We start from the raw sequence: 144,179 nt of genomic DNA, 5'->3' as shown, positions 1-144,179 counted from the left end.
CCGAGGCTGAAGGCGTGGAAACGTGCAATTATTGGGATTATAACAGGACAACGTCTTTATTAAGGAGTTGGATAACGAAATCTCAGAATTGTTTTGGATTAACCGACCCTCCGATACCTCCACTCTTATGCAATGGGAATGCAATGAAGGTCCCTCATAGAAAAGTACAGCTTAAGAGACTTAAAACAAAAGAAGAGAGGGACCTTGTTTGCAAAATCAAGAAGCTGGAACAGGTGCATAAGAATGCAGGCTCGTACAAAGCATTCAGACAACTGCAAATGGCCAGGTGGCAGATAACCTCCATGCACAACAACAAAGCTAAATATATGATACGCAGGCTTAATCATAAATATTACAAAATTAGTAAAAAACCTAATAGATTGTTTTCCTTCGAACTCAAGGTGAGCAATAGAGCCAATCCTGACCTTGTATGACAGCACATGGACAAGTATTGACACTGAAGATGAGAAAAAATACATTATTTTCGTCTTTCTACAAGGCATTATACACTTCGGAAATGTGGGAGTAAAAAATGGCATCGTTTTTAGAAGGGGTTCACTTAGCAGGAATTTCCTCAGCTGAGATTACATCATTGGATGGGGCAATAACCAAGGAAGAGATAATCAATGCTGTCTCTTTTTTAAAGCTGTGTAAATCCCCTGGACATGATGGGCGTATCCCACTTTTTTGTACGAAATTAAAAAAAAGCACTCTCAGAACCCATCACGGACCTCTTTAATGACATTAGGGCAAGCAAGAGAATATTGAACATAAAAGAGGACCCTCCCATTTTCTCTGCATATCCATCTCTGGCATGCTAAGAGCAGGGAAACTGAGCCGCATTCATGCGTTTTCACCATCCTGCGCCATTCTGCACTCTTTTCCTCCGTTCCTGCCCTCGCTTCCTTTCCTCTCTGTAGTCTTCTTCAATGTTCCAACATAAAGTTCCAAAAGGGTGCACAAATGGAAAAATGATTAAAGTTCCACAAACCACCACAGTTCTCCAAGAGAGGGCTTTTCTTTCTCCTATGAGGGATCCTCGTCCACTGGTTGCAAACAAAATAGCTAACAAATTCTTGGTATTTCCTTTTATTACACTGGTTATGCATTCCTTCCCTCTTTGGTTGTTCATGTACCGCAATGTGGTTTTTCCCAGTCTTTGTTTAATCACCAGTCTCCACTGCACGTGCAGTTTCTCTTTATTTTTTTATTTGTTTGGATAATATAACCATCCTTTCAAATTTATATATAATACAAAAAACATTTTAAATTTTTAAAACAAAATTAAGTCAACATTGTCACATTATTACACATATCATTATTCCACAGAAGGAAGATAAATTTAAAAACATTAACAATTCTATTTCATTATTCATCTTTAACACACTTAGGGAAGATTGCATCCAGAAATTGTACTATAGCCACTCGAACAGCCAGTTTGTGGCTACTAAATATTTGTTGCCATATTTCCTTAGTGCAATATTTGGCAACCACGTTATTTTTAAAAAAAAGTTTTCTCTTGCTGTTGAGCATAGGACAGACTGTTATACAATGTTCCAATGTTTCTTTTTGCGATCTATTTAGAGAAAAGCGACAATAATTCAATTCTTTCGGGATAATCTTCCTTCTAGCCATTACCTCTCTTGTCGGCCATAGATTCAACCTGAATCGCCAGTACTGATCGCATATATATGGAGACGGGCATTTGATCAGATAATCCGCCATTTTGCGATAACTTTTATGACCAAACAGATGCACACTGAAATCTTTATAACACAAACAGTTTTGTCGATTTTCAATCCAATCGTGTTGATACATTTTTAGCTTAGACCGTACAGGATTTTGTGACAAGAGATCCAGGGTAATCGAAGCATCAGCTAAGACATCCAAGGTGTAATTACACCACAGTTTGGTAAACACATGGTCGCGTGCAAGCAGATTCTGCACCATGATGCCTAAAATGTCAGATCTAGATTTAGACATTATAGACTTTCTAAATAAAGCACACATTTTCCACTTAACTTGTGATTGCAAAGATAATAGCCCTAGTTCATATCGAATAAGCGGTAGCGGGTGAACTTAGGTAAGTGCAGTAGTTGCCTCCAAAACCCTGATTCTAGATTGTCCCACCACTTGCATTCCTTCGGCATGAAGGCCTCAACACTGTACGTCAAACAGGGGATCACTTTCTGCTGGTAAAAGTGCACAATATGCAATAGAGAGAATTTGAGAGTATTTTGGCCTGCGAAATGAGAGTTCAAAAGTCTGATTGGACATAAGGTCTGTTATAGTGACTCCCAGATATTTGTATTGTTGGACTTTTAAGAGGCTCACGTTTTGTAAATTCCAATTCAAAGATTTTATTTTTGTTCTGCTATTCGCTTTGCACACCATGGTTTGCGTTTTTTGAATATTGTTTATCAAATTGTTTGCAGTCGCATACCGGGCTAGTTCATTCAGCAGATTCTGCAGACCCACTGGGGTCTGAGACATAAGTATGAGATCATCGGGATAAAGTAAGTAGCAGATTTCTTGTGTTCCTAATTTGGGAGAGTGACATTGTACATTTGGTAATGATAAGCCCAAATCAAACAAGAACAAGTTAAAAATAGAGGATGCCAACATACAACACTGGTTGAGGCCACAGTGTGTGTTAAAGAGGGCAGATAGTTCACCTGCTAAGGACAGTCTAACTTACATTTGTTGTATTCGTATGAAGCATCATAATCAGAGCAAGTATAGAGGCAGGGAAATTATAACTCAGAAGTTTATGATACAAGATAGTGCGATCAATAGAGTCAAATGCAGCTCGGACGTCAATGGGCCTCATTAGGACCCTGGTGGTAGCTGTGCCCTTATGAAGCCGGTAATCATTTTTTTCCGGGGCTCAGAAAAGGAAAATAACCGGGTCATGCGACCCTGGCGGACCCGGTTATTGCCCTTTTCTGGGCTCCGGAAAAAAACATTCCCCATTCCCATTGAGCCCCATCGGGCTCAATGGGAATGGGAAGGATGCTAACAACGGGCCTGTTCATGACGGGCCCATTGTTAGCATCCTGGACTGCTAGCGGGACCCGCTAAGGATGCCTGGTCTGACCAGGTGTTCCTTATTGGGTCCCGCAGCAGTCCTCATAATAGGGCAGCCCATAATGAACAGTGCCGGTCCCATACCGGCACCGTTCATTACGTGGCCACCTGCCTCCTAATGAGGCCCAATATAAGCTAAATATAATATTTGCTTCCGTGATGCATATTTGGATCTTAAAAGTTTCAAGGTGATCAAATTGTGAATAGTTCCTAGGCCGGCGACAAAACCTGACTGGAATGGATCTCTGAGATGAACTTTCAGAGTCCATTCATTACATTTTTTCAGGATGATTCTGGAAAAGATTTTACCAGGGGCGTCCAATAACACTACAGGTCTATAGCTGGTTGGCGACGTTCGATCGCCTTTTTTGTAAATCGGAACTATGATGGAGTGCTTCCATGCAGTAGGCAGAGTTTGAGATTTATTTATAAGAGAAAATATGTTGTACAAGATGTTTGCCCACAGTTCAGGATGTCTTTTTAAGGTCCGATTTGAGAGCCCATCTGGACCACACGCTCCTGACTGACTAATTTTATTTATGAAATAACGAATATCTTCTAGATCAAAGTTTAAACAAAAATGTTTAGTTGCAGCCAAAGACTCCAAGCTTGAAGAATTAGAAGGCAAGGCATAAAGAGCAGAAAAGTGAGTGATCCACATCAGCTCAGTACCATTGTTGGCCTGAACGGCGTTCTGTGGTCCATGAGATACTCGATTCAGAAGAGACCAAGTTCCTGCAATGTTTTTGGATTGCAGTGAGCACAACATGGACGCCCCATATTTTTGGTATATTTTAGCTTGCATCGCCTTAAGCCAGTTCTTATATTTGGTCTTAATATTTGCCAGCATCAGAGCTCTGATAACTGGGGGTTGTATTTATTTATTTATTTGTATTTGTATTTATTTATTTGTATTGCGCACCTTGCCCGGAGGCTTGCGGGCGCATGTTTAGTAGGCAGTTACAAGTTGCAGAGGAGAAGTTACAGGTTCCAGGAGAAGAGATTAACAGTTACATAGGTAGTGATACAGTATAACATGAACGGTGAAAATGACAATGGAAGCAATTGGAAGCTTCACGCTTTTGAAGTCGAAAGAGCGCTTTTCTTGTTTTTACTTCCTGATTGAAAACATGCAACTTTGGCTGGGGCAAAGAGTGTTTAGCGTTAACCTTAGAAAATTTGGGGTTTTGGAAGTATTGAAACATGGCAGAATATATGATATCATGAGACCCGATGACGAATAAGTCGATTGACCAGCCAAGTATGTGTTAAGATTGGTGAGCGATTTCTCCGTCCATCATAGTCTGTTGCCACCCGCATTGAGTGTTAAGGACACTTGTCGATTGCTAGTACATTCATTTGCCTTAGATTTGAGGATCAACCATTGTGCTATTAGTTGATTGTGGTCACTATTGGTGTTTTCCGTAATACAAAAGTCTGAGATATGGTGAAAAAGCAGTACGTTAATGTAGATATAGTCAATGGAAGAGCGTGCACCTCTTCTCCATGTAGGTCGGCGGGGGAATATCCGATTTGAAGGCTCCATTGAGCTTATGTAGGTTGTAATCAGATGCAAAACGGAGCCATTTAGCCAGTCTTGTGTTTTTAATTGACCGATTCTCGGAATTGCAGTCAAGATTCCGGTCTCCTGCAATGAGAATCTGTGAAGTCATTGAATCCATAATAATTAGATTTAGGAGATCACCCAAGTCTTTTAAGAAACAGCCATCGGAGGTCCCGACCGGGTTCCAATATAAATTAATCAGTGCATAAGTGATATCATGTATTTTTACTTTTACCAATTGCATATACTTATTCGGGGTCACCCGTTCCTGTGCAGCAATACCTGGATCTATTCTAATAGTTGTAAGTAGCCAGAGGTGGGTCTCCCACAATTCTCTTCGGTAGCCGTATTCAGGAAAATATCATAATTGTCCCACAGAGGGGCAGACATCATCCAAGTCTCTTGTAGCATAAGAATCCTATGATTAAAGAATTTTCATTGTTATTTATCAGATGTCTGAATCCTCTTGTGTTCCAACTAATGAGGGATATGTATTGTGCTTTTATGACTTGCACTAGTTAAGCTGGGTTTGGTGTATCCCCACAGGTGCATTTCCTTTGATTACATGTTATTAAGCTTGTTTTGGCTTGCCTGATGTTGGGGAGTGGCTCTAAGACCATTCATTTTTGCAGACTCGGTGGTAATTTCAAATCCCAATGCACAAAGATGATTTTTTGCCATCCATATAGTATTCTGGATGACCCTGGAATTCATCCAGAGTCTAACTGAGTTCATGTTTGGTTTGTTCAGAAACTCAACCAGAACAATGTCCGAGGTGCTAATATCTTCAAGTTGAGGGATGTCCGGAAATATGGCCAAAATCGACCTTCGATTCAGAGCATATTGTGTAAGTGGGCTCGGTCTACAAGCCACCATAAGGGAAAATGTGCTGGCTGTTTCACAGCCTGCGAGCCTTTGAACCTATTTTTGTTCAGTGTTGTAATTGTGTCTGCACTGCAATTAGTGTTGTTAGACTTGGGTTCAATATGCAGGGCTAATTGAATCAGTAGGAGAAGCTCGGGTGCAACATCTGCCAACAAAGCACGGTTCCTTTCAGGAGGCGATACCGAGCTACAAGTTACTAAGGAAAGGGCGATCTGAGATGGCTGGGAATTCACTATTTGATGTTAGTGTCCCATCAACCCATCTAGAGTAGACATCCTGGATTTAATGGGCGGAATATTCATATCATCAGTGGCTCATTGCAAAGGGGCTGATTCGCCCACCTTCAATTGATTGTTACAGATCTTTGGGCAATTAGTGAGAGTTACCTTGGAGTCAGTATCATTTTTCCCTACATGAGGGAACGAAGATTGGCTAGCCATATAGGCATCCACCGCTCTTCTAATTTCCAGCTGATGGAAATCTTTGGTGTTCAGTGCAGGGCAATGGCCGCTATCACTATTGCTCAATTTAGACTGTGTTAGTTTAATTGAGCTTGGGTTATTAGGGTTGTTAACTATCTCTTGAGCCGACACAGCCATAACAAGATCATCCAAGGGGGATATGGGGCCATTGGTTTAGTAACCTCTAGTGCAGGATTCATCAGTTTATTCAGAGTCTGTTGGTGGTATTTTTTTGAGACTATATTTGCCGCCAACACCACACTTTTACTTGGTACATTTACATTCTTAAAAAATGTGTTTTGTTTTAGTAGTATTGTTCTTTTTGAGATTTCTTTGATTTTTTTGCAATTTAAATTGGGTGAGGGACGATTTTTTCTTTATATCTTTAGAAGAAATGGTGTAAGCAACTTTGGGTGCATTTTCTACCTGGGGCTGAGAGTGATTTGTGCTATTTTCAGAGCTTACTGGCTCAATGTTTGTACCAGTAACAGGACAAACCCATTCAGCATTTGAGCCTTGCTCACAAATAATTCTCTCAATAAGTGGCAGGGAGCTGGCCAGAACTTTCAATCCAGCTACAGGTGGTTGGGAAGTGAAGGTCTCTAGAGGTTTTACGCAAAAGGAAGTTTGAGTGAAAGTAGCTACAAATGTGGCAAGCGCCTCAGCCTCTGTGCGCGTGTTACTCAATTTGAGTTGTAATAAGTTACTTGTTTCCTTTTGCCATAGTAAAAGTTTCTCATTTCGAGAGGCTTGTTCATTTAATTTGTAATTTAGAGTTTCTAACAGCTTTGTTAACGTTGATAAAGACAAGGGCATGGCATTGAGCGCAATTTCAACTAGATGGACACCCCCTCCCGTGTGATTTGCGACAGCAAGGTCTTGATTAGAGGTTTGTAGACCATTTGGTCTGCAAGGGGTAAAAACAGGTACCGGGCAATATGGATGACTGTATGGTGATTGCGAGTTGGTTGGCCTTCGAGGAGTAGGAACACAATAGGATGTGTTAACATCAGAAGAGCTTTTTTCACTGCTAGTGAACATAATAGGGGATTTAGAAAGATTGTCAGAGGGCAAATTCGGGGAAAAACAGGAGTTACTTGAGTTGAGATCAATTATTGCCACATCTACATTTGCAGGAGTAACAGTGCCAGCAACAGCGGCTGTTGGTGCCGTCAATGGTACATTGTTTAAAAGTATACTGTCCGTGATAGAGTGCTGCTCACCAAAACAAACACCGCTTTGGTGTTTATCTCCACAGGAAAGTAATTGTTCAGCCTTACCGTCAGATTCATTTCAGTTGCCAACATTACAATTTGCCGGCATGGATCTTTTCACAATAACTCTCGGGCATGTTGTTCTTAAATCTAGAGTTGGATCCAGAAGCCCCTCCGTCGACATTAATGAAAACATGGCGGCATACTTGTCTTTGCAAAATGTGCGTATGTCCGTCATTACCATATCTTTGAAACCAAGCCTTGCGAATTTAGAGCCGCAGGAGTCTTTCGGGGTAGAGCAGGATTGGTATGATCGCTTCCGAGTTACCTTAACGTCGGGTGCTCGAACTTCCGGCAAGATGCCATTCGGCATGCCGGTTTTCAAGCTATAACTCATGCTGTTTAAACTTAATTAAAAAAAAAGGAAAAAGTACCGGAGAGCCTGGGAGGAGCCGCCTCGCCAAGTCGCCGAAGCGAAGAGGCAAAGAGGGACTTCACGGGGCTTCCTGTGTGCACGCTCACTGGTACGCGTGGGTCGTCACCTTTGTAGCTGCGTATCCAAAGGGGCGTGGCTTATCCCAAAGTAAATTAAATCACCTGTAAATAGGCTTTAGGATGTTCTAAGTAAAATAAAAACAAAGTATATATTAGTTCACTCGTGCAGAGTCTATGAAGATCTCTCATGTGGGGCGTGATGATGTAAAAAGTACCGTGTGTAGCAAACACAATCCGCCTAATGTAGCAGCGAGTGAGACCCTGGGCAAAGAGGGACTTCACGGGGCTTCCTCGGTGTGCGCGCACTGGTGCGCGTGGTATGTCGCCTTTGTGGCTGTGTATCCAAAGGGGCGTGGCTTATCCCAAAGTAAATGAAATAGCCCGTAAATAGGCTTTAGGATGTTCGTGTGTAGCAAACACAATCCGCCAAATATAGCAGTCTAGTGAAGCTTCGGGCAGAGAGGGACTTCACGGGGCTTCCTCGTTGCGCACCTGTCTCTCTTTGTTAAACCTTTCATGGGGATTTTCTTACCCTAGTCCTTTTATGGTTAAAGGTCCTTCCTCTTTCCCTTGCGTTTTTTAACACACTTTTAGTTCTACACAACTCTTTTCCTCAGTAATATACACTTATTCAGAACAGGAGGTATATCTCCATTCCCCTGTATCTCATACAATGAAGGGTCCTTCTCCTTCCGCAATAAGGCAGCCCAAGGTTTCCCAGCTCTCAGCACAATGGGAGAAGGTCTTTCTTTCAGCTTCTCTTCAGCTCTCTACCACAGTTCTTTCTCTTGGCAAAAGGCAACTTTACAATGAAGGGGGTATGAGCCCCTTCCCCTAGCATCACACACTGAAGGGTTATTCCGTACCTCTTGACTTTCTACACAGTTCTATTACAATTCACAGTTCTCAGTTCTTTTAAACTTTTCCACTGAGGGGGTATGGTTCCCTTCTCCTAGATGTCATTCTCTTTAAGATGTGCTTCTCGAGACGCACATTCACTTTAGCCTGGTTTGTTCTCCTGCCAGGACTTCATGATATTTATACATTCAGGTTGGCCTGGTTTACTCTCCTGCCAGAACATCTAATATTCAACTTCACATTCAGTTTGGCCTGGTTCACTCTCCTGCCAGGACTTAACAACCAGTTCAGGTGTGGGTGTTCAGACTTGCCTTCACAATGTTCCACACTTATATATGGGTGCAGGTTTCCAATTCGCACAGTGCCTATTTTATTCTCCTGCCAGGACTTTTTAAACTGTTCCTTACAACGTAGGTAGGTTTCAAATGTGTACACTTCACTAGGCAATAGCATTGTCCATGCCTTTCTTATCACTTTGTTAATAAGCCTCCACCTTCTCGTTCAGTATTTTCATTACTTGTCAGAGGGCTTTCTGCTCGCTTCAACAGAGTTTTTACCCTTACCCACAGTGTACGGCATTCGACCTGAAGCACCCCGATGTACTGCTCTTCCGGGGATGTAATTTCACCAAAATGCTAGGAGTAGCAGTAGCGGAAGTGACATCACACATCCCTTGACCCCTGATGACATCACAGGAAGTGTGTTAATTTGACCACTCCCCCAAGTGACATCACCAGAAGTGATGGCAAACAACCTTCAAGATTTTTTAGATGCATCTAGCACCAGTGTTTCCAGGTGCTCGCATTTCAGTCAGATATACGAACCACGGCACAGAGGGCAGCATGATATGTCCATGATTACACATTTGGGGAATGCCATTTTCCAGATTCAACATGGAGACTATGTGTAAAACATACATAATGCAGTATTTCTAAAATGGTAACCAAAATCAGTAAGGCCGGCTGCAGCAAGTGTATAAAACATCTATAGATCAACAGACATAGAAGTACGTGTTATCTGTGGTGTTGCTGTGTTACACAAACGAAAAAAGCACTAACCCAGGGAGGCATGCGCCTCTGTTTAACCAGGAGAAAAATGCTGCACGAGCAAGGCCTGAAATTTAAATCATTGACCAGGATTTAGTATCAACAAAATTCCCTGGTTATAAATGTATGTATGATTCAGCTACCACTACGATAAAAGATACCTATTAGACTGGTCTACATGCACAGAGGGGACTGCACATAATAATGTTATCTTTACTGGAGTATAATACCTGAGAACGTTTCTTTCAATATACCCAATACCCCCCATAGTTATTATTATCTAAGCCTAATACCAGGTGCCAGAGGACTTAAAAAAAAAATGTAATGTAATACCATTGTTGTACACATAAATTCATAGCACCACACAATTATTTAAAATTGAAAACACCCACAAGTTGCTTCTCAACCGGGGGCTCCCTGGCAGGCTTCAAGGCATGCACCGCATACTACCCCTTTGTCAGACCCAGATTTATATTTTGCTGCTATCAGGTCGCTCATTGTTTTCGCCTCATTTGTATTCATTTTTGCCCTTTTAAATAGCGTATTCACTGGTAACTTTGTGAGACAAGTGTTTTTGATTGTTATTACGCACTGTGCGATTTAAAACAGAGTGACTGTCTTACTCTGCACACATGTGCTGCTACGGCTCTGAACTACTTTTCCCAGAGTCTCTTGTAGTTCAGAACGTGCATTTTGCTTGAAAACTGGCGCAAACGTGCCAGCGCGAAGGAGCCCGCCGGTCTGTGTCGGTACTTAAGGGCTTGATCTCTCTCTGCCCCAGAGATTTCTATATTGCTGCTATCAGGTCACTCGTTGTTTTAGCCTCATTTGTATTAATGTTTAGCCTTTTAAATATTGTATTCACTGTATTTTACTGGTAACTTTGTGAGACAAGTGTTTATGATTGTTATTACGCACCCTGTGATTTAAAACAACGTGACGGTCTTACTCTGCACGCAGGTGCCGCTACGGCTCTGAACTACTTTTCCCTGAATCTCTTGTAGTTCAGAGCACGCATTTTGCTTGAAACCCAGTGCGAAGGAGCCCGCTGATCTGTGCCTGTCCGTACTTGGACGTGCGGGTGCCGGTGCGGCCACCTATCCTGTTTCTTTTTCCTTCTACACCATGGGGATCATCGAAGTACTGGAGGCGATTGCAATTGCCTGAAGTAAGTCCTATGTACACACCTCAAGCACTGATGGAATACCTTTGACAGGGATGATGATTGAGCAGGCTGCTTACACTATCAATACATCAGTAGTTGCTGCAGCTTGTACTGTGCCCTTTGTGAGTCCCCCAAGCGCTGAGAGTGAGATTTGTGTACCGAAGGCTGATTTTGAGAGTGGTAAGGAGGAAGTCCAGCCTGCCGGGATAACAGGCTTACTTTCCTCAGGGGATAGAAAAATAGAAAATATACAATCTAGTATTGTACCACACGTTGCTCCTACTAAACATGAGCATCAAAGTGGGGTTTCCCTCTGCCTCCCAGTACGTATGCAAAACAATCTCAGCATTCTAAGTCAAATTATTCATACCACAAAGCAGATGTTGTGGAAACAAAAATAACATTAATGAACTTGCTTCCAGCAGCCAAATTGAATTTGGCTTTGCTTAATACTAGATCCCTTGTTAAGCACACCCCTTTTCCCTCTGTGTATGGAACTGGAAAAATGTAGGCTCTTCTTTACTAACTACACAGATGACTTCCAGATGTCACTGGAGATTAGCGGGAACCATGTAATGGACCAGGGAAAATTAAATCTTGTTTATCAGATTATAAAGAATTGGATGTCGAACAACTGGTTATGCTTAAATGCATCCAAGACAGAGTTAATGATTTATGAGTCCCAACACTCTAGGGATAGCCTCGACCAGGCCTTCCATAGCTTTGTGATTGATGGCAGTCGGATCGCAGTTACCTCCAAAGTGAAAACACTTGGCACTCACATGGAGGCCAGCCTGAATGGTGGTGCTCATGTGGAGGCGATCATAAAGAGCACCAATTATCATCTTAAAGAGCTAAGACATGTTGCTCCCATGGTCTCAGAAGATAATCGAGCCAACTTAGCCAGGGCAGTGATACTTCCGCATTTGGACTATTGTAATGCCCTTCTGGGTGGGGAAAATAAAGAAGATATTCAGAAACTACAAAAAGTACAAAATGCGGCAGTACGCATTCAGCACCAACTGAGTCGAAATGAACCTACATCGGCAGTTCGGAGGGAGCTGCATTAGCTACCTGTCTCTGCAAGGATTTTGGTTTAAACAGTTGACAGAATGTCACAAATGTATCTTTGGACTTGCACCACATTACCTTAAAGAAAGGGTGACAATTTATCACCTAAAAGGGACCTCAGATCCACAAAGGTCTGCTGCCTGAGAGTAGACCATATATAAAAAGCCTGGGAAAACGGTTGTGCGCTCCCAGTTCTGGCAGCACGAGCCTGGAATGAATTGCCAGAAGCTTTCTGTAAGGAGGAGAACCCTCTCGTCATTCAGAAAAACCAGACTGTTCAAGTAAAATTCTTCAGGTTATAAAGCTGGGCTTCTTCTGGATGCACACAGGCTTTTGTCGCTATAGAAATATATTAACATAACATAACAGTAGTGCCTAATGGCATAGCACAAAATTTGGCAGCTCCACTGCTGGCCATGCTATGGGCCCCCAAAACTCCTTAACAAAGCACAGGGCACGCACACCCCTGGCCGATCTGGACCACCACGTGTCTCTACAAGAAATAAATATGTTTTTCAATCAAAGCGTAAATCTTTAACGTAACATAGAGAGAAGGGGTGGTGCCTGGTCCACAAATATACCAGCCACCAGTGGTGGCTGGTTAGTTGTTTTTTGGAAGGTGTAAATATTTGCCACAAGTATGTGATTGCGACTGAGCATAGCGAGGGATCCCGAACTAACAAAAATGGGTTGGGGGGGAGGGGGCCCAGGAAGTTACTTCTCCCTCCCCAGAGTAAATGTTTTGAATAATGGGCTAAAATGGTGCATTACAAAGCACACTTTCTGGGGAAATTTGGGTAAAAGGCCAACAATGTGAGTAAAAGGCCAACAATCGGTTTTGAAGGGTGTGGGGTAAATCATGAAAAAAGTGCAATAGGCGCAAGTCACCAAAAGTGCACAGTGCCTTTCCCAATGCATCATCATGCCGGTCCCGACAATATATGTCAGTATAAAAAACATGTGTATGCTGGCTGTGCCCATACATTTCCATGCTGGCTCCACCAACATATGCTAGTATTCCCACATAAGAGCATACTTATGTTCGCTTTAAGACGTTTTTCTATAGTATCATTACTGCTATGTAAGTACATACTCCCACTGGTTTTGCCATTAAAAGTGACATGTTACAATAGGGAATCCTGTCCAAACTGGTTCCAATGTAAACCAGTATAGACCCATAATAGCACTTATCTTGCTTGATTCATCATAGATGCTCTGTTAATAAAAAGTCATGCTACAGTGAAGAATATAAAGGCTGCTACGCCAAAACATCAGTCTAGCGAGGTAACACTACTTGCCATGCTTGCTTTTTTAAAGATGCCGAGTAATAAATGTCATGCCACAGTGAGCAGTGGCTAGGCTGACTGCACCAAAATGCCAGTCTAGCCAGGGAATGGCCCACTTGAACTTTTTCTTGTCCAAAAATACCAGTAAAACATGCAAAGTCAATAAAGGATGTGGCAAAAATGCTCCAGTGATCCCCAGTCTCCCAGGGCCTTGCACACACATGCATCCCCTTTCATCCACCGGTCACTCCCCATACATCTCCTCTCGCACTCGCTCACAATAGATTCACCACACAGACACACAGCAAACCCCACACAGAACATTCAAACACACACTACCACATGTATGCTCATTCACCCACCAGTCACTCACTCACACCTTCTCTTAAATGCACTCATTCCATTCTCTACACAGGCACACACCACCCCCCCAGAACATTCAAAAGCACGCCAGCATATTCATACTCATTCACCCACCAGTCACTCAATCATACACCTTTTCTTACTTCCGCCCATTGCATTTTCTACACAGGCGCCGCACACACCCACCCACCCAGAACATTCAAAAAACACCATCACATTCATACCCATTCACCCATCAGTCACTCACACACACACACATTCTCTTACATCCACCCATTGCATTCTCTACACAGGCACACACCCACCTACCCAGAACATTCAAATACACACATCACATCACTTCTCATTCCCCCACATCACTCACAACTTCTCTTCCATCCACTCATTGCATTCTCTACACGTGTACACACCCACACACCCAGAACATTAAAAAACACACATCACATCACTTCTCATTCACCACCAGTCAGTCACACTTTCTCTTGCATCCACTCATTACATTCTCTACATAGGCACACACCCTCCCACCCAGAATATTCCAAAAACACACATCACATTTCTCATTCACCCACCAGTCACTCACATCTTCTCTTACATCCACTCTTTGCATTCTCTACAAAGGCACACGCCCACCCACCCAGGACATTCAAAAATACACATCACATCACTTATCATTCACCCACCAGTCACTCACACCTTCTCTTACATCCACTCATTGAATTCTCTACACAGGCACACACACCCGCCCACACACCCAGAACATTTGAAAACACACATCACATCACTTCTCATTCACCCACCAGTCACTCGCACCTTCTCTTACACCCACTCATTGCTTTCTCTACACAGGCACACACCCACCCACAGAGAACATTCAAAAACACACATCACATCACTTCTCATTCACCCACCATTCACATACATACATCTGACACACACTTCACATTTGCAAAACAGACATCATATTACAAGAAAAGCATTCTTACTTTTTTCTTGCAGCTCTAGTGCGTTCTTCCAGGCCCCCTCGGCTCCTCCTTGATGCTCCCAAACAGGAACAAGGAAAGAAGCCAAGGGTGAAGGGGTTGGAGCTGAACGTGCCATGTGACATGTGCCACATGTCATAGTGAGATCCAACCCCTGCTGAGTGCCTCCCCAGGCCAACCTTCACCCTGATGGGTGAGGACTGGGCCGGGCACCCACCAGAACTGGTGTGGCGGGTCCCCCCTGCTGTGGGAGGGCCCGCTACACCAGGCGCACCCATTTTTCCCCCAACTTTTTTAAAAAATATATATTTTTTAAATATATTTGAACCCCTGGGACAAGGGAGTCCCAGGGGTTCAAATATTTCCCCACAGGGGTCGCAGATGTGACCCCCAAATGACGTCCCTGCGCTCATCCCCTTTGGGCTCACTGGTTGGTTTTGGCAGCTCTTGTGTTCTTCGCGTCATCCCGCGGTTGCTGTGGCAGGCCAGCTGCTCGGGCAGCATTCTGCCCCTTCTCCTCTTCTCGCCTGGTCACCTGACAGCCTCATACTGCCCTCTGTCTCACTGCAGCAGGCCTCTGGCTTCCAGGCCTTGTCCGGACAGCATTTCTAGCAGTCTTCCAGCAACAAGTAGCACTCTGATTGCTTTCCAACTTCGGGTCGGCTTTGCATGCAGCGAGGTTCACTCTACAATGTCTCTCTCCCTGTGATTCTTCTTGTGATTTTCCCAGTTTACACAACTGACAGGTATTTCAACATTCCACTACTATGTTGCTTCCGCCAACGACTTGAACGCAGTGTTAGCTTCCTGGTTCTATTAATCTTCATCACTCTAGTCTTCTTTCTTGTCTCAGTACTTTGGTATAATTTGTCAGAGGGAACCCTGATGCTAGTATAAGATGGCTGGACCAGTTGAATACTACAATAATCTATAACAGTCTGTGTACTTAGGGGAGGGTTATGCCCAGAATGGGAAGGCGGGTGCCACATTTCTTGTGACCAATCCCTCTCCCTCTCATGTGATCCTCCCTCGGGCAGCCACACTCAGGGTTGTGATCAGGTAGCAGCTGCCCTTCCCTTCCCTGGCCATATGCAAAGAGAGTTCCACCATGGAAGAGGTGATGATATAGTTAAATTCATCACAGAGGGTAGTCTGTCTATTGCACCTAGAAGATTTATGAGGGTTGCCTGTCTGTTATACAGATGATCTGATCACAAGCTACATCAAAGACAAAGCTCACTCTGGGCCTCAGGGTATGTATTCACGCACCACTTCAGTGGACATCTGTCGTAGGCACGGCTACCCACCCGAATGCATTATAATGCAACAATGACCTACGACTAACAATTCGATCTAGCGGGACACAAAATGTTTCACCTCCACCTAAAACACAAAGCACAACAACTGTGCCATCAGAAAAGAATTCATTCTAGCTGGACACAGAACGAGTCTCTTGCACTTGCGCACTCTCTTGACCACCTCAGCACCCATCCACATGCCTGACGTCATGGGTCACTTACTGGAGTTCGGCCAGCCCACCTAACTCCCTATCTTGGCCAATTGCACACACGCATTCTAATCCCATACCTTGGACCGTGAACCCCCGAGAGCGAACCCACCACAAGCGTGTTGCGGCCATATTAATGGTATAACGGCGTATATAAGTGACAAACTAATGCTACTAATACTAATGTCATTAGATGCAGAGAAAGCTTTTGGGTAAAGTAGGACTTCCTTACAGCAGTATTGAGGGTGGGAAAGGGCGAGGTTTTTCTGAACTCAATAATGGTGCTCTGTTCTGCCCCATTAACTGCAGTAAGGGCCAATGGGTACCATTCTGAGAAATGTGTCGTGTCGAGGGAGGCCTGGCAGGGGTAATGGACTTGAATACAGGAGGAACACGTAGTCGTGTGTTGTTTTCAGACAACATACTCTTATCTTTAATCTAATCCATAGGAACCCACACTTTTCCCCTGCTTACAGATAGATCAAAGGTTCCTACGTACGAATTTGCAGCTGAGCAGTTCAGGGAAGGAACCATTGCATCTTAACTTGGAACCATAAACAAGTATGGCTTCAGGGAAGCAAAGTGCCTCAGATATCTCGAGCTCAAGCATTGGCTAATACAAAAAGAAGTGAAACCAAAGTTAACAAGACCCTCAAAAGCTTTGGAAAGGTGATATTCTCATCAGCATGCAGAAGGAATTTAATCTCCAAACTGCACAGCATTCTGATGGATCCGGGGAATAGAATGGGGGAGCGCAGACTAAATCATGGCACAATGATTTGTAGAGAGAACTAAAAGTTAAGGAATGGCAGATCGAAAGGAGAGTGCATAGGGCCTCTGACTGCACACAGAATATCTATACAAAATGATCTTTAGGTGGTAAAGGATGCCTGAATTGGTAAAGCACTTCATTGGGGACAGGGGATTATGCTGGAGAGCGCATGGATTGTGAAGCATGTAAATCACCCTAAACGACAAAGGCAATTTCACCTTATGAAACCAGTTCCAGGACAAGCCATTACACTGCCACCATCTTGACCGAGAGCTAGCCCTGCCAGCATCTTGCATGAAGGTTGCAGGGGCACTCTGAACCCTTTCACTGTGAGTTGGCAAAACTCTGGAAGCCTCTTGCCTTTTCTAGAATAGGGGTGCACTTTGGGCCTCGGGTCCCTAGAGGATAGGGTTTAGATTAGGGAAGGACTATGTTGCCGGTCCCATAAACTAGTTACCGCTTCAGAGACTTTGTGCAGAGATCTCTCCTTTTGAGTAGCTTCTATCTTGTAGGCTGTCTTTCAACCTATGGCGCTTTGCCCATCTTGGTGGACTTTTCACTGGGGAAACAACCTCCTAGACTCTGAGAAAGGGGATGGGAGGGCTTAAGGGTTTCAGCATACTCCTTGTGGGACTATACAACTGGAAGGGTACGGAGTTCATTCATCGCCAGTTTTCTTTTCGCAGTTTTATGCCGCTGATTTTTGGTGAAAAAACAAATCGAAAAAATGGGGGTGGGTAAAGGAATATTAGGGGGGGAGGTGTGGGAAATAGGTGGTTAATATCTGGGAAGGGGGTTTAGGAGGTGGCCCAAGATTTTAAAAAAATGCAGATGAGTTTTTTCAGTATAAAATCAGCAGCAAAAAAATCCACCAAAAAAACCCTGGTGATGGAATGACATGGAACCAACTGGGAGAATGCTCAGCGCCATGACGCTTTCTTTATGTTGAGTTATCGTTTACTTCGTATCTCGATCAGGACTCCCGAAATAAATCCTACTGAGAACTTTATAAACCAGTGTGTGCATGTTCTGTTCCTCCCGTATCTATGTGATTATTGTGACGGCCAAAAATGCGGACTTTTTTTTAAACCCCTTTTCACCACATATATCTGTGGGGGGAGACCCCCGCAATCCCCTCCCATATTAATATTATATTCTATATGCCCCCACATATATATGTGGTGTAAGTGGGGATGCACACAAAAAAAGGTCTGCCTTTTCAGCCGTCGTAATTGTGAGGGCGACATTTTGGTACGATTCCTTCCTCCCTACTCGTGACATAGTAAATACAATACAGATCAAAATCGCTCTTATATGCTAAGGTTCTGCCACCGTACACCTGATTACTTCAAAGTATATCTAAGTGCTGCTCACATATTCCAGCATGCTCCCAAAAATAGCAGCCTGATGCTCATAATAAGATGCTCAATCGCAAACCCGCCAAGAGTGCTCCTCAAATATGTACAATACATTGTTCTGAGATATAGCAGAGTTCAGCTCAATGCACCAGCGCGTCCTCTTTGTAATTGACGTGTCAATTTCCACTTGATCATTCTAGTCTCAGCTTTCCCCAGTTAATCACACATTGCCATACCGATTTCAGCAATGCGATGCTAGTTTCTCAACTCCCTCAGGAAAACACATGTGCATGCTAGCTTCTACATTGCCCTCAGAAAATGGCAATGTCACTTTCACATGGCCCTCCAAAATAATTACATTCTCCTATGGGAGGGACCCGAACAGAGGAATTCCGCCGGGTATGCAATGCAAAGCACAAACACTTTATGAATCCCCCTTAATTAAATGCCTCTGAACCAATTTGCATGTGAAAAGGGGGGGGGGAACGCGTAGCGTTTCCCCCCGGGGAGTTTTTGGCGCTGCACACAGCCAGCGAGTGGCCGTGGGGGGCAGAGCGCCTCCCGGGGGTATTTAAGGGCTCAGGGAAGGTTCGGGAGGCAGGCGACGGTTAGGACTTGGTGATTGTCAAGTCCTGTTGCCTGCTCCCGAGCCTTCCCTGGTATTAGCTGGGCCTAGGTGTGCGAGTAGTGAGGTGAGGAAGGGGATTGTTTGTAGAGTGGGCGGGTAGGTAGTTGTTAGTAAAATAAAAAAATATATATATATATAATAATAATATATATATTTATTGAGTATTGGGGAACGTGTAGTAGGGGTGCCGTAGATAAGACACCCCTGGCCTGCTTACCGTCGGGTCCCGTTGTGGCTGGTGCGAGGCGTCCGGTTCGGGGGGGTGCTGTGGGGGATTTTCTGTTTGGGCACTTCCCTCCGTCGTTCAAGGGCCGGCGGGGTGTGGAAGAGTCAGCTGTTTTCTTTTTCTTTTCTTTTCTGTGGAATTCCCTGTTGGTGTAGTTAGGGCAAGGGGAAGGGGTGCGTGGGCGGGGTTTCCCGGGCAGGAGCATCGTCTGGTCAGGGGGAGGCAGTGCGGTCCACTTAAAGGGACCGTCTTGTTTTTACTGCACGCGTTAGCATTAAGCAGGGATAGAGGGCACTGCAGTTCCCTTAAAGGGGGAATTTCCTGTGCAAGTGCGGCGTGGCCTCTGAGCCACCGGGGGGCAGTGTGATACTGTCTTTCTAGGCCCAATTTGATTGGGGTCTGAGTTTTGTGTCGGTTTTCTCTTGTTTAGGTCAGTTTTTGAGGGAAGGGCTTTTTTAGGGCTAGGGTTTTTATAAAGAAGGGGGAGTTAAAATAAAAAAATTAAAAATTAAAAATGTTTCTTTTCCCCCTAGAATAAGTTGCGGTATTCAACATATTGGAAGTATAGATTTTGATTAACGCTTGTGGGTGCTAGTGAATTTTTTGATAGCCCGATTGGGTTTTCTCGGGATAAGGTTAGTGATCCACGGGTAGGTACCTGGCTCGGGGGCTTAGTTAGTTAGTTTAATTGTCAAAGGGCATATTTTAGTGCACATCCAGATTATTGGTGCACAATGGTGGGCCAGGGAGCGGGCAAGAAGGGTCTGGTGGATGCTAGGGCTCTGAGGGAGGCCCTGGAAATTATCAGCAGGGCGTCTAAGGCCCAGCTGGAAGGGGCGGTGGTTGAGGTCACAGGTGAGATGGAGCTAGGTGGGGGCAGGCCGCAGCGGAGAGCTGCGGCAGATGGGGCTCTCGCGGCAGTGGTGGCCTGCACCCCCGCGGCGGGGAGAGGGGAGGTTTGGGAATGCAGGGGCAGGAAGATGAGGAGGGAGATAGACAGGAGGGCGTCCGGGGGGGAATTGAGTTCGGGTGGGCAGCCAGTGAGGGAGGTAGTGAGTGATAGCCCTAGGGAAGCTAGGAGTGCTCCAAAGGAGGTGGCTCAAGGGAATGAAGGTGGGGGCGGTGATGGGGCGCAGAGGGGCGTGTTAGGGCAGAGGGGGAGAGGGGGTAAATACCTGCAGAAGAGTGCAGGTGGGAGAAGGAGGGAGAGGTCCCCATCAATGGAGGAGGTTAGAGTGGGGCGCGGAACGGCCCCCCCGGATAGGAGGAGTGAGGGCGGAGGGCACTGCGCAGCCCCCGCTGGTCAGGTGGAGGTAGAGGGTTTTAGAACGACCCCTCCTCGGTCAGCGCAAGGAGAGCCTATAGGGTGCAGCACGGCCCCTAGCATTGAGGATTCCACGGTGGAGGTCGGGACGCCTCGCCCGAGAGAAGAGGACCAGGCAGGGGTTTCCGCGGCCCCGCCGAGAAGACGTCAAAGGAGTAGCGGGGCGGACGCCCCGGGCTCGCAAGAGGAAGATCAACTCAACTCGGGCATGAGCTCGCATCCGCAATGGTATTTAAGGTGTGATGAAGTTGGATGGGAGGAATATGTGGGGCAATGGGAAGTGGAAGATTACAGGGCGGACAGGGAAAGGGGGGAGGAGAGAAGGAGTTTGAGGTGGGAGCTGGAAAGGGAAGTGCTGGGGGACGGGGGGTAAGGGGTCAGGGGAACTATTGGCTGGGTGAGTGTGCTGACATGTTTTGTCCCCGCAGTAGGAGCCCTCTGAGAAAGGAGATGAGGAGCATCGGTGTGGACGCCAGACCACAGGCGGCAGGCGTGGAAAGAGGTGAGCGGGAAAGGGAATGGTCATCTGCATGGCAGAGAGGGGTCACAAGAAGGGGGACAGGGAATGAAGGGTCTGGAATGCAAGATGTAAGGAAAGAAGTTGGTGTGCAGGCCATTGGAGCCGCAGGGGTTGAGAAGAGCATTTGCTCAGTGGAGGTCCAAACGGACAAGGTGGTGGAGCCATTGGTGCTCGAAGTACAAGCTGGGAAAGATAAGGTGGTTGAAGTGAAGGGAAAGGAGAAAAAATTGCCATACATGGGGATAACAAAACCATTGGGGGCGCATTTGATGGCAGCAACCAGGGAGAAGATTCAGGCGGGGGAATTTGTGGATGTCTTTAAATTGCTCCATAGGGAAGTGAGAGCAAAGGAGGGGTCTAAGGAGGAAGAGAGGCAGCTGGCTTCACGGCCAAGGGTCCAGGTGACCATTGAGAATTGGACGTCGGCGTTTATCATTTATGCCAGTGTGTATTGTGAAAGATTCTCGGAGCGTTGCGTGGCCCTGCTAAAATATATGGACGTAATAAGGAAGGCTTTCACGAGTTTTGGGGGCTTTGCCTGGGTAAGGTATGATGAGGAATTCAGAGCGAGAATGGCAGAGGACAGTCAGGCGGTCTGGGGGTAGATAGACATGGACCTCTGGCTGCAATGGATGGCTCCAACAAGGCCTGCCCCGACACTGCACACAGCAAGTGGGCTGCCCGTGCCTTTCCGGCCCTTTCTTGGTCACCCCGCCCATGAAGGGGCGGGGGGAGGAGGTAGGGGTCAGTCCTCAGCTGCGTGCTGGGGGTATAATAAGGACGGCTGCACAAGGACCCTGTGTAGGTTCAGGCACAAGTGTAGCAAGTGTGGTGGAAAACACCCTCTCACTCAGTGTTTCCAACAGGGAGACAGGGGGAGGGGGAGAGGTTCAGGAAAAGGGGTTGTGGTAAAAAGCTTTTACTCCAATTAAAGTGGGTGTATTGGAAAAATGGTTGCAATTTTATCCGGATAGGGAAGGGGCTAAGATTTTGAGCGAAGGGTTTTGTCAGAGGTTCAGATTAGGTTACCAGGGCCCAACGGTGCGTCGGTGGGCTGAAAATTTGAAGTCGGCGAGAGAGAATGTTGAGGTGGTAAGACAAAAATTGAACAAGGAAATAGCAGCAGGAAGGATAGTGGGCCCATTTGATGACATGCTGGGTGATTTAGTGATATCCCCATTGTGGGTGGTGCCCAAGAAAGCTCCGGGGGAGTTCAGACTGATTCATCATTTGTCATGGCCGGAGGGTATGTCAGTTAATGATTTCATTGCCCCCGAAGAATGTGGGGTTGTGTATGCAAGTGTTGACCAGGCGGTTGAGCTGATAAGGAAGGAAGGGCGAGGGGCCTTCATGGCGAAGTGCGATATCAAGGCGGCTTTCAGGTTATTGCCGGTGCACCCAGAGGATTTTTGGTTGTTGGGTTTTCAGTTTGAGGACCGCATATACATAGACAAAGCATTGCCAATGGGGTGCGCAATTTCCTGTGCTTTGTTTGAACGGTTCATCTTTTTTCTACAGTGGGTTTTCTCATTCAGCTCGGGTTGGGAGAGTGTGCTGCACTATCTGGATGATTTTCTGTTCATTAGCGGGGCAAAAAGAGAGGAGGACTGCAAAGAAATGCTAAAGTTGTTTCAGGAATTGATGGAGGAGCTGGGCGTACCCTTAGCCGAAGACAAAACAGAAGGGCCGGCAGTGGTGTTAACATTTCTAGGAATTGAACTGGATTCAGTGGCCATGACCTCACGCTTGCCGCACGACAAGGTGAGCAAATTGGTGGTACTGTTGGAGAAAGCGGTGGGGGCCAAGAAAATGATGCTGGTGGAGATGCAGGGATTGGTTGGGCATCTGAATTTCGCATGTAAGGTAGTGGCCCCAGGGCGGACGTTTTGCAGGAACATGGCAAGGTCCATGGTGGGAGCAAAGTGCCCACATCATCGGATAAGAGTATCGGGGGCAGTGAGGGAGGATTGCAGAATTTGGCTGCGCTTTTTGGAGATCTTCAATGGAGTGTCAATGTGGTTGCAGGGAGACCCGGTGACATGGGAAGTTCAGATATTTTCGGATGCAGCAGGGGCCGGAGGTTTCGGAGTGTTTTGGGAAGGAAAGTGGTGTGCGGAGAAGTGGCCAGCGCGGTGGTTGAAGGAAGGGAGGAGTATAGCATTTCTTGAATTTTTTCCATTACTAGTGGAATTGGAGTTGTGGGGGAAGGAGTTGCAAAACAAGAAGGTGAACTTCAATGTGGACAACGAATGCGTGGTCCATGTGGTGAACAGGCAGTCAGCGAGGGATCAGAGGGTGGCAAGACTGATGAGAGAATTTGTTCTGCGTTGCATGGAATGGAATGTGGTGTTTAAGGCAACACATGTGCCGGGGAAGGATAATGGCATCGCTGATGCATTATCTCGTTTTCAATGGCAGAGATTCCATGGATTGGCTCCAGATGCAGATCAGGAGGGGCAGCTGATTCCGGAGGAGCTGTGGAAGATAGGAAGCTGAGAGCGCTGGCTTTGGTGGAGGGTTCATTGGCCTCGGCGTCTAAGAAGTCATACAGGAGGGCCTGGGAGGATTTTATTAGAAGAGGAGCTTGTAGTTGGAAGGGTAGATGGGGTGCGGAAGAGCGGAGGAGGGATGATGGCACGAATTTCCTCCTGAGGTGCATGGACAGGGGCTGGTCAAGGGCAACGATAGCGGGAAAGCTAGCAGGGATTGCCTTTTACGGGAAATGGTTTTGGGGTTTTCAGCCAAGTGGGGGGGAAATGGCGAGTAGGATGTTGGAAGGATGGGCAAGGGAGAGTAAGAGGGACAAGGATAAGAGGAGGCCGATATCGGCGGAATTGCTGCAGAGGTTGATTGAGGTGGTGGGGGGAGTTTGCTGGTCGGTATGGGAAGGGGAGCCGTTTGCGACTTGTTTTACGTGGTTATTCTTTGGGGCTTTCAGGGTTTCTGAGTTGGTCGGGGGAAAAGAGGGGGTAGGGGGAAGATGTTCAAATTACAGAAGAAGGTCTAGACATCAAGATTAAAAGGTCTAAGACGGATCAGAAAGGAAGGGGCTCGTGGGTTCTGCTGGGTCGAGGGAGCAAGGTTTTATGCCCAGTTCAGGCAGGCAAGGTGTGGAAGGAGCGCTGTGGGGGTAAGTCAGGCTCGGTTTTTCAGCATGCGGATGGATCGCCGGTTTCAGCGGCCCAGGTGCTAGGGGTATTGCGGAAGACGCTGGTGGTAGTGGGAGAAAAGGCAGAGGATTTTGGGACTCATTCCTTTAGGATGGGCACAGCATCTGAGGTTTTTCAGAAGACAAGGTGAAAAGATTGGGGCGTTGGAGGTCTGGGAAATACAAGGGGTACGTCAGGGAGTTTGATAAAGGGGAATGTTGAAGAAGGGTGGAGTAGGACTTTGTGGGCCAACTGCTGTTGTTGAAATATTTTTGACTTGTCAGTGATTTTTGTAATTTCTTTTTTCAGATGCTGCACGAAAGAAGGGGGAGTTGGCGCAAGTTTGGATTGTCGGCCATTCAATTGTTAAGTGGGCTGGGAAAGAAGCGGAGAAAAGGGTGTTTGGAAGGCAACTGGGGTGCAGTTACAAGGAAGTGGTGGTGAGATGACACGGGTTGGGGGGCCTGCGGTGGGATCAGCTGCTTCCTATATTGGCAGGGATGAGGGAACGCTATGGGGTTCCTGCGGTGGTGATTATGCATGCAGGGGAGAATGACCTGGTGAGAGATAAAGGGGTGGCTCTGCTAAAGAAAATGAAGAGGGACTTAGTGTGGGTGCGGGAAATGTGGCCTCAAGCAGTGGTGGTGTGGACTAAGTTGTTGCCGCGAAGAGTTTGGAGGGGAGCGAGAAGTGAGGGAGCAATAGAGCGGGCCAGGAAGGGGATAAACAGAGAAATGGTCAAATTGTGTGCCTCGGTGGCGGTGCAGGTCATGGACCATAAGGAAATAACATATGAGGGTCTCCTTATCTTTAGAGAGGATGGGGTACACTTGTCCGTGTATGGGAATAATCACTACCTGGCGGATTTGGGTTCTTGGCTGGGAGACTGAGTAAAAAGTTGGAGGTAGGAAAAATTGGGGGGGTGGTGGGGCAGAAAGAACTCCTCGGGGGAGGGTTTTTCTGGTGCCGGGGGCATGGCCCCTTTTGATGTGGGGGGAGGGAAGCACAATGGGGGAATGACACGGGAAAGGATGGGGTGGCGCTGTTTGCACAAGCAGGTCACCCCGGGGGAACAGTTATTGAGCCTGGAGGGGCATGGCCCCTGGGAGAAAGCGGGACGCCTGGAAAAGGGGCAAGGAGACGTTAGGGTCCAAGGGATAATTAGGGAGGAAATGGGTTATTTAATTATTTAATTGTTGGGGGGAAAATGAAAATGAAAATGTTTAATTTATTTAATTGGTTGTTAAAATATTTCTTTAGTTTGTTAGGCCATGGAGCCAGTTAAGCGTTTTGATTGTAAGCTTTGGCCTGTCACATTAAAGCGACCTTTTCCACTTTTAAATGAGTCTGGGTTTTTGTGCAGTAAGCCAAAAGGGGGGACGCGGGGAGAACGCATAGCGTTTCCCCCCGGGGAGTTTTTGGCGCTGCACACGGCCAGCGAGTGGCCGTGGGGGGCAGAGCGCCTCACAGGGGTATTTAAGGGCTCAGGGAAGGTTCGGGAGGCAGGCGACGGTTAGGACTTGGTGATTGTCCCGCCCTCCCACCCCTTCATTTTGGTTTTAGGCGGGTGTCTGGTTATGGAATATGAGGGGGGTCCATTGTTCATGGGGTTATGCGGGGGGTTTTAGATGACATGGCGAGTTTTTTATGAGTTCTGTGGTCTGTTAGGATGGTAGGGGTTGGTAGTTTTGTGTGACAGGTCAGGGCATTGTGAAAGTTTGTGTGTAATATATGTTGCTGATGTGGCAGGTCAGGCTGGCTGCAGGTCATAGGAAGGGGGAGTTTGGTATAGAGGGGAGTTTGAAGGGTGTTGAAGTGGGTCGGGGTGCCGGGGGCATGGCCCCTTTTGATGTGGGGAGAGGGAAGCACAATGGGGGAATGACACGGGAAAGGATGGGGTGGCGCTGTTTGCACAAGCAGGTCACCCCGGGGGAACAGGTATTGAGCCTGGAGGGGCCTGGCCCCTGGGAGAAAGCGGGACGCCTGGAAAAGGGGCAAGGAGACGGTAGGGTCCAAGGGATAATTAGGGAGGAAATGGGTTATTTAATTATTTAATTGTTGGGGGGAAATGAAAATGAAAATGTTTAATTTATTTAATTGGTTGTTAAAATATTTCTTTAGTTTGTTAGGCCATGGAGCCAGTTAAGCGTTTTGATTGTAAGCTTTGGCCTGTCACATTAAAGCGACCTTTTCCACTTTTAAATGAGTCTGGGTTTTTGTGCAGTAAGCCAAAAGGGGGGACGCGGGGAGAACGCATAGCGTTTCCCCCCGGGGAGTTTTTGGCGCTGCACACGGCCAGCGAGTGGCCGTGGGGGGCAGAGCGCCTCACAGGGGTATTTAAGGGCTCAGGGAAGGTTCGGGAGGCAGGCGACGGTTAGGACTTGGTGATTGTCCCGCCCTCCCACCCCTTCATTTTGGTTTTAGGCGGGTGTCTGGTTATGGAATATGAGGGGGGTCCATTGTTCATGGGGTTATGCGGGGGGTTTTAGATGACATGGCGAGTTTTTTATGAGTTCTGTGGTCTGTTAGGATGGTAGGGGTTGGTAGTTTTGTGTGACAGGTCAGGGCATTGTGAAAGTTTGTGTGTAATATATGTTGCTGATGTGGCAGGTCAGGCTGGCTGCAGGTCATAGGAAGGGGGAGTTTGGTATAGAGGGGAGTTTGAAGGGTGTTGAAGTGGGTCGGGGTGCCGGGGGCATGGCCCCTTTTGATGTGGGGAGAGGGAAGCACAATGGGGGAATGACACGGGAAAGGATGGGGTGGCGCTGTTTGCACAAGCAGGTCACCCCGGGGGAACAGGTATTGAGCCTGGAGGGGCCTGGCCCCTGGGAGAAAGCGGGACGCCTGGAAAAGGGGCAAGGAGACGGTAGGGTCCAAGGGATAATTAGGGAGGAAATGGGTTATTTAATTATTTAATTGTTGGGGGGAAATGAAAATGAAAATGTTTAATTTATTTAATTGGTTGTTAAAATATTTCTTTAGTTTGTTAGGCCATGGAGCCAGTTAAGCGTTTTGATTGTAAGCTTTGGCCTGTCACATTAAAGCGACCTTTTCCACTTTTAAATGAGTCTGGGTTTTTGTGCAGTAAGCCAAAACAAGAGTATTTAATACTCAATACTGTTATATTAATATAAATCTATACATTTACTGTTGCTCATGTACGTCAATGGAAAAGGCACCTTGCAAAAGATTTCTATTAAAAGAGAGGCTGCTTAATATCATAAAATATGCCACCTAATGTTTACAAGTACATTGTATTCATGTTAAAATGCCAACACCTCCCCATGTGACTTAGTGCAATTAAAAAACACTTAAAAGCAAATGGGTTCTACATCAATTTCATCTGTAAACACTTACACCCCAACATAAGTAGAACCCAAATTACCTCATGTACATATGAATTCAGACATGTCTCTAACAAGAGGACTTGGTTTGTTAGAGACCACCAGCCTGTCAAGGGAAACGAAACAACTTTGAATTACTATTCATGTAACTGTACTCAGTTTGATGTTGCACATTTTCCAAAGAACACAACAATACGTAATTAAAAAACAGCCTTATATGAAACTCTTATTTTGTCAAAAGAAAGGGGGGTGGGTTGGCCATACTTGTTGACATACTACAGGGCGGCGCAACTTAGAGCGATGGTCCAACACCTGAGGGAAGACCCGGATAAACAGTGGGTCTTTTTGGAGAACCAGCACCTACTCCCAGCAACGATAGGAGAAATGGCGCGGGTCCCTAGAAACCAGCTCCCGAGACGTATTAGAGAGCACCCGATCCTGGGAGTACACTGGAAGGTTATGGCCATGGGGAAAAAGGGGGAGGAGATCACCAAATGGCCTTCCCCGATGAGTCATATTTGGGCTCTGCCGGTGAGGGACAACATACCAGAAGTTGAGCGCTACCACCTGTGGTTTGAGGCTGGTCCAGCGAGGGAAGGCCAACTGGTCCAGAATGGGGAATTCATAATATACAAAAACTCGAGGAAGACCTGGGAATAGGAAGTTTGCTGGTTCTCTTGTATCTTAGCCTCAAGGGGATATTTATGTCCAACAAATGGAAGGAGCACATTCAGAGGGAACTAACACCGGTAGAGCGGGTACTGGATGGATATGCAGACACGAGAGGCCTCATTTCATGCCTGTGCGGGGGAGGGGCCACCAGGGGACTCCACTCGAGATGGGAGGAGGATCTGGGGGTGGAGATGGAACACATGCTTGTTAAAACAGAATATCGAGGCTGAGTACCCCAAAAGGAAATACACCGAACACGGGTTACAAAGGAACATACAAAGTACTTTATTCTCTACTGAATTCAATTACAAAAACAGTGCAAAGTCAGATAGCTAACGGCCCTCAGTACAACACAACGAACTCCAGCGTGGTTCAGTGTGTTCAGTGAGAGACGCTGTATATTACAATGCATTCGCTTTTTATACATTTTGTGGGCACTATGTCCAGCCCCACTTCGGGTTAATATTCTACTTTATACATCACCAATTCTAGGGTTTGTGCCGAGTCTCAAATAACCGCATATAACTGGTTTGTCTTTAATACATGTAACAACAAGCGTATGCATTAACTGTGTATTCTAAAGTTTCGTATGCAGGCCTTCTTAAACATAAATACAATGTAGTAAGACAGATGTTCTTCGTTCAGTATGCAAACACATTATCTCAATATATGCTCGTGGATTAGTTTCATCGCACAAGTGATCCCTTTACACATAGGTCAACGAAGGACGAGGTCTCACTTCATGACCTCAACAAGTGGCCTGCAGGCAGATTACACATTAGCTATGTACAGAGGTCAAGACGGCCATGTTGCATTTTGCAATGACATCGTCCACCATTTTAGCTCACAGGGCGACTTTTCCACAACAAATCCTAAAATGGCGGTTTGACCTAAAATGGCGGCCTACATAGATTAAAGGTCAGGACCTTGCAACACAGATTTCTCTCGCAAGCGACTTTCGAGCAGCTTGGCGTAGGCCAATATTACATATATTTTTTTACAATAGGAGGCACAATATACTTTCTATTCCGACATGCTGTGGCAGCAAATGTGTAGGCACGTGTTTAAGACCTCGATCTCCTGCCAATACAAGCTACACGCAATAAAGATCCTACACCGATGGCAGTACGACCCTGTCTGCCTATCCAAAATGTTTCCAACGGTGAACCCCCACGGCTGGCACGGGTGTGGGTCCAAGGCGTACTTCTGCCATATGTGGTGGGATTGCCGTAGGGTCCAGGTGTTTTGGTCGGAGGTCCTGGGCTGGATCAGGGACGTAGGGGTGGGGGGGGGCACACACCCTGAACCCATTGTTCACATTGTTTGGACTGGAAAGGCACGAGGAAGGGTGGCATGCGTCCTCACCACTGGTCCATTTCCTCCTGCTGGCGGCACGGGCCCAGAGGGCCAGACATTGGAAAAGGGAACACCTCCCAACAGTGCACGAATGGTCTGCTACGGCAAAAGACATATCGACCGAGGTGGGCCACATTCCCCACAGGGACATGGATGACACAGTTATGGCCCTTCAGTTCAAAGACCCTTCTCAGGGCGCACGGTTTGATTTTTCAGCAGCCCGGAATGTATGTCCAGTTGTATCTAAGGGGTTTGGGGGGAGGGGAGGGGTATTAAGAACTTATGTTGCCAGGTTGTCTTCTTTCACATTGAGAGGGTTCTCCCTCAAGTTGTGTCATTTGTATACTGAATGAATCTGTTGAAAAATGTAATAAAAATATATTTATTTAAAAAAAACAGCCTTGTAGCTCTGATTGGTCAATTAGGTAATGGGCAATTTTCCGACATAGCTTGTATAGCAGAGCATAGAATTTTGAATAGCACTGTGCCGTGCCCTGGGTGGAAATAGATATCCAAAGTAAGAGGCTTCTATGCTAGTTTCATGTTGGCTAAAGTACGCATTATTCATACAGTTTCTGCACATCCCTTCGAAAAATGTCTCTAGCAGTTCTCGAGATTTCGACTGGACTGGAAATAAAGAACAAGATAAGTATTGTTTATTAAATATAGGTTTTGGTTGGTTATAATTCAGTATATAGATTTTCTTTCTGCAGGGTCCAAGTCTCATGCCTCTCTCAGACTCCAAATTCCCCAAGTAAGCACCTTTCAAGCCTCTTGTTCAGTTTGTAAGTTTTTTACATACTCTCTGGTCTGGGCTAAATCACTCCTCGGGTAATCCTACTTCAAAAGGTGGTCTGCTTTCTCTCTTTGGGACTGGTTCTGCTCAGTAGTTGAAATGTACGAAAAGAAGTAGCGGAACTATGTTCCCTGCTGGCCTGCCTTCGCTCCATAACAACCCTGTCGCCACGCCCCTTCCCATGCGCAATCCAAACCCCCAAACAAGCGCACCTGCTGTTTAAGATAATGCTCAGTGCACTGAAGTGCAAATTTCAACTTCTTCCTACACTTTTATTTTAAAACGTATCCATTCCAGAAGGCTCCAACCGCCCCCACCCACTTCGACCACTGGGTCTGCTTCTCATTAGAATCCTCTTTGTAATCGCATGTGGACATTGTTCTACTGAGGACACGGGATGGCGTCCACATTGGTCGTGTATTGTCTCCTTCTCTTGATGTTTGCGCTCCAACACCAGTTGATTCCCCAGTGTGACAATCTCGAACTTATAGATGGACAAATACTGCTATTCAAAGTGTTTGCTCCAAGTACTTTCAATGTGTTTAGAAGTTAGGCAGGTGTGCTGAAGTTCTGAATACTTTCAGTTGTGCGTGGATTAAGATAGAGTCATACTGCATTAACTTTATGTTGAACAATTACAGTGACGTAATACTCTCCAGAAATCCCATGTGTCAACTTTTTCTCTCACAAAGATTCTGTGACAACCCTAAGGCACCATTACTGTCCCTCCCTTCCCCAAGCCCCTCCACTCAATGCCTTGGTATGCGGTCATGTTATCATTGCTAATCACAATACGAAGTTGTTTTTCGCAGTATTAAGTTTTTTTTCCAGCTATTATTTTTAAGAAACGATATCTTGTATACTGTTTTTCCACTGATAATATGACGGTATACCCATTAAAAAGACAGTTCCTATAATGCTCCAGGACATGTATTATTAATATGCTTTAGAGTGCGTTACATAGAAGGATAAGTATTTTTTAATTATTATTAATATGCTTGGTTTTTACAAATCTTTCATAAAAAGTCATCATTAACACATTTGGAAACGTCGTCCTGTGTGCCTTATTACAGTTGGTCTTGCCTCTTCTTAACCCATCATTCCTTGCTTACTGTGTCACCTTTCCTATTCAATTCATGACAATTTTACAATTTAAATTTTTCCTCACAGTCACATTTCTTGTGCACTAGCCAGGCATTTCTCATTATTCAACATTTTCAGGTTCGTATTTCATCACAATTCGAGAGCCTGTAATGTAAATATATCAATAAACATAAATCATTTTTCTTATTTTTTTTATTTTTAATTTGCATGTTTCAATTGCATTGCAATTTGTACAGCACATTTTATTAAGAAAATATTTCATTTGGAAATGAAATTCATTGATGAATTTCTTTGATGAATTTCTCCCTTTATTCTGCAGTCCTTAGGTTTTGATCTTCAGTTTTAAATAGGCGGGATCGTGTCCCTGTTGCTAAAAGCAATATTTTTAAAATATTGTGCCACGCAGATCACCAGTGACGTTCTTTCGCCACACATCAGCTTGGCCCACAAATCATCTTGCGTGTAGGTCCGGTGGTCCGTGAGTGATGTCCCAAGTAAGTGGTCCTTAATTTTGTAAGACCCGGGCAAGATAGTAACAGATGTCTTGCAGTTTCGACTTGGTCCGTGGTTGTACATTTATTTGACAGTGACTTCCTCCTAACTGCCATAATTTCATTAGTCGGGAGCAGATTCAGACGTACTCTGGGGAAGATATCTCAGAGGGATTTATTTGGGAATTTAGCCATGTACCCCGGCAACTGGTTCAAATTCTTTGTGTTCATTGGTATGTTGGTTGCCAGCTTATTATTTGATGCAGTTTTCAGGGGCTGGATCCAGTCCCAAATTTCCCGTTTTTTCTTCACTTTCATTGGATTTCATCTGAGATTGTCTTCAGTACGGTCGACGTCATCCAGTTTGCTTTTGTTTTTATTTGCCCAATTTGTTAACATCTTATTAGATCCCCTCTTGAGTTCATTGTTTATGATGTCATGAATATGTGGTCGTACATCTGCTATTATCTTTCTGTAGAGCATTAGGCCGTTTCTATCAACCGTTGAAAGTAGTGAGAATAGCCCCAGCTCATGACGAATGGAAGCCATTGGTGTTGATGCTGGGAGCCGAAGGACACTATGCCAAAAGTATCCTAGCCTTTGCCAAATTCTGTCAGAAATTTGTGGCATTGCCTCCTCTCTGTACGTCAATGTAGAAGTCTCTTACTGGTATTAAGGAAAATCGGACGAATTTCCTGTCAATTGTCTTTGCTTGTGCTGTCAGCTTTTTGATTTTTCCAAGCAGGACTACTTACATTGGGTGTTCGACTGCGCTGTTGTTTACGATCACCCCGAGATACTTACATTCTTTGACCTGTTCAATTTTAGATCCTTCCAAATACCAATGGAGTTTTACTGTTAGTATGGGATTTCTTTCCGAACACATTATTTTAGTTTTGCCTTTATTTATCTCCAGATTGTTCATCTTGGTATAATTTGCAAGATTGTCCAGTTGTCGCTGTAAACCAACTGCTGTCTGATCTAATAAAATTAGATTGTCGGCATAGAGGAGGCGAGTGATTTTGGCTCCTCCTAATGCAAGTGGGAAGAATCTTATTTCTTCCTTGGAATATTGAAAATCTCCCAGGTATGAGTTAAATAAAGCCGGGCCATTGGGCAGCCCTGCTTTACTCCTCTTGCTGTTTTGATTTCTGTTGCCAGCAGACCCACAAGTCCACGAGTCAGGCGCACCCTCATCGATGTATAAGCATGGAGGTCTTTTATCGTTTCCAATGGGCAACTCCAATTTGAGAGTTTCTGCCATAAAATATCGCGATTGACCTGGTCAAATGCTTAGGCCAGGTCAATGAAGGCAGAAAATGTTCTGGGGTGACCTTGCAAAATCTTTGCCTTCAAAGCACTCAAGAGGAGAATATTTGCAGTTGTTCCCATGTTCTTCACCAACCCTGCTTGGAATTGATCAGAACAGCCCGATCAATTAAACATAAATAATTCTAACACCTAATAAAAACCGATAACCACTGTAAAGAAATAGTTTGCATGATGAAAACATCAAATAGTGACAAAACTTACAATGTGGAAAGTAAATGATAAAACAATAGAACGTGGCCAGGCAATTAACATAAAGTTTGGGAGCAAAGTCAGGTTGTAAGGCATTTATCAAGCATCATCAGGCCTCACAAGGGACACTGCTGAGCCAGTAAAAGGTTTCTCTAGGATATAGGAGCATTACAATCTGGGGACGTCATGGCACAGATGCTCACGACTCGTAAGACCGACCTGGCCTCCTAAAATGGCCAGTTTATTTCAAAATACGAGTTTGGGGGTATTCCCTGTAGCAATACTGCCAAATGCATTCACTGCCAGCCATGTGCAGGAATGATGCAGTAGTTGGAGGGGTCTGCACGATTCACAGCCACACAGACCCTACAGTTAGCACACGAATGTAAGAAAAGAGGAAACTGAATTGAATTAAAAAAAGACAAAGCAAAATGAAATAGAAAAAAGCTAAATAAAGGAAGAAGCGCTTTCTCTCTCCCTCTCCCCCTCTCTTTCTCCATCTCCCTCTATCTCGCCTAATCCCCTTCCTTACTTCTTCCTCTCCCTCTGTCTGTGCTTTAATGCAAAAGACTAAGCCCACCCGCCTGCTCCTTTCTCTGAGTGTATCCTTGGATGGGAGGGATGAAGGGCTGTACCTGTCCTGAGACCCTCGCTCTGTTTTGAGAAGTGTTCGAGGCATGGGATGCAGGCAAGGTGCCTCACTGACTTTTGGAAAAGAGGGGATGACATGGGGAGCCGTGATATGTAGGTTGAACCGTTTTTTTAAATACAAAAATGTGATAGGCCCCAAACATTTTAATGTTCTTCAGTAGTGGGGGGTGGGTGGAGACAGATGGTTTGCCGTGGCATAACTTTGGAAGAGGTCTCATTGCTTTTGAGTACTAGTGGCACGGTCGCCGGAATTCGAAAAACGATTTGCTCAGCTGCAAAGCATGCCAATAAAGCCTTACTACATTGAATGGAATTAAAATGTGCCAGTGCACGGCTCTTTCTCCCAGTTAGTCAGAGAAATGTGCAGGCAGGGAGCCACTCGGAACACTCGTCAAAAGGGGTTCATCTTATCAGAGCTCCATGTGGGGGATGGGTGGTTCCCACAGAACCCCAGCACACCGTTCTCTCCATTCACCAGAACCACCCCAGCAGGGGTGAAACTGGGATTTGCTGACCAGGGGCAAAGAGCAGCTCCTTTGTAGCAAAGAGCAGCTCCTTTGTAAGGGGCATAACCAGTTAGGAAGGAGCTACCTCTGGGGAACGAGGACCTGCACTATAGTGTACAGCAGATCTATCAATGCTATATAATATGCTCTAATGTCTCTTGGGTGTGTTCTTTACTCTCCTTTATATAAATTCCCAAACATGCACAGTAAATATCGCATAGCCAGGTTTGTATGGGCCCACTTGTCACAGGAGTGAAAAGTAGCTCCTGGTAGCTGTTGGTTTCAAGCTAGCCAGGCTCCACTTGGTTATAACCAGGAGCTAAATAGCTCCCAGCTCCTGGCAATTTCGAACCCTGGCCCAGACATAGCTGACAGCAGAGCAACCAAAGGAGACAACTTAGATCTTGAAGGAGGGGGAACTGTGTTTTTAATAGGTAAAATTAGAATGAGAGCAGCAGTAATTTAGGGACATATATTATCATCACCTGTGTTCTGTAGGAATGTCCCCATCAGACTGAGGGTGTATTATTTGTACTGTTGAAGGGAGGGAAACACAACAGTAGACTCTGAGTGCTGGGGTTCTGATCTGACTCACCTCGTAAGGGACCAGAAAATCAGGCTGCAGGATCTACAGCAATTTTTTTTTATTATTTTCTATGTTTTTATGTATTATTATTGTTTGCACATGCTGTAACAAATGTGTAAGTACACTAGTGCTAAAACAAAGGTGCCAGTGAAAGCACTGAGAATTGATTACCCCTCACTACTTCGATACTAGGAGGAGGTTGAACAATTATGGTCACACAGAGAAGAGTCTAACAATAAACATGTTCACAAGGAATCAACAGTGAATGGTAGTCATGAGTCTCAAAATTAGGCAAAAATAGCCAAACGCACAAGAAAACATAAGATCACATTTTTAATCATATGTCTGTAAAAAAGCTAAAACAATTTAATACATCCATGAGTCATAGAAGGCAAAGAGATGTGTCTAATCATTGCACCAAAAAGATAAAGGCTAAAGGGAGAAAAAGGAAAAAAAGGAAGGAATGGGTAAATCATACAATCCTATAACATGATTGTACAAACGCCTAAATTTAGACATTTTTTGAGATGTGGGGTGTCGACATGTTTCGGCCAAATGATGGATTGGACATTTTCTCAGGTGTCCATACAGAGGTGAGTGATGTGGCCATTTTCAGGACAGATGATTTCTTCATGATAGGCCTCATAAGTGATGTGAAAGTGACATCATAGATCTAAAGAGATGTATATACAAATGGTTACCTTGTGGTACACAAAGACAGAGGTGACTACAAAACTGTTTAGTGAATTCATTTTTACAACAGATCAGCCTGTTAGTCCTATCAGCCAGACATTGTATTATGATATTAACAAAACTCTCCGTGGAAAGACCTCAATATTGACAGATAGTTAATTATATTCTAACAAAAAGTTTGACAAAAAATTTAACAAAACAGACAAATGACATGACATTGTGTGACGCATAATAGAGTTCAGTCTCTTACTTGTTATCACTAGATCGAGTGTGATACTGACGGTGGATAAATCAGCCGTTTACTAGATTGCAGAAATTGCATCTGGAGGCCCAATGGCCAAAATTCTGTGGCGAGGAGCACCTTGTTTTATTCGTCCACAAGAGCAAAAATGGTCACTATGGAAGTGAATGCAGAGTAATTGCTTAGATAATAACCTACTAATTATTATAGACCTTATTCATTATAACAGGTGTAGCCATCACCCTAAGTGTTCAAAAAACGTACATCCAAGAGCATGGGATGGGCTACTTAGGTAAGTTGCATATAAAACATTACAAAATCTTAAAACTCACTTACTTGATCACGGTATCAGCGCTATTTAATAGAGGCTGATAGTTGATGCCTGCATGTACTGGCAGGCACAGATGCGGATGGTGTCAGTCCTGAACGGCAGTTGTGTTTCAAGGATGGTTCTCTAAATGAAACAGAGAAACCATTGAATATAGTGAAGCAGTTCTCATGTAATGTGTACGGAAAAAAGGGTTGCGTCGAGATGCCCAGTGTCAATACCTTAAGGAGCTCAATGTTTGCAGCTCTTTATGTTTGCTCCTGAAAACTAAAAGATCATAAGGAGGCTGCTTACTGTGATCACCAAGCAATTCCTCCTACTTCCTGAGTACAGCAAGGAAAAGTGAAATGTCCCAAGTAAAGGAGGAAGTAAATGAGCTTGTCAATACATTGTTCTTTTGCATAATTGAAGACTGTCCAAATCTTGCCGGGAGAACGATAGACGTACTCATGTTTCTTCGAGATCCAGCAAAAACAGAACATCTAAGCAGATTCCTAAATAACCTTGTTATCTTAGTTGCACTCCACGCAAACGGAAATTGCAGACACTGTTTACATTGAATGAGAGCAAATAGTTCCAAACTTGAGCAAGGACAGGACAAATGTCCCTGTCACCGAAGACAGTAGATTGGCCAGCAATGTTTTCTTTTGCTTAATCACTGATTTTCCAGAGCTAGTGGGGAGACCTGTAGATGTTGACGTCCTCAACTTCATCAGAGACCCAGCTAATTCTACACAGATGGGCATGCTCTTGCATTGAATAGTGATGCAAGTGGAACTCTCCAACCATCAGCAGAACTATTTGAGAAGATTTTAAACTTTCCGCCGAGGTACAGATCAAGAGAACATTGCCCGAGATTTCCTTTCTTATTTTATATTGACAAAGACAATATGTCTCAGGAATGAAGCAGATAAGAGGCATAGACTGGGAGCTGACATACTTTGAACATGCACAGTAAAGAGACTTGTTGAATTATTGCTTGATGTTGACACTTCCCATAGCCTAGTAAAAGAACTGTATCCCGAGATAATAGACAATTCATTATGCACAAGAAGGGGGACAATTGTGTAACACCTGAAACTCACAACAAAGAATCCGAAAGACAATATTGTTTAAAGGAGTATAGTAAAAGTTAACATTTTGGCGAATGATCAAGATGGGGATCCAGAGCAGCAACCTTGTCCTCCTGCAGGAAGAAAGACGTCCACATTTCTCTGGAAGTAAATGCTGCCGCCTGACCTAAAGGGGCATAATGTATTTGTGTATTATATTCATCATTGTTTTACTGTCATTAACGATCAGAACTGCATTTTTTATTGGTGCACAAAGCGTTCCTATTCCAGTGCACCCACCTAATGATATGCGCATGAAACCTACAAAAGTACCCAGACCTTCCATAGTCATTCCAGTTCGTAGAAGATCTGGTGGTGGAGTGAATGAACTTGAGTTGGATGTGATTAGCAATGACACACACACACTTGTGGTAACAGACAAATCAAAATGCCGGAGACAGGGTCAGCAAAGTATGAATGTGAAAAGGTTACTGACAACCACACACATGCAAACATTTGATGCACATGTACCAGGCCTCATGTCAATGACTGCAGAACCACAATCCAAAGCAGTAGAGAAGAAAAGACAGCCTAATATGAGAAACTCCACAGCAGACGAAGTGAAAAGACAGATGGAAGAAGCTAAATTCCTGAAGAAACAAGAGGAGCTGAAGTATAAAACCACAGAGACAGCATTGACAAACATATATGTTCCAGTGAAAGGGACAAGTACAAGCTCCATAATCCAGCCATATACTAGACCAATGCCAGAATGGATACAAACATTTTTAACCAGAAAGAAAAAGATATACGAGGACAAGGAAAAAGCTGCCAGACATTTGACTACTCAAATGGCGCAGATGAGAAGGCCTGCACCATGGACCGAGATACCTGAGGATCCTCTAGTAAGAAAGAGCCATATAGATGCATTCAGGGATGTAGTTATAGCAAACTACAGGAAAACATCAAGATTCAAGAGAAGCATGCATGGAGATGACAGTGAATTAAACGATTATTTGGACAGTACAGCACATTTGGGAAAAAACATTTGGTACCAGCACATGAAAGAAGTTTGAAGACAAAGTTCAGAAGGGGAATACTTTGTGCACTCCTACCATACAGCATGGGAAGTCCAAGATCTTTGTAGCTGTATAAATTGATGTCCAGACAGCACACTGTCCTCCACACGTAGCCATGTAAAAAACTAGAGGCCAGTTCATGGGCAGTGATGCCTCACTAAAATGGGCAACTGAAACAGCTTATCTCGATGAACATGATTATGTTCAAGACATTAAGACAAGAAATAGAGCTCAAACTAGAAATCACGTGATCAGGTACGAGAAACCTGGAGTAAAAGGAGCTGAAATTAGAAGTAAATCAGAAGCTAAATGTCCAAGGAAAAACTCCAGAAGAGGCTCGAAGTTGGAAGAACAGAGGCCAAATGCAGATTTGGGGAACAGTGCTTTCACCAGATGGATGGGAAAAAGGAGTAGTGATTTGCAGGGCATGGACGGTCCTCAGAGCCTGCAAAGAAGCAATTGAAAATTCATAAAGGCTATGCCAACCATTGTGGCCAAAGCTTCCAAAACTACTGACATGGGTGAAGACAGTGGAGGACCATTGCAGATAGTACCACTGGAAAGCTCAAAATTGTGCTTCAGGAACAATGGCACAAGAAAGATGGGAGAGAATCAGAATTGTGGACAAATCTTTGATGCCCCAGGCATGGAGCATGGAACTGCAGTAATTATGGATCACTATTGGGCATGTGGGTCCAAAGCATACATCAGACTGCCGAGAAACTGGGGAGGTATATGTACAATAGTGAATGTCCATGTTCCAACTTTGGTGATTCCGAAAAGCGACTTGAACATTGACAGTTTCACAAAAGCAGAAGCACACCTGAGAAAGAAGAGATCTGTGAAACTGATGACTCAATTGAAGAGGGAAAATTACTTCTCTGCCAAATCTGAAGATGTTTTCATGCAATCCCATATGAACACAGAATGTTTAGCCTCACCTCATCAGTGTTCGCGACAATCCTCATGCCAAGATTGTAAGTTGGAGCAAATACTAAATGGTTACAGATAACCAGATGGGAGTTACTGCAGACCATCAACACCACCACAAAGGGATTCAATGCAATCAAGAGTTCAGAGCCATCCGACTGATGACTCTCCAGAACAGATGTCACACCAATAACACCAGAAATCATGGCGGAGACTCTCTCTAACATGAATTGCACCTCATGCCCTGAAAACATACTGCCCCCCAAGTTCATTCTAGATAATACAGACACTTTTTCACCCTTTCTTTGCCGCATGACAAACTTGTCTTTTAGAGACCAGACCGTTCCCATCAGTCTAAAAACAGTTACAGTTACACCATTGGTTAAAAAACCCGGCCTCGACCTTAAAAACCCTGCCAATCTCCGCCCCATCACGAATTGCAACTTCTTGTTGAAAGTTCTTGATAAGGTGGCCACTCATCAACTTCAAGAGTACGTGGACAAGCACGACCTGCTACATCCCCAGCAATCAGGATTCAGAAGAGCACATAGCACGGAATCAGCATTACTCGACCTCCAATCTAAAATGCTAGAAATCCTTGATAAAGGCAAGGCCGGCCTGCTCATTCTATTAGACCTCTCGGCGGCATTCGACTTATTAGACCACGGGAAGCTCCATGAGGCCCTGGGAAAAGCAGGTAACTGTGCTGAGGAAGCCATCGATTGGATATCCTCTTTTTTGGATGACAGAAAATCCAAAATCACCTGGGGTGGACATTCCTCTGGCACGAATCCAGTGGATTGTGGCGTCCCACAAGGTGCTAGCTTCTCCCCTCTCCTATTCAATCTATATATCCGTTGTCTCTGCGCCCTCCTTTCACAGTTGGATATTTACTTTACCAATTTTGCAGATGATACTCAACTGATTATAGAACTCAGCGGAGACCACACCACAGACAACAACAGACTCTCAGCAATCTATAATACTATAGAAAGCTGGATAAAAGCCCACTGGATGTGTCTGAATAGTTCAAAAACAGAACTTATGACATTCAGATCTTCAAAAGCCTTATCCAATCTAGGCCCAGCCTACTCATCATTTCTTATCAAGGACTCTAGCATCACGGTCTCAGGTAAGGTGAAAACACTTGGCATATACCTGCAATCCTCATTAGGAGCAGATGCTCAGGTCACTTTTCTTAAAAAAAACTGCCAATACTACCAGAGATTACTACGCCGCATTAGGCCATATCTCAACGTCACAAATTGCGCCACCATTGCTAGAGCCACGATTTTGGCCCGACTGGATTATGGGAATGCGCTGATGCTCGGTTCAAGTAACTCTTGCATTAAACAATGCCAGATAATCCAGAACAACGCTGTTAGAACTATTACCGGGAAGTCTAAGCGTGAGCACATCACCCATGACCGAATAGGCCTTCACTGGCTCGCCATTTAGGAGCGTATTAAATTCAAATCCCTGACACTTGTCCACCGCTGTCTTTTTGGCACGGCTCCTACATACCTAGAGAAGGAATTTCTTTGGTATGAACCAAGCCGCTGTCTTAGATCAGCAAAAAAAGGGCTACTTAAAGTTAGCCACACTAGAGTCAAAGCTACTGGACTCGGGAGAGCTTTCCCCACCAAAGCTATTGCGCTCTGGAACGAGCTTCCTGACAATCTCAGATTGGAAAGTAGCTACTCGCTATTTAGGAAGCAGCTGAAAACGTTACTTTTTCTGTAATTTGTTACATATTCAGCATGGACTCCCTTGAGTCCCCCGTCCTCTCTTTTTATGTTGTCCTGTGATCTGTCCTCTCGTGTGCTTTTCGCGCGCTGATGCTTGCGAGCTTCGGCGCGTTATAAATATATAAATAAATAAAATAAAAATAAAACAGATATGTAATTGACATGATCACAGCTATGGATGGAGGAGTTTGTGCAAAAATCAGAGAATCATGTTGCACATTTATACCATCTCATGACGAGGAGAATGCAACCTTAACAGAAGCAATATGTATGTTGACAAAACTGCAGAACCAGATGATTGATGAGCCAGACAAAGTTGATGATGACAGTTAGTTTGGATCACTATTCTCATGGGTTCCACAATGGATGGCAGATGCATTCAAATTTCTGGTAGCCCTGCTAGTGATGATATTGCTAGGATTTTGTGTTATTAACATAATAATGTCCCAGTGCCAGAAAACTGCAAAGAAAGCCATAGGGATGAAGATCATGATTGATGTCCAGCCACGATGGAAGCCCAAAGACCTGACTGATAAGGAAATAAGAGACTTTGTGAGATCTAGCATTCATGCACCTGAGGGAACACAGTTTCTCTATCCAAGGAAGCACAGAAATTATGTGGGAAGATGGGTTTACTGCAGCCGAAATGGACAATGTCAGTTGATGACATGGAACAAGGATGAACACATGAGAACAGCAGGAAGTTTAAAAGGAATAATAAAAATATGGACTCCAAAGAGACACTTCTTAAGCCCATGATGCATAGACCCAGAAGATGAAGAAGGAAGGAACCAGGCGATGAAATCAAAGCTAATGCAGAAGAACAAAAGAAGACGGATTCAAAGAAGGAGGTGAAGGGGGTCGATGAATCACCCAGAGGGGGGGAATGTAGAGGAGGTGCCAAATTAAACCTGCACTCCAGTCGCCCATTTTGAAGTACCAGGAACATTCACACCGAGATATGTGACGTATGACGAGCAAACAAACCAGCAGAGAGCCGCAGTAGGAGTCTGCCCAGTGCCTATTAGAAGAACAGCACCTATTGAAGTACCGATACCCAGAAAACCATGGATAGTAAGGTATCCATTAAGAAAACCCTATCAACAAAAGAAACAAAATGAAGATCGCCTAAGTACAGTCGCTGAAGAAACCAAAAAGGCCTTAATAGAAGACGAATGGTGACCTCACGAGGGCCCGGACTGACTTGCAGATAGAAGGAATGACAACCAGAGAATGATGCAAAGAAACGAAACGCCATGAATAAGGATATCATGAACTTAAAGTAAAAGAACGATGTCAAAATGTAAGAAATTTAAGCTGTAAGCAAGATGAAGATATTCAACCAGTTTACACCTGTAAATATGCTTGGAATTGCTAGAAAGCTAACAAAACAGTGCAGCTTGCTATGCTTAGTAGAAGAAAAGTGCGGCAAGCACCATTATACATAATCTACCTCAAATGAAGCACTTTATTATAAGTTTATTTCTACTTTGCAGAAGAAGCAGAATCAACCCAGGTTACTATAGTCCACACGCGAAAGCTTCATATTTAGCAAAAACAAGAAGAGACGGCTCAAACGAAACTCAGCAGAGGCAACTCATGCCAGGAGAACCAAGGTCATACCAATAGAAGAAACGAACAATAGCTACATCTAATTGAAACTAAGAACAGAATATCCTGTGGAGTTGGAGGCTGGGCTACGAGGAGTGGCGCGATCTGAAGTGCCCGGTACCAGGGCTGCAGTAGGAGCACCACGGCCATAGGTGGACGCTGACGGAGTAGTGTGTGGGTGTGACGGCCCCTCTGAAGCAGGGTGCGTCGATCAGGCATTTCTCCTGGAAGGCAACCTGTTGTGGAGGGGGCAGCGGAACGGGAGCGGCATGTACTGTGCGCATCCTCGGGGAAACATCAGCGGAGGAGTGGCGCTGGGAGGTGCTGTCCTGAGTGCTGGACGCCTGGAAACTGGAGGTGGGCAATAAACAAATAATCAATTAGAGGGACAGTTAAGGCTCAGCATGCCACCAATGTAACTGGAGAGCTGTGCGTGAGGGGCAGACACTGCGGCCGGCGGTGTGTAGGTGTCCAGACCCCAGTGACTGGCTTGGTGCTGGGTAGGTGGCCCCAAAGTGGGGCCTATTGGATCGTGGCCGGTCCGGAAAGCGCTGGGAGAGTTGGCGGCACTCTCCTTGGCAGAGACTTTGGTGGGACTCGGTGGCCAAGGGGTCAGCGCTATGGGATAACACAATATATGGGGTGGCTAGCTGCTAGTGCCCTGGTTTGCTTCCTGGTTCGGGGAGTGTAGTGGCAGGAGCGGACGAGTCGAGACCCCGCTCCTTCATGGTTACAGGCAAGATCTGACACACGGAGGTGGAGTGGAGCTCTGGCTTGGAGCGGATAGAGGCGAGCCGCGGTGGTGCAGTGAGCAGAACCGGCGGGCTAGGTGGACTGTCCTGGCTGCGCAGCATGTCAAAATCCAGCAAAAGTGGTAAGCAGCAGGCCAAGCTAAGTTTTGAAGTACCCACCCAGACCAAAAATGTGGTGATGGCAGATTTGCCTGCCCCGTATGCCCCGGGATTGGACACAGACCCTGGCGCCGCTTTCCGGGAGATCAAGGCTATGTTCACACAGCTGCAATCCGGGATACAATCCCTGGATGGGAAACTTGATACGCTTACCTGCAAGGTGGACCACATACAGGTCCGCCTGGACAAGCATGGGGAGAGACTGGATGAAGCGGAGGGGCGACTGTCTGGTGTGGAAGATGTGGCTGCCTCGGCTTCGAGAGCTGTCCGGAGTGCGGAAGGCCCTGAAAGCGCTCATGGAGAAGCAGGAGGACCTCGAATCAAGGTCCAGGAGGAATAATATCCAGATTGTGGGCCTGGCTGAGTCGGCCAACCAGAGAGACATGGAAGCCCTGGTTGAAGGAATTCTGAAGGAGACGCTAAGGCCTGATGGGCTCTCCCCAATATGTATCGTGGAGAGGGCACATAGAATCCCTAGTGGGAGGAAGCCAATTCCAGGAGCACCGCTTAGACCGCTGACAGCCCGTCTACTGAACTATCGAGACAGGGACGTGGTGCTTCAGAAAGCGAGAGAAAAAGGAACTGTCACCTATAGAGGGAGCACTATCAAAATTCAAGCTGCTAGGAAAACATTCCTGGACGTGAAGAAGCAGATGCAAGACAGAAATACGAACTATGCCATGTTGTTCCCAGCTAAGCTTCGGGTTGAGCATAATGGAAAGCTGTTCTTTTTTCAGACACGGGAGGAGGCCGCATCTTTCTTGGACATGTTACCGGGAATCTCAGAGCAACGGGGTAACAATGCCTGATAGGCAGTCTGGATACACTTCATATTTTCCTCCAGAGAAGCATGATCTGCCTTTACAGACGTAGTCCTGCTCACCATTCACAGGTGCAATGTAAAGCAAGGAGCCCACTAGCCTGGTTAGGTCATGTTACTTTTAATGACGATAGCAGGAACCTTCACTTCACTGGATTTCAGGGGCCAGAAGATTTTAAAAAACATTTCACTCTAATGTAGGGTGACCATACATCCCGGTTTTGCCGGGACTGTCCCGGAAATTGGAGCTCTGTCCCCCTTTCTCAAGATTAGTTCCTATTAGAAACTGCAGTGGTCCCGTTTTATTGTAGTAGGTCTTCATAGCTGGCAGGCAGGAACACAGAGAAAAAATGCTGCATTTTACAATTTAGATAGTGTTAGTTTGTAACAAATTAATTATATGTGTTTCTTTGAACAATAACACTTAAACCTCCTTCTCGTCCAAACGCTACTGAAGTGTAGTACCTTGACAGCCACTTTCAAGAGTTAGTCCTACTTTTATGTTAGTTGCCCTGTTCTGGTTTTTTACTTTTTAAATCTGGTCCCCCTATCTAACGCCAATATTAAGTCATTGCAAGCTTAAGCCTTAGTCGTCTTTGTCTTCATAGCTCTAAAATACTTCAGGTTCTCAATCATTTGGGGGGGCACACGCCAGCCTTTTGGGTATTGGGCTTGCTCGTGTTGCTCACTGAGTCGGTAAAAACTGGGCCAGTAGTTCCACTCCTACCCGCTTGAAGATTCCCCAGTCACTGCTGTTTGATCATCTGAGCAATCTAATTTCCGCTCCATTTATTGTCAGTTATGATATCAAGAGTTCAAGACATAGGGCGGTTATTACCTGGTTGGCAGTAGAGGTTTAATGGGGTCTGTAGAGCTGCCAGCCCCGTTAAATCCCTACCGCCGCATTACGAGGTTTGCTCGCGGGACCCGCAAAGGGCGCCTGGTAAAACCAGGCGCCCTTAGCGGGTCCCGCTAGCACACCAGGGAGCTAACAACTGGCCTGTTATTAACAGGCCCGTTGTTAGCTCCCTCCCCATTCCCATTGAGCCCTATGGGGGCTCGAATGGGAATGGGGATGTACTGGGTCCAGGTTCCTCGAATGAGGAATTACCGGGTCCTCCAAGGTTGGAATGACCCAGTAAATCCTCATTTAAGGAACCCGGTACCCGGTAAGGGGTTAACCATGCCGCAAATTGTGGCATGGTTATCTCCAAGGTCGAAATGACCCCCATAGGGTCATTATGACCTTGGCGGTAAGGGCTTAACAGCGCCGCTAATGGTGCCGGAGTCGTCAACCCCTTACCGCCCTATTACGAGTCTGCTCGCGGGACCCGCAAAGGGCGCCTGGTAAAAGCAGGTGCCCTTAGCGGGTCCCACTAGCAGACCAGGGAGCTAAGAGCGGGTCTGTTATTAACGGGCCCGTTGTTAGCTCCCTCCCCATTCCCATTGAGCCCTATGGGGGCTTGAATGGGAATGGGGATGTACCGGGTCCGGGTTCCTCAAATCAGGAATTACCGGGTCCTCCAAGGTTGGAATGGCCCGGTGATTTCTCATTTAAGGAACCCGGACCCGGTACCTGGTAAGGGGCTAACCATGCCGCAAATTGCGGCATGGTTACCTCCAAGTTCGTAATGACCCCCATAGGGTCTGATCTGGTGAAAATTTTAGCAGAGTGGAGGAGAAGATGCCTGTGAGCATCCCAGATTTGTACCGTTGCTACCTTATACTTGATGCACAAAGCCTAAAACTACAGCCAACATGGAGCTGCAGGAGCATGCATGAGACCTTCATGCCCTTGGCTAAATCTCTGTGAATTACATTTGCACGTGAGAATCTCAAAAATGCCCCAGGCATTTCCAGGACTACTACACTTCTAGATTATGCAAATGAGGTATAAAGCAGCAGACGCTCATGCCATCTCTCTCATTGGGTGCAGTGCAAACATTTGAGAATCAGGCCTGTGCATGTGTGTCTTCTGCAACCAGTGTGAGAAGCAAAGTCCAGCCAAATCCACAACGTGCCTCAATTATAGAAGGGCGGGAGGCGTGTGGGATTGGTCATCAGGTGAGGGTAGTAGGAGCTTCTGTGCTGTAGATCTCCTTTTCGAGCTCGGTGTGCAGGAACTGGGAAAGGGCTTAAGGGGAGCGAATCAAGTAAGCATTTAAGTTATCAGGGGCGTGGCAGGGATTAACCCCATCATTCTCCAAAAATGACCTTTGAGCCCTTAACTGAATTCATCGACCTGCTAAAGTAAATGAAATGATGTTACATGACAGTACTGCTCTTCCCCGGTAGATGTCACTTACAGCCATGTCTAGAATCGCAAATGACATACATTTGGAATCTGATTATTTGTTTGATAGCATTCAAGGGAAGGAAAAGGGCAAGAGGAACATGTGTTTCCGTCGTCTAGCGCTAATTCCTTCATTTATGAAGATGTTGGTTGCGATTTATACTTGGGAGAAAATAAAGACGATCCCTGTGAAACTAAATGAGGTACAGGCAACAAGTCTCACTGGCCATACATGTTATAAACTTCCATGCCCGTACTTATTTCAAGTGCCAGCACGTTCCTCTCTTCAAAGCTTCTTCAGGGCTCAATATGGACATGATAACATAGTAATAGTAGAGTGAATATACAATCGTAAAAAACACATGTCAGGAAGCCCACATGTAAAACAACATATGTCCGAGTACAGTGCATATAAGTTCCATCAATCCTATTGCTGATTATTTACAATGTACAATTTACCAGAAGTCGGTAAACAGTTCGTGGGTACCTAGTTTTGAGCTTGCATAAAGCCTTCTCCTTCAGATTAAATCTACAATTATTGTTTATGATTCGCATACGTGGCTCATGTTAGAATAAGTTGCAGATGCCTCAGTAATTGCAGGCTACATTTAATTTTAGAGACATTTTTGTTGGCTCTTGCGATTCTAGAGGGTCCTGGGCCTTGTCTGAGGGTCCTGCCTCAAAAATAAAGCTCCCTGAGCCTACAACACCAAAGACGCACCCTGCCAAAAAGACTGGAAACAATCTTGAGCACTGTGATTGGCTCCGGGAGGGTCATGCAATAGGCTGCCAGCTTTGTTACTGAGTCTCTCCTCAGCGTGCTGCTCAGGCATCTGCAGTTAAGTGCCAAAAGCAACACACAGCAACTTCCTATGAAGGTCTGTTAGTGACAGAAAAGGCCTAGGCCTAGAGCCCCTTATCATGTCAGGACTTTGTTGTGCTCACCCTTCGCCTGACTCCTGCTCCGACACATAAGTATCTTTTGACACAGTGACTCCATTCCCTGCAGAGCAGCTGCTACCTCAAAGGACCAACAGGCATCCCTGTTTTGGGCTACTGTCTTTTGGTCGCGTAAAGTCCAATTCTAACCCAACTTAGCACTTATAGCTGACAACCTTTTCCCCTTCCTTTTCTGCTCACCCATCAACCCTCTCCCTCTGGGGCTACACCCTTCCTCCACTGTCTTCACTTGCATATTACTTTTAACCTCCATTATGCACCTTGACTTCTCTCCCTTCCTCCTTCTACTCACTCTTCTCCTCCTCTTCTCTCACGGCCTACAACCACAACTCCATCTAATGTCTACCTCACTCTCCCCATCACCCACCTCTACCCCACCACCCATACCAATCTAACCCAATGCTTCCGTTCTCCCAGAATCTCCAACCTCATCTATCCACCTCACCTACTGCACAACACCTGTTACTCTCCTCCATCTTCTATCACTCTTTCACTTGGCCTCTGGGATGCACAATTCTTCTGCAAAAAGTCTTCTCACCCCACTCGCCACTTTGACTCTTATCACCCTCAACATTCACTTCTTGCTATCACAGAAACCTGTCTCATCACACTGACTGTACCTTCTCCGACTCTCTCTGATCAGTTGAGAAGGCGGGCTTTAGAGCAGGGCATCCTTACCAATAACACACATGCCGCCTTTGACATCACTTCCTTCTTTTTGAATATGTCACTATTAAAATCCTCCCTCCTACACCTTGAGAGGTGTTCTGGCTCTCTGCCTACCCCCTGGTCCACCCAACTTCTTCTTTATGGAAATGAACCCTTGAGTCACTTCCCACCAACATCCCCATTGTCATGCTCGTGGGACTTTAACCTTCCCAAACCCTCTACAGCCAGCCAGCTTAAACTTACCTCCCTCCTATCTGACCTCGCCCTCTACTCCCTCCCCGACTAGCCAGCCTACTCTGGTGGGAACTCTCTTAACCTTGTCTTTCTCTCTACATTGCTCTCCTCATCTGACCTCTCCATTGACTCCTCTCCAGCTGATCACTCCATTGATCACTTTAATGTCTTGGTCCCTTCACTCTGGACTCCACATGTCCCCTCTTTAATGTCCATAAGGAAATTTAAGCAGGACTCACTTGACCCTTAGCGTGATGATTTGAGGATCTCTCTCCTGTGTCGTTGCCCTATTTATGCCTCTTCCATTGACTATGTTTTTTTAAAACTTTCACTATGCATGTATGACTCCATTTGCCCAACACTATCCTCCTTGAACATTCACACCTTCCCGTCCCCATCCTCAGCCCTGTATCACCTTTCAGATTTAGACCCTCAAAACAAAAAGACGCTGTGACCTACGATGCTGGTGCAAATCCTCAAACCGCACCCTACTCCTTGCTGCCATCTTCTCTGCACTCTATCAAATCCTCCAACTTTACAAACTCAATCTCCTCCCTTTGCAATAACGACGCAAACTTTCACCTACTTTCCAGTTATTGCACCCACCTTACAAGCTAATATCCATTGGCTCCTCCATATGTACTAATGTCTTTTCCCACTACTTTCCCTCCAACATCTCTTTAATTCATGGAACTCTAACAGCCCTACCCTCTCTCTCCCTCCCCAATCCTTCTTCTATCCACCAACTCTTTCCTTACTCCTTCTACTCTCAACTTCTTCTCTCCTACGCCACCTAATGAATTAGTACCCATCCTTTTAGTAAACCAGCTCATCTGGCGCTGCAATCCACCCAATTGCTCCTCAAACGATCCAAAACAAAGTCACAATCACCTGCCCTCATCTCTCTGAACTATCTCTTTTTCTGCTGGAATCTTCACTTCCTTTTTCAAATCTGGAACTATACTACCCCTTTTGAAGAAAACCCTCTGATGACCCAAATGGTGAACTATTGCCCCGTTTCCCTCCTACATCATGATTCAAAGGTCTTTGAGTGGGTGGTATTCAACCAGAACACTAATGGGCCTGGAGAGTCACTTCAGTCTGTCTTCTATAGTAAACACACATTTTCTCTCAGGTGCTCACCACTCCAAACTCTCTTCTATACTGAATATTTTGGACGTCACTGTCCCTTTCAACACTTTCAACCACTATTCTCTCCTCCTCATTCTTCGGGGCCATGGGTTTTGCAAATCTGCTCTAGCCTGGATTGCCTCCTACCTGGAAGGTCGCACCTTTAAAATCTCTTGGAATTCACAAACCTCAGACCCCACTCATCTCCCTTGCAGCATCTCCCAAGGATCCGTCATTTGATCTCTGCTCTTCACCCTTTAGAAGACTAATCTTGTCCTATGGCTTTCACTATCACCTCTTTGTTGGCGACACTCAAATAATGTTCTTCTTTACCCCCTTCACCCTAGCCATTTCAGAAGTGATTGCCAAGTGTCCCATTACGGTTGATCACTGGATGGCTCTTTGCTTCCTCAGGCTGAATTCTTTAAAAACAGAAGTCACCCTACTCCTGTAGTCCAGTACCATGCCTACACTAACCTCTCCTATTGCCTTGCAGCCTAACTGTCTTGCTGCCACACCCAATACTCTGAACCTTGGGGTCCTCTTTGATAGCGAACTCTGACTGTGACAATTCCTCACTGCCACTGCCTCTTTTGCTCGTATTAACCTTCTTGATATTCAGAAAATGTGTCAATTTATCACCACTGTATGAAAGCTATATTCTCCATCCTTGTGCTCATCATACTTGAGTACTGCTCATGCCTACTGCTTGACCTTCCTCTCTACTCATTCCTCCCTCTAGACAAAGTTCTCGTCTTCAGTATCCTCACTCTCTACAACCTACACAGATCCTCCCCCACTTTTGCCTCCTGATGCCATGCTAAATGGCTGTCCATGCATTTTTTCTCCCTTTTCAAGTTCCATCTCTGAGGCTACAAAGCTATATATGGTCTTTCCCCCTCAGTACCTGGTTAAGTATATCACTGTCTACTCGCCATCTTGTTCTCTCTGCTCCTCCTCCGCACTGAACCTCATTGTATCATGGCCCCTGTGCCTCCTCTTGCTTCCACTCATTCTCCCTACCCGCCCGCTCCATTGAAACCCACTTACCATCACAATCAAAGCTTGCCCGACTGTGTTTTTTTTTAGATTGCCTTAAAATTGATCTGCCAAAGTGCAAGCATCCCCCACCCATTCTCCTGTCCTCCCTACCTGACTCCGCCACTCCCTCCAAGGCCATTTAATAAGGTATTTTTATATATTTGTATGGTCCCCCCTCTTTATTTTGGAGCACTTGCTTCCCTATCTTAGTGCTACCTTTGTAAGTCACCTGTTTATTATTTTAGTTTTTGGTTTCTTTTGTGACTGGTCTATGTCCCACTTTGTTCATGTCTTCATAAGCTGACTCAACACTTGTTCCCATCTTTGTGCTATCATACAGCCACCCTTCTTGGGAATGCCTCCGCCATCCATCCCCTTTCTTCAAATAAATACAAATACCATTCCATTTCCATTTCATTCACCTTTATTCGATATTATATCATCAGACACAAGCATACAATGAAATCAATAGCACATTCCATATAAACATAATAAATAATCATTGAAATACAGAGTTCTATTTATCAACAAAATAGTTTAGTCATGGAGCCTTAATTACAATGTTCGTTCATGATCCTATACACAGTTCTCTAGTGCAAATTATAATAAGGGAAGTGAATATAAGAATGTAATTCTCGTATTCCTTGCCCTAACTATGCAAATCGGTCGTGGCCCCACTCCAAAAGGGGCAGTCAAACTCAGTCTGCTACGTCATAACTTTTGTGTACATAAACATAAGCAAGGCACGTTTTGGCCTTATTGGCTGTCAGCAGTGAGGCCCCGGAGTGAGGCGTAGCTTGGCACATCGGGTGAAGGATCCACTTCTGGGCATATCCGGGGACTTAGGGTGACAAACAAAAGCAGCTAAAAAGTGAAGCGAGGGCCATTAACGTGGGTCCAGGACTGTTACCCCCCCCCCGGTGTTGCCAGTGGAACAGGTACATAAGGCCATTAGAACCCTGGGTTACCAAAGCGGCAACCCAGGGTGCTAACGAAAAAGGATTTTCCTTCCTACAATGGGACACCACGGGCATCCCGTTGTAGGAAGGAAATCCTTTACCAACATGGCCACCATGAAAAGGGAAGAGGAGCCCCCGTTCCCTTTCCAGGGCAGCCGTGGGGAGCTGAGAGGAAAATGCGGCTGCAGCAGCAAGGGCCGCCACACCCGAAATACGGTAATTGGGGGTAAATAAAGAAAGAAATAAGGGATGGAGAGTGGGGTAAGATGGAGGCGGGGAGCTGGCCGTCAGGCAGCTTAGAACGTGGGCTTACACCAGCAGTTCAAGCCCACGTTCCTAGCCACCTGATTGGCTGCCCCGCCCATGGTGCTAATGTTCATTCATGATCCTATACGTAGTTCTCTAGTGCAAATTATAATAAGGGAACTGAATATAAGAATGTGATTCTCTTATTAGATGCCCTAAATAGATACTTGGCTATGGGCAGATGTTGTTACCTGGTTGGATGTCTTTGTACGCAGCGGTAGGGCTTCAGTAACAGTGCGTATTCCAGAAATACAGAAATCTCAGTCTTAAATACAATTCCCTGTATTGTAAGTATAATCGGAAAAATAAAAGAAAGCGTTCAACAGCTTCACAACTTGTCATGCAATAGGCAATGTGTCTGAATTTTTCCTGTCCCACTTATTCAAATTCTATGCCAAGACGCATATTCCAAACCGTAATTTAATAAACAGGGAGATCATACATTGGGTTTCATAATATCTAGGTAAGGTGCAAATGCTGGGATTAACTTGATTTCCTAATAAGCCAATAATGAGGCAGGGTTAAGAGATTTTACCATTATGTCATCATTTTTCTTATCCTCAAGTAATTTACTAACATTGATTTGGGTGTTGTTAGTTGCTTCGCTGGGATTGGTCGACAAGCCATTTTGACCAAATACAAATACAAAATGAATTTAAAAATGTTGAGCGTGTCTCATTAAGTCACAGTTGCCTTGGTATGGGCCAAGCTGCATAACGGTTTTTAGCTGAAGCGCTCTAGCTTTCTGAGTGAAGTTTGTCCAAATGCACTGGTTGGCAGCCAATTTGAGCTTAATGCTGCCCACCACCACTGTAGTGGGGATTAACACGATTGATGGAACGTATAAGTGCTGTATTCAGACATATTGCTGGCATGCATGCCAAGCATGGGCATTGAAACTTACAACATGGATAATCGGACTTCTTGACTTTAATTTATTTAGATTCCAATGGGTCTTCTTTATTCCTGTGAAAGCACTTTTTTAATCACTTCACAAATGGTGTAGGGATTCTGTTTAGGAGGGGTTTGAATGTTAGTGTGGAAAGAGTGAGTATGGATACGGAAGGTCGTGTTCTATTGGTTGATTTAAAATATGAGTGAAAATTGCTTTCTATTGGTTCTGTTTATGGTCCATGTGTTAATAGTGGTAGATTCTTTGCGTCGTTGGAAGCAATGTTACGTGATATGAGAGGAGAATCTATTATCTTGGGAGGGGACTTTAATTGTATATTAGATTATAAAAGGGATATATCCTCTGCGTGTAATTTTTCTGGGCAAAGATCAAGCAAGGAATTTAATGACTTTTTAGATGTCTATGACCTTGTAGACACTTGGAGGAGCTTACATCCAAGAGACGTAGATTTTTCTTTTTATTCCCCGGCACATGATTCATTTCCGAGACTGGATTATGTTTTAGTTTCTGATGTATTGGTGGAATCTGTGGTGGAAGCAAGTATGGGGGGAACGTAATTTATCTGATCATTCAATGGTGAGAATTAAGATACATTTTGATGGTGGGAGATGAGGAAATTGTAGGTGGAGACTCAAGCCCTTAATTTTAAAAAAGGAGAACGCTTCGAAAGCATTGAGTGATTCCATTAAAAATTATTTTATTGATAATAAAGGTCTGTCAGATAGTCTAGTGGTTTGGGACTCCTTTAAAGCTTTCATTAGGGGGGAGTTGATATTCTGGACTGCTAGGGTGAGAAAAATGGGAGAAACAAAATTGTTAGAACTTGAGACTAACGTGGGAAATCTGCAACAGAGGTATGCTTTATCAAATAATAATAAGGATAGAATGGACTTGAATGTGGTAAAGGATGCCCTGAAACTAGAGATTGTATCTCAAATGGAGAAAGGTTTCTTTTATATGAGACAAAGGTATTGGGAAGGAGGAGATCGGGGGGGAAAGCTGTTGGCAAACAAACTGAAGGGTTTTTTGGAAAGATCCCATGTGCGTAAAATAGATAAGGGCACTGAAGGTGTGGCAGTAGAGAGAAAAGAGATAGGTGAATTCTTTTGTTTGTTTTATACAGAATTGTACCCTGATGAGCTTAACCACAATTGCAATATCTAGATGTATTTTTTGGGAAAATTGATGTTCCATCTTTGCCTGAGGAAGGCAGAAATTTGCTTGACGCACCAATTGTTGTATCAGAAGTATTGTTAGCAATTGGTGGATTACAAGATGGAAAATCTCCAAGTATGGATGGTTTATCTATTGAATTGTATAAATGTTTTGATGTGCAGCTAGCGCTGGAACTGTGTGAGTTGTATAATCGATTCTTAATGGAAGGTATTTTGTGTCCGTCAATGAGGTAGGCTGTTGTAACAGTTGTTCCAAAACCAGGGAAAGATGAGGCTCGTTGCTGCAATTATCGTTCTATCTCGTTGCTAAATGTGGATATGAAGATTTTTTCTAAGATACTGGCAAATAGTCTAGATAAACATATGGGAGGGCTGAATGATAAGGCACAGGTGGGTTTTATGAGACAAAGACTTGGATATGACAATATTAGGACTCTTTTGGATATTATGCACTTGCTAGAATCTGCAGCTAGTGAGACTTTGTTAATTTTTTTGGATGCTGAAAGGGCTTTTGATAGAGTTAATTGGACATTTCTAAATTATACTCTTATGAAGATGGGATTTGGGCCACTATTTATCAATGCTATTGGAGCTCTGCAATCAGATATATCGGCCAGGGTCTGGGTCAATGGGGGATTTTCTGATCCCTTTCGATTATTTAGAGGTACAAGACAAGGCTGTCCCCTGTCTCCTTTCCTTTTTAATTTGGTTCTGGAGCCCTTGTTGGCCTACATCAGACAGAATATTGAAGTTAAGGGTTATGTATACGGGGTGAGGAAATAAAAGTCTTGACATATGCGGATTATGTGGTTGTAATCCTGAATAATCTGAGGGAAGGTGGACCTATTTTGAAAAATATGATTGAGGAAGTAGGGAAGTTGTCAGGTTATAAAATCAATTGGGGGAAATCAGTAGTTTTTCTACTGAGTGTTAATCTTAATTGCGATCGATTGTTGGGTTGGGATTGCAAATGGCAAAGAGATTGTATCAAGTATTTAGGTATTTATCTGGTTTGGGATGTTAATAAGCTGGTTGAGTATAATGTGAATAAAATAATAGAGGTTCTCCAAAAAGACATTAGGAAATGGCGTTGTACCACCTTAAGTATCTGCGCGAAAGTTAATGCAATTAAAATGATCCATTCCTCTACAGTTCACAAAGAAAATACTAGGGCATACTGATAAAGTCTTTCAAGAATTTTTGTGGGATGTTGGAAAAAAAACTAGGATCCCACGTTATATTATGGCCCGAAAAGTGGGTTTGGTTCTCCTATCCTGGGTAGCTATTGTAAAGGCTTCTTACTTTAAACAAAATGTATTTTCTCAAATGATGATTTAGACTTAGCGCCTTGGTGGGTGAGAATTGAGAGAGAAATGTTGAAACCATACAATGTGAAGAGCTTATACTCTCTTGGGAAATTACCTCGACAGGCTATGAATCTGAAATGCTGTTACAAAGGATACATTGGTCTCATTGATAACAGATAGTGGTCAGGGGTTGCATATGTATAAAGAAGCTTCTTTATAGTGTAATCCTGGTTTTCAAGTTAATAATAAAATGTTGCATTGGAGAAGTTGGAGTAATAGAGGAGTTCTGGTGATTGGGGATGTCTGGAATGAAGATGATGAAATGGTTTCCTTTGACAATCTGAGTAATAAATATGGACTAAGTAGGAGGGAACAGGGAAGGTATAGAATACTGAAGGATTTGCTTTCTAAACGGCGACAGATGTTAGACTCAAGGTTTGTGCAGAAGCCAGAGATATGTGGGTTGTTTACTGGGACGCAGCAGAAAGTGTCGGATATCATGAACTTCATACCTTTGGAGAGTGCTTGGTTGGCCTCATGGTAGAAGCTAAGAATTAAATGGTCTGAAGAGTTGGGCAATGACATTTCGGTGGAGGAGTGGGAACAAATCTGGAAGGTCCCCGTTAAGGCGAAAATTTACTTAAACTTGCGTTATATTCATCAAAGAGTTTTGGGTAACATTTATTGGACTCTGCTTCATATGTATGGTCTAGGATTGATGGAAAATTATGTTTGCTGGGGGTGTCGAAAGGAGAAAGGTTCTCTGTTGCACATGTTGTGGTACTGTGATAGAGTGATGGACTATTGGAAAGATGTGTTGGACAGGATTGATGCAATTTGGACCATCAATTTTCCGCGGAGCCCTTTATCTGTGCTTCTGCTATCTCCAAGATGCGAGCGCAATATTGCTGATGTGACTAGGAATCGGATTAATAAAAGCTTAGTGGTGGCTATTAGACAGGTGTTAAAGGTGCAGAAAACGAGGAAGAAACCTCTTATGGAGGGATGGCTATGTGATACGAAGATTCTTTCAAGGTATGAGAAATGCTTATTATGTAGGCAGCAAAAAGAAACAGTATATGAGAAACTTTGGGGACCTTTCAGTGAATTATATGGAAATGGATGATTATATATGAAGGTATGAGTTTTATATGTTTGTTTTTTAAATAGTAGGGGGGTTGGGATGTGGGCGTGTGTTTTATGTATTGTCCTTTGTCTTGATTTGTTTTGTTGTGTTGTTCTGTGTTGTTTCATGGTACTTTAAAGAATCTGAGTTTGGTATTTAGATTTAGAATTAATATGTTGATTCTTTACTTTTCTATTGTATTGCATATATATTTTATTTTTATTTTTGTTGTTTTATTGTAATCATGTATTCTTCGGAATCAATGCATGGTTGTAATATATTTTGTGGAAATTATAAATAAAGTGTTTTTAAAAAAGAAATGATCAAATGGCTAGCCCATAGCCAAAGGACCCCGGCACTTACGTTATCAAGGGCATACGGTGGTATGCCTGTACCATAGCCCAACATGCAGCATTGCCACACAGTGACACCCATCAGATGATGCACAGGAATCATCACCACCTGTTTTTCACACAAGAAAAAGTATAAAATAGAGTTTACATTGTTTGATATCTGCAACATATTATATTGGGCTATTGTCATTATAATTATGTAATAATATCAATACAAATGAATCATGGATTTCCTTCAAAAGAACTGAGGGATTGGAGTATGTTTTGTCCTATTTCGATCTAATTTATATTTTATATTTGAATTATTGTATTTTTGACAGCACATTCATTATATTTAACATACAGATTAAAATACGTGTAACGCCTCTTCATTCCAGGTACAGAAACGTGACGTCTTTAATTACTTGAGGCCCACATGCTGCTGGAAGTGGGCTAGGTTGGCCCAGATTCGGAATCTGGCAAAAATTGTCTCCACAGATTCTGAAATAAAAAGTCCACGGAAACAGAAAACCCATGCCCTTGCCCGAGCAGTTATACACTGCACCTAAAGCGAGCAGCTGTTCCCAGTACTTCGAGGCATTCTGACATGAAAGAGATGTGCTCCAGCTTGCCATGTAACTCACGCATGAGTAAAGTGATTCCTTAGGCGCTTCCTCTGACGTAGAGCAAGCTAGCGACTGTTCAAGTAAAGGATCCAACACAGGCATGGTGACTTTATATATTATATTATTCATTCATATCCATCTGTGTCTTCAAGATTTCCCATTCGAACCTATTGTTACGGTATCCGGGGAGCGACATTTCCCCAAATTTGCACTGCCACGAAAATCAAGCTCTTTCCCCAAATAGTCTAGGACTGGAGTTAGACTAGAACATTAGAACCGTCCTAGACTATGTGGGGGAAGGTTTTTAGGGGTGCATGGAAAGCAGTCGCCTACCTGGTGACTTCTTCCATGGGGCCATTATTGCATGGAACCATTGTTAGCATTTGTATGCGTATTCTCAGTACTACAGAAATGAGGCTGGGCAAGCAACACACAGAGGAAAATAAGATGTTAAGTAGGATTGAGCCCTTTCATGAAATCCACTGTTTTAAATAGGGATGCTCTTACATAGGCGCTCATAATTTTGATATGGGTGTGTCTTTCAGAGCTTTGAAACAATAGCACTATCAGAAGTGAGGTTGCTTGTAACTTGGATTAATCGCTTTAAGTGTGCACTGGTCACAATTGCCACGGATCACTTAAGAGCACTAGCAAATTCATTATAAATATGTTATCATCAAATACCTGAGCATTAGATGATCTTTTCAAGGCTAACTCTTTTTTTTCTAAAGGTTTAATCAGAAAATTCCATAAAGGTGATTCATGTGGGCTGTTTCGCTCTTAGAGTGGCATTTACATTGTAATTGACTGTTAGGCCTGGCCTTTAGTTTATATTGCACATTACTTCATATGTTCTGTTCTTAAACCTATCACAGTTTAATACAATAGAGGCACTAAGCACCTTAGACATCATTTTATTCATTTTTAATTTTGGCTATTTAGGTGGCGCTTTAGAGGCACCTATTCGCAGAAACTATTGCACTAAAGTACAGATATGGAGGAATGGCATATGAGGAGGGACACACAGCTTGTATGTGGTCTTTGGTTATGTGCCCACCCATTGAATGCCCATGGCCATGCTAATCCCTATAGCCATTCCTGCCAAGTTCCTGTCGACCCCTGCCCAAAACACCTCCTCCTGGCAACTCTTTGGACTCGCTTTAATCAAGCCTTTCCATCAAACTTTGAACTCAAAGTGCCTGCCAGTGTTTATTCAAAGCAACCTTCTAAGACTTAATGGCATAACTGGAGCTATAAACATGCTACTGGTGTAATCAAAGCATCTTAATCAGATCTACCTTCAGCCACTCGATTTATAAGCACTGTGTGTGTACTTCAAAACAAGCATTGGCAAAGCCAACCGTCTTAGCTTGTGTACAAGTATTAGGCCTTTGCCAGGTACTGCTGTTATATGCCCAGGTACTCGCACCATTTTGCAGCTGCTACCAACAACGGCATGTTAATACCACTAGAGCAGTACTTGGCAAGTAACTTTCCCATGCCGACACAAAAGCCCAAACTGTTGGCATACCAATGCTTGTTCAGTTTGGTTTCCTATTTGGACAACCAAACCATTTGTAGCTAGAGAGACTACCTACAAATTTAGGGGCGAATATTTTAGGGTGTTGCAACCTACATTTTGTCTGCATGTTACTTAAGCACGTTAAAGTGTAGTTAACGTTAGATGGCTGAAGACACCGCAGTGAGTGAATGACTAGAAGTGGCTACTGTTTCTTACGAATGCTCGGCTGATTAAAAATGGGAAGGATGCATAATGTGCATGCAATGTGATACAGCGATCAAAATCATTTGCATTTTCTTTCACAGTGTTTCTTTCTAGAGTCAATTTTATTAGGTATACAATAATCTGCATGCTGATCATTGTAGGCTTTTTTTCGGGTTTAGCAAAATAAAGGTAAAATCATACTCTTTTTGTGCAACTTTGTTGTCAGGTTGGTTTATTATGTCATTTGTGCTTTTTTTAACAATCTCTCTAAAACATAGTGTTATTTTAGTTTTGCATTTTATACACTTTTACAAGCCTGTCACTTGCCCATCATGACTTCACTCCTAAGCCCCTCCCCATATCCCTCTCTGGAATCCCAAGGTGTTTATTTTCCATATCCATCAGTAGCCCCACATCCTAGCTATTAGGGATTCTGAGGCCATGTCAGACTTTTCTTGAGCCCTGCCCCCAAATATTTTGCAACACGTTAGGTCTCCGCCTCAATTTATTATCCCACTCTCCCACTTAAAGCACTGGCAGCAGGCCTTATGATGCTTCAGGTCCCAGTGCAATAGGTTTCAGGGAGCACCGATGACAGACAGCAGTTCACATGTCCAAAATTGCTTAGCTCTGACGAATCCCAATATACAGAAATGTGATGTTAACAGACAAGTGGAATGGGCTGCAATGAGCAATTACCAGGTGGTTCATATGTATTCAAAGCTTTGCATCCATCCCCTTTTAGCTGCTTTTGTCAGCCTAAGTTCCCGAATGTGCCCAGAAGTGGATCCTTTAACCGATTTGCCAAGCTACGCCTCACTGCCTCACTGCTGACAGCCAATAAGGACAAAACGTGCCTTGCTTATGTTTACGTACACAAAAGATGTGACGTAGCAGAACGAGTTTGACTGCTCCTTTTGGAGCGGGGCCACGACCGATTTGCATATGTATTGCATATGTTTTCTCCCCTTCAGCAATTACACTGATAGCTACAAAATAATGGAATGGCGGTCATTTAGAGCAATTGGCCAATGGTAAATTTAGAAACTCTCTGTCCCTCAATTGTTGGTTTCTTGGTTTCTTACGCAGGGGTGGATTGGGAACCAAAAGGAGCCCTGGAAATAATTACTGGGAACAGAAAGAGGCACTGGGAATAACGTTCAAGGTGGCCCAATATTACACATTTTCAGCAAGCCCGATGCTTTTCCTATGAGCGAATTCGGAAGTATCACACAAAACAGGCCCAGATTGCAGAGGCCTGCCGGGAAATCTCCAGAGTTCCCTATAGGCCAGTCCACCCCTGTTCTTACGTATGTCACTGCAAGAAGAGCGGGTATGGTCAGGAGTGGGTTCTAGCTTTTTGAAGACCAATTTGCACATGGTTTTCCTAATCAGTAATTGCGCTGATTACTAAAAAATGATGGGATGTAGGGCTGTCAGGACGTGCAATTGCCAGTCATTTTCATTGATGCAAACTCACCATCAGGCCCGGCTAAAGATGTGTGGGGGCACATTTCAACATGATGTTTGGGGGCCCCTCTAGCTTAGAGTAGAAACAATTCTGAGATACTCATGCGGTACATACGTTATAATGGAGACAAATGAATACAGCCGTGCTCAATAGCTGCCGATTATCACGAGAGGGCCAGCCAGCAGGTGGCAGAAACACTAAATGCCCACTGAAAAGCTATACATCCTTATTTGTCAGCAGATGGCTGACGTAGAGGAACCTGGGTTAAAAAGCAACACTGTGATAACACTTTTGTACACCCTGAGCGAAGGGACAGGTGTAAGGGCTCCAGCAAAGCTTGTAAGTCGAGTACTGCAGAGCCCACATTTAAAGCCCCATAACGAAATTAATAGAGAAAGGAATATATATTGCTGTAGTATGAGACTGCTGACTGGCAACATGGGGGGCAGTTGCTAGGGTCCCTCAGAGACTCGAGGGCCCGTTCAACTGAAATGGTTGCAAGGCCCTGACGCCGTTCCTGCTCATCATCCATCACTGTGTTTGTTTGAGTTAATATACACAGAGACATTCTCACACTCAGGCATTATCCCGCAGTAGATGCTGATATTATTCAAGATGTAATACAATTAAATATTAAACAGAAAACTGTGGAGGTGCATCAGTTCCCATACTTTTTATGTCTTTGGTTGTTGGGCGGGTATCAGGAGGGGTCTCATTGTGTTCATGATGATGCGTTTCTCCTGCATCAAGAAATGGTCTTCCTTCCAGTTCCCTCAATATAGGATGGACCCCACTATGTACGGTGAGCAGACATCCTGGTTTTGCCAGGAGTGGCCCAGTATTTGCCCCTTGGTCCCGGCAAATCCTGAAATCAGTCCCAGCAACACTCTCCCTGCTCGCTCTTCACAGCACCATTTCCTCCCCCTTCCTCCCTAGCCTCTCTCCTCCAATGAGAGTTCCATACCTGTGCACACACCCCTGTACTTTGTTCCACAGCAGGCCACCGACATAGAAGTGGGAATACCATGTCATCGAGTCCTATGTGTTTTAGTCCTTTTTTTGTGATTCTATGTCAAGACTCGGAGGCTCAGATTATGCTCTAACTTCTCTTTACTTACTCGAGCAGCATCAGTTTCATCAACAAACATGAAAAACAAATAACCAAAAAACTACAAATCCTAAGAAAAACCATCATATTTGTAGTCTGTTTTTCATAGGTTGTTCTGGTCACATGACTTCATCCTCCAATCACGCCTCTACTATCCTCTATAATACGATCTGTCCCCATAGTCCTTCCTCTTTCTTTGCTGCTCGAGCAGCCGGGATAAGTGTTTTTCCTTTTATCTTTGAATTTATGAAGTGTGTGATTAATGCTGATGCTTATGGTGCGCCGGGTTATAAAACATAGGCGCGCAGCGTATTAGAACTGGCGGAGCATATCCACGAAGACAGGACGCAACGGGACTTTTTGTTCCGGCGTTTCTTTGCCTCGTTAGGAGGCACTGTGCTAACGAAAGTTCGCAACAGCGCGACGGGACCCTGTGTGTTCCGGCGCCGTTGCAGACTCGTGTATTGGAAGTGTAGGAGCAGTGCAGAGGATCGTATTGGGATAGGATTGCAGCATTCAGCCACCCATATTGCTGCAGAATATCTGAGAGAGCGTTAAGCTCTGCTGGATAGGCGGCGGGTGTCACCTAGTGGTCAGTAGTGGCACCGCAAGTGAATAAGCACTGCTGAATATAATACAAAGGACAGGCCCTTCCCAGGTAAAGTGTTTAGGACCCTTCCCAGGTAAAGTGTTTAGACCCCTCATTGTTCTGCCTGCTGGGGAGGAGATTTTAAAGAGATCTTAGCATCTCGTGGACGGGCTCAGTCCCAAGAAAAACTGCCACACATATTGAGACACATATTGAGACCCGCCAAGCTTCAGTACATTATATTGTAGGGGCAGCCCAAGTAAACTGCATATTCATTATAAGGCACTGCGAAAAGATGAGAATCTGAGGATCCTCACATAAGCGGATTGCGCATGAATGAGGCAGTTCATAGAATGGAAAGTGCAGAGAGGCCCCGCAGTCAGAGGGGCATATTAAGTGACCAGGCCGCTTTGTCGCTAGGCTAGGCGTGCAGGAAGAAAGGGGGAAGTAAGGACAAAACCCGCAGGGACCGTAGCCCCCAGACCCCCCGGGTTCACCTCGCAGATCTAGAGCGGGGAAAAGGAAGGTAAGGTCTTGTGAGAGAAAAGTCACAAGCTCAAGTGAGTCTGATGACGACTACTGCAGAAGCAGTTCAAGATCTGAGGAATTCAGTTCATCGGAACCTCAGACCTCCCCAGAAGAGGATGAATGGCATAGAAGCAAGAAAGGCAGGAGGGAAGAGGAGGACCCACTCAAAGATGAGTTTGATCCCGACGATGTGGTGCATCCAAGGTCCAACGAGTGGGATCCTCTGGAAAATTTGCGGAATACATCAGGAGACGGTTGAGGGCACCGATGAGCAAGCAAGCAAGAAGCAAGCTAAAGGCAAAATGCCTGAGACCGAGAGTTCCGGACGGGGTAGCGGAGACCCCTGAGATCGATGACAGGATCCTCACGTTCCTGGGCAGATATGGCAGGGACGTGAAGAGGGGCATTGACAGGTCCTGGAAGTCCTGCCAAGATAAATTGCTGGACATGTTGGGGCCGATTACAAGAATCTGGCAGTTGGCGGAAGAGGCAAAAGCTAAGAAGGAGCCCATGGATCCAGACATTTTTTTGCTGGTTGGGCACAGAGGACCCTGTGCTTGTTGGGTAACGCCAATACAGCACTAGCCACTGAGATGAGGAGGTCCATTTTAATGAAACTGGACACCAGGCTGGGTGAGATGGCGACATCAGAGCAGGCGACGGCAGCGAAAGGCAAGCTGTTCGGGGACCTGTTCATTAAGGACATGGCGAAGTTCGCCAGTACCTATGTATCTATGGACAGAGCACAATCCTCCTTGAAGAAAATATTTGGCTGAAGAATTTTTGACAGGGCTGGAGGAGGAAAGGGCCGCTCGTCCAGCTGTGGCCAGTATAGAAGCTCCTATAGAGACAGATCTAATTGGAAACAAGAAGATCAAATATCCAACCCCTTCTTCCCTTCTAGGAGGAGGAGCAATAACAGACAACAGCATCAAAATAACTCAGGTGAGAGAGCAGGTGGATGTGAGTATTCCTCCAGTAGGGGGGAGAGTGCAGCTGCATTTAGGAAAATGGGAGGAGTTATCCTCAGATGCATGGGTGAGACAGACTGTGCAAGGTTTTCAGTTGGAGTTCTGGTGAGAACCATATCAGCTGATGTTGCAGAGGCAAATAAGGTTCAGCAAAGAAGACGAGGAGCTTCTAGACAGAGAGGTAGAGTTGCTCAGAGTAAAGAACAGAATAGGTCCAGCTTCAGAAGGTCTGGGAGGTTTCGTAAGCAATCTGTTTTTAGTGAAAAGAAAAAACAAGATAAGACCAGTGATAAACCTCAGGGGTCTGAATTACTTCCTAGTGTACAGGCACTTCAAGATGGAAGGGATTATTCTTTTAAGAGATGTCCTACAGAAGGCAGATTGGTTGACAAGGATAGATCTCAGAGATGCATACTTAACGATTCCGATTCAGGCAGATCAGAGAAGGCTATTACAGTTTGCATGAAAGGGACATAAATGGGAGTTCAAATGTCTTCTGTTTGGGCTGGTGTCAGCGCCATGGTGTTTCACCAAGCTATTGAGACCTGTGGTAAGATATCTGAGAGAGCAGGGGATCAGGATGATCATTTATCTGGACGATATCTGTCTGATGTGTCAGGACAAGGAGATTCTAGTAGAACAGGTTCGGATAACCACTGTTTTGTTGCAACAACTGGGGTTTTTGATAAACTGGGAGATGTCGGAGCTAAAGCCAGTGCAGGAGATGGAATTCCTGGGATTCAGCTTAGAGACAACACAGGGTATTCTCAAGCTTCCATTAGATAAGGTGAATTCAGTAAAGAAGCAGATCAAGAGTATGATGACGAAGCGAGAGATTTCAATGAGGGAAATAGCGAGACTGGTAGGCCGTCTGTCATCATCAATTCAGGCAATATTCCCAGGGCCTCTGCATTACAGAGCGTTGCAGAGGCTGAAGATAGATAATCTCAGGAGATGCCTGTCTTACGAACAGAAAGTGGTGATATCGCAGGTGGCGAAATTGGAACTGGAATGGTGGTACTACCACATGGAGGAATGGAATGGCAAGGCGATATTTGGCTCATCCCCGGACCTGGTGATAGAGTCGGACGCCAGTCGATGGGGATGGGGGGCCAGATGTGGAGACCAATCGACAGGGGGGAGATGGTCGAGCGAGGAGCTGGGTCTTCACATCAATTGCCTGGAGCTTCTGGCGGGATGCTTCGCGGTTCGGTGTTGGACCCGGGAAGGAGTGAAAGGTGCCATTCTGTTGAAGATGGACCATGTTTCGGCAGTCAGATATATAAATCGACTGGGCAGAACGAGATCGAAGTGGCTGACTGAGATGACCAAAGAGTTTTGGCAGATATGTCTCCAAAAGGGAATAAGCATGAGAGCGGAGAATCTGCCAGGGGATCTCAATCTGGTAGCAGATTGGAATTCGAGATACTTGAGGGACTCCAGCGATTGGCAACTGGATGACTCAGTATTTCAGGAGATAATGCGTCACAGTGGTCCGTGTCAAACAGATCTGTTTGCGTCCAGACTGAACAGGAAGATCTCCAGATTTTACAGCTGGAGACCGGATTCGGAAGCAACATCGACAGATGCATTTCTCCAGGTCTGGGGACAAGCAAAAGAATAAGCTTTCCCTCCTTTCACCATGATAGTGCGTGCAGTGGCGCAGGTCAGGCGACAAGAAGCCACGGTGGTTCTAGTAACACCAGATTAGAGAGGTCAGGCTTGGTTTCCGGACCTTCTGGAGTTGTCTAACGAGGCTCCAATTCGGTTACCAAGCAGAGGGGACATATTGTTAAATCCAGCAGAAGAAACTCACCCTTTGGTGAGGTCGGGGAATTTAACCCTCGTAGCCTGGGCGATTTCAGGAAAAATTGGTCTAAGCCACGACTTTCAGGGACGGCTCAGGAGTTAATTAGAGAGTCATGGGCCCCAGCTACAGAGAAGGCCTATAGAGTGGCATGGAGTAAGTGGAGTGATTGGTTTATGGAGAGAGAGAGGTTGATCCCGTACGAACAGATGTAGTTCACATAGTGAATTTTTTGGCAGCACAAGCGGCGCAGCCAAAGGCTTACAGGACCATTAATAATTATAGATTGGCGATATCGGCAGGTCATGTGTATATTGAGAGTAAGCCAGTAGGTGAGCACCCGCTGGTATGTAGGCTCCTGAAGGGGATCAGATGCATGAGACCACCCACACCTAAATATTCTTATTTGTTGGATGTGAGTGTGGTATTGAAGATGTTTCAGACTTGGCCACATAATGAGTATTTGTCTAGGAAAGCCTGTGGGCTAAGTTAACCACTCTATTATGTCTGATTTCATGTAAGAGTGTCTCTGATGTGAAGGCTTTAGAGGTAAATAGGAAGTCCTTTTCACCTTCAGGAGTAGTATTTTACATAGAGAAGAGAACAAAGACAAACATTAAATCGGTTGAGTACATGGCCTTTTCGGGGAAACCAAAATTGTGTCCAGTTAGATGCTTGAAGGTGTATGAAGAAAGAGAGAATAGGGTGAGACCTAATGGGGAATATCAATTGTTGATAGCTATTAGAAAGACTTTTAGAGCGGTAGCAGCAGCCACTTTGTCTAGATGGGTAAGGTGGTGCATGGCAGAGGCAGGTATAGATGTGAGTCAGTTTGGGGCACATTCCACAAGGGGTGCTATGGCATCGTCTGCTTTTATGGCAGGAGCCCGCCTGGAAGAGATTTTGAAGGCGGCAGACTGGTCTAATGAGGAGACATTTAAGAATGTTTATTTTAGTCCGGTAGAACAAGTAGCGTTGTTGGTGGTAAGTACGCTTTAAACGAGCATAATCTGAGCTTCCGATTCTTGACATAGAATACAGATTTTCCATACATTCGTTACAGAAAGTTATGATTCTATTGAAGACTCGGGGACGAAAGATTATTCCACCCAATTTCAATCTCTACAATAAAAATGTGTAAATATGATATCTGGAAAATAATGTGATGTTGTATTGGATATGGTAATGTTATTGTTATGCGATTGCCCACCCGTTCATAATGAGATTGGTAATGGTTTATGTTCGTTTCAGGGACGGAGCAGAAAACGACACCTTGATAAGGAAACAGGGAGAGTTAAGTCGTCTACCGGTTGGGGCGCAAGCTTGAATTCATTCAGCAAAAGAAAGAGAAAGGACTATGGGGACAGATCGTAGTATAGAGGATAGGAGAGGCGTGATTGGAGGATGAAGTCACGTGACCAGAAAACCTATGAAAAACAGACTACAAATGTGATGGTTTTTGTTGGGAATTGTAGTTTTTTGGTTATTTGTTTTTCATGTTTGTTGATGAAACTGATGCTGCTCGAGTAAGTAAAGAGAAGTTAGAACATAATCTTTCACCTCCGAGTCTTTAATAGAATCATGACTTTCTGTAACGACTATATGGAAAATCTGTATTATGTAGGCTAAAAATATAGTCCGGCTTCCATGTCTATTGCCAGTCCTGTTTTTTTTTTCTTTCTTAAATCTGGTGACCTGCCACTATGAGTGCTGCAGGCCCCCATTTGCTGCAACGAGCCTTCAAATTTACCTGCCGAAATGCATTCCAGAACCGATGCTTCCTCCTTTCTGTCCCTCACATCTGATTGGCCGATTCAGCCAACAGCCTTTTAGAGCAAAGTGGTCCCATTTCTAAATGTCAGCTGATTTTGCTGAATTTTGGAAACAAAAGTGGATGATACTACTCACAAGGGTTATAGAAAGCTGGACGTCTGGGGCCGATATGCAAAGACCACTGCTTCCAGGGCCAGAAGGCCTATGCCGAGACCATATTCCGTGCTTAGTGTCTTTGCCAGATCGTACCCCGAAAAGGAGGTCTAAATCTGGAGTCACATTTCCCTGCAACTATTCTTTCAAGATAACACGTTAATCTGTGGCCATTGACTCCCTTAAATGGACTATGCAATGTTTCATACTGGTTTATTCCCATTCTGTAACTATCGTGTTTGTTTGCGTTGTAAATAAAGCATTAGACCTGCTATTCTTACGTACTGCATTTATTTGTGTATCTTTATGCGCAGGTGAGCAGCTGCATTCTTTCACCATTCTATATTTATAGTAAACGTCGGTGTGAACTAAGCAGAGGCCGTCTGCGTCATCTCCACAAAGCCAAACCCTAGAAAGAAAAGGGCCTCATTGAAAGCGCCCTCTCCGGTTTATACTCCGTGGAATTGGAATAAGGGCTAACTTTCCGCTGGCACCTGCTACCTTCACATATCCTACAGTCGGCATATTGCCAATGAACACACCTGCAGCCCTATCAGCTTTTTTCCATTCTTGAAATAACCGTCTATTTGTGGAGTTCCCAGAGCAATACGGAGGCACAACTCGTTACACCAGAACTGTTCTCCAAGAACAGGCAGAACATGTGCAGAGGGAGGCCTGCTCTGCCTCCAAACTCAGCGTTACCGGTTTGACTTATGACAGACTCATCAGAAGCCCAAGCATCATTTAAAAGCATTTAAAAGGAACCCCCACCCAAGAAGAGATTGTTCCTGCCTCAGACCAAAGGGTCCTTCAAAGTATCAGTCCTGCCATGGGTCTGTCCCGAGGCATGGGCAGTCCGTGCAGTCGCCCTGGGCCCTGCGCTCTTGGGGGCCCGCAGCCACCAGTTGCAGCGAGTATATGAAGTTATACAAATTGCATTTAACGGGGGCTGCGCTGCTTCCAGGCACAGGGCCTTTTGTACTCGTCTAAGCGAGACCCTGTTGTCAGAAGCCAACCCCATGTGAATCTTCTAGAGACAAGTATCTGCCTAGCTCCCCAGCAGCCCATTAAACCCCATGGGGCCTCACAGTTAGGACTTACCACGCCCTTTGGTTTAGCTGAGCGTTTAAAGTGGAAATAATTGGCCCATTTAAGAACCATTATTTTGGACACGGAGTTCAAAAGGGGTATTTTAATCTGAAAGCACATACAAAAATTAGTTTTATGCACAAATCGTCTTTTTTGAGGTACTTGAAACATGTTAACAAAAAAAAGTTACAATCTGTCTTGCTAGTTTTCATGTGTTAGCCTATTGGTGTGTCAAATACGTTAATTTAACTGGCATCATATCAAGTGTGTCTTTGTGAAACGATGCAGAACACCCAGGCTACCCTTTCACATGATGTTTTGTTACGAGTCTAAATCTTGAAAGAAAGCGCATTAGCCATTATGTTTGTCATTTTGTTGAATTGCATTCTGGTATTTGTAGTCTTCAAGGTGGGGGGAAAATAACACAACAATTGTACTCTTTCTTTTTAGCATATTTCGATAAGGATTCCTATATTTCTGGAGTACTTTAATGATGATCTGTCCTCTTTAAAAAACAGAGTATTTTTTAAAGCCGACCTTGGCGGTGAGAGGGGGAAATGAGAGGTAAATTGGTTATGATATGATATGATAGGTTATTTATAACGCATTTAATACCCAGAGGTTTCTGTTAGGAAGAATTTTCATAAAGGTGCTAATTCCTCTCTACCTTAGAGACCCCCAGCTCTTTTGCTGACCTTTGGGACTTTGAACTTTTAATTCTGTTGTTTTTCTGTGTTTATTTTCTTTATGGAGTTTTAGATAACCCCATAGGCATCATCTTTTTTATTGTTGTGTCACACAGCACCTTTAGTGCAGTGGCACAGGGGTGTCCTTTGGACTCCCCAAGGTTTAAATACCTTCTCTGGGATGAACTACTGTTCCCCAGAGAATGTAAAGTTAAATTGACTTTACTAGTCTTTTTAAATTCATAGACCCAGCACAAACTATCTTCCTATAGAGTGCTTGAGGGGTTGAAGGCAGAGTCGACCACTGGAACGAAAGAACCGAAGACGAGCTGGAAGAAGGAGGCTGCTGCAACCACTGGACCATTGGTTTGCCCGGTGAAGCCCTGCTGCAACCCTGAATTGCCAGACATCCAATCGACAGAGAAGCTCCTTCAAGTACGGCTTCTTCCTTTGAGTTGGTGGGACAAATCAACTCAGCAAACGCCTGGATACCATTCTCGGAGCTGGTTAAGGTTAACAAGGGGGAAGGACACCAGTTTGTGTTTGGAAGCCACAGCTTCTTGAGCTAAAGTGACGCCATTTTGTTTGCTCCGACGACCATGCTGTGCAGTGCAGGAGTCCCCCGACGTCCTCCCTCTTGTCCCCACGACTGAGGCTCAGGAACAGTGAGACCTGCAGGACCTTCAAGGTACTGTGCCATATGGTTGAGAGAACCCAACTCTCACGGTGGAAGTTCGTGAAACTTTCCCAGCTCGCATTCCTAATCAGCTTGTGACCCGACATATCTTGCTTTATCGTCTAAACTACTTCTAAACACTTTTACAAAGACTTCTCCATTTGTACCAGAACTGTGCTGTCCTATCCAAGAACACTAGAATACTGACTTTGGCCTGGCCTATTGAATTGAACTGACCCTCCTGGTACATTGAACATTTGTATTGTCTGAAAGAAGTGTTTTCTAACCCTATGTACAAACCTATGCTTTTTATTCCCATTGAAAAGAACTGAAATGCTATTTGGCTCCTTTTTCAGGGGAGCACAAACTGTCTTTATAACTTAGAGTTTGTTACTGTAGTATATTGATGTTTAATATTGAGTTGATTCCTACTAGTGAAAGTTTTCTAAATGAGTGTGTAAATAAATGTTTAAGTATTTTTTACCAAGAAACCTTGAGTGTAAGTGTCTTCTTTAACCACTGTGATTGTGATACTTCTGTGTAACTTCTTCTACTGCTCACATTCCCTCTTGAGATAAGCCTGGCTGCTCAACTCGCTACCAAATGTGTGTGTGGTACAGACTTATACCAAAGGTTGGTTTTTGCTTACACCTGTAGTCCTAATTGTGTGTGGTGTTCCCAGAGGGAACTGCCTGCAATTCTGCCTAACAGTTTCTAAGCACGGACCCAGGGATCGAACCTGTGTTGCTATGTGTCGTCTTGCTTCCAAGGTGAGCACATTGCCCCTGAGCTATCCTCCCGAGTTGTGATAATTTACCAGGCCCATGGATATGGGTACAGTGGTTGCTGCCCTAAAGGTATTGTTCTCCATGGTCCTGTGTTGATTTTCAGGCTACAGAATTTGGGTATATGTGGGTAGACAATATCTGTCCACTTTTCACAGAGCGGACCTCATCCCCATTTAGTGTTTTTGAGGCTGGCATGCAAAGAAGCCTGTTTGGTCAAGTGTTCAGCCACCAGGATTTGAACCCAGGACCTCATGCTCTCAGGGCACACACTTACAGTACACGTCTTGTATTGGTATTTTCCTTTACCTGGAATATTTCAATATAGATTTTAATGTTTAAGAGATGTGCACCTTTTCTACTTTGCAGGCAACATCATAGGAAAATCTCTTTTATCTGGTTCTTTTTCAGGTACTGATGGTTAATTTTTTGAAAGACAATGTTCATTTGTATTGCGCTTCTCCTTCTATTAGGAAAGGCCACTTGAACTAAATTAGCATATTTTACTTTAAAATGCTTTCAGTCCCTGTGTCTATATTAATGATGCCCCGCACACTTTTATTTGGACTTGATCCCTATTCATAACATTTGAAGACCTGCGGAATTGCTTACTCTAATTGCCTACATTCCATCTCGGTAAATGGGCTTTGCTTCGATTGCACTATAAGACAATCTTGCAGCAAAGGCACTTTTCCCTGTCCGGCCAAGAGCCAATCCTCACCAGTAAATCCGTGGAACCTGCAGGAAACAGCATGCCATAGCTAATGGACATACCTTTTGGCTTATTCCGTGCATGTTGGGCAGGTGGGGCAGGAGGCAAGCACTCTGACGAGGAAGAACCACGAGAAGGAGTAATGAAGAGTACACACAAGTAATCTGATAATTACTTCCATGTTTCTCTTCCTCATCCATAAACTTACTAATATGAAACTCCAAACCTCATGGCAGGTCACCCCAAGGCCAAGCCAAAAAGCTCCGATCAGGGGATCTATTCTTTCAGTTCCCTTCCAAGCCCGGCAGGGAGGGGATAGTAGCTGCACGAGACAGCCCAGCAGACTTCCTGGGACCCTGCCAAAGGCTGGAACAATTTGAACTACAGCATGTCCAGACACTAGGGTGTTATACATCCGGTGGGAGGGGTGGAACATGAACAAAAGGTAATTGAAATATGAGAAGGGCTCCTGACAATTGAGGTTGGTACCTCATAAGTAAATACTGGGAAGAGCGAGGTGGAGATAGTGTGGTTCACTGTGAGTTTTAAAAATAATAAAATTATTGCTTGGAGATTAATTTCTTTGACAGTCAAAATACTTATCTAACTTACAGGTACACTGCTAGTTTGGACAGTATGGGCAAATATATACACTATACAAATTAAAGCAATCATGAAATTGCTGCAAAAACAACAATTAACTTCAGTTAGCAAAAAAACATTTATGCGCTGCTCGCCATAGTCAGATTGTGTTTTCAAACCAAAGTTGCAAAAAGACCTGTCACAAATAATATTTCTACTATCTACAGCTGTGAAGGTATGTCTTCAAATGCCAGAGTTACCGATTGGTCTCAAATGTTGACTTAGCCACTGGACAACATGTGTGCTCCTGGGAAAATCCATTTATCTCACTGAGGCTTACCTGCCAAAATTAGACGTGTCTACAGATTATTCAGATCAGTCTGTCGAACACTCCAAAATAAGCCTCCCTCCTAATATTGCCAAGTATGTAATATTAACAGTTAAAATGCATGTATTGAAACAGTTCATTTGATTCCCATGGATGGTAAAGACTCACTTTGTGACATCATTTTCTGTGATGCAGAAAAGGGCCCCTCAAATCCTAGGGCCGGCCCTGGGCACAGCCCATCCGACATTTTGGAAGCACCACACAATCAGACACTTCCCCAAACTCAATAGTCTTTCAGAAGCAAGAGCCTGTGACAACATATTCCTATAAACTAGTTTGCTTCTCTTTCTATACTGAATTTCAGGTAAGGCAGTGCAGTACGTTGGGCATTCATTGTAAAGATCTGTGTGTTGCCAGCAGGTCATATGCTAAAATTCCTGCTGGGCATCTGCCAAAGGGCTCTGTTCTGTCAGCACTTCACAGACCGAGCCAGAGACCAATTGTTGGTTTCGCCTCATCGGAGAATTCCTGGTGGAGCGCACGTGTCGGCCTCTTTATTCCCACTCGTGGTGGCATATGACATCACCTACGCATGTAGGCATGCATGCGGGCGTATGTGTTAAAGTTGTCTGGCCCTGCTGGGACTGGGACAGCTTTGGAGAGAAGACATAACATCCCGTCAAAAGGTCAAAGTACATCACAATCCTAGGTCACCTCCTGTTTCTCGCCTTAACACCATGGCAGGGTGTTCACCTGCTGATGGCATTTTAACTCTGATAGGCGGTATCTGGAGTGAACCACATCGTCTCGAAGCTACTGATGTCAAGGAGTCTCTGGGAGGACAGTGAGTGGGACTGACAGCTTCTTCTCTCAGACCGTGTTCAGGGATGTAGTTCGTCTCTTCCTCACCTTGAGTGTGGCCTCTGCTTTCGGGACATCCGAGAGAGCATTCTGGGGTGAAGTTGGTCGCCTCCACCCAGGTTGTGCCACTCAAATGCTTGAAGTGATGTGTGTTGTGGCTGACTAACTCTTGTGAGTTCTCAGGCATGACACGAGTTCATTGACATTGTACTACCTTTAGAGGGTTCCATGTAATAATGTCGCCACAAAAATATCGCCATACAAAAATATCACTGAAAAATTGTCGTTTTTTGTGGCGACATTATTGCATGGAACATGCGGGGGACATGTTCTACTAAGTAAGTAAAAACCCCCAATTTTTTTATTATTTTTTTTTGTACATTTTTTTTTTTACTTTTTTTTTTTTGCCCCTATCGCCACGTATATGGTCACCCAAATAATATCGCCACAACATTTTCCCGGCGATATTATTTACGGCGACCATATATGTGGCGATATTAATACCTGATACCCTTTAGAGTGGTGGCTTCAAATGGCAGGTCAGATTTGACTCGGAGGTGCTGATTCCACACCATCACTTTGTCGCCACCTTTAAAATCTGGTTCATTGGCATGGTATACTAGGCTCATATGGTTGTTGTCCTACTTCCCTCGTTTGTCGGTGTTGGTTAGGTGAGGCTTGGGAGGGGACAATGGGATGGTGGTCCTCAGAAAATGATTTAATATCATTGACACCGGAATAAATCCAGTAGACAACAGTGAGGTGCTACAATAATTTCACAGGAATTTGTATATTTCGTATTCAAAGTCTTTCGGACTCTGGGTGGATATTCTAATCACGTTGTTAAGTGTTTGCATAAAACACTAAGCTGCACCATTGGCTTGTGTCCAGTATGGTGTGACTTTCAAATGAGGAACTCCAAGTGTGTGGAGGCATTCATGAAAATTACGACTTTGGTAAGGTGGGCCTTCTGCCTTTAGTTTGTTGGGGACTCTGTGTGTATTCATGACTTTCTCCAACTTGGGGATCACGGCACTGGCTTCTCTGGATCCCTCTACTTCGCCTTCAGGGTATCTGAAGAAGTAATCATTAAGGACAAGTAGATACCTCACATTGGCTGTGGGGCGAAGTTGGCACTAACTTCACCCCAGGGCCGTCCCATTTTTTAGGGAATGAATATGTGACAGTGCAGGTGGGTCTCCCTTCCTGTAAGCTCGGCACATTGGACATGTAGACATTATCGCATCAGTTTGCTTGCCCTCATCGCAAAACCAGATTATTTAAAACAGGTAAGTTTCTGTTTTGACGATGCCCTGATGCCCTCCGTGTGCAATTTGTACGAATTTTGCAGTCAGCAAGTCTGGTATCAAAATGCCTGTGTCCCAAATTAGAAGGCCTTCCAGTGATTTGGACAATTTGTGATGAAAGTTAATCAAGGCAGCAATTCTAGGCTGGAATTCCCACGTTCTGTGTTCATGTTCTCAGAGTATGGTCTTCCAATAGTTGGTTTCACTTGCTTACAGGGCAGCTTTGAGCCATTCAAATTCATCGGTTGCATCGCCCAACTCCTAGATCGGTCGGTGATCATTCTAATGTGTTCTTCAGTGTGAACCAGATCCGTGGCTTTACAAGAAGGGATATCTCGTGGGTTTCTCAACAGGAAGTCTGCAGGGTAGCTTGCAGTTTGCATCAGGTCAGGACTCTAATTCAAAATTGTAGCTTTGTAGTGGCAAGAGCAATTTCTCTATTCTTGGAGGTGTTCTTAGCATGGAAACCTGGGAATGGGGATAAATGGCTTGTGATGTCCCATCACTCAGAATGAATGTCATAGGTGTACAATTGAATGTGATGGATGGCCCAGAGCACTGCGGTTGCCTTCCACTCGATTTGCAAGTATCCATATTCGGTTTTTCGTGAGGGCATGACTCACAAACAACACTTCCTGTGGTTGCCTTCCTTTACCCAATTGAGTCAGCACAGCATCAAGAACATAAGGCTGGCATCTACCATTAATTTTGTTTGTTTTATTGTGTCGGGAGTATGCCAGTGTGCTCTCACAGGACATGACCTCCTTAGCGTTTTGAAAAGTCCTCTTATGTTACTCCTTCCATGCGCTGGGTATTTGGGCTTTGCTGGGGTTGCAAAGAGGCCTAATTGTAGTTGCCAGTCCAGAGATGAACCGTCCACAGTAATGGTCATTCTCAAAAAGCTGCATAGTTCAGTGACCGATTCGGTGCACAGGGCAGACTTTTTATATCGCTCACTTTCAGCGGGTCTGGTCGCATGCCTTGTCAGTCGAAAATGTATCCAAAGAATTTGAGTGTTGATTTGAAGAATTTGAATTTCTTTCCGTGCAAAGTTTCTTGCAGTCATTAAAACGTGGCTCTCAGTTGCTGGATGCGCTCCTCCTCCGAGATGGAGTACATCAGAATGTCATCACTGATGTTTATGAGTATGGCGATGGTGCTTCTGGTGCCATTTTGACAACCTCCTGCCACTGAGAAGATCCTGAAGCTAAGTATCTTATATCACCAAAAGCCATGTGGGTTGAGAAATAGGTAATGTCTATGGATGGTTTATCTAGTTTGAGCTTGTGATATGCAGCTTTGAGATTGAGATTGTAAAATATGTTTGCTATGCTGGGTTCAGCAATTATTTCATCGACCGTCGGAGTGACATGTCCTCTGTGAATGGCTTGGTTTGGCAGGTGCATTAACAATCACAATGTGGGAAGCTCATGGTGTAGGACCAGTCATCTCCTCATTTATGCTGGCATTCTCCAACTTGTCATTTTCCTATTCCACTTTCGGTCTGAGGTGGAAAGGGATGCGTCGGGACCATAGTATACAGGTTTTATGGTGCAATCTACATGGAGTCTCCCTGTTTGATTCTTTATGTGTCCATTTTCATCGAATAGGGGCTGGTACTCGTTGAGGAAATCTTCTAGATCTGCCTCAAAGATTTCAAATGTAAACTTAATGAGCTGAAACTATTCAGCAGCTTTACAGCTCAAAATCATGTCTATCCCTACTTTTGCGACAAAAAATAGTTCTTGAATGCGGTTGCTTTCATACGATAACTCAGGCATAAACACACTTTTTAGGGGAATTGGATCCCTATTTCCATATGCAAGAATGTTTACCTTTCTTGTCTGGAGGCGTGGTCAAGGTTAAATTTGGACTCTGGTAGTATGCTAAAGGAGCTACCAGTGTCAGTGACAGTGAGAATGCACATGTTGTTGATGTGTAATCAACAGCCCCACGGTTTGGATTTGCTGCAGTGTGTTTCTTGGTGTATTATGTTATGTGTATGATGAAGAGTTCATCTTCCTCAGATTGATGTGTTTCCGGAGTCATGTCGTCATCAGAATATTACTCTACTCTTCTTACAGTGCCCATCCTTTTCACTCTTGTCATGATGGGAAGTGATCTGGAGACTTTGAAAAAGCGAACTAGCTTGTTGCACCTTAAACAGGCATAACCTTTGGTGGAGCAATCTTGGAGATCATGTGGTGGGCCTCCACAATGTGAGTGCATGTGCCTGGGTGCTGAAGCTTCAGTGTGTCTACTGGGGCTTTGTCCTTCCTTCTTGCCCACCTGAAACATGGTGCTGTGTTGTGAGGGCTGCTCCCTCTGCAATGCTTGTATAGGTCCAACCGCCTGTGCTCGGTCAGGCATATGATTATTAACTGATTTGGGCATTCCCAAGGCTCTTGAGTTAACTAGTTCATGATTCTGGGATATTTCTAAGATTTTCTTTAACAAGATGTGTGGCTCTCTCAAGAGGATTTCTTGTAGTTTGACTGAGGCACAACCTTCTTTCAACTGCGCCCTTATTTTTTCATTGGCAGTTTGCAGGACTTTGCAAGGTGTCACAATCTGGCATGGAAGCCGTCCAGTGATTCACCTGAATTTTGTGAAGACTGAAGAGTTCATAGCAAAATGTGGGGTTTAAAATGTGCCGACAAAGTCTCAACAGGAGCATCATAATCATTGTCAAGTCCCGTATTGGGGAAGGAGTTGAAAATATCATGAAGCTCTTCACCTAGCAAATGAAGTACAGCTGATCGACTAACCTCCAGACACATCTCTCTCGCTCCACAGTAATTGTTGAGTCAACACAGCCATACTGCCCATCTTGAGCATAGGGAGGCTGGGTCTTGCCTCATGCCGAACTGTGGGAGGCCACTAGGTGAATGCAGGAGCAGACATTGGGCCTCATCACGAGTCTGGCGGTAACCCTTAAATGCCCCCAGCTCTGAGCTGGGGAGAAATCCGCGGCAAAATTGCTGATTTCCAGCGCAATTACCACCGGCGGGAAATCCCCCGGCGGTAATAGCGCAAATTTTCCTCATTGGGCCCAATGGGGAATGAGGAATTCCCGAATGGGCCCAGTGGGGAATGGGCAATAACCCTTCTGCCAAACCCGTGATCCGGCGCTAATAGCGCCGGGGGGTTTGGCGGTAGGGCTGTTAGCACCGGCGCTAATAGTGCCGGCGTTACCGCCCAACTCGTGATGAGGCCCATTGTCTGGTGATGTGAAGTGCCACTTTATTGGGGCTCGCTTTCCAGTATTGGCATGCAGGTCGGTTTTAGAGGCACGGGATCCATTAGGATCCACAGTTTGCAGATGAGGTGAGTGATCCATGAGATTTTCTTCTTCCTTTTTTTCAATCTTTGATAGGCGATTCACCAACATCACTGTGTATAGGGTATGCCAACCCCTCCACCCTCAATTGAATATAGTTACCCTTATAGGCAGATCAAATAAGTTCACTCTCCCATACATCATTGCAGAAATCAGGATTAGAGTGCCTTTATTAAAAGTAAAAAGTGCACATGGCACTCCGCATATTTGGGTTGGGATGGCCCAGGAAGTGAAGCGTTCTTTTAATGCTACACATGCTCCATAAGTGCACAAGGATACAAAGTGAGAGATGCTTCATTAAATAAATAATAAGCTCCCTGAAGGAAAATACAGTGTCAGACAAAAATATATTTCAAAATGGATACTCAAGCACAAAATGGGTTCCAGGCCTAAGCCATGTGTGGAGGATTATAACCCATGACAGGAGTTTTTAGACAAGCAACAGAGCATGATACATTGGAGATAGTCTTTGGCAGCATCTCGCAGTGAGGTAATTAGGTTTGTTAGGTTAAAAAATTGAAATTGGCAGAAAAAGCAGACAAGCTTGTGATGAAACCAGATAAGTAAGGGACGTTTAGATACATGTATCTATTTTCTTATTGAAGTGGGCACAACATGTGTCATGCAGACTATTCTGAGAGACCAGCTGTATTATTTTGGCAAACATAAAATAGAATATATAATCTCCAACAGTACAAGCACTAACTTGGCAGGACCTCAGCAATCAGATAAGTATTAGATATTGGTGCATCAAAATGTTCTTGGCAGGAGTTGAGCACTGACATAATCGTGTCCAGCTAAGTCTAAAATAAGCTTCTCAGTTTCATGCGTCTGAGAACATTGTGGATGCCAGATATGCTAATGTGGGCTTGTTGTACACAAAGTTATGCTATCCAATGATACTAAAGGAATGTTTTTTACTCTGACTAAGGGGACCTATCAGAAGCATACCATGTACAAGGTAGTCATTTGGATAAACATGTTGCATCATCTAAAAAGAGTATGAAACAGGTTGGTCTTTGAGTGTGTGTCTTGTTATAACAGCAAATAAAGGCCATGATGAATACGCTCCCAGGCATCTGATTTTCTCTTGTCTCTCTCTGAGGAGTGTTCATAGATGTCTGGTGCTTGATGGAAGATGGGGAGCAGGGCCTTAAGTTCTACTGCAATATTATGGCGGGTGTGGCAAGGCCCATTAGTTGACAGTTATTATATTTTTGTGGCACTGCACAGAGGGAGATAGAAACTGATTGCTGATTTATATCTGCTGGAGAACACCCACTTGAGCAGGGATGGGCCTCATTATTTCTGCATGTAGTGATGTATGATTTCACATGTGTGTGTGTGTTTTAAAGGTGTCTGGCCCAGATGAGGCTTTCACGACTTTGCTACAGGAGTAACACAAAGGTATTTTAAACAGAGCAGTAATTAGTTGGGTAAGAATAACTATCAGCATTTATGAGTGAAGGCACAATTCAGTTTGTGGTTCAGAGTCATCAGAAGAATCTGTGAGTGATATCACCAGAACCACGAGGCTGTGAAGGGCATTTATAAATATATCCCAAGGACAAGTTTCCCAAACCATTTGGAAGGACCAAACAAATGATGACAACATCTCCTAGACTCCCCTTTTCTCACAAAGGGAAACCTAGGAGTGGATTCCCAAAACTTAACTACAGACCACATCAGAAAAGGTAAACTATGGGGAAACATTAATCCGTCTACATAAGTAGCATCTCCAACCCAAAGAGTAGCGTTAAGGGAGTGTGACGGATTGCCTAATTTTTAAAGTTATTTATTAATTTAATGAAATGATACCGGTAAATTCTATCTCTAGAACGTCTCTAGAACAGTAATCTGCTAATCAGATTCCCATTTCATATGCTCCATGCCAAAATCTTAGTGTGTACCTGTGACCTGCTGCATCAATATCCTGATCTGCAGCACCTGCTATACCAGTGTTACAGAGCAGGCTCAGAGGTTACAGGTACCCATTTGGCAGCTGCAGTGACTTCCAAGTCTCTGAAGCGATGGGGCTGCATTTAAGATGCACTTAAATCCTATAATTGTGAGTCTACCCTGCTGGTGGCAGAGACAAATTTAAATATAAGCAATACCCAATTTATGGTATGTGGATAGTATCTCTCATAATTATTACAAGCCAAATGAATGTGGTATCACACATGTGCAAGCCCTGTGAGCCCAGATCAGCTGTCAAAAGATTATGTGTATTCCCCCCAGACAGGCTGCACCTTGACACTGCTGGCAGGAAGGTAAAATGGGGAATTACCTCTCTTTGTTCCTTTTTGAGGACAGGTAATGCCCTCCCCAGTGGGACAGCCACTCCACAGGAAGCTGGCCTGGGAAAAACAGGAATCAAAGGGCACACCCATTCTAAAAAGGTTTGGCCTCAATCCATGGTGCTGCATATCTAAAGGCCTTTGATTGTATTGAGATGGGAAGATGGTGGGGTTAGTGTAGACAGATGGAGCTATTTACAGTTGGAGGAAGGTTCCACCATCTTGTTTCTCTCTGCCTCTATATTTCCTTTCTATCATCCCACTTCCTGTAGCACAAAGCCCTTTGGGTGTGATGTCAGAAGGCAAGGTCCACTTGTTGTTCTAAGACAGGAATTGGACCCTTAAAGCAGGCTAGCTTTAGTCCTAACGCCCGTGGGCTATTGTCTTTAAAAGGAAGGGATATAACACTCTTCCTTTGATTCATGCTGGAACAAACACCTAATAGAGATTCAGTTGGACCTCTTTTGCGAGAGTTCTACTTTCCAAAGCCCTCAACCACTGAGGTGAAGAAGAAGCAGTCAAAGTCAGAGGAAAGCTCTACCCCCTATCCACTCCCAGGGCACATTGGGGGGTGACTCTTGTTGTGGACCAGGACCTGCAACTCTGCCCCAGAATCTCCCAAGGCTGGGAGATTAGACCCTAAAAAGGACCTATCATTGTCCCAAAGTTTTTGGAGTGGGTCTCGCAGCATCTGGAGGACCAGATCAGCTAAGATTCACTGTTATGCTGCATTAAACCGGTCATACTGCCTTTGAGCCATACTTGTCAGCATTGAACCAGAGGGATTTATCTGATGCTGCCTTTGGCACTCCTCCAAACATTCGAAGTACAGTGCCTGCATCTCAAACCAACTCGTCGGTGCATCGTGCCTTGCAGAGCTCATCACCTGCTAGACTCAAATTAACTGCTCATCCCCAGGATCAACTCACACCGCTGGAGTGTCGACTCAAACCAGGGGTTACGCCATGACTCGTCCAAACTCACCTTCACACTACTGCCTGGCCAAAACACACACCAAAGCAACAGGATCACTGCTTTGAACCATTGCTGCCTGTCATATGGAACCGCTGGAGCGTCATTCATTGACTCCTCCAGTGGTTACAACCCAACTCGACCAGGCTCAACCTCATACAGACCCTGTTGAGTACCCCAACCTGCATCCCAGAACTCCACCTTTGAACCGTAAACAGCTACCACATTTGAACCAGCTCAATGCTCGCTTGTTGCTTGGGACTGCCCGATCCAACTTATCCGATCAGAGCTCGATTGGCTCGCAACACTGCTTGAAGCTGGGTTTGACGCTGTCGAACCACAAGAAGGTACTATTGAGGCGATATGCCCCAAAGTGGTGGGCCCACACTGTAGGTACGGCCCACAGCCCAAGTTAAGGTCCCGAGCACAGCAAGGGTCCCTTAAAGAGGGTGGCGAGCTGTTACCTTCAGAGTGGGCCAACCACCTCGAGGCATATCGCAATTAGAACCCATGTAGCTGTCTACATGGGCGCTAATGGTGTATTTTTAAAAGAAAAAAGAAACTTACCTTAGAAGCGCGGCCCGACGCCGTGCAGTCCTGTTGGACAGGAAGTCTGTTTTCTATGTTGATAACATTGGACGTCATCAACATTGAAAACAGCCTTCCTGTCCAACATGACTGCACAGCGCCAGGCCATGATTCTAAGGTAAATTTCCTTTTTTTAAACTTAGTTTTTATTGACATTTATTAAGGAAACATTACAAAGAACCTTCAACATAGAACCACATTATAATCAACAATCTTGGTCACCCATCCCTGCCCAACCCTCCCCCATTTTTCCCCCCAATGACACACTGAAGATCTCTACCCCCCTCTTATTAAGCTCCTATAACACACCACCCTCATTCCTACCTCTCCCCTAATTAACCCATCTCAAAAGCGTGCCCGAGTGTGCAGCTACCCATTCATCCATGTCTCAAAGGATCTGTCCTCATTGTATCTTTACTGTCATATATCGGCTCCCTCCGAGGAACCCCTGACCACCACATGGCTCAAATGCTTGTTGGACTCACTGTGCCCCCCTTTCCCAACCCCATTTGAGCAGAAGCACACTCCACTTCGAATTAAACACACTCATCTCATCGTGCATTACCACCGTAAACTTCTCCATAATCATCATGCTATGTACTTTCGTCTCCCAAACTTCTTTGGGCGGAAGCGTTTCGCTTTCCAACGCTGGGCTATCACGAAACACTGTCTCTAGCAGCATGGTTTCAGACCAAACCATACTGGGCAGTCTGTATTCCTCCTTGTTCTTCTCCGGGACCCCCAAGAGCACCTGCAACAGGTCTAGGCCCAACTGTACTCCTGTGACTTCACACATCCAGCTCAACACTTCCGTCCAGAACACCTGTACCTTAGGGCATCGCCACCACATGTGGGCCAGGGTCCCCCACTGACCAAATAGTGAACAGGAGTGGAGTAACCCATATACAGTTGCACTGAGACACAAAATCAGAGAGAAATTCAGCCAGCCACGTGACTGATAGTCTGTGGCGCTCCCCAAACCACAAAGCAAAAGTGTACAGATACTGTTAGCACTTCGCGCTAAGCCACAAAATAGTAAACTACTTTTCCAAACCCTCAGATAGAGTATTGTTAATAATGGCAATTGAGTTATAGGCATAGTTGCATTAGTAAACAAGTTTCAAGGAATTTCTTGAAGTTTTTAATATATTTTTTAATATTAGTATTTTCACTCTGATGTCAGAGCTGTGAATAAGGTGAAAAAGCAGCCAACATGTGTTTCGACTTCCCGTCTTTCTCAAGGCTGTTTGTTTAACATTTAAAAGTAAATTGGAATAATTTCCGTTTCATGGTTAGACAAGAAATCACAAAATTACATTGTTTATATTTCAGTTCAATATAAAATAAGACAATACATACCATTAAAGCAAGTCGACGAGAATGGAAAGAAAAAACAAACGTAGGAAATATAAAATACTTAATGTCACACATTTTCCAACAGATTCTTATATCACCATTAATTGGCAGGTGAGTCCTGCTTTGCATCTTACATTGGCTGATGCACAGAAACTAACATGACCAGTATATATCCGGTTAGTCTCACAAAGGAACCTCTTGTGCTAATTATTGCAACTAATAATGCTGCAATACAGGATTGATACATAGAGCAGGGTGGAATGTGCACCTGCATGCCTTACTTAATAACAATTCCCATAGGGTATTCATGCTTATTGACTGCACCAAAATGTCGGTTGGGTGCATGATAGGTTTTTATAAAAGTATAAACTACTGTGTTCTTACTTGGATATTGTGTGCACCCCTCCATTCTGTGGTCGTGGTATCTATTGCCAATATGTCATACACCAAAAATCGAAATAAATGCTCTCCTAATATTCTTGCATGATCAGACCTACATTTCATTGAACACATTAAGCCATCAAGTTACACAAACAAAGTCCAAAATCAATAGTAAGTTGGGAAAGGAACAAGTTACTTACCTGTAACTGTTGTTCTCCAGCATGGGTCTGGCATGGATTCACATGCTCATGAATATCCCCCATCGTCAGGCTGGGAATCCTCGGTAAAGAAAAAATCAGTATCAGTGTCGTTTCTGATCTGTCTTTCTTAGTAGTAACCAATCACTGATCTCTGGGTCATACTGCCCCCAGCCAATGACTGCCCTCTCCCTAAGCCCCGCCTCTGTCAGCCATCCTCAGATTTGGTAGCACGCCAAGTGGCAGTATGACCAAGTGAAGAGCCGCAGAGGGGTATGTGGGAGGGTTCGCATGTGAATCCATGCCAGACCCATGCTGGAGAACAACAGTTACAGGTAAGTAACTTGTTCCTTCTCCAGCATGGGGTCTGGCATGGATTCACATGCTCATGAATAAAATAATACATAGCAGTATACACATGCACAACCATGGGAGGTGGCAACAGGCTCAACATTAAGCAATACAACAACTCAACATTAAGCATCTCTTACCTCCTCACCAGGCTCACCTTAAGCGAACAGGTTGCGCAGCACTGCTTGGCCGACCCTGGACTCCTCCCTGAAGACCCGATCGACGCAGTAGAATCTTGTGAAGGTGTGCGTCGACCTCCACGTAGCAGCCCTGCAGATGTCCAGCAGGGGTACACGAGACAGGAACGCCGTGGTAGCAGTGATCGCTCTGGTCGAATGGGCTCTCGGACGGCCGGGCAGTGGTCCATTTGCCAACCGGTGACACTGCATGATGCAGCCGGAGAGCCATCTGGAAATGGAAGTCTTCGAGAGAGCCTTCCTTTGATTCACAGACCCAAAGTTCACGAACAGCCGTGACGTCTTCCGAAAACTCTTTGTGCGGTCCACGTAGAACTTCAGTGCTCTAGCTACATCCAGCGAGTGCAAAGTCCTCTCGGCCGGCGTCGAAGGCGACGGGAAGAAAACTGGTAACACCAAGGGCTCGTTGAGGTGGAAGACCGACGGCACCTTGGGCATGAAGGAGGGGTGCGTCCTAAGCACTACGCTTGTGTCATGAAAAGTCAAGTATGGAGGCTTGCAAGATAGGGCCTGAATCTCTCCCACTCGTTGTGCAGAGGTGATGGCCACAAGGAATGCTTTCTTCCATGACAGGAACTTCAAGGGCGCCGAATGCATAGGCTCGAATGGGGCTCCCATGAGCCTGGTCAGCACCACATTAAGTTCCCACACCGGGGCAGGAGCCTTCACCGGCAGGAATGAACAGAATAATCTCTTCATAAATTCCTTTACCAGGCGATGAGACCACAAGGACGCCCGTCCCGTAGTCCTGGTATATCGGGAGATGGCAGCCAGATGTATTTTTATGGAGGTGTGAGCCAGTCCAGCTTTGGCCAGCGACAGTAAGTACGGCAGCACTTGAGGGGCCGTAATCCGCAGAGGGTTAATCTTCTGTGCACGGCACCAGACAGAGAACCTCTTCCATTTATGACCGTAACACTTGAGAGTTGAGGACGCCCTGGCCTTTGCAAGAACCTCTCTGCAATCAGCCGGGATATCGTACCCTCCAAATTCTAGCGCTGCAAGAGCCAGGCTTGCAAGTTCAGCGACTGTGGGTCGTGGTGTAGAATGGCGCCTCCTTCTCTGGAGAGAAGATCCGCGTCCGCCGGCAGCCTCACTGGTGGGGACGTTGACAAGACCAGAAGGTCCGGGAACCAGATCTGCCTCGGCCACACCGGTGCAACGAGGATCATCCTGTACCTGGACTTCTTGAGCTGGCTGATGAGGCAGAGCAGCAACGGCAACGGAGGGAACGTGTATAGAAACAGGCCGTTGCAAGGGAACGAGAAAGCATCGCACATGCTCCTCGGCTATGGGAACCTGCTGGCGAACCTCTGGCACTTGGAGTTCATCGCCGTCGCAAACAGGTCGATCTGGGGTTTGCCCCATCATTGGAAGAGTCGATCCACTTGATCCTGGCGCAGCTCCCACTCGTGGCACGAGCGCAGCTCCCTGCTGAGTGAGTCGGCGATGGTGTTTTTTATTCCTGCCAGGTTGAAGGGAACCAGAATCATCCCCTGGGCGACAGCCCAGTGCCACAGATCCTGGGCCTCCTTCGATAGGGCTGGGGATCTGGTGCCTCCCTGCTTCTGTATGTAGAACATCGTGGTGGTGTTGTCGGTGAAGATCCTCACCACCTTGTCCTTGAGGGACGGGAGGAACGACTTGAGCGCCCAGAACACTGCACGGAGCTCCAAGATGTTGATGTGAAGAGACCTCTCCTCCGGGAGCCAAAGGCCTCTTGCGTGGAGATCTCCGGTGTGGGCCCCCCAACCCTCCAGAGAGGCGTCCGTAGTCACTGTCTCCTGAAACGCCGGGGTTTGAAAGTCCGTGCCCGTCGTGAGGTGAGCCCGGGTGCCCCACCATAGGATCGCCCGACGGAACTCCTTGTCAAGGGGGATCCTGTCCTCAAAGCAGCCCCCCACCTGAAACCAGCGGGCGTCGAGGAACTCCTGTAGCGGACGCATCCGAAGTCTGCAAAGGGGTACAAGGTAGATGCATGAGGACATCATCCCGAGAAGGGACTTGATGGACCTCACCCTGGCCACGTCCGTGGCTAACAGTCGCCGTACCTTGCCCAGGATGGTTTTGGTCCTCTCCTCTGAAGGGGAGGCCAATTGCTCCACTGTTTCGAGCTTCGCCCCCAAAAACAGTGCTACTTGCGACGGAACCAGGTGGGATTTGGGGTAGTTGATGGAGAAACCCAGCTCCGTGAGCAACCGGACGGTCCCCGCCGTATGATCGACGGCGAGTTCCCTTGACCTTGCCCGGATTAGCCAGTCGTCCAGGTAGGGGTAGACGTGGATCCCCTACAGGCGCAGCCGCGCCGCCACTGGTGCCAGGCACTTGGTGAAAACCCTGGGTGCCGACTTTAATCCGAACGGTAGGGCTCTGAATTGGTAGTGGCGTCCTTGAACCACGAACCTGAGGAACTTCCTGTGCCTTTCTAGAATGGGGATGTGGAAGTAAGCATCCTCCAGGTCCAGCGACGATAGGAAGTCGCCTTCCTCCAGCTGTCCCAGTACGTGCTGGAGGGTGACCATCCTGAATTTCTGCGCCTTGATGTATTTGTTTAACCGACGCAGGTCTAGGATGGGGCGCCAACCGCCTGTCTTTTTCCTGACGAGGAAGTACCTTGAGTATACTCCGGAGCCCCGGAGCCTCCTGGGGACGAGCTCGATGGCACCTTTCTTGAGCATCGCCTTTACCTCCAACAGCAGTTGAGGGACGTGATTCTCCTTCCTGGCCACGGGAGGAATGCGAGGGCACTTCTTTAGGAATTCCAGCGAGTGCCCGTTGGCCAGGGTGTCCAACACCCAACGATCGGTGGAGATGGACTCCCACACCCTGACGAACTTTGTCAGTCGGCCTCCCACTGGGGTGCTTCGGTGGGGGCCCGACCACCCGGCCGGGTCAGTCTTGCTTGGAAGCGGCCTTGCCGCCTTGGCCTCCTTGGCGACGACGGCGGGAACCCCCTTGCTTGCCGCGACCTCTGTAGGCCTCCTGGGAAGAGGAGCGTGCCGCCTAGCGGTAGGTGAAGGAGCCACCGCTGGATCCTTTGGAGGCACCCTGTCTGCCTCCAGAGCTCCGAAAGGGCCGTCGCTGCTGAAGCACCCCAAGCGCCCGGGCCGTCTTCGAGTCGGTCTTGATGGCCTGTAGAGACTCATCCACTGCCTTACCAAAGAGGTTGTTGCCGTCGAACGGCATGTCCAACACTCTGGTCTGGACGTCCTGGCGAAAGTCTGTCGCCTTGAGCCATCCTCGTCGTCAGAGGCAAACTCCGTTGTCCAGTTGGTGAAATCCGGTATCGGCAATGTCCGTTGCCACCGTAATGGCGTGATCCGACGCCACCTCGCCCTCCTGCAGAATTTCTAGGGCCTCCGCCCTTTTGTCATCAGGCAGGAAATCTAGCAGGGGAGCTATCTTGAACCAGAACTCCCTGTCGTAGCGGGCCACGATCGCTAAGGCATTGGCCGCCTTAATCGTCATCGCCGCTGACGAGATGACTGGTCGTCCCATGGAGTCCAATTTCTTACCCTCGCTGTCCGGTGGGGAAGTGGAAGTTGAAGCCGCCGCGCCTGCTGCCTTCTTCTTAGCTGCTGCCGAGACGACCAAGTCCGGCGTGGGCTGGGCCCTGAGGCACAAGGGGACGGCATCGGGGACTCTGTACTTCTTCTCGTACCTGTCCCTCTTGGCGGGTGTCGTGGCCGGGTTCTTGAGGACAGCAAGCCCCTCGTCCCAGATGTCGTCGAGTAAAGGCACCGCGAGGACCGTCTTCCTCTTAGCCTCTCGTCGTTGGTACAGAAACCCCTCCTTTTTCTGTTCTTCAGGGCAGAGCTGGAAGAGCTCAGATGCCCTGGTTATCATGGCGTGGAAAGAGCCAACGTCGTTGGCTGGGGACGCCCGCGGGGGAGGGTGACGACGGGATGTCTGCTGTGTCATCGCCACCGTCCTCGTCCGTCCCCGTCGCCGTATCCGTCGCCGTACCCTCTCCCAGCGAGGGGGATGAGGGGTCCACCAGCCTCGCGGGCATGAAGGGAAGAGAGGGGTGGACTCTCCTCCGCTTGTTCGGAGGGTTTCCCGACGGGCCTGGTTCTGGATCCTCCGTCGGGGTCCATGGTAATCTCGTCCTTATCTCGGTACATAAGGATTGGATTGCCAACAAAATGGCCGCCAAGCTATCCTGGGGCTCGGGCAATGGCTGCGACGGACGGGATGGCCGTTCCACTAGGCCCTGTTCGTCCTCCTCGTCGCTATCTTCAATCACGTCAGCAGGGACCGTCCCCTGGGATCGAACCTTCTCGAACCTCTCGTTGAGGTTTATGAACCTCTCGTTGAGGCCTATGGACCTTTCGTTGAGGACCCTCTCGGTCTCCACCAGTTCCTCCTCAGAGGCTGATTCCGAGTCTGTAACGGCCACTGGCCCCCCCCTCTTTTTCAGCCGGGGGCTTCACGGGGGTCTTACCGGTGGGCTGGAAAGAGGATTCCCTCCGCGGCGGCAGGGATACTCTGGGCCCAGAGTATGTTTCCACTGGCATAGTCTCAGCCGGCTCCGCCAGGGTCGCAGAGACCACTTCGGTAGAGGTCTTAGCCAGGTGGATCAAGGCCCTCACCACCTTAGGTGCGTCCTGGGCCTTCGCCTTGGGGGGAGGGTCAATGCCTCGCTCCCCCTTCTAGATCGACTGGGTCCGCTCCCGCGGCCTACCCGGGTTCTCGGACTTCCTCTTCCCCGAACCAGAGCGCTGGCTCATGGTCGAACGTGCCGGGGAAGTAGCGCCCTGCTTGGCAACCGAAGAGCCCGACCTTTCGGCGCTCCCGGAGCCCGCGGACTCGCGGTGCTTGGCCTTCTGTTGGGCCCCCGTCGCCGGGGCGCCCTCAAAGGACTTAGAAGCCTGCTCAGCCTTCTTCTTCACCTTCTCACTTGCTGTGCCCTTCTCCAGCCAGGTGGCGAGGTGGGAACGACGATCTTGTTTGGTCCGTTCCGAAAAGTTCTTGCAGAACACACAGTCCTTCTCCACGTGCGTCTTGTCCCCATGGAGGCAGTAGAGACATCGCGAATGCTCGTCCTCCTTGAAAACGTTATATAATCCGCATCCAGGGCAGTTCCTGAACAGCTTGGATCCGGGCGTCAAGCTCCCTTTGTCCTGGGCCATGTCTATTGAGGTAGGCCGCAGATCTTCCGGAATCCTCCAAGAAGTGTAAACTCGATGAAAACTTCACCCTTGAGGGGCGTAGAAGAATTCCGAAACGGGTCCCCGTTACCGGAAGTAGAAACGGTGGAGCTTGAGGCTCGATTAAACCAAAAAAATGAGAACTTCGCCTGAAAAAGCGTGAAAACGCAGTAAAAAACTCGAGAGCTAAACACGAGGACTCCCAACACTTGAGCGTGCTGTAAAAATCTGAGGATGGCTGACAGAGGCGGGGCTTAGGGAGAGGGCAGTCATTGGCTGGGGGCAGTATGACCCAGAGATCAGTGATTGGTTACTACTAAGAAAGACAGATCAGAAACTAAACTGATACTGATTTTTTCTTTACCGAGCAAGCATGTATCAAAAAGATGGTGACAGTGGCTTCGAGTAGCTCAGATAAAAAATACTTCTCAGATCTGGAAATTAATTAACTCTGGCACAACATGTTCACAATTATCATCCCAAACTAATGGTGTATCGGAGAAATGCTGGGTTGAATATTTCACGAACATGTATGACTTACCATCAAATAACAGCGAACAAGAGCTATCGAGATTGGATGATTTCCCATTCTCTTTAAAGTTTGATCTGGACGATATACTGTTTTATATTAATAAGGCAAGTTCATCTAGAGCCCCGGGCCCTGACAGTCTGTCGAATTATACTCTAAAACAGAATCCGACTTTATGGGCAAAGGTTTTACACGCTGTATTTCTTTCTATTCAGGTAAAACAAAGCATTCCTCCATCTTGGTGCAAAGCTGTGATAGTCCCCATTTACAAAAAAGGGGATCGCACAAGCCCAGCAAGCTATCGCCCAATAGCATTGCTAGACGCACCTGGGAAAATCTTCTCCAGAATCATTTTGAGAGACCTTAATATTTGGTTACTTAATGAAAACAGACGTGACCCTTTTCAGACGGGCTTTGTAGCGGGGCTAGGTACTGCTATCAATATAACTACACTTAATGCTATTAAAGCAGCATATGCAATGAAACAACAATCTCTCTACTTGGCATTTGTCGACTTTCGAGTCGCTTTTGATTCTGTTGATCGACAATTATTATTTAATAAAATGTCGAATTTTGGTTGCCCAACATCACTTATCTCGCTAATAAAACTATTACACTCTGATACTACAATGCAAGTCAAATTGAACCTAGACGGGTTGTTATCTGAAACTATACATACTAAACGCGGCCTAAAGCAAGGCTGTCAACCCTGTTTAATATGTTCATCCTTGACCTAGGCATAGATTTTCTGAAGGTAATTAATGATGCACCTAAACTCGGCAAGCAATCCATCGCATGGCTTCCTTATGCGGATGACTTGGTCCTTATTTCACAAACACCGAGTGGACTTCAGTTACTTCTTAATCAGCTAGAATGTTTTGTTGTCAAGAATAATCTAACACTTAATTTGGAAAAAACCCAAGTTATGGAACTAAGAAATAATCATTTGAAACATCGGAAACACAATGATTGGGTTTTGCATAAACAAAAACTAATGATAGTTGATAAATATAAATATCTTGGTGTAATGTTTAGCAACTCCACTGCAAATAAGCCAGAACAAAGTAGTTTAAGTAGGAAACTATTATCTTTAATCTCGCAGGCAAAATACTTTTAGCTAAGTTTGGCAAGTTCCCTTGTTCTTATGTTCTTACATTTTACCTACAAAAGGTAATTCCCATTATGACTTATAGGGCTGAAACTTGGATACCCCAAAAACGAGAATACTGGGATAGAATCGAAGCTCAATTTTGGAAAAAAAACCTTAATCTACCGAGCTCGACACCAAATGCTCTTCTGGGGTTTGAATTGGGCACTCTTTCGATGCATATTCAAGCAGCCTGGAAAAGATGCAATCTTCTGCAAAAAATGTCTTCTGGGACTAACTGCAAATAGTGTGCTAGCAGTACTGGCAGACTATTTGTTACGTTCCCATCATCCATTTCCAAGAAATTGGAGAACTACTGTGTTCGATAATTTGAGTGAAGCAAATATATCATTGGAATTGTTATTGCATAATCCAAACAGGGCAAAATTGAAATTGTATATATTTGATTGGCAATGTACACAACAAAAATGTTTAGCATTAAAAGATTTTGATAGAGCACTGTTCGGTCATGAGAAATTCCGACAGGCGGCTGACTATCTATTGAAATGCCCATCAGCCATCCTGAGAAATCAGATATTAAAGTTTCGTTTAAATTTGTGGCCAACAAACCAAATACTGTTGAGAAGAAGTCTAATTAAAGCAGAAGTTGCACATTGCCGATTTTGTAAACTTGTTGAGATGGAAGAGACTCTTAAACACTTACTGATTGCATGTGTTGGTCTAAAAACACAAAGAGAAATGATTATCCGTAAACTCACTCAATCACATTATATATCTCGTTCTGCTGATGAATTATGGTATGAATTGTTTGCCACACCTAAAATCTCAATAAGAATAGCTACTATGCAGTTTTTAAAATCAATACTGCTCCCAGCTGAATCTATAATCAGTCCTCTACGCTGAAATATCGTGTTATAATAATGCGAACTCTGATAAAACTGAATTTTCCGGTGTGTGGCTTTTGAATTATGAACTGATTAATCATTATTATTGTGAATGTAACTATTGATGTGCATATCTCAGATTTCTTTCTTCCCTTTTTTTTTTTAGTTGTAAATAATTGAAATTGATGTGATGTGTACTTAAATATTATGGAAATTTGTGATGTGAATGTACATCATGGTGATTGAGAATGGAAACTATGTATTTTAATGAATCAATTAGAAAAGTTTTTGTTTTGAAAGGTTAAATTACTTTGACCAACCAAAATAAACAAAAATAAATAAATAAATAAAAAATACGTATACAATTAAAAGTCATGTTTTCTGCCATGAAATGCAAACCCATCCCTTTCCCAAATACTTACCCACTAGTTATAGTGTCCTGTCTGGAATCACCACAGCAGTTTGCATGCGTTATGCTCGCGGCCGCCATTTGCTTTGTTGGTATAAAGCGGGTGACATCAGCGTAGTAACGTGATGACGTCACCACCAAGAAACGTGCGCAGAGCATGTCGGTGCTCGTAGTTCCCTGTAAATACCACTTACATTACTCTCTTGAGCTGCAAGGTTATAGTTGAATAATTCATTTACATTATGATAGGCAGGGTTGGTGCCCGGTCCATCAGACTTAAATGCGTGGATAGCATGAGTTGAAGACCTGGTCTATAATTTTCTTGTAATGGTGGCCTGTTTCCAAATTTTACAAAACATAACATGTCCAAACTTAGATGCACACCATCAATTATTCTGAGAATACATTATATATTTCATTAAAATGGTATATGAGATGTGTACATTCCACATCTTGCATGTATACTACATATTGGTGATTTACAAGACATAAACATTTTCAGGAACAGGGCGTTTTTTTGGTTAACAAGAGAAGTCCATGTAAACTTATGGACCAATGGAAGCATACCAAGGTATTGTTACCAAATGCTGTATGTAGCATTAGTGCCACATACTGATAACATGTAATAAACTGTATGCCATCAAGTGTAGCCTTTGTCATCCTCTTAACTAGTGACATCACAAAAACACATTCATTTCGTGCTCCTTGTTTAGCCCATCTGTGGTACATCTTAGATAGCAAATGCATATGGATTCCAACTGTCACAATTTAAGTGTCAGATCACCTCCACCTCCACGTTTGGCACATTTGGCTTTAATTAAACCAATGAATTTTAAGTCTTTCTTATTGTGCATTTGATGACTTTTTTTGCCAGTGTAAGGCAAGAGGTAACTGAGGATCCTGGCTCCTAAGGTTAGCCAAATGTTCACAATTATGTGCTCTAATCTGCCAAATGGTACTCCATACATATAGTTTGTTGCAAATGCATATAATATCATGTACTACATACATTGTTCTGCAGTTGATGAAATCCTTGATAGTTACTTCTAAGCCTGCTTTATGGTTAAAGCTTTCACAGTCTTTGTGGGTGTATTCACACATACCGCAGATGCTGCATTTATGAAAGCCCCTTATTGCTCTCAACCAGTCGGACGCAGTCTCTTTTCTAATTGTGTCAAGAAATAACATAGTTTGTTCCTCAAAGTCAGTGCCCTTGTGAATGCAAACGTTGGTTTGCTTTCAATAAAGGGCAGCAGATCCGTGTCCATGTGTAATAAGTGCCAATGTTTCAACATGATTTGATATTGTGCATCTGAGTCTCTTGAGTATTGTGTGACTATATCAATATGATTGTCTCTCCAATGTTGGGGCTTTGGTTGCAACCTATCATGTTGGACCTGTCAATGCTTTTAATTTTGTCTTGTGACATCCTAATCAGTTTACCTGAATACCCCATCTTCCGAAACCTCTCGGTCAGGAATTCACACTCTCTTTCAAAATGTTCATCTTGACTGCAATTTCTGCCTGCCCGATAAAATATTTCTGCAGGAATGTTCTTCACAGTGGATCTTCTATGGCAGCTGTTATCCTGTAAGGTCGAATTGACTTCTGTACTTATGATATGTGGATGCCTCAATTTTGCTATTGGCAGTGTAAATGTGTAGATCCAGAAATTAATGTCTTTAGCATCACAGTGTCCCGTTAGGGTCAGCCCAAAGACATTTGAGTTTAGATATTGGAAAAACCTTGCAATTTGATCTTGTGTGACATTCCATACAATTACAATAACATAAATAAATCGCTTCCAGATAACAATATTATTCACAAATCCGTAGTTGTGTAGAGCATGTGTGTCTTCATAATAGGCCATAAACAAATTGGCCAAGGAGGGTACACATTTTGCCCCCATTGCAATCCACTTGATCTGGAGGTAATAAGTACCATCAAAGAGAAAGGCATTATTGGATAAGGTGAATTTCAAGAACTCCTTCATCATTTGTACATGTTGCAAGTATGATGCTGAGAAGTCACGGTAGGTATGCTCAATTGCTTTAATTGCTAGCGTATGGTCATTAGAAGTATAAAGTGCTGTGACATCTAGAGTAGCTAGTAGGTAACCCTGTCCCATACCAGGTTTTGTAAGAGAGCCAGGACGTAAGTGCTGTCTCTGATCACATCCCCTGGGAGACATGGAAGAGGCCCCCGCAAACATCCTGGATAACCTCAGGGGATCCCTATGCCAGCCCATCAGCATTTCGAAATTATACTCTATCGTCGAAGTGAACAGACTAACCTGGAAGGTAACTTTATAGATATGCTCTATCGTGGAAGTGAACAGACTAACCTGAAAGGTAACTTTATAGATCTGCACCCATTCCTTCTCTGTAACATCCTCCCCCACCAAATCCACCCAGTATCTCTGAAATGTGGTCTCCCCATTAGGCAGGCCTCATTCATAGCTTTTTTAACAACCTAGACCTTTTCATGGTAGATCCACCAATAACCTTCTTAATAGTTGTTAGCTACCTTGCCACGGCTCCTCCCTATTTTGGGTCTGTCAATATGCCCTTGATTCAGAGATATTCAAAAACTGAAACCGAGTCCCTCGCCAGTACCTCCCGGACCACTTCCAGGTCCAAAAAAAACCCCACCATTAAATAGTTGTCCCATCCGTTCAAGGCTCAGGTCCGACCATCTCTGCGAGAAGGCCAGTCCCTGGAGCACAAAATCGAATGGGGGCCCCATACTGAGGACACTGGGGAGGGCCATGTTGAGAACCTGCGCTTTGCCTCCGTGTCGTGCCAGATGGACTAAAACACCCACAGAGTAGGGTGTGACCTGAGGCGTTCAGCAACGGACTTGAGTGGGGACCAAAAGTAGTCCCTCACCTTCAATGGATGAGCCGTCAAATCTTCCAAGTAGGTCCAATCGGTCCTCAGGTCGTCCTTCATGTGCTAAAGCATAACACTCAGTTGGGCATCCTTATAGTACAGACACACATCAGGGAACCCAAAGCCCTCCGCCCCCCGTAAGTTTCTTTTTCATTTAAAAAATAAATAAATAAACACTCTTAGCACACACATAGGAAACTACGCGGGTGCAAAGAGATGAAGTGTTAGGGGGAGCGGGGAAGGGAAAGGGTGCCGGCTGCCCAGGCAGCTCAGAACGCAGGCTTGTACCATACAGTATAGCCCTTGTTCTGAGCCTCCTGATTGGCTGACGCCCCCTGCACGGTGCTATTGACTAATAACGGCCCCCTTTGTCCTGTTTTCGGCACTGGAGACTGGATTGGTAATTCATTCCCATTTTGCATCCTTGAAACATATCCTTTTAAAGAACACTGTGGTTATCACTTGCCCTACACCCCTGATTCATTACTCAGAGTGCTGCATTGTATTATTCTTCCTAATTCTGTGTTCTTTACTCAGGGGTGGGTTTTCTGTAGTGTGTTTCTATTAGTCATTTTTGCAGATGGCGTGTTTTATTAAAGTATATCTATTTTTATAGAACTTTGATTGGATATTCCTTTTATTGTGGACTGTTATGCTTTTCTGTTTGGGCTGCTATCACACTCACAACCCTCTTAATAGCGTAGCCTTCCCTTCATGAATGCGTTGGCTCTTGGTTTGCAGTAGACAGAGGGCCGAGTCAGTGTTTAGCCTCTAGTCATCCAGGTACTCCTGTGAGGCATAAGTCAACTCGTCACATGGAGACTTGCACCTATCTCCGCTTTAACACCCAGGATGACAAGGAGAAGCACAACTCTTGCCTGTGCAACAACCAAACATACAGAGAGGGCTCCACTTCTTCCCCACACTACAGGCAGAGCAGATGAAAGGTAAACTTATATTTGCCCCTACAGCTGAAACCCCAAAAGAAAGACTTCTGGAACCAACATCACCATTGAAATTACATCAAACACCTACACCACACAGAATACAGAAGAAACATTTTCCAAACACCCAGTCTGATAACATGACCTTTTAACATATACACGAAACTGCCGTGAATCGGGGACAGCCACAGCAGATTCCAAGATGATGAAGTCCTGCAGCCAGCTGAGGAAGAGTCAAGACAGTGGCACCAGCAGAGCACCGTCAGCTTCAGACAGGAAACAAAACCAAAACAGTGGGTGACATACTTAAAGACTTCAATGCCAGACTCAGGAGAACAAGGCATCCCTGTCACAGAGTATGCTCAGACAAGACGCCTGACCTTTCCAACTAGCCAGGGAGAATCTATTCAGTCTAACCCTATATAAAGGCCAGCTTGCAGGACAGGTTTAAAAAGAAATGTTGGATTTCAGAGCTGGCAAGTTATAATATTGGAGAGATGAGAAACTGCTCTAATAGAAAGCAAGGACTGTAGAGTGGGACGATGAACCATCGGAGGAGTGAAGAGAAAGCAGCAAGTAAAACCTGGAATGTGGAGGAAGGTAATCGGAAAGAGAAAACCTACAAAAGGGGGAGATGAAAAGAAAGAGAAAACCCATGGAGTGAAGGATGGTAGGGTGAAAGAGAAAACGCAGCAAGTGGAGAAAGGTAGAAGGAAAAAGAAAACCCAGAGAGTGGAGGAGGGTGCTGTGGAAGAGAAAACCTGCGCATTGGGCAAAGGTGGAGTACGAGAGAAATCCCAAAGAGTAGGGGAGGTTGGAGTGAAAGAGACACACTGGAAAGGGGGAAGGTGTACAAAGAGAGCGTCAAAGAGGAGGGTAAAGCGTAAGTGCTTATAATGGCATGGTGCTGATAACAATGAGGCTGGTACTGCAGGGGAAACTCCAGTAAACAAACAAGGACTTTTCTCCAAATACACAGTGGAGCTTCAGCATAAATAAACTCCACCAGAAGATCAGGTGGAAAGTGAAGCCAGGAACACAAGAACAGCATCACCAGAAGGTCAGATGCCAGGAGAATAAGTGGCTTCAGCAGAAGGTCAGATGCCAGGAATATAACAGCACCTGCCCGTACTTCTCTTCTTTCTTGCTCGGGTCTCTCAGGTAAAAAAAGAATGGGCTGCAAAGTCCATAGACCAGAACCCTGCCTGATTCTCCCAGCGTGGATGAATCCACAGCAACAAGTCGAGAAAATGTCCTTAGATACCTAACACCTGAAGGCACGAGGACGCCTGAATGGAGAGGTGGGTCCAGAATTGCAAAGAGAGCAGTAGCAGGGTGTCTCTTGATGTGCAGGGTGGCGTAATCAGGAAGGGGAGCACTGGCAAATCCCAGAACCAAGTCGTCACAGTCTAGCAGGGAAATCCAAAAACAAATTAAAACACAACACCGCCATCAGTTTCCCATGAGGTCACTGACAGGCCCGGCTCCAGCAGGGGGGAGTGGGGGGTGTCAGGGCTGGCCAGAGCAATGCCGATGGTTATAATTGATTCAGAGACTTTGCCTATTAGGTGCAAGCAAGAACTCATGCAGTGGCACACAATAGGGTGGATATAAAAGGTGAGAAGAAACACACATCCTTTGCGTGTGTTGGGTCATTTGCCGACCCAGTGACTAGCCATGGCTATGTTAATGACTGCCCTGTGCCACCAAAAACGTAACTTTTCTGGAACTTTTTGCGCAAGCTCTATTACAAAGCAACACCAAACGTGTTGCTACATAAGGCCTGTCAGTGTTCTATCTAAGCATTCTTTTGAGTGTTTAATTACTTAATTGCCTCTATAAATGAGCTCCTGGTTTAATACAAATCTCTTAATGTGTGTCTTCAACCAGTTGTGTTTATAAGCAATATCGTTGTCAATGACTTTGTTCCTTGCACTGAAGTCCTGTCTTAAACAGTCACAAAGCCAACAGTTTTGGCTTGCTTAAAGGTATTAGACAGACATTTGCCAGGCAATGCCATCATATGCCCAGGTGCTCACACTGCTTTTCAGCTGTTCCCATCTTATGGCCAGGTGGTACCCTTATGCAGGGCCTCCAAAATGCCCAAACGGCTTTGCCAGTGCATTTTGGCTTCAGTTTGTCTCCCTATGTAAACGTGTATATGCTCAGATGTGGGTGTCTTGCTTGCTGTGCCTAGGCAATCAAGCTGCACCTCACTGAGTTGGTCCAACAAGGTCCTACCTGAAAATGATAAGGTTTGGATGACAAGTATGGACCAGTGTCAGATCTTCTCGTGCGTACCTAGCAGTGGGACTCTGACCTAAATAGAATGTATCTTTGTCTGTGAGGAAGTCTATTCTACTCTGCCAAAACGTTTCATGATTCAAACTGGTAAGTACTGACTTGATGGCCTCATACTGTTTGAGTAAAAACAGAATTTGCATTCAAGCACACTACATCATGTGTATTGTGGGTTTTGTTTGGAAACTATGCTGTAAATCCTGGGTGCTGGGTATTTAGGCGGTGCCAGAAATTAAACAAGAACACCAGTAAAAAAACACCAGAGAAGAGCGTTTTCTATAATGTTGCAGTCAAAGTATCAGAGGTGTACATCTTTTAAAACTTAAAATCAGTATTTAAATATTTCCTAAAGAGTGCAATCATAGGTGGATTTAACATTTGGACAAGGGACAAATGCCCATGTCACCCTGCTCTGCTTCTCTTCCCTCAAATACAAACAGCCAGGGCTGCACAGGCCCTCCCAATGAGGTCTTATCTTTTTAACGTATCTCAGAGGCAGAGTATTTACAACAGGAAATGATTATTGATGGGGAAAGGTAACAGGCTGCCATTCAGGATTGGGAAAAAACTGCAATCATAGGGGGTCCTTTTCCAAATCAAGTGGAGTGAGAGAAGTGGTGCTAAATTCATTTATCTCCACTTTTTATGAGCTGCAGGATTTTGTATGATTTGGCAGGTGAAGTTGGAGAGCAGATCAAACCTCCTGCCAAATCTGATTGATTTTCCACCCGCATGTATTTTTATGTTGGTGGAAAACCAATGGATTCCTGCAGGATCCGCCTGACATTTACACATGGTAAAAACAGGCAGATTCCAAAGGAATCCATTGTGAATGGCTCCCACAATCATTAATTGTGGAAGTGATTTACATTTTTCCAGACACGTAGTGGAAAAGTGAAGAGCAAACGTGATTTTCACCTGTGTTTTACGCTTTACTTTTCCAGTATTTGGTCGAAACAATTACAATGAATGAATGGCCTCTACAGTCCACTCCTATGCAATTTATAATTCAAAATGAAATGCCCCCCTTTCTCTTTTTATCAATACGTTTCTACAATGATCAATACATTGTCAGGCTGATTTATCATGTGACTTGTGCATTTTTAAAGTAATCTGTATAAAATTGCCTCGCCACCTTGCCCCATCAGGAGCGATACCAAGAGGCTTGAAAGTCCGCAACCTGCACCATCTGCCTCCTAATGCAGCTCTCCCAGCAGCAGCACTCTCTCCTATATGCTAGCACTCCCTCACACCCTCAACTTCATTAAAATGTACTGTAAAAATGCAACACAAATGTGTTTAAAATGTAATTGTGTGAGAAACAATATCTCCTATTCCTTGCTTCAGTATTCTGGAGGGGATGGTTCTATCTTCCACAACAAGATGGAGGGACCACAAGCACCTCCTTCGGAGCCTGCTGAGAGTAGCCACAGTGTTCATGAAGGCATTGTTGGGCAAACGCCTTCTGAGATGATACAACGACTGGGGGCCTCACTGCTCAGTCCTCTCAGAGGAGGAGGAGGCATCACCCTTGATTGCCTCCAGCCAGGCCAAGAAAGGCATGCTTGGAGCTGCTGGGAGTAGGTCGGAGTGGAGGCTAATCTGAATGGTGGTTAGGTGAGCAGAAGGATGGTGACTGGGTGGGGTGAAAGGTGAAAGAGGATCAGATATACTAGAAATGGGGAGAGCAGATGGGATATGAAGATAGGTAGATTGATGTTGCAAGATCATTTTTCTTGCTTCTCCTTTTCCTCTGTACTGTTTTTTATAGAGGGGTGCAAATGTGTATTTCCAGATCTGGGAAGACATGTTTTTCTGGATCACAGATCTTGGAAATCTGGATCAATGCCAGCACTTTGTTTAAGGTACTCCTAGACCCACACCCAATGGAATTTGAGCCCCACTGACCACAAACCTGGCCCACCCAGATACAAATTCCTGGAGCCGGGCCGAGGTCACATCCAGCAAGCATAACCAAGCACACAATCCATAAAACAGGCTGGGCGATTAAACCGAGTTCTGTCCAACAAAGCAAGGTACAAACCAACGATAGACACTTGGAAAATCCGAAAAAGGCAAGCAAAACAGTCTGGTAGCTACTATAATCACAAGATACAGAGGATGCCACTCACCAAAAGACGTTGAGAAGCTCTGTGCGGCGGTTTCTGCCTGCTTTTCACTTCCTGGTCTCCATGTCCGAGGGATTCACAGGACGACATTGGGTGCACAGTCATCGACATTATGATGCCACGACACGCGGTAGCCCCTGGAAATTGTATTTACCATGCCATCACAATTGGCATGCTCTCTACGTACAATGACTGAGCCAGTATGAACAGATTCCCGCCACCTGACAGTGAGTGAGTCAGCTTTCCCCAAGAGTTGAGGAAAATGAGTGGGGCACCCTATCCACGTGCAAGAAAGACAGAGGCTGTGGATCATGAGCAGGCAGTGATTGTGGCATGTGAAAAGGCAGTCAAAGTAAAAGCAGAGTCGAAGGCCAAAGAGGAAGTGGAGAGAGTAAATGCTGAATCCCTGGCCAAAGATAAGGTGGGGAGAGAACAGGCTGAACACCCCGGCTCCAAACAAATACTTATCACACAAATGGTTGCACATTTATCTTGGAATACTAGTCAGCACACCTTCCTTATTTAAATAAATAAATAAATAAATAAATGTATTTTTCAAAGAGTTTATTTATTACTAATGAATATTTGTCACCCATTGTGGTCAACAGACATTTACATTTAAGACTTATCGTTCATTGGCAGTAATGTAACTTCTTTTGCCTTGCAGTGCCTTGCTATACATAGGCAAATGCTGAAATGCCCTTTTCTTCATCAACAAGCTCGTGCCCTGATGAATTGTTGAAAGAAATTAAGAACATGGAACATATGTCGGCAGTTCCGTCATACTTATAATGACTGGTGTAAAAATATATGTAATTCATTTACTTTTCTAATATTTTAATGAATGTATTCATACAGATTGTAAATAGATGAATTTAACAATTAAATTGTAATGTGTAGAGAATGGACAAGACAAAATATGTTTGCAATGCACTCTTTGAAAAATAAAATTATGAATTAATTAATTTAAATATGCACGGTGTAATGGCCATTATCCTAAAATGAATGTGCAACCATTTGTGTGATAAGCATTTGGCTGTAGCCAGGATAGTGCACATTTTAACCTGTGCCCTCTCTTTGAATAATATTCAGTTTTATTATAATACACGAGACAGTGTAATAATATATGTGTAAGGTCCTGTACATCTTTTTCTTTTTAAAAGTTGGTTGTGACATCACATCTCAATTGTAATCTTTACAACTAAATAACTACTGGCAGTAATAATCGATTACAACCAGCTAACCCTGGCGCCCACATCGCCCCGGCAACCGGCACCTGTAGCTCACTGATTGATAGCGACAGCTGGCTCTCTGTGTGACTCCTGCAGTGTGTGTCTGTGATGTGTGCACTGTTTCGGCCAGCGGAGGGGCGACCTGCATATTTAATAAACAAATGAATTAAGGCAGAAAGTCCCATTGAGCGAGCTAGAAACATAAAAGAGAAATCTAATACCGGAACAAGATCAGAGCTCGTCAAGAAAGACAGAACAGTGGAGAAAGGAATCCATTCAAAAAGAAAGTTCGGTGCCGTGAAAAAAAAGTACACAAAATGGATAGGGAAAGAAAATGGGAGCAAAGATACAGATGAGATAAAATCACACAAAAACACAGTGCTGTTTGCAAATCTAGCCAATCGGCGAAGTTTTGTCTTGCTTCCAGTATCATTATAGATAGATTCTTGTAATTCTTTGAAATGATCACTTCAAAACAGAATTCCTACAAGTCTTCTCTGGTGAGTGTCTTTTTCCCGTCCAAGCGGGTATAACACACATTTTCCGACTCGGTATTTCGCATTTTTCATGCCTTGGGTCCCACAGGCAAGTGGCTAAGTTCAACCCTTTCTTACATCTTAATATGAAAGTGCACATTTCCAATCTCACTAAATCCGCCCTTTGTCAATGTCATCTCCGTCCTAAGAAAGAAAACGAATTTGTCCAAGAACCCCGTGAACATCTTTCACAACATTGGAGAAAAAGCCGTCTCGAACGTCCCTAAGTGCAGACTCCTCAAGCTACCCAGAAGAGAACACATCACACCCGCGCTAAAAATACTACACTGGCTACCACTGAAACAACGAATAATGTTCAAGGCCATGTGCATCACGCACAGAGCAATACACAAACAAGGCGCAGAATTCCTAAGCGACAAACTACGCCTACATCAACCGACAAGAACACTAAGATCAAGCACCGACATACGTCTGGAACCCAAACCCTACAACAGAAAAAAACTTGGAGGATCGTCTTTCTCTCACCAGGCACCCAAAACCTGGAATGACCTACCTAAGAATATACGGAATACAACAAACCACCTAGCATTCAGGAAACTCCTCAAATCATGGCTCTTCAAAGCGTAACCACAGCGGAGACGCACTAGAATGCCCAGACATTAAAACAATGATGGAAATAACTCCAACTTCGGCCAATCTCAAATTGGACAAACACTCAAACCAAAGAACCAACCACTCAACAGAGCATAAGACATCATGGAAAACAGCCACTAAGGAAGGCTGCAGAGACTGACCACACACCGAGACCCTGACGAAAGCCCTCAAGTGACTCTCCCACGCGTACGTACCGGACAAACATATCCACACCGGCAGACGCACCTAGATAGACGTTGGCCTGCGTCACATCTGGATAGGATTGATTGATGGACAACATGCCCGCGCCTAGAAGAACGTGAATGCTGGCATGTGCCACACCTGGAGTTGTGAATGTTGGCAGACCCACACCTGGACGGATCTCCAGACTCTGGCCTGCGCCGCATCTAGATGAAAGTGTGAATGTTGGCACGACCACACCTGGATGCAGTCCCAAACAGTGGCCAGCGCCGCATCTAGATGGGAATGTAAGGGCAAACAAGTGCCACACTCAGACAGACAGAACTGTGAATGTTAGCATGGTAAAGGTCAGGTAACCCACTAACCAATATAAGCTCAAACTCTGCATACTTATCTCACTCAAAAAACTCACACAACCATCTCTCGCACAACAAGCCGCACGCACTTCACAACACTGCAACAACACATAAGCCGGAACAACAGCACACGCGGACTGACTCCGATACGATACCCGCACCAAAGCTCAGCACCCGGTGTATACTGAGCTGAAGCTGCCTGCCAACAGAACACCACTCGTCTCACTATCCTACTCCCTCCTTCACCTTACTAACCCATCCCACCTTTGTCATTAACAGATCCGCCTGAGCGCCTGGGGACCAATTCCGTTGGTGACGGTGCGCAGTACAAATACCTTTAACATTTAACACTCTTGAGCCACTTACAGATGTCCTCTGGGCTGCTGTGAAACACATCCCACGAGCTAGGGAAATGTAGCCAGGTTATCCGGTTTGGCTTTCTTAACACCGCATTCACGTGCATCCGGTTTCCTGCACCCTCCCCCGGATGCAATGGGGAAGGTGTCCGAGGCATGGCACTCAGCCAGCAGGTAACAGCAGAGGAGCCGCGGTATACCACGCAAGTGTAATACCTGTGCTTTTTGAGAGCCTGCTTCTGGAGGGCAAGGAAAGGAGATAGCATGCGCACACCACAAAGAACATGAAGCATATATATTCGCACACATTGGCAAGAATAAGCAGCGAAGAAATACATTTATGCGGCTGTTATTTCCAGCCACTTTATCTGCATACATCATGATTGACAGGATAACGCTAACTTGAACGGTAGCGATTTACCACCTGTGCTCAAATGCCAATGAATGCCCTGAAGCACTCCAATCCCCCCGCCCCCCGCCCAGCACCCCTCCTTCCTCTTTTCTCCCAAAAGCCTTCAGACATCTCACACTTAAACCTCAAGCAGAACACTGGCGATGTGCAATGCGTGGTTTGTGAAATTGTGAAGTTGCTGAACCAATTAACAAGCCACTGAACAAGGTGTGTCACAGCGGCAGTCTGTAACAGAACAGGAAATGGTGCAAAATATAAATAATGAAAGACCGGTGACGTGTGACTTGAAATAGGTTGTGCCGGGATCGTTCACTGGAACGCATGAAGGCTCCTATTACACGGAGAGCCATACTTGCGATCAAAGGGAGAAGGCTTCCGGTGATCACTTAGCATGCGGCTAATATCAGTCTCTATCGGTCTCTTGCTTCTCAAGCAATTAAAATCACCTTTATTTCGGCATGAGCATACGTTGAATATAAAATTGATAAACTAAATATAGTTCATAAAACATAAAATAGAAAATACCATGGTCTCGCGCATTAAACTCTTCTTAAATTGTCCATAATTCATCAAAACATAGATTACATAATACAAGTATTATAAAAAAAAAAATCAATCATGGGTAATTATAAATAGAGAGGTACCTAGGCATCTTCTTGGTCTTGAGCTATAAAAGTAATGTGTATTGCCATCCTATTCCATTTTTTGAATATTTCCATCAGAGGCGTTCCTAATTAACCGTAGAGCTTCTTTAATGGTCCTTATTTCATAAGAGTTAAACAGAGGTTTCAGAAAAGGGGCATGCACAGAAGAAATGGAGCACGTCCTCTTGCAGGGTTTTACCATATTTGCAATTGCCTAGACTAGCATCCTCACAGGAAGCTTGGTTCTCCTCTTTCCAGCAGCAGTGCTTCTGCGGACCCTTACACTATAGACGTCGCCTCCCTGCAGCCTGTAGAGCTCAGCGCTGAATCCGGTTCTGGGGATGAATGCTGTTCTTCCTGCGGAATCTCCGGTGTCGATTTACAGCGGGCCTAAACTGTGCCTTTGTTTATGCCGAAGGTCCTCTACCTTGCTGTGCGGGCTGGGTGTACGCCTCAACATCCCAACGCTTTGCGATTTGTCAGTGCTTTGAGCAGGGGCAAAGCCAGTCTCAAAATGATGAGGTGACTGGATGACAGTTTTGAAAGCTGGTAGTGAGTGGGTCCAGTAACTCACTGGGCAATCAACCTTCTCCCTTCCTCTGAGTCAGGAGGCTGAATAGCTATTACGGCCACCCTTGGCCCATTAGATGCATCTTTCACCCCATTTCAGAGGTTATTTTGTTTCACAAAGTGATGCTAATAATTGGAGTCATGGGCCATCTAAAATCTGAGTCCAGCAGCTGAGCCTTTAGCTTCATCATGTGGTGTATGCTGATATGGCCTGGGCTAGCTTGTCTCCTCTGCCTCTGTATATTTGCTCTCCCAGGTGATACATTTGACAGGCTCCCGCCAAAGCAACCCTTTACCATCAGAGCTCGAGCCGGGTGTCACAGCAGATTGCAGCCTTCTACCCCAACCAAGGAGGGCTAGACCTCCCCAAGCCAGGGCTGGCGCCACCCATGGCTTTAAGGCTTGCTTTCTGAAAGGCGATCACTTAGCTTTAGTCAGACTGGCAAATTCAGAGTCTCACCAGGTAGTCTTGGCTGGCACCACCGTAGAGCCAGTCATGGGCCAATTACTTACCGGCTATCTTCATTACTTTGTCACAGTACTTAGTTCTGTGATGCCAATTTCCATGCCAGGAACCCATTCTACCTTTCCTTTACTATCCATATGCCAAACCCCTCTCGAATGAGAGTATAACACTCCCAGCCACCATCATGCATCAGTTTAACATCACCTAATACGTTACAGCCCATTTCACTCTGCTCAAGGGTTGTGAGGCAGTTCATAAGTACTGTGACAAGAAAGAGTAGAACTAGGAGTAATAAAGATTAGCAGTAAGTAATCAGCCCATTACCTTCACATTCCTCTTCCTCGTGTAGACTGCTCAGGATGCTGCTCAAACACCCAGTTGGCAATTTATTCCCAGAAGACAAGACCAAATCACCCTTGAAATTGAGGGCTGGAGCTGAAAACCTCTGTTCCAAAGGAATTCAACCCCATCCTATGCAAATTGAGGCAGTAGTACCCAGTGAGGTAGACGGGTCGGCCCAGGTGTCCGTCCTGCATATGTCTTGAATAGGCGCATCATGTACCCCAAGCCAGATGCCGCCCACCGTCTAGTAGAGTGACCCCGAAAGGAGTCAGGCAAGGGAACCTTGGCCACAGAATTTCCTCTTGCAATTGCTCAGCTGGATCCATCTTCTGATAGCAAGCACTGGTGCCTGCTTTCCAAGTCTGGACCACCAAATGTAACAAATATGCTGTCTGCCGGGCACAGTCCCATCCAAATAAGTCGCCACTTTCACATCCAACCTGCGCCACATCTCTTCTGCAGAGGCTGGTTTTGGACAAATGGGCAGCACAATATCCTGTGCTTGGTGAAGCTTACAAATAACTTTGAGGAGACAACCCAGGTCACACCTCAGGAGCAGGAAATCAGATTCCACTCTCAGTAATGGAGCCATGCACAGCAACGCCCAAACCTCCCCTAGCCTGCGAGCAGATGTAACAGCTGCCAGGTAGACAGATTTCCATGTCAGGACATTTAGGTTGGCAGAGTCAATCGGTTGAAAGGGAAAGTCTTGCAATGTCCTCACCACCAAGGGAAGATCCCAAAGAGGATCCTCGCAGCCAGGCACCCACTGCTCACAAAATGCCCTAAAAGCTTCCATATAATCCTTTAGAAAGGAAACTGCCAGGCCCATCTCCCAACCTTCCTGGAGAAATTGCAGAATCAGCGGAATGGAAGAATCAACAACCTGTACAGCTGTTTGGCATGCCAGTTTGAAATGTTCTGTCATCGTTTATCATAGAGCTTCACCATGGAAGGCCTCCTGGACTTCTGAATGGCTAACGATAGCTGCAGAGGCAGACCCTCCCTGAACAATACCCTGCCCCTCAGTTTCCAAACCCCCAAATCTGGGATGCCAGAGGCTAGAGCCCTCTGAAACTCCCAGAGAGGACATGGGGAAGAAAGCAGAAACCATACCGCAGCCACCGCCAGCTTGATCAGACGACGATACCATGCCCACCTCGGCCACAGTGGGGCTACCACAAGCACCTCTGACCTAGAGTCTTTGATCTTGATCAGTACTCTTAGAAGAAGAGGAAAGGCAGAGAGAGCTGCCGAGACCAAGGCAATGCCATGGCACCCACTCCCCACGTCCTCTCATACAGGAACCTGGAGCAGAAGCTTGGTAGCTGAGCACATCCTGGAGTGGCCAAATGTTCTATCCCCGAAGATGAACTTCTTGTAGATTTGGTGGAAACCCTAACCCCCAAGCAACTGCTGTGACCAAATATCCATAGGCCACAGCAGACATGTTCTTTCCTGGCTCGCACAATTGACCCTTTGATGCTATGCAAGGAGACCTGCAGAGCCTGGAAAATCGCTGGGGAGTCCATCACTCCTGGTATTGTAACTCCACCAACATTGCTCCCTGGCCGAGGCTACTAGAATCTGCAGCAATTAGGAGCGGAAACCCTCTCAGAAGGAATCCCCTGCCCAACCACCAAATAAGCCTATCCCTCAGCTCTATAATGACCTGAATCCTGTCCTCGACTGCCTGCAAGTCTGTCCCCGCCACCTATGAAGGTGAGACACAAATGGACACATGTGGAGCCTCGCCAATGCAACTACAAACATGCTAGTCGCCATTTGACCCAGTGCTCCAAGAACCTCCCTGGCCATCACTGAGTCATGCCACAGCAGATGCCCCAAGAGGCGCTGGAACCTGTCCATCAATCCAAGTGGAGCAACACCCACCTCTATGCAGTCAGAAACCGAGCCCCAATGTACTGAAGGAATTGTGACGGCAATAGGTGAAACTTTTCCAGGTTCAGCAGAAACCCCAAAGACTGCGGCACCCTGCATGTGACTGCCACATTTACAACCAGTAGATCTCTGGAGGCAGCTGTGATCAGCCATTCATCCAAGTATGGAAAAGCCTAAACACCCTGATCATGAAGATGCGTGACCACTGGGCCCATCACTTTCGGAAACACTCATTGGAGCCATTTTAAGGCCAAGCGGTAAAGCTGGAAACTGGAAAACCTTCCTCACTACTGGGAAGCACAGAAACCACTGATGTAACCTCCTGATCAGCAAATTAAAGTAAACATCCTGCAAGCGCAGGAACACCAGGAAGATAAATGCTACCATAAGCAGAATAATCCTCTGAAGACTCGCCATCTTGAAGTACTGCATCTGTGAAAACACATTCGACCTCTTCAGATCTTGCACCAGAAGGAACTTGCTATTCAGTTTTGGGACCACTGAGATGATGGAAAAAAGCCTGCAAGCACAGTCCCTCATGAGAACTTCCACAACCACCCCTTTCTTTTCTCAACATGTTCACAAGCCCATGGATCATGGCCAAGGCTTTCTTTGTTCCTCGGGGACAGTGCCACAATTGAACATGAAGGCAGAGGACAAGCGGCACATCCTATCGTGTACCCTCACTTGACAATCCAGGTTCAACCCATGCCGCTGAGGATACAGCCTCCCACGCATTCAAGAACCACCTGAGTCTGGCCCCCACACCTGACATCATGACTTCTGTGACTTCCCAGAGAAAAAGGATTCCCCGACTTCCGAGACCATTTCTGCCATCCCAAGCATGAGGACTTGCTGCAGCCGCTTTTTGGCGTGGCAATGCTCTGCTACGAAACCTATTGTCCACCCGAGGCTTAGATTTGATACAGACTGTCTGCGTTGCTTGTCAGCGTGTTTATCCATCTTGAACTCCTGATGCATTCGTTCCTCAATAGATCCACCAACTAGTACATTCACCTCAAAAAGAATCATCAGAGCTGATGCCCATCTGATGCCCAAAAGTGCAAGTGTCAGTGCATCCTCTTCGTCACCCCTGCAACACAAACACCATCACAGGCCAAGTCCAAAAGCAGCTCCACCTGCAATTGCATGGTCTACAATAAAGGAGCACCAGCTACCCCTTCCACCACAAGCTTTGCCAACTGCCGCAAAACACCCAAGGCCGCTGTGGCCATGTAGGAGGCTATGTTGCATGCTTTCATGGTATAGTTACATTACCTGGGGGAAGGGCGCCATTTGCTGACACCTGAACCAATAGTGCAGCAAGGGCCTCCTTATCCAGATATTTCCCCATGGGCCCCTCCATAACAGAGGAAGTTGAAGAGCCCCAGAAGAAGCGATAATGAGGAAGAAAGCAATCATCTAGATGTCTTATGCCGTAGAGCCTCCACTTGCAATGCCTTCTGCCAAATGCAGACCAACAAAACTGGAGCCAGCCTCCATTTCTTCAGGGCCCTCTTCTTCCTCGCATGAGAAGAAGAGGGAGAGCCTCTAGACTCTCCCACTGAGGACAAGTGTCTCCATGGGCAGTATACTCGTATACTCCCTAGAGCTCCTGGCCCCAACACACCAGTCCCGTATGAACCAGATGCAAATTACCTTCCAGTTTGTCTGGGCATTAAACCCTAAACGGCAGTAGAGATTGCAGCAATGAACAGCTTAGAGCCGGGGTAGGCCCCCCCAGCCTGCTGAACAGTCCGTATCAGCAACCAGATGTATGGACATCCAAGGATACAGAGCGGCCTGGGCACAGCCTCCCCACCACGCCCCCACAGCTTCTATCTGCACCCAGACATTGGCAATTCCCTGCCTTGGGCAGGAAGCAGGATTGGCCAACCCTCAGCAGGACTGATGGGTCTGCACAACAGCTCAACCGGACCCCTTATCTCAACACGGGACCAATGAGGACCTCCCACTTTCTTCATGCACCCAGAGCCAAGCACGAGGTGCAGGAAAAAGACAGCACACATGGTCGGTCACCCATCAAAAACCCAGCTTTCAAAGGATCCAGCTACTAACCACAGTTCCTGTCAGCATGGCAGGAAAAACAACTGATGCATGGTGGGGCCTGGGAGTGGTATGCTCTCAGTGGAGAGGGCCTTGGCATTTGCGTAGTAAAGAAAATGTAGATTGGGTCCTTGGCCTGAATGTTAGGACCTCAAAAGTAAGTACTGGGACGAGGAAGGACAACATGAAAGCAGTTACTCTTTAAGGTGATGACTTCGAATCTTCAGACAATGCTGAGATATGTTGGTCATCAAAAGTCATCATTGGAATGAAATGTTATGGTATTAAATGGGCAACTTCTCTGAATAGCAGTGTACAAAATAATCCTGGCACCTAGGTCAGCAAGTAAAAAGTGTTGGTTAAAACAATGTCGGATTTGATTTCGAGCTCTCTACTGCATAAATGTGTTCTCTAGCAGGGAATCGCCCTACTAGTCAAGATGATGTGTTATTTTGGTCAAAATATGTTCTTATTGTGTTAATATGTTTTGTGATATTGTATTAAGGTTTTTATTTTAAATGTATTTATTCGTGTGCATCAGTTCGAAAAATAACTTTTCACATGTTTCATACAAAATAACAATGTCTAAAAAATGTATTACCATAAACCAATCACATAATTGCATTTTATGATAATACACATTTTCATTTTTTACATTTCCACAACGTTGCTCCTGACGAGGGGAAATATTACAGACATTTGAGGGCCTGATTCTTAACGTGGTGCAGTGAGCACGCTTTCCTGTGCCTTTTCCTGACGCCCGGGCACCACGCTTATTCTGAAGTGGGCCTGGGCGTCAAGGCAGTGCACCGTCTTCACGCTGCCTGTGTTCATAGATAACAGGCAGATTACAAGTCTCAGTAACATTTTCGTTAAATAGCCAGTTCACTGCAATTTAAGGAAAGTGCTACAGAGAAGAGAGGAGCGTATCGAGGGAGTCGAGAGTGATGCTGCATGAATAGAGCCAATCTGGTAACAGGGGGTGACTCACAAAAAGTGAGATGCAGAGGCACAGGAATTGGAACTTGGACCCTCTGGATTCACTTTGCTTCTTTCAGGAAAGAAGGGGCAGGACCAGAGTGATCATCGTTCTGATCTCGTATCCGCCCATTTAATCTGGCGTGCTAGGAATGCAACAACATATCAAAGTGTTCCTGGTATTCTTACCATTCCTGCTGGCACTGAGCAGGTGCTCCGACCCTCACATTCTTCCCAAATCTAGATGGACACCCAGTGTCCGGCTACAGCAAACACTTCCACCACTAAGTTACACTTGATAGCCTAATATCTATATCGGTCCACTGGTGCACCCAGAGGGGACAGCCCATCTGGCCTGTTAGTAGGAAGAATTGTGTTGTGGTGTCTCCTGTGCTTTGGTGGACACCTCAAAGCAGCAGATCACAAAGATAAAGTGACACAGGTAATGACAAGGCACCTTTACTGTGTCAGTTGCAGTGTCCACTCCTCCTGATGTCTCGCTGACACCCCAGTACCAGCACCCAGGCTGGGTCCACTCTCTCAGTGTAACCGCCCCTGGTGGAACTCGCCTGCCAACATTCCATACATGACACACTACTGATGTCATCTCCAGGCTACTGCCCAGTACACATTGCAGGAAAGCTCTGCTGAAACACACAGAAATGCCCACAACCGGGTCACTTCTGCGAGCACGGAAGAGCCACCCACACTGCCGTGCCGAGTGATGTCTGTGGGTTGAGGGGCTCACGGGCACGCATGGGGGTGCTGACCGACCCTCAACAGCGATTCGCCACCCTGGGCTAAAAGCTGCCGTGCCATCTGAGTGCCTGCCTTTCCCCTCTGGACTGCTGGATGAAAATGTTCCTCCTTAGCTAGAACCCCTCCCCCCGCATGGGCCGCCGGAGGATCTCACATCCTCATGAACACCCACTCACCTAGCTAAGGATGTTTACGAAGGAGAGTATTCATATTCACCCACTCACCTAGCTAAGGATGTTTACGAAGGGGGAGTATTCATGAGTAATATTGTAACTCAAAGCCCAACAGTAAGAGGATAAATAATAGCAGCCTGTCACCCAACGAGACACCGTAGCCCTTGTCGACATGGCAGGGAAAAATGTTACGGAGGCAATATGGTATTTATTTATTTATGTAATTGTTTGTACAGCGCTGCAGGCATCAGGGCGCAACATGTAACAAAAGAAGAGAGTTAGAGCGGGGCGTATACTGGTGGTTTATACTTCCTCTTACATCTTTCCTTCCTTAGGGCCCCCTCCTCTTTTGTAAACTTCCCCAAAAAGGTCCTACATTTTATCACAACATTTTGAAGGATTAAGTGTCTACCTTTAAGAAGGAAAGGAGGGCTCAAGAACTAGAGCAAATTTTTTTCTAATCTCATATCAAAACTGTCACTCTCAGAATGTATGCATTCCTGGCTGTCTAGCCATTTCTGCTTGCACCTTGACGCTTGAATTTTTCCCAAATCAAGAGGGCCTTGTTCCATAGTGGACACTTCTACCAAGAAACAACACTTTACCTCTTACTTTCTAGGCTGATCTGCCAGCGGCCCTGGAGGCAGCGATTCACCCAACCTGTTAGACGGGAAGAATCGCGAGTGAGCTCCCATGCACCGCTACTGGCTTACACAGTCAGCTCTGCCAGCATGTAGAAGCCCATCCGCATTGCTTGGTCCATAAAACTGTGAGTTCTCTGCTAGACAGCGCACATATTCCTTTTGGAGTGGCGGCACATGCATTAAGTGCAGCTCGCTTACCAGACCCCGAGCAAGGAGGCCTTCTGCGTCCTGGGCTTGTAGCTGCTGTGGCATCCGATACCTGGCTTTCACCCTAGTGCTGTTCCATGAACTATTTCCTTCTCAACCAGAAATCCTCACTCAGCAGAGGACCTTTTTAACTCTGGTAAACACCTGCTCGCCCAGCAGGGAATGTTTACTGAGGGGAGTATTCATAATTACTGTTGCCCCTCAAATGCCAAAGCGAGCGGATCCGTTTTAGCAGCATACAGCCCATCTGCATACCCAAGTCCACGTCTGTAGGACAGGGACATTTTTAACTGAGGGAGTGTGCGATACCAAGGGCCATATAGCTTTGGAGGGAAGAGATGGGATCACAAATAGATTAGAAATGGGTGTGTATTGGTGCCCAACAGTGCACTAACTTTCTCGTGAAGATGGCAAGGTTCCGGGAAGGTTCTTTGGACGACTGATGGTGTTACAAAGTTGCCGGTCATGCAGATATGAATACCTCCGTCCCCAAGTACCACACAGGCAATTATATGAACACTGCCTGTGCAATCCTTGAGGCCACAGGTGTGGTAGTTCGTCGAGTCTAGAGTCAGGAGCTGCCGGAAGGACCCTTTGAGCTCTGTAAGGCAAGGAGGGATTAAATACAGGGCGAAATGCAATATTACTTAGAAATAGAAACTAAACGTTCTTACCTATGTGTACTGTAGGCCCACCCAGAAAGGAAGGAGAGTGACTGGACCTGAGCCCGGGTTCAGATGGGTTTCCCACAACCTCTGGTATGGTGATGGAAAGCACTGGAGTTTGGAGTGCTTGACCAGGCGAACGCCTAGTGAGAGGCCATAGGCCTAGGTTCCAAAAAATCATGGTTCGTGGAGAAATCCGTTAGTCAGGCCGTGGTCGAGTAACCAAGAGTTCCAGAGCTAATCAAGGCAAGTTCAGGGTTAAGAGAGAGCAATCCGTTAGACAGACCGTTGTCGAGTGACCAAGAGTTCCGATGGTATTCAAGGCAAGTTCAGGGCGTAGAGAAAGCAATCCCTTAGGCAGACCGTTGTCTGACCAAGAGTTCCGATGATATTCAAGGCAAGTTCAGGGCGTAGAGAAAGCAATCCGTTTGGCAGACCGTTGTCGAGTGACCAAAATCCTGGTAAGTACGAAGCGTCGCAATGTCCGAGAGAAAGACCAGCTGTGAAGCAACATTTCGGTGTTTCTGAATGCATTTTAACCAATGGAGAAAATCACGTGATGCTCAACAGGGAAACGTTGAGGTGTGGGGGTCGTCACGTGATACCGATTGCGTTTGGTCTCCTCACGTGACGATCAGGTCCACACGAGCAACGGTGATTCCGGCCAAATGGGAACCTCCAATTACATTGGCACCGGAGAGAAGGGCGATAGACACCAAGCCTGCCATGGACCCCCCTGACATGACGGGTGCAAATGTGCCGCCTCGTCTGCGCGCCCAGAGGTAGGCATCGGGGGCTACGTAATGTGGGAGTGTGGAAACGTGAGCCTGTGGGAATCATAGTAGTTCGTAAGGTAGAGGACGTGGAAGATGTAACAGATGGCTTGAAGAAAGGTGAGAATTTCCCAAGAAGCATCCGTCTCTACATATGAACCAAAGACTGTGTACATTCTGGGAAAACCAGAGGAAAAAACAATGGATCCAATCTTGCAGAGTTGCAGGTAGAATTTGCATCTTACAGGACTAGGTACTTGAAAAACCCCAAAGGGATTCAAATGCTCAGAGTTGTCGGTAGAATTTGCAACTTCCAGACACAGGCACTTGAAACCTATAAAAGGGGAACCAGACAAGTCACAGGAGGCAACAGTTCCAATATAATCCGGCTGGTAGCCAAAGTAGAAGAATATGTCGAAATCCACAGCAGTTCGTTGCATGATAGAGGAGCACGTCTTGTTTCAGATTGGAATCCTGGAGTCATTAGAAACCGAGCGAGGCGTGAGCAGCAGGAGCAGGTAATCCGCTGATAGAAAATAGAGTGGTAAGCTGCAGGGTGAAAGTGCAGAGAAAGGAAGACTCTGAAGAATGGAGTGGAAGGAACAGACAGCGGGAAGAGAGGCAAGGAAGACACAGCAGGAAAAAATAAGAAAAGAGGAGAGAAGAAAGCATAAGGAAAGATCAGAAAGGATAAGAATAGGCAGGGGTGTAATGGGAAATTGCAACAGAGAACGTGAAGAAACAAAGAGAGGAGGAAGAATGGGGAAGGTGCAAGAAAGAGAGCAGAACGAGTAGGAAACTCAGAAAGGCAGGGCAAAAGTACTGGAGCACGAAGTATATACATATCACAGAGCAGCACGAGGGTCAAGGTAGAACCAACGTGCAGCGGTCACCTTGCTGCTTGCTTAAATGGGTTGCAGTTCTGTTCGAGCTGGAAGCAAGCCGCCATGTTGAAAAACAACTAGCCCTGAGTAGGAACTGGAAAAAGGGATACGGAAGGCACCATGTTGGGAGAGTATCATTCGCCTTGTATGGAACCTTTTCAATGTGTGCCATACTGACCACCTTAGACCCCGAGTCCTGACTGTGTGTGTCATGAAGATTGGGACCTCAAAAGTTAAGTACTAGGATGAGGTAGAGGGACATGGAGGCAATGTGGAGCACCATTTATCCCTACAGCCTATACATGGGTATGATAATATACAAGCCGTCTGCCTCTCCTGCCAGCCACTCATGATGGATCAAGGTGGCATGAACTACACAGTGGACTACCTTGTAGCCAGCTTCTCAGAAATTCAATATCACACACATGGAACAATCATATGACCAAAATGGGAAGAGTACACACCAGAAGACTAGAGTTAAAGAGTACTAAGGGAAAGGGTGGGCAGAGGAGCGGAACCTCCCACAGCCAGGATCGGACTGGGACAAGAAATAGGCCGGGACACCCAAACAAAAGTGGCCCACCCCTCGCCTCAGAAAAGTGGCCCACCCCTCACCTCAAAAAGTCGCCCATCCTTCACCTCAAAAAAAGTGGCCCTCAAACCATCATCCGTGAATCGCGTCAATTCATGACTTAACATAAAATGCTACTTATGGAGGGTTCATGTGTCTGTTGCATGTTGTTATGTTTTGTGTAAACGCTTGAGAAAGTGATAACATTCCTTTTGTTCTTTTAAAGAAAAACATCATCACATAGTAAAATACTTATTTTGCAGAACCAGACTCAAAGCATGTCTACTTGTTGGCACCAGTAATGAAAATAGAGTTACATTTAATAAGCAGTACAGCCAAATGATGACACAATAACAACACAACTCATAAAATGCAATAAGTTTGCATACAGTTCTGTGACAGCCAGGTCCACTCCTGGAAATCCTGCTTCCCGGTTCATGAAAATCTTGGAAATCACTCAATCAAGAGTTCCAGCAACAATGCACTTTTATGTGCAACCAGTTTGATTATGTCCGGATTTTTCAATTGGACAAGCACATTACGCTCCACAGACATGAGCATAAAGGCTTCGAGGTTTTCCTGGCAGAGGTGGTTTCTTAGGCGGGTTTAGTATTCTTCAATTTTGAAAAACTTCTTTCACATGCTACCTGTGTACAAGATAAGGTCAAGATGAACTTGTATGCCAAATACAATTGCTGGTAAGCACTACTAAAAAGTTGATACCTCTTTAGAATTGCATAGCAACATATTGCACAGTTACGGCATGTATTTCATTTCTGTACTAAAGGTAGCTCTCCAAAATCTTGTAGTGCTGGATCTTCACTATGTAGGGCTTCAAAGGCATACTCTTCTGGTAGTGTCCTCCTCAGATTAGTCCACTTGCTTGCAAAGTCTGAGAGTTCTTCCCTTAACCCTGTAGCGTTAAGGAGTCATCCAGTCTTTCAAGCAAGGAGCACATATTTGTAAGAGCATTGTCGGGTAGACTTTCATTGAAATTTTTGGGATCCAGGCATGCTATATCTCCGGCAAGAGATGAGTGGGTTTTAAAACGACTAGTTAGGCTTTGAAGAATGTTGTCCATAACTCTAAACCAGTCTTTAGCCAAGGTGATTGGCTCATCCCTTGCATTCATTCCAGGCATCCTCTTTTTGTGGGACACTCTCCCCTCTGGAAGTGCAGTTTCCACTCCTTTATCATAGCCTCTCTCTTCCAAGCCCATGTTGGCCCACTCTGCAAATCTTTCAGCTGCAGAATACACAGAATCAAAATTTCTTGACTGTGCAGCAAGCGCTTTTGTAGTGTCCGAGACCATTCTTTGTGCCTGTAGGATGTCCATTCCACTTGGCTGGAGGTACTTAGATAATGGGGTTGTTGAATTAAATACTCTGAGATATAACTGGGCTGTGAGCACTGTTTGGAATTTGCACAGAGCCTCAGAAAAGTTTAAAGCTTGGTAACAGGCGTTTGCATTGAATACTCTGAGATATAACTGGGCTGTGAGCACTGTTTAGAATTTGCACAGAGCCTCAGAAAAGTTTAAAGCTTGGTAACAGGCGTTTGCATTGAATTTATCAGTATTTGAGCCAATATTATTGAGTGCAACAACCACATCAATGAACATTGCTTTGTTTGGGTTATTAAAGGAGCCAAAAACTTTCCGTAGTGCTGCATCCTTTGCCCACCACCTTGTTTCTCCTATTATTTGGATTGTGCGGCCTTCCACAGACACCTCACGCCACACATCCATCCTTTTGTAGGACTCCCTGAAAAAAATGGCACAGGAGTTTAACAGGCCAAACAAAGACATGGATTCATTTAATACGTGTGTCCCTTCTACAAGTACAAGATTTAATACATGTGCATAGCACCAGACATGTATTTGACCAGGGGATTCCTTACTGAGCCAGGATGTGAGACCATTGTACTGCCCCTGCATATTGGATGCACCATCAGTTGAAATTCCAATGCACTTGAGTAGGTCCAGACCATTATCTTTAATAACACTCTGCACCAACTCAAACAGCCCCTTTCCAGTAGACAAAGTGCAGTTGTTTACTGCTAGTAGGTGTTAATGTACAGTGTCAGTAACATATCTAATAATTATAGAGCACTGATCAGTAACACTCACATCTTGGGTTGAGTCTATCTGAATGCAAAATATCCCTGCTTCCTTTATTTCTTGACAGATTACCATTTTGATCAGTTTGGAAATGGCTTCAAGCACATACCCAACTGTAGTTGTTGACATGAAGGTCACAGAAGCACCCCGTCCTTGCCCAGTTTTCTTTTTGGATTTGGTTTGAATGGCCTCAATATGTTCCTTTATAGGTCTGTCATATTTACTTAGGAGCAGAAGGATTTCAAGGAAGTTGCCATGATCCATCTCTTCATTATCCAGCTCGGACATGGACTCTGATTTTCCATGAAAACTGAGCCCCCTTTTCCCAATGACTTTTACAACGTCAATAACGCGCTCCAATATGTCTCTCCTTTTTCTGATTTGCTCACTTCGAGCTAATTTCTGTCGGTGAAAGAGTAAACCGGCTATGTCGACCCCTGAAAAGTTCAACATATATGAATCTGTGCACCTCCGGTGACCTTGGCCTGCCTCATGTTCTGCAATGCGCTGGTAAATACGCCTCCAGTTTTTCATCCCGTTGATGAAAAGACCCCTCTCTCCACGTTTAGTCAACGCTAAACAAACTGCAAAAAAGGGCCTTTTGTATTTCAGAGTAACTTAACCAATACCGTTTTCCCCCATCTTTCCTCCAAAAGGCTAAGCTTGCTTTAATGTGTCTATGTTTGGGAGGTTGAATTGGATGGTGCTGAAAGAAATAGGAAAGTTGATCTGGTTTTGGACATTGAAACAAATAGTCTGCCACCTGTAGATCATCTTCCCGTGCTCTGTGCTTCACATCCCCATTCCCTCAGTCTTCAGTATGTTGTAAAGCAGATAAAGATTCTTCCGAATGACTAGTACCTGCCACTTCCTCTGGGGGGATGATGTTGTCTCCAATTATTTCTGGCAGACTTGTGTCTGACACTTCCTCCTTGGGGGAATCTTCAATTGTTTGTGGCAGACTGGTGCCACAACCGGCTGCCACTTCCCCCTCGAGGAGGACATCCTCAAGTATTTCTGGCAGGCTTCATTCCGACACTTCTTCCTTGGGGGAATCTTCAATTGTTTGTGGCAGACTGGTACCACCACCGGCTGCCTCTTCCTCGAGATGGGCAGCCTCAATTATTTCTGGCAGACTTGATTCCGACACTTCTTCCTTGGGGGAATCTTCAGTTGTTTGTGGCAGACTGGTACCACCACCGGCTGCTTCTTCCTCGAGATGGACAGCCTCAATTATTTCTGCCAGACATGATTCCGACACTTCTTCCTTGGGGGAATCTTCAGTTGTTTGTGGCAGACTGGTACCACCAACGGCTGCCTCTTCCTCGAGATGGACAGCCTCAATTATTTCTGGCAGACTTGATTCCGACACTTCCTCTCGGGGGGTACCTTCAATGATTGATGACATTGTAGTTGCTGCACCATCTGCCTCGGTTGAGATGTCTCCAATAACTGCAGAGACTCTGGCTTCTAGTCTTCTCACATCTGGAGCTCTTGTGGATAGGAAGTGAAGAACCAGGTTTAACACTTGTACCTGAAGAAGATGGCTGGTCACCCTCATCCACTTTTCTCCCAGCAATACCACCATGTGACATTTTGATGGTCTGACCTGTAAACAGATCTTCAATTTGTTTGTTTTGCCAGATTTCCTCTTCAATTCGCTTTTTCTTCTTTTCTCTTAGTTTTTCTGCTCCTCCCTTTCTTTTTTTTTAATCCATTTCTCTCCTAAAAAAATAAAATGAGCTTAACTGTGCATCTGATTCCTACCTTTATCACAGTAGGTCTAAGTAACCTGGCTGCCAGTGCCAACATCCAAAATATCATTTCATTAAGAAGAAACAAGTGCTTGTCAGCATTTTCAGATTTGACTGTCCCAGCCTCACCATAACCTCCCTCCCAAAAAAGAGAACAATATCCAGCTGGGTCTATAAAATGCTGAGTCTAACAGTAATCCAGTCCCATGGCATGGTAAATAAACTGGATGCATGCATGTTATGCATGCATGTTATTTCTCCATGCGAGCAGTTTGCCTGGACGTTGTATTATGGTATGGCGTCTCAGAAAAAAATAGTAGCCAAAAAGGAAAGCAGCATTGTAATTAACTTCTTTTTTTTTTATACTTGATTTTAATCGAAAAGCTTTTAATAATTTTTACAAGAACCTTAACTGATGAAAAACACCAAGGGTGCATATAGCAAGTGCACACGTTTGTGTAATCATCCTACCCTCCACCCCAGTGTTTGAGAGAGGTATAATCCAGGTTTTCCTTTTGCCCTAGCACACATTAGGTCTGGATGCAAATGCACAATAACAAAACGTGGCCAGATTGAAAGAGGAGGAATAGGCTAGGAGTTCTGCCTGGTCACTGTGCTGCTTATATGCTGGACTGGAGCCTAGGGTGGCCATGCTTCTGGGGGGAGACAACAGGTGTGCATAATAAAGGCCGCCAAAGTGGTTTGAGTGTGCTATACAGGACCACCTTACATTGCACTGCATTGAAGATGTACAGTCACTAATGGTTACTTACCCACAGGGATGGGCTCGCCTGGCTGGCTGTTGGTAGCTCCGCGCTAAGGCCTGACTAGAGTGGATACTTGAATAGTGACCTGCCTGCAAAAAGAAACAAGGTAAAGATGACAAAAACCCAATAAACACAGTATATAGCATATAAATACAGTGCAGGGCTTGTAACAAAATATGATGGGCGCCAAAGCATCCCCCAATAGCTAGCTAAACCATAGATAGTCTGTCACAAAAAAAGGAGTAGAGCATCCAAGTCCATAAAGGCTGTATACAAATTGAGCTAAACAAAAACAATAGAGGATGGTTTGTGATGTGTTGATGTATTCCTTGTTTCATTTGGAGGATGCAAATTGCTAAAGAATTTCCAGATTTGGAAATCTAGAGCATGCTAGTGCAGGGAACTGGGATTGCAGTAAACAGGTAAAGGTCATTTGAATATAAGCTCTAAACTAGACATCAACTGCAAGGGCTTGTAAAAAACAATGTGTGCGAGTGAGATTTGATACACTGACTGAGGAATCTGTGCCCAGCGAAGCACAACGCTATAGAAAGGAATGCATTGCTTAACACGGTTCTCACTGCGCAAATATAGATGTTTCTACAGAATCAGTGTCATTAATGAAACACTACCATTCACCCCTTGACAAAACAGGAAGTGGCCATCAAATAGCATTGTTCCTAAGTACACTATGAAAAATATGGTTATGATTTAATTAATGTGATATACATTTCATACAAGAATGGATCACCATATGTATCATTAATATCTGTGTGCATACATCCATATTGTCAAATTACTGTGAATACAAGCAGACGTCCAAGGCCAAATGTTACCAAATGATAATATGTTACTGTATAGAACTTAAGCTTGAGCTCTTTTTTATAGAACAAATATGCATACAATATCACCCAACATGTCTTGGTACACATTTATCGCCCTCAGGATGAAAGGCTGAGATGGCCTTGCTGGGATTCAAACCTGCAGATCACACACACATCACAGCAGCGAGCGCTCAACCCACTAAGCTATCATATCGGCTATAGTAAAATGAGCTTCTGCAGGTCTAGTGCAAATTTGGCCGCATTTCAAGCCTGTGTGCAATGCATCAACTTTTCAGCCTATGTCTGTATTAGAAGTCACTCAATATTCAGTAATGGTGTGACCAGTGTGACCTGGAGATAAAATGGCCCAGGTGTGACCAGGTTATTAAATGCCCCAGTGCGACCAGGAGAAACACAACGTGTGAGCGCAGAGAGCTGACCCGTACGGTGTGCACTGGAGGCACTGCAGCTCACTGGTTTCACATAGTACCAAAGATGTGCCACTCGAAGGCACTGCATTTTAGAGGTCATGCCCATCGTGACAGATTTGTAAGTGGGCCCTGGTTGCGCGGCATCTTGTTGTTCACAAAATGAAAGCCACACACATTACATTGGGTGGGGATAGCAGCTTACTCTGCCTGCTATCTACATAATGCCTGCACCTGGCACGAGGGGCACTAAATCCGCTGCCTGCACCTTGCACTTCCTCCTAAAAGTAGAAGAGGTACGGCGTTCGATGTATACACTGCACACATGCACTCTCCAATCGTAGCATGAAACATTAGAGCTGCACAGCATGAAGGAGACACTGTGTTTTACACTGCCTGCTTGCAGTCACCCAGTGAGATGCACCAGAGGCACAGTAGTTTGGAAACAGCATCCCTACCACATTGCCAATCTCTGACACTGCAACTCATGGAAAAATACCTGTGCGCTCTCACAGGTGACTGATTCTCATGGCCGGAATGTAGTAGGCACTGCATATCACACTGCCGGAGACTTGCACATTGCACTACAAGCACTGCTTCATACACTGCATGCTACCATACCAAGTGCCATGCTCTACGCGAGGGACACAACATCATACCCATAGCACCCGATTTTCACCCTGCTTTAGGTGCAAGACACTTTACTTTGTGTGCTCATATCATGTGGAACACACACTGTACTGGTGCACTTTACAATGCCGGTGCCTATAATACTGCAAGGAAGGCAGTGCACTGAGGCTCAAACTTGCTCGCTGCTTGATGTCTACACACTGCATGCACTGAATGTGACACTGCTGCGTGAGTCGTGACTTCAGCACACACTGACACGCTGCTCCATGCACTAGCTTCTCATGGGGGAAAATCTTGCACACGACTGACCAGGCTTCGTTTCCCACAAGGTTGGCCCGCCACCTCGGGGCATACCGCCTCAGTACTGCACATTATATGCAGTAAGTGTTGGAAATACAAATAAAGAAAGCTTGTGAAAAAGAAAGCAGTCTGATACTTGGGAATCTCACTCACTATGTCACTTTGTCATGCCTGTGCCTCCCTGTGCTTAAACCACTACCTTCCTGCTCAAATGCTAAGTAACACATGCATGCTGTATGATTTGTCTTCATTTTACACTTGTGTTGCATCACTCGCTGTGCTTGACTTCGCCATGTTTAAGCGGCCTTGCCTAGGACAAACAACAATGCGAGGACGGCCAAGTGTTTGTCTTTCACTATGTTCTAATAGAAGTGCCCTGAATTATCTGGAGTGCACATGCAATATTTAAGCTTCAAACTTCCAATTAGATGCCATATATACGCAGATATGTGTGCTTGCAAGAGAGCACGTACGCCTAGATGGAAAGACAATGAACACTATTCAACACTCGGCATAGCCACTTAAACTTTGACCCACTCTGTGCTTCTTAAAAATGCATTCTAATGCAATGTAGTTCAAGGATGCAAAGATAAACCAATAAATATTTAAATGATAAAAAGGGGTTTCCATCAAACAATGCAGTCAGACTTCTCCCAAGGTCTCGGGAGGATAGCTCAGGGGCAACTGCTGGATGCAAGAGGACACGGAGCAACACAGGTTCGATCCCCGGGTCCGCGCTCAGAAACATCTGGGTATTAAGTGCGTTATAAATAACCTATCACATCATATCACTAAATGGCATTGTTGGGCCATTTCAGACCATTACGCACCGAAACGTACTGAACTTAATTGTAAAACAGGTTTTGTGTTCTGTAATGCAGTGGTCTGCGCCAAAACATACTGGGGCTGATTCATGGAGCCTTTTCCCATGGGAATCTGCCATTATAAAACACTATGAATCAGGCCTACTGTGCCTAAAGGTTCGTGCGCCCTGTTGGCTCCTGCCAACAGCCAGGGCATGCTAAAAGGGGACCTGTGGCAAAACAGCCGCGCCAGCCGCCAGAACGTCAGGTTCCTAAATGATTGCGTCTAAAGGTCCTGCTCTGGATATAAGCATCAGAAAGACGATTACATGTCATATATTATATATTGTGGAAAATTATATCCCTATTACTCGAAATAGGAGATGGGTATATTTATTAGGAAAGTGAATCGTAATCCTCTCCAGGGTGAATGATAAATTAAAGTACAATTATTAAAATTCAATTTGAAAATGTGATACTACTAATTCAAAGTAATAGGGCATACTGGTATTCAGACAAGCGCTGTAAATGCCCCCAAGACTCTAGCGCCTTAAGGATGAGAACGAGCATGGACGCCCCTCGCTTTTAAGAAAAAAACAGTGTGTAAAGTCAAGACAGGTGAATCTCTCGGGCCAGTACTTACACGCGCAGAACCTCTCCCCAAAAATGTACGGGAGTCGATATGGGGAAATGGTGGGTGGCCCGGCCCGCCCGGTAGCAGCACCTGTTGTCCCGCTGTGGCCTCTGGCTCCGGGGGCGCCTCTGCCTCTCTCACGGACCGTGTCGGTCCCCACAGCCGCTCCCCTCTTCTTCAAAGTCTCTCCCTCTTCTCTCTCGTTCTCACTCTCCCCGTGTCTCTGTCTCCTTATTTCCGTCTTCCGCTGGCTGCTGCTGCTCGGGAGGGAGGACTGGAGCGTCTCTCGGGACAGACAGGTGCTGACTGTTTCTGTTTGTCATGGAGTGTGGGTGGGCTGACTCGACTCCTCCTGGCGCTGTCTGGCTGCTGCTTCCGGTGTCAGTGTTACTCACTGGCCAAAATCATCATGCCCCCAGGGACGGAGGAGAGGGGACCCAAATTATCCTCTCTCTCTAGTCACGTCACGTAGTCCAATTGCGGGCGAGTGGCGACACTGAGTCTAGGCTGCGGCCTGCCCTGAACCACAATTCCCAGGGCCCGGGCCCAGCCCAGCCCCCCAAGCACAACAGTTGCTTTCAACTTTGCACAAAGGGAGTTGTTACTTCCTAAAGTTGAAAGTAACTTGTTGTTACTCATGATAAAGTGCCCCGCCCGTGGAGGCCAGACTGTGTGCTGCCTGTGCCCTGGGACCCAGGCCTAGCCCAGCCCCCGGCCCAGCCCTGGCAGCAGGAGGCCGAGGGGGCAGCCAGGTAGGCAGGCCTGCTATATTCTATTAGCATTTCAATCAGAGCAAGCCGGGGGTGGCCCAGGCCCAAGGCGAGTGGAGTGAGCACCATACGCCCATCATTTGGCTGGCACGACTGCAGGACCCGGGGGCCCTGAGGCCTGCCTCTGGCATCTGCATGATGCATAATGCATGATGCATCATGCATGCATGCAAATTTGCAAATGATTTTATCAAATCATCAAAGCTAGGTAACAACGTGTGTGTACCTTGCTTGCTGCCACTGACAGGCTGACAGCCCTCCTGACCCCTGCCCGCCCCCCTGAATGGTGTCAGTTTCCTTTCTGCTAGCGAGGCGAGGGCAAGCCCGGCGAGGCAGCAGCAGTCAGCCTGGCCCAAGCCCCCACCCAGGCCCTGCTGAGTCGTGCGTGATGCAACAGCCGACAACAAACATTCCATAAAAAAAAAAACACGGCCCAGCTTGGGCCACCCACACGACCCGACAGACCCGTGCCCATGCTGGCACTGCACACTGACTGACTCACGCATGCAGCGCAGCCCCACGCCACGGCACTGCAGTGGCTGGCTGCCTGCGAGCTGTGAGAGTATAATAATAATAATTCAAAAAAACGGCCCAGGGACGGCTTCAAGAAAAACCGGCCCCCCAGGTCCTCAAAGTACATCGGCCAGTAAACGATCGGCCGATGCGGCCAGTCCTACCCTGGCCACAGCTCCACTGCAATGTGTCAGAGGAATGAGATGCCAACGAGAACTTGCTCTTGAGAAGGAACAAAATCGTTCTGCTCATGGCAATCCAAGACAGATGAATCCGACATGCGCATGGGAGGCATTAAGGAAATACACCCCCAAAAAGAGGTGCCTGAACGTTACTGGTGGCCCAGTATTAGGAGTAGAGGACCAAATGCCGCATTTCAGCGTGTGCAGTGAAAGTGACAAAAGACTCACCACTGAATCTTCACACTCACAAAGGTGGAGTGAGAGGCAGAGATGTGGAAGAAGGAAAAGATGGACTTCATAGGTCTGATGGTCAACATTCCGCGACCCAATCACACTATTTGAGTACACATGAAAATAGGCAGAATTTAAGTTCTTGGCAGACTTTATTGTTAATTTCTTATGCAGTTGCGAGCATGGCAAATTAGTATTTTTGACATACATCCCCTCCCGGAAGTTGCTATTAAAAAAGTTTACAGGAGTACAAAAGGGCCAGTTCGCCATTTCTCTTTCCTGTGAGTCCGTTTTGGAGACATTCACTTATGTTTCCTGTCAATTTTCCTCACTTTGGAGGCTGACTAGCTGGTTGAGGGACTCACAACGCTGATCTGTGAGTGTACCGGTGTTCATGCTGGATGGATTGTGACCTAAAAGCTATCCTGCCTGCTCTCAGTCCTGTGTGCATCCCATTCCATTCTGTTCCTTGAAAGAGTGCTCAGAGCCGACGAAGTAGCTGGTCCAGAGAGAGAGTCAATCCTCTCAGGGGCATGGGGCCTGGACACAGTCCCCGTGATGCACTAACAACTCTTTTTTTATGCAGATTTATAAATTTCCTTTCCTTTCTTGGGATCTTCAACGTGTTGCAGTGTGTCAGAGCCCTAGGAAGCAAATGTAAGGCAGCATGTTAGCGCTACATTGCCCATAAAACAAATAAGACAGAAAAACATCCGTTTAAGGAAACCTTTTGAAGCAAAGTAGAAGACATAACTTACTTGCCTAAAGGGACCCAATGTTTCTTTCTGTAGATAGAAGCAATAACATTTCTTAATGAAAGGAAATAGCAATTTGGCCCAGTGTTGAATGAAGGAATGATGTGAAGGGTTGAGTCCTCTTGCATTCATTCCTGGGGACAGGCCTACAAAAGAGCATTCCATTCACATCTTGAGAGCAGTCAACCCCCAGAGCTACATCAGACGTCAAATCTAGAACCAGTGAGTCTGGAGCATTATGCTTGTGGTGGACACCCACTTCAACATCTTCTTTGGGACATGCTACATTTTTCAAATGATAATCTCTGTTAGGTTTTTGATATGCTATGTTGTATTATGCTACGCAATGTTTGTCTGTTAGGATCTCTGTTTTTCACTCCCAAATCTAAATGCTGTTTAGCTTGAATCTATGCTTTTGATGTACACTTTCCTTTTAACATAAAGTGAAAACGTAACATAAAAAGGAACATTCTGCTTATTTTTTAGGGATTTTCAAACATGGCAAATCCTCATTTCTGACATACAACCCACCCCACATGTTGTTATTGTGTGCGGGAAGGTGGGGGGGGCAATACAGGGCTTGATTCATGTAACGTTTTCCTATGGGATTGCACAATCATAAAACACTTCCATGAATCAGGCCCACAGTATATTCTGGGGGGGGGGGGTATTCTATCTATGCAGGGTTGTCTTGCTGGTCACATAATATGTGTTTGTCATGACAAGCTATAGCTCTGCTCTGCTCTCTGCAGTTATGGTATATTACACAGTTGTATGTTATCCAATGTTTGTCTGGAAGGAGCTATTATTTATGTCCCCAAATTACTCGAATCTATGCTATTCAATTCACACCTTCTTTCTGCTTTTAGACGAGCTGTGCCCAACCACCCCAGAAATGGTTTGAGGAGGGTGACAAGCCGGGTGATCTATTGGCATACTCCTTAAGATGCCATAAACATGCTAATACCACCATTTAATTACAGATTAATGTGGTATGGAAGACAATGGGCCTCATTATGAGGTAGGAGGTAGCCATGGTGCTTTTAGCACCATGGCTACCCCTTAACGCATTCCGGGTCCGGGTTCCCGAAATAGGGACTTACCGGGTCATTCCAACCTTGGAGGGCCCGGTAAGTCCCCATTCCGGGAACCATTCCTCATTCCCATTCGATCCCCCATAGGGCACAATGGGAATGGGGATGGAGCTAATAACGGTACCGCAATTTGCAGTACCGTTATTAGCTCTGAAGTCCCTTAACGGGTCCCTTCCATATGATCGAAATGTTTGGTAGTTTGGTAGCTGTTAAGGGGGAAGTGGGGATTGACTTCCTTCTACGTGTATTGTCTACGATGTCTTAAACTATTTGGGGATGCCAGTTTTGACCAGGAAACAATCTAACTGGGAAAAATAACTCTGGGAAAACCAGGCATTAAGGAAGGGACCCGCCAAGGGACATCGGAATAGGGTGGTAAGGGATTACCGGCACTGGTGTCCTTACCGGTGCCGGTAATCTCTTACCACCTACCTCATAATGAGGCCCAATGATGTAATAAGTATCAATGAACAATTTGTGATTTAAAATAAAAATGTTACGCCAAAACACCGGAATTCACAGACAATCAATTGCAAGGGTTCTTTGGCGGTCTTGCATTCTCTTGGGTATCCCCTGTTTAGCTTGAGTCACTGAATAGCCCCATCTCGGAAGGTGAAAGAATGGAAGCCATTAAACATCTCAACAAAGGCAAGGCAGCGGCACCGGATGGCAGCGGCACCGGATGGCATCTCAGTGGATTTTTACCACAAATATGCAGAGGTCCTTGCTCTAAAACTGGTTTTTCTTCTATGAGTGGTCACTGGCTGCTCGTTTAATGCCACATCCTTATGATTGCACCATTGTCGTCTTTCACAAATCAGGGAGGGACTTTGGCAGTTGCGGCTTCTATAGACCAGTTTCCCTTATCAATGCAGATGCCAAGATTTAGGCAAGAAGCCTCCCCTATCGACTGGAAGGGGTTTTACTTACACTGGTTCACCAAGACCAAACGGGTATCATTAGGAGAAGGCACTCAATTAGCAATGTGAGATGGTTATTAAGCATATTTGCATCTTCCTCTGAGCCCCTTTGGCACGATTATGTCATTAAAGGCCAAAAGGGTGTTTGATTGTGTCAGCTGAGACTACATCTTAGCCGCATTAGACAGATTTGGGGTTACCGGAATGTTTAACCAAACTATGTGTCAATCATATGTTTACCCTAGGTCTCAGTTCTTACCAATGGTTATCATCATTCATCATCCCCTTTACAACTGGGACCAACCAAAGTGGCGTGTTGTCCTTGCTGTTATATGCACTGGCTGACTGATAACTATTAGCTTGCAAAGGTAGGGAATCGCAGCCACTAGAGGGTTTTTACATCTGTGACATTGAAAACAAGATCTTGCTACATTCAGATGATGTTTTGCTTTATCTCGCCAACCCTCAGGGGGTCATACGGGGGCACTGTCAGAGATCTTTCAAAATATGCTTCTATAATAGGGTACAAAGTTAATTTTTCAAAATTCCGACCCAATGTTGATCTGGCTCAACATCCCATGAGACCCCCTGTGTTGCAGCACTAGTTGTGTTATGGCACTCCTCGATCAAATACCTGGGAATTTATATACAAAATGACCTCACTAAATAGTACTTGTTCAATTATACCCCACAATTAATAAGATTAAACAGGACCTATAGAAGTGGAATTTTCTGCCCGTTTCCATCACAGCAGAATGAATACCCTTAAGATGAACACTATGCCAAGATGATTGTATCTCGAGCAGATGGTAGTGCGCATTCCACCGTTGCCAGTTTTGTGGGACATTCCTATTTTTTTACTAACATGGTGACATAAGAAAGCATGTTTGAGGGCAGGATTGCTGAAGTCACCCAAACCTGAGGGAGGGTTGGCAATGCCCCGAACAGTGTTTTTTTTAGTGGCTGCGCAGATGTATTATTTAAAGCACTGGCTGCAGTGGGATGACCAGATGGTTAGGAAATGGATAGAAGGTGGCCTGATATACTCATTGTTCCATCTGAACTTCTGGCGCTCCCCTCTAAGCTGGTCCTATCACACGTCAGATGGCGTCCACTTGTCAGCTTTGCATTTACCTCTTGGTAGAAGTCCCTGATGAAATGCAAGACCAAAATCGCAGTCACACCCACGTTGCTCATACTCAGAGACATCTCCAAACACTGTTCACACGGACGTAAGGGGCATGTAGGGCTGCCGAGTGGGTGGGAACATCTCACGATGGGGTAACTTTTTAGCAACCAATGTCCAATTCAACATGAGCATATGATCGAAATGTTTGGTAGTTTGGTAGCTGTTAAGGGGGAAGGGGGGATTGACTTCCTTCTACGTGTATTGTCTACGATGTCTTAAACTATTTGGGGATGGCAGTTTTGACCAGGAAACAATCTAACTGGGAAAAATAACTCTAGGAGAAGAGGAAGATGTTCCCAAGATCAGACCAGCATACAGGCTGCTCCTCCCAGATGCAATGGCTAGGAATATGGCACTGGAGGCACAGTGGCCGTCAGAGCTGGGTATCTTCCTAGAGGTCATAGGTGTGGTGTATTACTAGGATAAGCAATGTCTCTTTCAGCTTAAAGAATCATGAGATTCAATTTAAAATGTGAAGATTGTAATACTACCCATCCAGGCCCTATGCAACGTGCCTTAATCCCTACCACTTGCACTGGAGAGGTTGCAATGAATCTGGTGTCAAGACTGGCACAAAGCACTTCCTTCTCAGAGGATAAACAAATAGGCATGTGCACTAATAAGAAAGTCACCCACAATCCTACATTGCAATTCGTTACTTTTCATGACAAACTGCTTAGTACCTAAGGGGGTGTTATTTACTCAAATGTTTTGTAAATAATGCATTTTAAATTACTTTTGGTCAGTAACGTTGGTCAAAACTACCAGCTGCATAATGCCCTAAATCAGCACACTAGCCGAATTTCACCTTAAAACTGTCCAAAACGACTATATTGGTCTGGCCATTTGGGAGTTGGTACCACAAAATGTAGGGCAAATGCCAACTGTGATTCTGATTTGGTTAAAACCAAAGCACGTCTGATCTCCAAAAACAGGCAAGCCGCCTGCTTTATGGATAAAACTACTGTGGTTGAGGGCAGAATTAGTTTTGAAGGGAGACAACAAAAGACTGCTGTGGATTTAGCCACTCGCAGAAACAACAAGGCTGTGAGAGTGGACAGAAAGGGATAGAGTTGAATTTCTAAATATCCCTTCCTCCTACCCAAATCTGTCCCTGTGTAGCGCTGGTGTATCGCCTACAAATAGGAGACAGAATAAGAAAATAAACGATTTACTTCTAGTTGTTGTTAATAACATTCAGCCTTGTTGAAGTCATGCTCCTCAACCACTCTCTTCCACTATGTGTCTGTATTGGAAGAGACAAATAGCCAGGTTTACACTCGATAGTGTAGTGGTTGGGTGTGTACACATCCACTGGGTTATGAATTCTTTAATGACCCCGGGATTGTGTAACAACCACACACATCGAAGTTTAAAAAGAAGAAACACAAATACAAACACAAAGTATAAAAGCTCACAAATTGTGTTTTTAAACCAACATAAAGACGATCCTAACTTCAGTATGAGTTTCCCTAGATGTTATTCTTACTGCATGTAATGGAGTGAGGTAAAAAATTGCTCATATATATAAAATTGCATTCGTTTCTATAGACTGTAGCAATTACTGTCTACCGGTTTCAGCGACAGCGTGTGTGATGTGGTCGCTTTCTTCAGGACAGTCTTATGGTTTTCAACTAGGAGGTAGGTCTAATTAGTACATACCAATAGTTGGATTTCAAGCAAATAAAGAAGGCAGGAGAGTTACTTTACCACCTCCTTAGTGTGTCTTTTGGCTGGGACAGACGGGTGACCCTGCGTAACAAAAACAACAATATGCACACATCACCGTTTGGTTAATAACTGCCAATCATGGCTTTCGAATGAACAGTTCTATTAGTACTATTCAAACTATAAATACACAACACAAGATATGATTGATTCTTGACTTTTATCATAATTCACAATCTGGTGTTAGTCTATGTTCCATTTACTATTTTCCCAAAGGGGATCCCCACTTTGCATAGTTTCACCTGCTGGTGTTATTTTGTAGTCTATGCATGCCATTTGCAGTGTATTATTCAACAGAGCCCTGGTGTATACAATATTTATAATATATATATATACATCATATGCGTTGGCGACCATTAGGGGTCACTAACCTGATTGTTACAGTTGACTTGACATGGTGTTTTCATCTGGGCTCATGTGGAAAAGATTCCTACGGTAAATTGTGTCCTCGGTGGTCAGAGGTGGAGTCCTGACCTGGCAAAAGTGAGCGGGGGTTAGTAAACGCCCTATCTCTATGTCCTGGTCTTTTTAGTCTCAGAATTATAAAACAATTGTAAAGCAATATGGGGAGCGAGATGATAGAACAGTCAACACAAAGAGATGGTCGCCTTTCCTGCATTCGGATGTTCTGTCCAGGTACACCTGGACCACCCTCTAGTCCATACAGGGGATGGGGGAAGGATTGTTAGGTGAAAGTGGAGCTGCTGCGAGTACCCACCAATTGGAGGATCTGGAGTCGTCCATTGATGGCCACATGCCTTGGGAAGTTAGCTGGTTGCAGATGGCACCTCTGGCTTCCATTCGTTGTGAGAACGACCAGCAGGTGAGGAGCAAGGGTACCCCCTCAAGAACACTGGAGTCGAACAGCCAGGTGTATACGTTTTGGCTGTGGCACAATTGTTTGTTGCCGATTTGACTGTGGCCAATTTTGCAGCAGTCAAAACAGCCCTAATTAAAAACCCCACCCACTACCACACACCCCCCACCAACCCCCTACTTATGTTTTTGCCACCCGTGATTCCTTTTACCCTGCAGCATCGGATCCGTCCCTCCTACGCGGGTCAGATCAGATGCCGTAGGGTCTGCTGTTCATTTGTTGTTGTTTTTTTGCTTTTTTGGTCCCCTGGCTCCAGACCTCTGGAAGCGGGGGACACCCCCGAGACCCCCAAAGGCATTCACTACCAAACATGGAGAGCAGGGGACACCCCCGCAACCCCTGCTCCCCATGTTTGGTAGTGATTACCCAAATTGGTTGTTTCAAAACAACAAAATGGTACTGGACGAATTCTGGCAGTTGTACTATACGGTCAATTTGAAACAGCCAATTTGGGTAGTACCGAAAAGCCACCATTCCATCTAAATGGCCAGTTCTGCAGACATCAGGACCCAACTGCTGTAGTCCTGAGAAGACACCTGTCAATGGTTCAGAAGTTGGTTAATCATGGGCCTGACATGGTGTTTGCCCAGGGGACGGATGTTGCTGCCCAATAACCATGAACTGTCAGCCACCGTACAGCAGATGCTGCCTGGACATAAAGGGAGTCGAAGATTGGGACTGGAGCTTTGATGCTTCTTTTGTAGAAGAAGGGACGATTTCTTGGAGTTCAGGAGTCACCTGAAGCAGGTTAGGGTGGAGCAGACAAAATCCATATCCCGAGAGCACAGGGCCAGAAATGGAGCCTGGATTAACCAATTGTCCAGGTATGGATGGAGTGCGAAACCACTCTGGTAGAGTAGGCCAGAAAGTGGGGCCAGGACCTTGGTAAACACTCTGGGCGCAGACCTTAGCCTGAACAGGAGCACCTGAAACTGAACATGCAGACCCTCTACAGAAAAGCAAAGGAACCTCTGGCACCCAGGATGGATCAGCAAGGAATCTTGGAAGTCTACTGATGCCAGGAACTATCCCGGGGCTATGAGTGAAATGATAGCCTCAAGAGTCTCCACAAGGAACTAAATGTGCTTGATTAGGCCATTCACCTTTTTGTGGTCTGTGGTTGGTCTCCAGACCGCCTATGGCTTCTGTACAAGAAACAGGATAAACAAAAAAGGTTCCTCACATTGTGTGGGACCAAAACCACAACTCCCTTGCCCAGTAAATCCCAGATACCCTCCACTATGACCAACTTCTTTATATTGCTCCTGAGCCGAGGGGTAATCACCAATCCTGAGTCTGGGGGGAGTGAATGGAACTCAGTGCAGCAGCCCCCTAGCACAATGTGCAGGATCCAGGCGTCAGAGACTTCCTTTACCCACACAGGGTACAAGTCCAACAGACGGCCCCTGGCAGAGGTAACCTTGGACGAGATGGAATGTGGGCCATCCTGCAGACAGCGGAAAGGCAAGGGCCATCTTAGCTCTAGATGCGATAGGATTAAAGGTACTCCTGTCGTGAAAGTGCCCTCTCTGCAGACCTCTAGTTGTCTGAAAGGTTCCCCAGGACTGTCACCTGTAGCCTCCCTGACAGGGAGTAGACGTCTTGGGTTTTATCAAGGAAGACAACGTATTCCCAGCAAGAGACTTCTTAACCAGTTGCCCCAGCAAGGGGCCAAACAGGGGCTGGCCAAGGAAAGGGAGACAAAGCAAGCTGGGTCTCTGAGAGGCCTACCACTTCCAGGTATGGAGCCAAAATTGTCTTCTAGCCGTCACTTCTTAGACGATCTGGAGGGTGATGGCTCTGAAGAAGTTATGGGAAATGTCTGAACAGAACATGATTTTCTTTATCCGGGCACTCTGGTATGTCAGCACAATCTGTTTCCCTTCCCCCAAGAGCGAGACCAACAGACGAAAATGCTTAAGTAGGGACTGAATGCTGGAGCCCAGGTAAGTGTTTGCTCTGAGCTGAAATTATAGGCCCAGATATGCTCTCTTTAGAGCACTCTTAACCTTTCTGTCAATGGGGTTAGCTGATATTACGTCCTGATTGGTCACTGAAGTTTGTCTCTCCAAACAAGGAGGTAGCAAATCAACTTTCAGTGTTTCTGGCAATTCAGCTGCGAAGTCGTGGATTCTGGATGGGATAAACTCTAGAACAGCCCAGGGGTCTGGCTGCCTTATCGGGCTCACTCCATTCCCTAACAATAATGTTCTGCATGCTCTGTAGGAATGGAAGCCCACCTGAAGATGTTGTAAAGTAACAACTGTAGACGTCCTGCGTGGCCACTCCCACCAGAAGGGCCTTTGAATCCTTGATGTCTACGTTCTGCAGAAGATGGTCCATGACTTCGTCCACTACCTCCTTCGTGAGACATTTTTTAGATCTAGCCCACTGGGGCTTGTTATCTGTCCCATTTGTGCCCCATGCTGCCAAAGGTTGTTCAGGACCAAGTGCTGGGGTTTGTGGGAGGGGTACAAAGAAGGGGTAGTCGAGCATCAGTGGCAGCATTCACCGTCTCAGTAATAAGCTCCTTCAACTCAGCAGCTGATAAAGTGATAGGCACTGAGGGTGGGGCGGGGCCACTCGTCCAGAGGATCCATAGGCACCATCCTGGAGGGAGAATGACAAAAACATTTTTTTACAATTGTTTAAAGAGTGGCCCTAGCTCAAGAGCAGCGGAGCACTGTACAGAGTGTGGGTAGCCAGCTTTTGGGTTGCCATCTTTTAACAGTAGCGCAGTACTGTGACGTCTGTGCATAGGTATGTGCATCCACTGTAATTAGTCCTTGGTCAGGTGTTGTTGAAAGAGCCAATGGTGCCTTCTGTTGGAATGTGGTCTACTTCTGGATCTCCCCCAACACCTGCTTCCCTCCCATCTCCTAAAGAGGGATCTGGAGCTTTTCCTAGTGTGATGCTGCATTCTCAGGACACTATCACCCTTCCTGGTAACAGCACACAAACATTCAGCTGCAATCACCTCCTTGTAATTTGCAGGCGCAGTACATACACGCAATGGAGCTTTGGGTCGTCCCACAATGCCACCTGAATTTAGTTAGCAAACTAAGACTCGTTATCCAATGTGGTGCCAGTGAGGGAGAGGTCTGCCCCTCACCCACGGGAGTGAGCCACAGCATCATTACAACATGGGTGGACGAGGTCTCCCTCGGACGGCCAGCACACAGCGTGCCTTGGGCGTTGTCCTCCTGCATGTCTTCCCGATGGCCGCCAGTGAGCGAGAGTGCCTCTCCTCAGCTTGGTGAGGTAAGCGGCCGGTGCTGCTGTAAGGATGGAGGAAGTCTTCTCCGAAAGGCCGGTGCACAGCGTGCCACAGGGCTCCTCTTCCCAGACATGCCTCCAGAAACTGAGAAAATCAGGTGCTGGCTGGCCGCAGTAATAGGGACCCAGCTAGGCCGGCAAAGAGCAGTCTGTTAGGTCCCCTTGTTGGAGAACGGGTACAGTGTAAGGCAGGGCCAACTGGGTTCCCATACTCACCTTCTTCGAGTGACATCATGGATTCCCTGCATAGTTCTCAACCTTTTGTGTCGCCAAGGAGGGTGAAAACACCATATTTTATTCGGCGGATGGGAGCCTATCCAAGTGAATGGGCGTATAGGCGGGCTTGCAAGGCAGATGACACTAAGTGTGATGTGGGGCAGGCAAGGCCCAGTGGAGGGGACGCGCTGTGTGGCAGCACAATAACTGATACACACGCGGTGGCTCCAGTGTTTGGGCGGGGACTGCCTTGGCAGGCTTTCTCCCCGTCCTTTATTCCTTCTTACATACATGGTCTCCCCCGCCCACATCATCCCATGTGTCACGTGACTATCACATCCCTCCCCAACATGGACAAACAAACAAACAAATAAACTTTTTCAAACACTGCTGTAGTCTTTGTGCGCCAGTCTTGTGTGCTCCTGCTCACGCTCATCGGTAGATGCCATTCAGGATGTACCCTTGGAGTCCAGTGGAGGGTACCAATCATCGTCCTCCATCCTCCCTTCGTCGGGTGGTCGATCTGGGTGGACTCCCTTCCATGTCCCTGGGTGCTAGGGTCTCCTGAGTTGGCGTCTCAGGGGTTTCTCTCTGTTCTCCGGCAGGTGCTGGTGGTTCAGCCACCGTGGATTGGGCCCTCGTAGGGGTTCTGTCCTCTTGCAATTCTTCCCACAGGGTGTTTGGTATCCGCTTGAAGTGGGACACATTCCTGGTGACGGTCTTGGATCCCCACGTGGCTTTGGCTAGCTTGTGCTCTCGATGGATCTCACTTGGATCTCACATGCTCTCAATGGATATGAGTCACTTCCCTGGCTCTCTGAGTCCAGGGAAGTGACTTATAGGGAGGGCCATCTTCCTGTGTGTTGTCCGGTTCCTTACTAGTGCGGTGTCCCCTACTCGGAGGCGGTTTGGTGTAGCTCTTCTCGAGCTATCTTCCTTTGCATTGTGCTCTTGTCTCCTTTGTTGTATCTGCTACAGGTCCACTAGTGGGGGGTGCCAGGAGTGGTGAAGGGGTAGTCCTGCTTGCATGGGTACCCTGAACATCAGGGCAGTGGGGCTGACATAGGTGGTGAGTGAGGGTTTTGTCAATAAGGTTGAAGAAACCGGCATAGTTCGTGTAGCCATGGTCGCCCTTTGTCCTTGGCGATTCTAACACACTTATTGATGGATGCCATAAACTTCTCTGCATCACTGTTGGCCTGGGGCCAGTATGTGGTAGTGACGAATTCCCATGTTGTCAATAAAGCGTCAGAACTCCTTGCTTTTGAACAGAGGACCATTGTCGCTTTTGATCGATGACGGTATGCCGTGGACAGCAAAAATTTTCTCTAGGTCTGTTGTGACAGAGGGTGAATCGGTGGAGTTGACCGGCTCGAACTCTGGGTACCCTATACATTATGATGCAGTATCCCTTGAGGATCAGGCCTTCCAGAGACACAGATAGCTCAAGTCGTATCCCGAACAGGGCTTGCATCATCTCTTGTGCCTGGGGCGTCCGGTGGGTGACAGCGTCGGTGAGGAATGTTTTCCACTCGCCGGTTAGTATCGGTTACTTTGTCATTTGGAGGCAGGAGTCTTTGTTTGGTTCTTCCACTATTTCATCTAGCTTCATTGCTTTTGGTTTGGCACAGGCGATGATATGGTATACGTACTCCTCTGTTTCCTTGGCTGCTTCGCATTCCGTTACAGTGGCAGGTCGGGGGTGTCGCAACAGAAAGTCTGTGGGATTGTCGGCCCCTGCTCTGTATTGTACTTCGAGGTTGAATTGCTGTAACTGGAGCATCCAGCATTCGATCCTAGCTGGGGGGTGTGGCGCTGACCAAATTGGGACCAGGAGTTTGTGTTCTGTTAGTACTTTCAGAGGGTGGCCCAGGATGTAAACATGAAAGTGTCCATGGCCACATATGATAGCGAGGGACTCTGTTGCTATATGTGCATAGTTCCTTTCTGTGGGAGTGAGGGCTCTGCAGGCGATAGGAACTACGGTTCGGTCCGGGTCAGTTTGGGTGAGAACAGCTCCAAGGCCAACGGGGCTGGCATCTACTAGTAGTTCCGTCTTTAGCGACATGTCAGAAAAACCCACAGTGGCGTTGCTGGATAATGAGTCTTTGATCTTCTGGAATGCTGTCTCTGGAGTCTCTCCCCATTCCCATGTCGACTTTGCTTTTGTGAGTTCTTGTAGTGGAGTGGCAATTATGGCCAGGTCGGGGATGAACAGCCCGCAGTATGTTGCCATACCCAGGAAGCTGCGGACCTCTGTTGCGTTGGTGGGGGCCTGAGCGTTTTTGGATGTCAGCCACCTTTCCAGGACCCGGGGACACTCTTTCATTAAAGACGTATCGAAAAAGCTCAGTGTGATTTTCCGAATTCACATTTTTCTTCATGGAGCATCAGCCCCGACTCCTCTAGTTGCTGTAGCTTGTCTGCTAGTTGGCTGTTGTGCTCCTCTGTTTTGCCATAGACTAGGATGTCATCACTGACATTGGTGACCCCTGGGAGGTCTTGGAGTACTTGTCGTATTTCGAGTTGGAATACTTCCGCTGCGGAAGAAATTCCAAAATTGAGCCGGCGGTATCTTCTCAGCCCAAAGTGCAACAAGAAGCTTCTGATGTACCTGGAGTCCTTTGCCAGGCAGATCTGGTGGTACCCTGATCTTAAGTACAGTTTGCTGAAAACGGTGGCGCCAGTTAGGTCCACGATTAATTTGTCCACTGTTAGTGTAATCTGCCTTTCTCTCCCTCTTGCCACGTTGGGCAGGCGCCTATCGATACATATTCACATCGATTGAGGTTGTTAGGGTTTCGCTGTCACGACCATGGAGGACACCCAGGATGTGGGGCCTGTGGTCTTTCAATTATGCAGAGGTTCTCATGTTTGTTCACTTCCGCCTCTACTGCGGCTCTCATGTGGAAGGGGATCCTTCGGAGCCGGACGGCCTTCGGTTCTTATGTGGCGTTGATGTGAAGTTTTACCGTCCTCCCTTTTAGGCATCCAATGCCTTGAAACAGCTACCTGTGTTTGGACAGCAGGTCTTCGATTTCTTTGTAGTGCATTGGGAATGTGAATAGTATCAGTTCTAGTCTTTCAGCGGTTGGGCAACTGAGTAGCGTCTCGATTTCCGCATCGACTCCATAGATGCAAGTTCTGCAGATCTTTCTGTTATGCGTGAGGGTGGTTTTAAAGTACTCTATGACTTGCAGGGGCTTTTCGCATCCGCATGCAAATTATTGTACAGGTTTTCGCTGCAGGGTTGGTCTGGGGTTCAGCTTGTCGAACCTCATGGTCGGCATGACATTCATTGTGGCGCCGGTATCGATTATCTTCTTCACCGGGCTTCGACTGTTACTGTTCAACTGCGGTGTGATCGGCTGTTGTGGGGTTGTTTGCCGTGTGCCGGCTTGACCGTTGAGATCATATGGCCTTTCTCTCGTCTTGAATTGCGGTAGCAGTCTGTGCGGACTGGGGACTGTTCTCTACCTGACTGGTCATCGTAGCCGCTACTGCTGTTAGCGTTTTCCCCTTCTATTGCCCGGGGACGTCCTCTTCGTATGTCACCGGACCGGTCGGGCTGTCGCCGTTGGGGGGGTCGGGTTGTCTTGGGCGGAAGGGTTGTGCGTTCCTGGACCTTGGGTCACCCTTCCAGTGCTGGGATCTTCTCTGAGGTGAACGTCCTTTGGTTCTCTGGGAGTTTAGGCATACTGATGCATAGTGGTTGACTTTCCCACATTTACAACATGTGATGCCATATGCTGGGCAGGGTTCCCTTTTATGTTGTTGGCCGCCGCATCACAAGGATTCTCTGGGCTTGCTTGCTGTCTGCCCCTGTTGGGATTTGTTTTGCCGCAGAGCATTGATAGTGGTCATGCTACTGTGTGTTGTTTCCGTGTCTAGTGGCAGGCGACTAATCATCTGCTCCATTTCTGCCAAAGCTCATCTGTCCTCTCCTGTTGTCGACCAATGGTGAGGATGGTGTCTAATGGGAGATTCGTCTCTGATAGGATGGTCCTCCGGAGCTTCTCAGAGGAGAGGCCATGTATGACCTGCTGTCTGACTGCAAATTCGTGGTCAGTGAAGTCGCAGCCAATGGCCATCTCTCGCAGCCGACCATGGAAGTTGCCAATGCTTTCCTGTGGGCGTCGTATGGGCTGGCTCATCTTTAAGCATTCACAATCTGGTCTTAGTTGGGGCTTGAATGTTCACGTGAGAACAGGTTTCGCCATCTCATAGTCGTCTTCTGTGCTGCGATTCAGGAGTGCGTTGAAGAGTCTCAAAGCCATCGTACCGAGGTTGAGCATGAGGAAAGTCCTTTTCTTTTCTTCAACCGTAATGTCGCATGCTTTTAGGCTCAGTTTAAATTGCTGGACCCATAGCTCCCAGCGAAGCCCTGCACGAGGACCAAAAGGCTCAAATGGCTTCATGAACGTTCCCTGCGTGGTGTCTAACCACATGCTGGTGTCTGGGTTGGTGTTTTGTGGCCTGGCTGGTGTCTTGGCTGGGTCTTCTGCCATGATGCAGCTTTGTGTGGGTGATGGGGTGCTGGGTGCTCAAGGACGCACTTGCTGGGGCGTTTCACTATAGCCATCAGGGCCGGTCCTCTGCAGACTGGGCTGTGATTGGTGGTGTGTGGACTTTCATACGTGCTGGTAATGCACTGTCCTTGATTGCCCTGCAGGGCGATTGCCTAGCCAGTTGGCTTGTGGTGTGGATTTATGTGCCAGAAATGGATTTGGGGGCTCCCATGTGGCACTGCACGGTGGGTGTTCACTTGTGGGTTTGAAGATGCGAGCAATGGGAGGCCAATACTGAGCTCTGACTGTCCCCTGTCAGCAACTCGCAATCTGTAGCAGTGACACGTGGCTTGCTATTGGTTATTTTTTTCTGTTATAACGCCAGGCACTGGGAGGAACGCGACGCTGGGGTCGTACTCACTGTGTCATGTGCATTGCTCCAGCATTCTCCTGCAATGCTCAAGCACAGTGTGAGGGATGGGTGCGACTCTGCGGTGAGTGCGTGGGCATGTGGGAGGAGCGGTAGTGGGTGGGCTCTCTCTGTCCTTGTCGCCAGTGTGATGTGGGGCAGGCAAGGCCCAGTGGACCGGGCTCGCTGCACGGCAGCGCAATAACTCAGACACACTCGCTGGATCCAGTGTTGGGGTAGGGACTGCGTTGGCAGGCTTTCTCCCCTTCCTTTATTCTCTCTTACACACGTGGTCTCTCCCGACCACGTCATCCCATGTGTCACGTGACTGTCACGCTAAGGACAGGAAAAAATAAGATGTGCTGGTGGTTAGGCTGGCACTATATCCAGCCTTTGGGGGGGGGGGGCTAGCCACACCTCGGAGTTTACTTTTGTGACCGTTTCACGGGGTTTCACGTTTCATAGGGTAAGGACTGGGTCGAGGAAGAGGAAGAGAAACGAAGAGATAATGGAGACGAAGTGTCGCTTTCTCCCACAGTGCGCCGCATACAGAGAAAAACGACCTCACATTCTATGAAAATGAATGTAACTTGCCGAGGAAAATGAGACGCAGAACTCCGCCTATTTTTATGAGGAATGACAGAAAAAGTAGAGTGCATGTCACGAGATGAGGCACAAGACGGGAGATAAAGGAACCATGCCGCCCTGCCGGGAAACAGCAAGCAATGTCAAGTCTTTCATTTCTGCAATGTATGTGTTGTTTGCGCGTAAAAATCACGTGATGTACAGAGCTTGAACAAGAAAACGTACTGACTTTGGAAAAACCTGCCTGTCTTCTTCCCTCTAAGTAAAATACTTTTAATTGTGTTGTATTCTACAGTAGTGTGTTATTCTAGGTGGCCGCTAGGTGGGAGCAGAGCTCACGCAAGGGTGAAGTTCTTTGTCGGGCCTCCTGCCACAAACCCACAGGCTTGTTTAGAGAGGGATTATCAGCCAACTCACATGACTCGCCTATCAGATGGGAGGGGTCCTCAACTGGAGCAGTGTGTGCTTTGGGGGAGGTGTGCGTAGGCATAGCTGCACAAGAGAGAGTGTAAGCCATGGCTTCATTAAAAGCAAAGAAGAGAGGGGGCAGGGCCTGACAAAGTACAGTGCACGAGTGCCTCATTTGGCAGCACACATTGCTAACGCTCGGATCTAAACACATCGCTTTCATATAGACACGAGGCGAGCTGTAAACAGACAACAGCGTCGGCTCCTATCGCATCTTGTCCGAATACTGGATCAAGGTCTTTGAGTCCGGCTAGTGTCAGATCCTGTTCTGTAGCCCTCGTCATTTTGGTGTCTTTTACTGTCGCACACTGCCAGGCACTGCTGCAGCATTTTTTGCCGCCTCATTTTTTTTTTATCCAAGAAAGATTTGAATCAGTAGTTCAGGACTTACTTTTCAGAAGTATATCATTTTTTTTAAGGCCTCTAGGGTATCTAACTGAAGAGTATCTTTCACTCTGAGAATAGAGAAACTAGTTTTGAGTTGCTGCCCAGTAGTTTGCATATTGGTGCACGTGCACCAATTGCGCACGCCCTTGTCATTCTAAAACGAAAAAATATGGGCCTCATCACGAGTTGGGCGGTATCCCAGTGGTATCCCTGCCGGTATACTGCCCACGCTAATAGTGTTACCGCCAAAACCCTCCGGGGCTATTAGCGCCAGATCATGGGTTTGGCCGAACGGGAATTACCCATTCCACATTGGGCCCCTTTGGGAATTCCCCATTGGGCCCGATGGGGAATTTTCGGCGCGACTACCGTCGGTGGTATTACCGTACAGTAATCGCACCGAAAATCAGCAAATTCACAGCGGATTTACCCCTTTAAAGGTTACCGAGCTTTAAGTGCTATGTCACTTATCTTTGACCTAAAAAGGAATATGTACACATTCTTATTCGGATAATTAGAACACTTATATTAGTATTCCAAATACAGTGAATCACAGAGATCTCCAATGTTGTAGTATGAAGTGACCAAGTCTGTTCAACAGAAGCGGTTGCAGGGAAGATTTATTGTAGCAGAGCACCCCATAGCCATCAAGACCAACCACCAACTTCCACAGGGACCTCACTGGGTTCTCAGTGGAGTGATCTGGCAGTGATGGCATAGAGCAGAGGATCTTCTACATATGGCTCTCCAGAACATTTGGACTATGACTCCCAGGATCCCTCACCTTTGACTATGTTGGCTAAAGCAGACAGGAGTTGAAGTTCAAAACACCTGGAAAGCCAAAGGTTTCAGACACCTGTATAGTGGCATTGTAAGAAATGAACAGTACACAGCCATGGTGGACATGGCATACATTAGCACAGAGTATTCATAACATCCTAATCATAGCACTGTACGCAACATCATCAAGGAGTGCTAAACAACTGTCTCCAACTGCTACATAGTAGGTAATCGCTTTATAGTCTTGCATTTGCTTCATGTTATGTGTGTGAAGAAAACAGTACAGGAGCGCATTCACAGCTACACCCTGCACAGGACCTCCAAACAGAACCCTTCCCCCACCACCCACGCACATGTTCCTTAATACAATAGCCATACAACCATTTCTTATTGATTTTCTTATAAGGATCTTATCCTAATCTTATAAAATCTTACATTAATCGTAATTCCGATTTGTAAGATTTTATAAGAATCCAATAAATATCTAGGTGCCCTATAAGTTCTTATAATACATGGCAGCTTGCAATATCTATAGCAAAGCCTGGAAATAATGTTCTTAATGCAGCCTAGTTGTGACATAACTAACCTATTAATTTACTTGGGCTACCTGATGAAACACAACTATACCACGTTGTCACATGATGATAACCTCAACAAATGTAAATGTTCCTCACTATGCTCCCCTGTTATCACATTCAATGCTGCCCCAGATTGGCTCATTGTTGCCATGCAAAGCTCCTATGCTAGTACCTGCAGTGGTGCCACTTACTGCTTCTATGTTATCACAGGCAATGCTGCCTCAGAATGTTTCACGATTGCCAGGTAAAGCTCCTATGCCACTACCTATAGTGATGCCATGCAAAACCCCTATGCCAGTACCTTTAGCGGTGCCATGCAAACCCCATGCAAACCCCATGCCAGTACCTGTAGTGATGCCACTTCCTGCTCCTATGTTATCCATGTTTCATGCTTGCCATGTAAAGCTCCCATGTTAGTACCTTTAATGAGACCATCCGCTGCACCTAGGTTAGCAATCGCAATCATGAC

The 144,179-nt window shown here is 45.7% G+C and overlaps 1 long non-coding RNA gene across 2 annotated transcripts; it reads right to left on the bottom strand.

Moving 5' to 3' along the window:
• Positions 1 to 35,309: 35,309 nt before the first annotated feature.
• On the bottom strand, positions 35,310 to 124,671 carry LOC138582566 (uncharacterized). Of its 2 annotated transcripts, XR_011305042.1 has the most exons (6): positions 124,254 to 124,671; positions 120,632 to 120,714; positions 92,402 to 92,565; positions 36,260 to 36,377; positions 35,933 to 36,078; positions 35,310 to 35,662 (listed from the first exon to the last, which is right to left on the bottom strand). It is a non-coding gene; the product is annotated as an uncharacterized lncRNA (long non-coding RNA). The 2 variants fall into 2 exon arrangements; XR_011305043.1 differs by lacking the exons at positions 35,933 to 36,078; positions 36,260 to 36,377.
• Between the last annotated feature and the right edge of the window lie 19,508 nt (positions 124,672 to 144,179).

The sequence above is a fragment of the Ambystoma mexicanum genome, chromosome 3q (genome assembly GCF_040938575.1).
Source record: "Ambystoma mexicanum isolate Mex_15411 chromosome 3q, UKY_AmexF1_1, whole genome shotgun sequence".
NCBI lineage: Eukaryota > Metazoa > Chordata > Amphibia > Caudata > Ambystomatidae > Ambystoma > Ambystoma mexicanum.
This window is presented reverse-complemented; position numbering and strand designations above follow the sequence as displayed.